We start from the raw sequence: 144,179 nt of genomic DNA on the forward strand, positions 1-144,179 counted from the left end.
ACTCCACTCCTCCAGAATGCACGAACATGCACTGCCTGACTAACATTAGTACTAGTACTGGTTTAATACCGCTAGCATAATTAGTTTTAGTTCTTGCAACAGCCAACATCATCTTAGTTGTAGCGTCTTCAAACACAGTCTTCTGATTGTGGACAAGAGCTGCATGTGTGTGTAGTTGCAAGGGCATGTGTGAAGTTGTTTAAGAAGAAAAAATAATAAAATTACTACATTCTGACATTCAAGTATGTCCCTCTATTCCCACCAACACTGTTGCCACCTTCCAGGGCTGGGGGCATTTTAATTGGCCCAGTTCTGAACTGTAATTTTTTTAATTGCTTGGAGACACTTTGCTCTCTTTAAAAAAAATCAATGCAGATGTAATAATATCTGTAATTGTCTGCCACGCTCCAGGGACACCACAAAAGCCTTGGATCAATGGAAGAAAGCAGGGATGCTGGTAGGGGTTAATTTTTCCCTTTCTGTAGGTAATGACAGGGACGTAACACTTGGCTCCCAGCGTAGAGGCACAACTTGTGCTGTTCCTATTGTCTCTACAGCACCTAATTGGGCCAAATGCAGTTAGTTCCCCCTGGCAGAGGCTGTCGAGGTGGTGATTAATGAAGCCTCCAGTCACATAACCTGATAAAAAGAAAAGAAAGGGATTGGAGAGGGGAAAAACATCAACCTGCTTCGTGCTCTTCATCCATTTTCCTTTCTTGTGCTTCTTCACTGCCTTTGTCAATTCTCCACAACTTCTTTCTCTAAGTACACAGGTGAAGTAGTTTAAGTTTACAAAGGTTTATTGTTCTTCAGGGAAGGAATGGGAGCAGGTCCAGCACTGCATTGTGGGAGTAATTAAACCAAAAGCAAAACAGTAACTGAGGTTTGCTCAGCTTGAGTCCCAAGTGTCCTTTCTTGAAGTGTAGAATTAAAAAAAGAAGAAAAAAAGACTGGATTTTCGAGCCTAGGTGATGGTGTTTGGATTTTGGTGCCACTTTTTTCTGGACAGTCCCTAGAGACATGTGTCAGGAATCCAGGCTCAAGAGGTCACAGGTATTAGCCTCCCAGGATCGTCATGGCCTTTGACTAATTACCTCATTAAGCTGCACTTCAATACTATTCCATTGGTCTCTGTGGCTTAGCCGTGTAACTTGGTGTAAAGAGGACGCAGAACTCATCCTCAGTGACCTGAGTGAACTGACCGCAGCTTGTTGCTGCCTGGTGGGCGGGTCGTGGGAGGGAAATCTATCCTCTGTAAACATATTAGATACAATTTCATCCTGCTTGACTTTGCCTAACACGTTTATGGAAGCATTAGGCAAACTCTTCCTTTACCAACCCCTCCAGGCCATTAGGACAATAACATGTAATTTTCAGATGTAAGAACTGTGGTGAAGGTATTGGAAAAAGAGCACAGGGGAGGAGTTATGTGCCTGAGTTTTGATTGCATTGAGAACAAAGTGTTTTTCATTAGTTTTAATAGGTTGATGTCACTTTGTGGTTTATTCTTATGCTAATAAGAAGGCTTAATGCAGCAAGACAACCAGGCTTATGAAGAAATCTTAAATAAACTGTTGCTTTTTTAGTGATACCTAGAGTTAGGCTTTAATAAATATGCTTCACCTATAAATATGCTTAACCATGTTTCAGATTTATAAACATTTAGATGATGCTGTATAAACCTTGCTATTCCTTTAATCACAGATTAATTTACATGCAAATATAGGCTCAACTCAATATCCTTCATAAAAATGAATTAACATGACATTTCAGTTTCTCTCAAAGAGAAGACTGATATCCTCATTTTTAACATTTCACCCTCGATACTCTGTTGTGAGCCTATCAGCAGCTAAAATGTTGTGTTATTTGAGGGATTTGATTAATATTTGATTTTGCATATGTTCATTTGTCTGGAATTACGTAGGCACTTCAATTCCTCTGTGAAAAAAAAAAAAGCTCAATTACCATAAAACATATGAATGATAATTATGGCACAATGTAATGTCAATAGCACTTCTGATTAATTCCTCTGAACACAGCCAAATGGCTGGCACCATAACCCAGTAAGTGATAAACAATTTCATTTGTTCCTAATTACTAAAAGGCCCATTTTGCCACTGTCATGATGAGATTTCTAAACCTCCTTAACCAGCCAAGGCTTATACATTTATAAAAGCATTTTTTACCCTCTTTCCCCTGCTCTCCTTTTGGAAGGTTTTCAAGCCCAATTACTCACAAGAGGGCATGTGTGCTTACAGTAGCACAAGAGGTGCTTGACAACAAAGTTTATCCCGAACAGCCAGGACTCGAAGTACATTCAGGTACTTTCTGAGAAAAACAGCAGTTGTCCTAATGAGAATGTGTATGCGTGTGTATGTGCATGTCTGAATGCACGTGCACATGTCCCCAGTGGTCTATGTGTATGAATATGCATGCAGCCACCATCATGACTGTGCGTTTGTGTGCGTGTTCTTTTTTTCATGGTATTCAGAGCCAATGGATTGCTTTTGTTTGTAATCATCCCTCAAACAGCCTTCGGCCTATATATGCCATAGGTTGTTCAAACAGTCTGACTTTTCCCCACCTTTCTCTTTCTTTTAACATTGGACTGGGGAGGAGGTCCGATCAGATGGATCAGAATAGAGCATCATGCAGTTTTACCTAAGGGCTTCCTCGCTGTCACCCAACAGCACCCTCAAGACCACTATTCTCCTCCTTATCCCAGACCTGAATTCTTCATTTGGTCACACTGCTTGCTCCTGAATAGTCACCTCTGAAGAGATTAACCCTTTCATTAAAAATGCTTGACCGGGGTCAACCTACTGCCTGGCTCTGCAGTCCCTGTGCCTTGCTTTGATCTATCAGCTATGGAGAAATTATTAGCAAACTAAGCCATGCCATGTGATTTGTTTTTGTAAATTTGTAGAAATTATTCATAATCCTATTATGTGGCCAAGGGGCAAACCTGCATAAAATATATGAGACCTTTGTTATCATGGGGAAGGCAGAACGAAGAAATGTTGAATGTGTCCGCACTGGACTTACGGGAAAGCAGAAGGGGTAGGGACATTCCCTAATCTTCTGAACCAGGCTTATAGCTTTGATTAATATCTGCCTCTGGAACTACTCGTTCCATTCAGCTAAAAAAAAAGGAAAAACTAGTCCATATTTATCCTTTTTCCAACTTTATCCAAATCCTTAGAACACCTCTTTTGTTGCAGACAAGGAATAATTGTGACGTTACAAACCTCAGTCCCAGTAGCATGCATTATCAGGAGAGTAATGTATTGCACATAACCAAGGGAAGAGGAGAAATCACAATTTTTACACCTCCCATCTCCTTTTCAGGGGCCAATACTTTGCAGAACAAAAGTCAATGTCTCAGCCCAAATCTCATTTGACAACGCGTAGCAGCCCGTGCTATTTTGGGCTCTTTGTGGTGCCAATCTCCTATCTCTCCCGTGACATTTTTTCAAAGAAAGAGTAGATTTCCTAGAGACTCTGCCCTTTGCAACTTCCACAGTGTATTCTTGCACATAGAGTAAGGACCCTCCTCTTCACTCTAATGCCGTCGCTCTCTGCAGTGACCTGAGAAAGGGAAAATTAAGACAGCGTATCAGGCTAAGAGCCCTATCTTTAGCTGGTGGACTGAAAAGACATTATACAGATGCTTAATTCCCAGTTACACATTTGGAATAAAAGGTGCAGAACCTGGGAAAATTTTGTGCACAAACTAAGCTGTAAGCAAGAGCTAGAAACATTTGAATCATTTGATCATGTTAGATAAGAATCTTTGCTACTTTGTCCCCATTTCCAATGTGTAATGTGTAAAATTTATAATTTTCTCTGAAGTTATTCACAAAACTTACTCTTTAATCACCCTGGGTTCTGTTCTGCAATAATTTACAGTTAAACAAAAACTTCATGCTTTTAATGTCGCCAATTTAAAAGGACTGCCTTGCTGGCAGACCACCAGCTTCACATTAATTTGCTGCAGTGTCTGAGTCTACAGGTCTTATCTGGGCCTGCTTTTATTCAGGGTGAAGAGCTGAGTTGTTCTAAATAATGCAGGTCTAATTGGCTATGTTTTGCAGTTAATTTCCATAAAGAGCCTAGGAGACTGTCACCTCAGCTTGGGAGGACAAGATGCTGGAGCTGGAGCCATGTACCTCAGTCAGCCGTTAATCAGGAAACACACTTTCGCCTGCTTCGTAAAAGGCAGAGGTCAAGGAGGAGGGGCCAACACCATATCTGCACCAGAACACTATAATTGTAGGAGTGTAAATTGCTGTAGAAAGATGCCTTGTCTTGGAAATTCAGTGAAAAAGGCTATAATGAAGGACCTAGTGTCTTTTTGCGTAAGTAGAAAAGTAACTCTTTAAAACTTATTTGGCATGGTTTTGCTCTGAACCAAACCAACTGAAAGTACGTAAATGTAACACGACATTTCATCTCTTCCTGCTTTGCTGTCAAATAACTGCATATCAAAAAACTGGTCAGAATTCCAATTTAACACAGCAACATATGGATGCAAATCCTCCAAATCCTTTAGTTTTAACCTTTCAAAGTAGGTGCAGGTGCTGAGCATCACTGAGTAGATCCACTTGCCTTAGATATTCTATTTGTGCTGTACTGTACCCTTGTTTGTGGCCGGACCCTCTACTAATGTGGCGTGCTTGATCCTGCAGCTATGATTTTCCAGCTGCCATTTAGCATCCGTGAATAAAGGTGGTCTTAACAGAGTCAGGCCCCCTTATTTTATGGCCGTCTGCCTGTGGTCAACAGTCCTCAAGACCAACACCACAAAGGAGACAATGACTGAACTCAACATTTACCACTCATGCATTCATAAAGTTGTGATTATTTCATATAAAACTTGCTAAATGAAAGCCTGTGCTCTGTACTGCTTATTCAGTTGCAAAAAGTCCATATTAAAAAATGGTTGCAAAATACAACACTGAATTAACTTTAGAATGCACAAAATGAAGAGGTCAAAACATCTTGATTTTGATCACTATGTATAAAATAGGTAAATACTGGCTTAACATAACTGTGTCCTAGAGGTACAGTTCTAACACTTTATTTCACCTCTAACAACATGCATAAAAGCCTTCTACATTTGAGGGCCGCTTCCTTAACACTTCTTACCCAGAAAGGGGGTGCCGCCTAGTTAAACTGTTTTTTTTTTTTTTTTTTATTCAGTTTAAAGCAACCATATTGGGTCTATGGAACACACCAACCCCCAGTGGTACACTTAAGTGACTCACAAAGAGATTCAGAGGATGGTGCTGCCAAGTGTGGCTTTATGGGGACAATTTAACATAATGGTCAAATAAATACCGGTGTAAAAAAAAACACCTGTGAACAGTGGTGGCAGGTTGAGGCCCATTACTATATTTTTTGTGTGACAGTTTAGCAGTGCACAGATTTCATCCCATTTCACAAAACCAGAGGTTTGCATTTATGTTTTATATACCGAATCAGTGCAAGTACCGCTTTGTGAACCTGCCAAAGTAAGCATGCAAGTAGCAATGCAATAACCTGGGAAAATAATGGGAACTGTACTCTTAGGTCCTCATTATACTCTCTAATTACTGTTACACTCATTATTCTCTATGGAAATGTGTATCAGCACTTGATGATTTCTCAGCTAAGTCTCAATTTTAGAAAACTGATTGTGTTATATATGAAACATGCATTTGACAAATTTAAAGAAGCAAACATTTCTGTCACAATGCTTCTGCATTGTTCCTCTGTTCTCTCAAAAGTTTCAGTCATAACCAGTTCTGCACTGCTGCAGCTATCACAAAATATGATCTGACTTACCAGGTGAACGGTATGTACCGATAATAAAATGCTGAGTCTGACAGATCTGAATATACTAAGACTTAGACAAATCAAAATTAACAGTGTTGTGTACAATGTTTTCCTTTTGTCATCCACAACAAGACACCACTGGACTGAAACAGAAGAAGACTTCTGGTTAGCACACATAAACAATGGTCAGTGACCAGCTCTGATTACTCTGTTTCTGTCAGGTTTCTGGCACCCAGTTTAGTCTCAGGAGGGTCAGAGTGATGGCTGGGTATCTACAAGCTGTCAAAGTAGGCCAGAATTATTAACTAAAAACTGAAATCAATACCACAGAATCAAAATGACAATAATGGCTGTCATGGAGATTTAGCTTTAATAAACTATTGTTTCCCTTAACTAATATATTTTAAAAAGTCCTACACATTGTTAAAAGCAACATAACAAAGACCCTGGAACAAGCTCTTAAAAAATAAGTACACTGAGTCCTGAAAATGAATGAACTGGACTGTGGTAATCTATTAACTATAATATATAACTGCCATTTATTCTCTGCTACTGGCTTGTGTTGTAGTGTGTTACGAAAGTAACCAACATATCTGAAAACATTAACCTTGAGCTTTCAGGACTTTTGACAATTGTCTGACATTTTAGATTGAAAGATTAATCGGGGAAATTAATAACAGATTAATCAATAATGAAAATAATTGTTAGTTCTAGTCTTAGGTCTTTCTGATTAATTAAAGATGCAACTGGTTCAGCTTTAAAATGATTAGAAAATGGATCCAATAAACATCCTGTGTCTTTCAGGTAAACACTGCTGTTACAAAACATGTTCAGTGATTTTGTTTCTATTTCCAGCTATGACAAAATAACATATTACAAAAACTCAACTTCAATATAGACAATAGAGTTTCTGTGTCAGAAGTCAGCGAAATAAAGATGCCATGTAACCAAGCCCTAATATTTCCTATCTGTCTCTCCCAACTCATTGTCATACTTCTCCCACCATGCATCACTGACATGACCCCTGCCTCACCCCTGACAGAGGGTGTGAGCTGGGTGTCCCAGTCGGACCTGTCCTGCTGAATGCCTTATGACAGGTTGTTTGTGAAACTCTTGTGTTCTGTTTGTTCCCTCCTCCCCTCCCCTGTCCTTGCTGACAGTGTCCCCATTGTGAATCTGAAGTGCCCTGCTTTGTTTTGCCCGCCTCATTGGAGCCAGTGATGGTCCAAAGAGAGCTTCCATACACCTCTGCCCATTCTGTGAGCGCATCTGTTGACTTACCTGCCCATTGCTTAACTATTTCTGAGGGGTTTTTAAGGTTTAATGTGCAGTACTTAGTATTTTATTAACACCTGAAATATTGCATATTTATATGTTATGGAAAAACACCAATGTAGGTGTGTTTACTTAGATACTGTAGGTAGTAGTATCGGTTTAGTATTTTCTAAGTAATACCACAAGGCAAACATATGCATAATAATCCAAATGTATATGTTTAACACAGCAAACAGGACCACACTGGACTTGAAATACAACATGTTCCTATGGCTCCTTTGTACACACAAAAAATCAATGATTTGGGAAAAAGAAAATGAATAAAAATCCACTGCAATCACATCCAGTCTCATGTCTACATCCAGAAAACGACCTAATACCCCCCTTTTCCCTCTTTCCTCTCATCTCCTGTTCCTAACATCAGCAGGGAGCGTGGCTAATTTACGAGCGTGGGCAATGCCAACATACTCTCTGAGGAGGGCCTGTTTTAACACCTCCAAATGCTGTAATGCATCCCAGCTGACCTTAATTATAAAAGCATGTGCCTCCCCTGTGCTTCTCCCATCCACTTTCTCCCCTCTATATACAATCCACAAGGCCAAGGGTGTGAGCCAGTGTTCTTACCTGCAAAAAACAACACAGCAGCCACCACCATAGCAGCTCAATGTTAATAGTTGCATCCTGAGAGGAAATCAATAAAGCTATAAAGGGTGATATCACAGTGTGTCTAGGCCCCCATGCTCACATTCTCCCCTTCTCTCTCCCTCCCTCCTTCCCTCTTTGGGACCTGTTTATGAGGAGGTCTGGTGGTTAGTGGGAGCAACTGAAAGGTCAGTAGTATGAGGTTTTGATCCAGGGATGAGACGTCCTCCTTGGGAGTGTAGAGTAAATGGTGGAGTGGGACCCCTGACTCATCTGGAGAAGAAGTGGCTCTTTTAGAGGGCTTTAGAGCTGCTGTATGTTGTCAAGGTAGCGAAGCATTTGTGCCTGTAAAGGCCCATTGATGCCGCCTGGTTACAATCAGAGGAGAATCCCAGGAGGTCAAACAGGGCCTTGGTAAACTGCTGATGAACCAAGGGAGATATTAAAAGACAGGCTCTCCCTCTTCTTCTGTCTGTATTGCATTTTTTTGCCCATAATATTGATATACGCACAGCACGGGGCTCCAGCATCATTGGGCTGATAAACTGCACATACAATAGATAATTTTTTATGTACCTCCCGTGCACAGCACAAATATTATGACTATTAGTACATTAATTAACTCACTGGCCTGGGGGTCCTCTGCTCAGCCAAGGTTAGGAGCTTCTTTAATTAAAGATCAATACGGTATATTTCTGCAGCACCAATGGAGACATGGAGTTCCTTACTGTCTACACGTCAGAATGATATAGAAGTTCACAAGATATGTATAGACAGAGATTCATAGAGCAAAATAAGTCAATATGGACGAATAGCACAGTGGAATGATATATGTCAAACTGCTGAAATGATGGTGTGAAAGACCTTATTGGACTGAGTTTTGTTTGCAGCAGTAATGTGAGTTCACGTTTCTGCAGGTCGGATCTCAATCCCAAACACACAAATCCATTAAGTTCAGAGCTAATGGCTGCAGCAACAATGCCCAGCCAATCTCCCAGTACTTGCTGACATTCACCTGTCTAACATCACTTACAAATACACCTGTGCACTGAGCAAAGCAGGTGAGAAGCAATGGTGATGGTTGAGATCAAAGCCTGGACCACTCTCTCTGTACAATCAGGCAGATATGTACACCTTAGGATTTAGTCTTTGTTTGTAGAAGTAAAAATGGCAGGGCCCAAAGAGCACATCTTCATGGCTCAGGGCTCCGAACTTCCCGTCAGATCATCATAATCCACCAGGCTCATGTTTGACAGGAGAGGGATCCTCCTGCTGGTCTGCACGCTTGTCCATTCTAGCGTTGAGATTCTAGAGAGTTGATATTTGAACTGGTTCAGTACCGTTACATCCAGACAAGATTGCATCTACAGTCTACAGCTTTATTTGTATTTTTCTATTATTTAATGAAGTAATAGTAGCTTATTTTAAATCATTATCTATGAGTGTGAGTATTTTATGTTTAGTTTGCATAGCTGCATGTTTTACATGTTCTGTATTTAAGGCAACCAAAGGAGGACCATTATGATTCTGATTTATTAGTCTGTGCTTCTCTGGGGAAGCCACTCATACACACACACATACACACACAGAAACCTCTTAACACATTATCACTCTCTCCCTCAAACACACACACACACTGCAGTATTCTAACAAATGGTGATGTGATGGATAAGGTAGTTTCTCTTATCAATGCTGGCCTGGCTCTGGCTTAACCCACCTGGGTCTCTCCTGGCCTGTTGACCAGTCTCTCTTCAAGCCCTGCTTCCTCTCCTTCCCACCACCGCTCACACCCCTTAGCCACACAAGACTAAGACAGGTTAAACAGTTAAACACCAGCAAATCCAGCACTGCCCTGTGGGAAATTTGCTTCTAATCCCTAACTTATAGGCACAGAATCAAAGCTAAAAAGCTCGAGCAACAACTCTGATCCTCCCCCTAACAGTCTTGGTCCTCTTGGGAGGGCAGGGAGAAGCTCAACAGACAAGGCTGAGATGGATAAATACCTAAATGATGAGACAGTCTGGGGACATGGGAGTAGTGTCTGGCTATGGCCGTTCACCTCCAATTTGGCATTTGCGCAATGAAAGGCAATTGGGCCTCAGCCCCCACACAGCAGCCAGTCCTTATTATTATATGTTGAAGTGTGGCTTGGGCAATGATTAATGACAGTGTCAGGGCGAAAACAAAGCACAGCGCAAGTTATCTCCAATCCACCTGCTCCTGTGACCCGATTGGAAGAGAATGGAAAAGAGTGCAAGCAGCACATGGCTTGATAATGGGAAAGAGAAGGGGGAAGAGAAGAGAAGGCAGATATAGATGGGTAGCAGAGGGGAGAGGGCGGGTTGGGGGTGGGTATAATATAGGAGACTTACTGACCACAGCAGGTAGCAAATAACTTCAAAAGACAAACAACAGACATGTGCATAGATACACATATAGGAATTCACAAAGACCAGTGCCAAAGCCTGGTCTAATAATCTATATCAAATTCATTTCTAACACCCCCACACGACAAGACTTTTAGTCTTTAAACTAACCAAATGCCAACTTGCAGGTAGTTTCCATGTGAGGTGTGAACATGTTGCTTGTGGATTGCCTAGGTGATTGATTTGACAGACAGAGTGGACTTTCATGGCGTCTGTGTGTGTTACATCCAGGCCCACTGTCCCCTGCTGTATTGGTGTTGACATTTATGAGACATGTCGGAGCGGGCCTGCTAGACCTCACTAATGAGAGAGCTGAGGCTGACGGCAAGTAGCACAGCCTGACACTGCCATCCAGAGGCTATTCTGGGTAATGCAGTTTCAGTATGGTGGTCAATTATCATGTTTACACTTGTTCCACTTCTGTGATTCTTTGACATGAACTAAATTGCACTGCTTACAGATTATCAGTGAAACTGCTCTTAAACCAAGCTTGAAAAGAAAAAAAACATAATAAACAAACAATTAACTGCTGATGTCTTCCACACAAAAGGCCTGTGACACACCAGTTATGCTGTGTATGTGGACTCTCAGGTGTGTATGCGTGTGCAAGTCTAATCTGTTTTAACTGCGGTAGAGAGTTTATGCTCATGTGTGCCAGAGTGCCAACATCACTGCCTCACAAGGTCGTCCAAAACAGGTCACTGTGTGACAGCAAGTTACAGGCGCCACAGTGACTGTAAGAGGACACTGGCTGATGAGTAGAGCTGCCCTAGATAATGTCACGGTATGTTAGAGGTTTTTTTTTTTTTTTTAAATGCACATTACTCAGCCCTGTCTCTGACAATGTCTTATATTTGTCCCATTGACCAAGGAAAGAATCTCTGAACTTAACTGACAGTGAGAAATGACTAAACAAAAAGCACCTGAAACTACAAACTAGACCTTCAAATTATAACCACAGGAGCAAATAAATCTAAATAAGAAAAAAAAAATTACAAGGAAAATGGGGATTTCACTTTCCTTTCTGTGCACACATAAATGCTGCAAATAGAGTCTCATTTTGATGCATATGTGGACCCAGACACTCTCCATTAAAACCAGGAAATGAAAGTGCACCACCCCTGGCTTCACTAATAAATGTCTCTGCACTTTCCAAAGAACCCCTTGCTGGAGGTATAATATACACCCTGGCCATCCTAAGTCTGATCTTCATCCAAAAACTGTTTTGTGTATAGTCTACCAGACAAAACTGAACCTGAGAGCTTACAGAATGTATATTTAATATTTCTTACACCTCTGCACCTTTTCAACTTGCAGCCTGATTTTGCAGCATCAGTACATTAATCCCTTGGGTATGTTTATGTGACAGAAGTTGCAAGGGTACAACTGCATAAATGGAGCCCAGGAATCACAAAACACAATTCCATCACTAGGCATTTTTTGTCATGAAGCACTGGGGTGCCAGCTACTCTATGTGTATATGCAGTATATCATGTATACAACAATGTGGACTTTTTTTTTTTGCCTTTTAACCATTAGAATCTACTTAAATGCCTTGACCAGGTGCACAGACACAACAACAAGCTGAAAGTAAGCAGCCCTCACAAAAGGGTTGCCATTTCTAAACATCAAGAAAGCTGAGATTTCTCTGTAAACAACCTGTCAATCATTTCCATTAAAAATGTTTTGTCATTTTATTTTTTGTGAACACTTGTTTTGAGACTCTTCCAACTGTATGCTTTATTTGACAGTTCCAATCATGTAACACTGCATCTTCCAGCTCTAGATGTGGCAAGGGTGTCTTCCCTGTGTAGTTTTCCCATAGCAGTGTAATCTGTGGAGGAAAGAGTACTGTTTTTAATGAGAAGCCATGGTCTCCGCTTCTCCATAACAGCTCTTGTCTGTCTGTAGCACAGTGCAGCACAGCACAGCATGCTCCACTGAAATGTGGTCTGTCTATGTGGGATTGCCGGGGCCCCTTTGAAGTACTGAGCTGCGGCTGTTTCCTTTGTGTGTAACAACGCTAAAAATCAAACCTAAAACCAAAACACCCATAAGAATACCTGAAAGGGGTACAATATAAAGTGCCATATGTATATGATGCTTTACACATCTCTTCTCTGTTTCATCCCCTCCCCTCTGCCGTGATTATGCATGTCTTCTGTGAAGAGCTGCACTGCGTCTGGAGAGCCCCTTCTATTGGAAACTGAGGTACAGAGAGGCGCATTAAAATCCTCTAAAGCTCTCAAACGTACAACCTAGGGACAAAACACGAATTCCATGCGGTTTCGCCTCTTGTAATAGTGCAGCTCAGACAAGTTCACACCCAGCCCCGGCTGCCATCTCAGACAGTGGGTCCAGTGGGATGTGTAGCTATGTGTTTATCAGAGGATGAACTTCCTCTTTTACTATGCCGCGTTTTCCCCCAGTTATCTCCTCCCTCCTTTCCTCTTTCCTTCCTCTCCCTCTTTCCCACCCTCCAGTCCTAGACTGTAGTTGAAGGTGAAGCACCAGAGTTCAGAGAGCAAGAGGAGCAGCCGTCGCCTGAGTCACACACAGCTCTGCTCTTTGGGAGCTCAGGGTTTTGTCCCAGTGTAGGCGCTGTGCCACATTTACAGCAGTGAATATGTATGCCTAAATGTGGGGTGTATATGATCATGGCCTACATAGCACATGAGTTTGGCAACTCAGCTGCAGAATATCACATTGATAACTTGGAAATCACCTTTAATAATTTCCAGGGAAATTAAATAATTTATGATAAAATAGATCAGAGCCACTAATGAGCAAAAATAAGTAACTTTGAATCTCACCTGATAAAATCTAATAAAATTAATCTAACACACTATATAATCAGTTTATATTGTGCTGGGTTGAAAACATGTTTAAATTTCAAGGTTTTAACTTTATCTGACTTTTTAAGCTACACTTGCTCTCTATCAACAAACAAAATGCTTCCATTGCTGAAGAATAAAAGATCTGAATATACAGTACTATGTATTACTGAGTTGCTACTGACTACAGAATAGAAGACAGATTCAATCCAGTTTCAATGGTGCTCTCTAGTGGACATTTTGCATCTCTGTCGCTCATATAATCCAGGAATTACAGGAAGCAAAAGGTTCTGTTGCTATAAAGTTATGAAACTGCAGAAGTTCAGTTTTGCTTATTTACCAATTACATTGCCTAGTCCAGGTGTGATTAATGCAGTTTTTATGAACTAATGAACCTAGCTGAGTGGCAAAAATTCTTCAAAACACAGTCACACAAAACCGCAAGTCAAGATTCTTCTAACTTATTACTTCCAAAAAGATCCTATGACAAGCCCTGGATTTTACATACAAATTGTAATTAATTTTCTTTTACTGATTCGCTTGAACCTCCATATATGATGTTCATGCATCATAGGAATGTGCCCTTAAGTGGCAATGACATTCAAAAAAGTGCAGGACAGATATAGGTAGGAATTAAGAAGATAAACAATTCCCAAGCATTCTAAAAAAAAAGTGAAACCAAAAAAAGACAATGGAAGAAAACTAGAATATGAATATGCTACTAAAAAGCAGCAAAGCCTGTTTATCTGTTTGGCCGACCAGGAAGTACATGCTAGAAATACAAAATCCTGGGGAAGCAATGTGGAACGCTCTGCCCCTTCACTACACTAGGGCACCTGTCTATTCGCTCCTATGCTACCTTCTGTGATGGCTGTCCCATGTGATACTGTATCTCTGTGATCGAGACAGATCAGTTGATAGTTCGGTCTTCAAGCTTGTTTACAAGTAAATCACAATAAATGTGAACAGTCACAGATCATCAAGTTACAGCAGCTGCTGGTTCAGAGGTGCCAGCACAAAAACAAACACAGCACCAAATACAGAGTTTAAAGGCTGCTATTGTTCTGAACCACAGAACTGGTTTCTGAACAATAGCTGATCCCTGGGTGCTACAATGTAGCTGTCTGTATGTTTGTAAGCTTAATGCAGAGGACAATTTCCTCTGCAGCAATCCATTAAAGCTATTTTAATATGAACATGAACATTAACTAAACTAAAACTGACTTAAAGATAAACTAAATAACACAGAAGTTTTGCATAAGCAAACACTCATATTAATATTTTGTGGAAAAGCATATGATTATACACATCAAGTTCTTAAAGAAAAAGGAAAAAAGTTACCAAACATGTTCAGCCAAAAAACTTAAAAAAAAATTCCAGTACTAAATCATGAATCTATTAACATGTCAGCTTTTAAGTCTTGATGCCCCAGGGGTAAACAAAATAAAATGTGGGCTTCATTAGAATTCAAATCTCTTTCAGAAAACAAAAACCAAGAAGCTTAACAACAAAGCCAAACTACTGCCACCTAGTGTTGCATATTTGTATATTTTTTGGCACATTATCCACCATAATTTAACAAGATACAGATCAACAACCCCTGCTACCAAAGTTAGAAGATGTTAAATTTAACCCCTCCTACTTGTGATTACATTTTTATTGTCATTTATAAAATAATATCCCAGATGAATGCAGTTGATTGTTAAGAGACCAACCAAAGCCAGTGCAGCCACATGTTCAACAGTTTAGTGGTGATTCCACCTTCCATGACAATATCTGTAGTTCAGTGTCAGTCAACAGGTCAGACCACAGGTTAACCAGTTTTTCAGTGTTCCTTCACTTCAAAGGCCCTGCTGACACAGATATTTTCAGCACTTGTGGCTGAACTGAACTCTGCTCGCACCAAAGTGTGCAGTGCTTTAGCTTCTATAACAATGAAACGTTGCGTAAGTCGTGCCACACCTGGTGGATACGCAAGTAAGGATGATTGAACATTTAGGTAAATACAAGCATCATACCAGACTTGGGTTTGACAAATGCCAATATGAAAATATTCAGATTAGGAACAGGGCCATAAACACTTGCCCAGGACTTCCCTATTTAAATATGCAATTACACACCTTAACGCAAACAATCAATCTTTACTGATGGTGCAATGCTATTCTACTTTGAACTGCAGGGAAGCATAAAGAAAGAGGGAGAGAAGCAAGAGAACAGATCAGAAAACAATAATTATTTGTTGGTCAACAACATCCTAGCAAGAAAACAGCCGTCTTTTCTTTACTCGTGTAAAAACTAAAAACAATGTTTCTGTGAAGCATCTACAGTCATCAAGGGTTCCACATTGCCAAAACACTCCGAAGCAGCATTTGGCACAGTAATAACCTCTGGAACCTCGAGCTCAATCAAAGACCAAAAGGAAACCTGAGAATAAAAACAGAGTGATGTTGTTGCAGAATGAGTCACACATGAAAAAGGACTCTCAGATAACAGGCAGCATTTAACAGTCCTGTCTACACCTCCTCTATTAATAGATCACCTGGTTACATTTTTCTCTACATTTTTGAATGCCACTGACTGGTTATTCTGCATCTTTGCTTTCTTTAACAACAAGGCTATCAGCTTCAAAGGAAATTCACCAAGACTCACTCATCAAGCTGACAAACTATATTTGGAACAAACATACTTAACACTGCAGGGGAAGTTGGGATATTCTTACAAAGTAGTTGTTTGGCATAAATTTGATGCCAGATGCGGATGTGATGGACAAATGTTTTGCCAAGATACCACAAACTGACAGTGTTGATGATGGAATCATAGCTCCGGTATGTGCATGTGTCTTCACAGATATAAATATGCAGGATTCACAGCGGTTTTTCTTTCCAAGGGGGTGTGTTAAATGACAATGACACTCATCCCTTCGTGGCAACAGGATGAACACATCACAGTGATCAAAGCACTGGTGACACGCCTTGAGGAGGCAGACATGTGATTTACGTGTTAGGTTGGGGCGTTTAGTATCTGTAAAACAATTTAAACAAAGTTTTTCTCATCATGTGTAAACATGTGTTTATGTCTGATAAAGTCATCTCGCCACACACACACACACACACACACACACTTCCCTTTAATATATAAAACTGCCAATGTTAAAGCGCTTTGCATAATGTTGCACAACTCAAATGAACTATTAACCTATATAAAAACATAAAGAGGAAACTGAAATCTTAGCTAACCATGCTTAAGCAATGGAGTGCTATAAACTTCTACTATGTTATGATGTCTACATAACATGTTTTGTCAAATTACTACAAATTACTAAATTGGCTACCCCATGCTTCCCATGCACAGTTTTCCAGATAACCACTACAATATGCAAAATTACAGGGTTCAGTATAAACCATTCCCAATGGCCTGTGGCCACGAAAATTACCATGTGGCCACGGTACATTCCCGTAGGTGTCCTCTGTGGCCACCAAGTTTTATCAGCTCTCTATTGAGAATAAGACCCTGTGTCTCAATGATAGTGCCTGTTTAAAGGGCAAATTTAAAAAAATAATACCCACTACTGCTGAAGCAACAAAAATGTAGGAATGGATGGAATCTGAAATTTGAATGGCTGGAAAGATACCTGTCTTACTTGAAAAAGAAGACATTTGGAAATACAATTCTGCTATTTTTGTAATATTTATTTAGCAGACATGACTGATTGCAGTGCTGGGAGGGCAGCAGAGAGTGTGTATGAGGCTCAGGCCATTGCCGTCTGTCATAAGGATCGAGACTGAAAATCGAGTTATTCACTTTTGCTTCAAAATTCACCTGTGAGCCAAAACCATGACAATTAAACATGTTAGTGAGCCACTCTGGGCATCATGTTTCTTAATCACAATTAAAGTGAACATTGTTTTTTCTGTTTTTTTAGCCAATCCCACAAAAATGTTCACAAGAGAACTATGTGCATTATTCCTTATTCCTTCCCAGAAATGTGCTTTATACTATTTGCTAAAAAGTACAGTGCCTAATTGTGGGAAATTATCTTTTATTTAAGTAAAACTAGAAGAAATTAGCAATTACTGCAAATAAAAGATTGATAAAGGAACAGATCCCAAATTAAAGACTGAGACCAGTTTCTTCAACGAGGCTTTCATGGCCACAAGGGGGTGGTAATCCAACTTATTTCATAATCAGCTGTGTGTTATTTCTAAACATAAAAATCAACCTTTTGTAAACTAGAACTTGTTGCTTCTGACTCTTCTCTTGTTCTTAAATGATGTTTCAGACTTATTGCCATGGTTTAGGATGAATACTTTTATCAAATAATGAACTTCACTCCCATACATTTGTGAATGTGATCTGATGATGTCACATTTTGTTCTACAAGAAAATCTTGCAATATTATTAACACCCACTAGGTGGCAGTACAGGCCAAAGGAAAGCATTGACAGTGAAGGGCGCTCACGTTTCACCTAGCAACAGGGCTGCTGCTTGTTCATTCACACACCTACATGGTTACACGTGATGCCCTTCCACTTTCACATGTACAAACTAGCCACCGCAAGTGCATACAAGCAAACCAGCTCAGGTAGAATTACATACATATATAGGCTGATAATACCTACATAAAACCTTATTCACCAACAAACACCAACATGCATATAAACACAAATGCCACTGAATATGTAAACATATAAGAAATGGATTTTAAACAAGTGAAAATCACTATAGACCAGGCAGTATTAGGAAGAAAAAGCTGTGGGGCTCTGCCATACTGCCCAGTTCTACTGTCAGCCCACATAAAGCCATTTTCAGTATGAATGGAAAGTCTTTGATTTGGCTTTCAGGCCACGGTCAGAGTCAATGCAACAGTCTCTAATAGTAGAATTACTCCCACTACTTTTACCCTTTTGTCTCCCACTTTCTTTCATTCACCCTCACCTCCCTCCTTTGTTTCTCCTCCCTCTCCTTTTGTATTCTCCAACTCTCCTTCTCTCTCCCCATTCCAAATAAACACGCAGACCCTGTTTATTTGTCCCATTTGTGAAAACAGTCTAGAGATCTTGGCACTATGGATGAGATTAAAAAAGCAATGCAAAAATCAATTGGCTCTACAAGTCTTAAGACTGCCATGCAGTAAACTGGCTCTGAATGACAGCACTATGTGGACTGTCAGTTTTTTAACAGTTTCTATTTTTAAAAAAATATAAATGCTGGTGGATTTGTGTGTAACTGCTGCCTTTCTCTCTCTAAAATCATGTCAAGGGACTTTTGACTGAAAGCATGTGATAGGGTTTTGTGGTATTATCATCCCCAAGTGGCGAAGCTTACAGAAACCAAGCATCTGTGGTTTTTGATAATGCTTACGGGAATGAAAAATATTTGTGTGAAACTGACTCCATTTTCTGGACTCCATCAAACCTGTTTTCATGCATTTGGCTCCATAGAGAACTTAACTTCATCATGATAGTCAAATTTGTCAGGACCCCGAAAAGCCATATCCTTCGTAGGAAACAGACTAATTACTCCTGATCAATTAGGCGATCTAGTTTTCCAGTCTGCATGTGTGCTGATGGGTGACAGACATGTAAACCATAGAGGCCAACTTCCCCCAGATTTCAAAGGTTCTTTAATTAACTCCTTAATCTGAGCGCCGAGATCAGGCCAGAGGCAAATCTGAGGGCCAACGAGAGCATGGATAGCATTTCATTTATGGCAAACCACAGCACGAGGACTTTTTATATCCATGGTTACTTTTAATACTACTTTAGTGTTGTATAAATAGCCTTCTTTTTTACATTTTTACAATATTTATCAATAAGGTCAAGGAACCTAAGGTCTGTGATGTGACTATAAAATATAAAGCAACTGTTTCTATCTACAGCAGAATTTGCCTTGAGCTTACATCTCAAGTATTTCAGTTTGAGAGTGTGTTACTCAGATAGCCTACATGTGTTAACCTTCAGTGTGGAGTATTGGGTTTTGAGGGGGTTAAAGGGGCAGCAGATCTGGCAGTGAGCTCGCTTTGTTGGTTGGAATTTGCAGCGCCATGGAACGACTTAATAACAATGCGTGAAGCAATGAAAATTACACAGCTCCTGCTCGAAAGGAAAAATTAATTGCTCTCAGGTTGCACTCTAGAGACGTTTGTTCAATCAAGCACGTGTGCACTCGCACACACGCACGCATGAGTTTTTCTTCCTCATGGGGTCTTTACGTTCACTTATATTCATTTCCTGGAGACTGACTTTAAATTTAATTATAACCATGACCTGCCTTACCCAAAACCTAAGCTAACCTAACCTTAACTTAATCCTAATCTCAAACCAAGATGTTGTCCAAAATTCAATGATTCTTGGTGGGACTAACATCTGGTCCCCATGAGGACGGCTGAGTCCCCACCATATGAGTGTGTAAACACATTTCAGCCCCCACAGTGTGAATAATAAGGCTCTCACAAACTTGCACCTGTGTGTCTTTGTGCTGCACATCTGTGTGTGTTGGTAGATGGTGTAAAAGTGCTTCCCTGCTGGCCTATGAGGGTGTGTGTCTGTGTATGTGTGTGTGTGTGTGTGTGTGTGAACCTGCAGATCTTCTGTGTGGTGCAGTTGAGAAAAGAAAAAGGCCTGGGCCACATTCCAGCCCTGCCTCCCTGGGCGAGAGACAGTATTCAGCATTCCTCTGCCTATCAGGCCAGGTGCATTCCAGAACACACACATTTAGACAAACAACATACAGTTCAGCAACACACAATAATGCTCAATCACAAAAACTGCATGTATAGACATGCACATGTGCATACAAGCACTCAGTTATGATGATGCAGTGCAGCTATGAGTATACTATGTTTTTTTTAAAAAGCAGAAGGCAACCAAAAACATATTACCTCTTTAGTATTCCGCTAACCACACCCACTCACATAAATCTGTGTAAAATACACATATAGTACATACTGTACATATTGCGTACATTCTACCTCACTCACATGTGGGATTAAACAAAGACAAACAAGCATTGTCGCTATATTATGTGAAAGGATGTACCCTGTCTCTTTAATTCTTGTGTGATTCAGTCATTTTAATACATGGATTTTTCTGTTTGGAGGAGGCTGAGCTATTTAAAGAGCAGGGGTTGAATACACTGTGAATGTACAGCCAGCCTCTTTTTGAAGTTCATACGGTGCTGCGATGCACTGTGAGTCACACATGACAGTGCAGACGGGGGTGGAATATGTATGTGTATGTGGTGTGTGTGTGTGTGTGTGTGTGTGTGTGTGTGTGTGTGTGTGTGTGTGTGTGTGTGTGTGTGTGTGTGTGTGTGTTTGTGTGTGTGTGTGTGTGTGTGTGTGTGTGTGTCCATCCGGGTCTTTTCTTTCATTTATCAAGAAATCTGCTTTGGTTCTTTTCTCCCTAGATTTGACAGGAATAAAGCAGAAAATGCCAGGTAGTCTTTACGTGAACAAACAGCACAGATAGGGGGAACGTGACAAGCATCACTTCCTTTGTAGAGTGATGTAGGCAAGTTAAGGGGATGAAAGGGGTTGCTGGGAGACAAATGCAGGAAAACGGGATGGATACATAGATGGATTGATGAGAGTAAGAATGGGACCTCATGTTCATGCTTGCCTTATGCAAAGTCAGTTTCATCTGCAGGCTTGGTCAAAGGCACAACAACCCCAGAACAAAAGCTCCATTCAGTGTTAACGCACTGCTTCCCTTCCACACTATTCCACCATCAGACAGAGAAAAAGGTTGTTGGTTTCATGCAATTTGACAAGCACCGGACTTCCATGCTTGACAAGCCCTGAATCAGACCATTACTCTTTGGCATTCCTCCCTCACCGTTACGCTTACTTCCCCTATTCTTGAATTCCCCTTTGCTGTCCTTATCTTTTTTCTCTTTCCTTGTCTCTCATCCTTCACTTCCCTCCCTTTCTTCTCCTCTACATCCCGTTCATGTCTCCTGGTAGCGCAGGCCAGTTCCCGCCCTTCTCCCACTGCCCCCCCCAACCCACTTCTCATCCATTTCCATGTGGCGACTTTTCATCAGTGAAGTGCCTTCCTGGCCCGACTACCCCCACCCCACCTACTCTGCCACTCACTGAATGGATGTAGCATTAAGAGGGAGAGAGAGAGAGGTCTGAAACCATCTTTCCTTCCTCCTACATGCACCACCCCTTTGGCTGTCACAGAAGTGGTATGTTCCACAGCGAGAACTGCTGAAGTTGAGAGAGCACATTGTTTGTAATCTGGCATTGCAGGGGTCACTTCCTGACTCGTGTGTCCGCTCCCTGAGCCCCACGCCGACCACTTTTCCCCCCCTCCTCCCTGTGTGTCCATCCATTGGCCAAGTAGCCTAGGGCTTTTGGACAAACCCTGTTCTTCCCTTTATGTGTAGGAAAGCTTCAACATCTGAAAACAATCAAATAATCTGGGCACAATGCGTCTCTTCATGGAGGGGTGCTGGTGGCTCCCAGATGAGCGTGAGGATTAAGCGGAGGCCATAAGGGAGAGAAAGAGATGGATGGGGATAGGGGCAACATGGCTGGGGAGGGTGGGGGCAAGTTATTGTTCCTAGATTTTCATTGCAAAATGTATGTGTGTGTGTGTGTGTGTGTGTGTGTGTGTGTGTGTGTGTGTGTGTATCACTTTGAGTGAAAGATTGTTTTGGTAACAGGGAAGATATCTGAACACTTTCCCAAAGAGTAATATGAGGAGTCATGTCTGACTCAGAGTTTTTTTAGTCATTGATTCCATTTTGTTTGATGTGGAATAAACTGTTGTCTATTCATCCTTTTTTGTAGAAAATATTAAAACCTCTTTATGACCTCTAAATATTTATACAACTCTCCATTTAGGAAAATATGCTTATTACTTAAATGCTAAGACTTTGACAAGAAGATCGATATTAATATCATGTCTGGAATGTAAAATATGAAAATATGAAGCCACTGTGAGTAGTCCATTAACTTAGCTTAGCATGCCAACCGGAAACATGGGGCAGCTAAAATCTAGCCTGGTAAGATAATAAAATCCATCTAAGGGCACATCAATCTTTGCCTATGAACACATTGTATTTTGTTGTTTACTTCGTGGAAAAACAAAATGAGATAAATGAATAAAATTCATGCTGCAGTTTCATGGGGGCCTATTTTTTGGCTCAGTTGGTTGTTCTGCCCCATTTCCAGTTTTTGTATTTAGTTATGTTAACTGGTTGTTGGCAGTAGCTTTGTATTTATCACATACTTATGAGTGCTATCAATCTTCTTATTTAACTCTCAGCCACAGACAAACAAGCACATTTTTCTCCAAATGTTAAATTATGCTTATGTTCTAGTAACAATGGCTTATGTTGATAGAAAGATTCTGTTTCTCCAGCACATAAATGCAGACAAACGCCTGCACGTGCACACACACACACACACACACACACACATACACACTCACACACACATAAACATCTTCTGCTGCGTCTCTCATGCTGTTTCTTCTCATCCCCATGAGAATGGTAAATAGTCATCTGTAACTTCCCCTCCAACATATTCATTAATCCCTTCTATCCTGTGGGGCTGGATGATGATTACAGGGAAGCCAACTGAAGCCGCCCAAATAAACACCCCTCAGGCAGCAAGAAAGGCCTGTCCACCTCACCCTAAACACAGCTTCCCCAGCTAGATCAGGTTTCAATCAAACCCACGCATAACATACAAACAATAGGAAGTAACATAGTCTCGAGCACTGAAAAACCCTAACTGTGGCTGAAACCAATTTAGTTTCCCATTTTTCTAGTTGAGACCTTAGCAACTGCTACAAATTTACTGTAAAACAGATCTTGAGCTTTAACTATAATCAACCCTAGTTTTAAACCTGCAGCAAATCTGTCTTAGCCTCAAAACATGTAAAGCTCTTCACAGAAGTGTTCATTAAAGTACAATGCTACACACTTTGCTTGTGTTAATTCTAAGCATAGGCATCGGACATAACTTATTTCCTAACGTGGCTTTTGGGTGCTGACATAGTTCACATTCTGGCCATGTATGGAACTTAGACAATTCCAGAGATGTGTCTCTCTCAAGGGCTTTGCTTCCATAATTACCTTCCATCTGAACCAAGATCCTTCTGCAAGGTCCCAAAACCAGCTGCTTATGCACCATCAGAAAGAAAAGGAGACAGAGGTTGCTCATAGCACATAGTCGAACATGCCTAAAGGCCCTCAGACTTCCTTCCCCTCTAGCCACTACACCTTTTCTACTCACCACCCTGCAATTAGCGTGCCTAAAAGTTGCAGGCTTCCTAGGCCAGGCCCACACTAATCATAGGTATGCATTGTTATGTTCAGCTGCCAGGCCTTTTAAAATCAGCACCTCATGTTTATGCCATGCCTCTTGGCCCAGATTGCTAAGAGTCCACTGTCATCGTCTGATGGGTGTCACAACTATACTGTAGAGGATCTTCTATGGAAAGTCTGTAGGTGTGTATTTTTAAGAATGGAAAGAAACACATCACCGTAAAAACATCCACACATCAGCACAAATTGTAGTAGCCCTAGCTTGGTTAAAATGAATGAACTTAGAAAAGGGAGATGAGATAAAACAAACAAAAGGTAAAGGATCCTCTGATTAGGTTATTTTAAAAGAGCTGTCATCAGTCATCATTGGTCTTTCTCACAGGATGCCCTCAGGTCTCTGCAGACTGTATGGCAGAAACTGCACAGACAGTGAATTTCCTTTCCATAGTTGCAGTACAAAGAGAGGCCTTCACTTCTCCTCTCTTGTGACCAGAGGCTGTAAGCGCTGCTGGGAGCTGGTGATCAAATCACCTGTGCTTTTGAGGTCATCATCTGATTTGAGTCATCATAGTCCAATACTAGAAATGAATCTCTCGTGCTGTTTGAATAGAAGTGGCCATTAGATAAATGTTTTTTAATAAATCATGAGCCATTTTTTTTCCTTGTCATGGTGAAGTCATTGAATTTTCCACACTACAATATATCAAACCTCATGCCTTCACATACACGTTTGTGAGTGTACACTTTACCAGTTCAAATGAACAATTTTGTTTATCTGCAAACAGCCATTCAAAACAAGCATTGCACACTTTATCAGATACACAGGTCTACATAAAGGAATTCAGATTTGTGACAGGACAAAGTTTGAAGTAAGCTTGTATTGATGCAAAAGTCAAAAAACAATTCAGTTTTAAAATAATCAGAAAAAAATGAAGAAACATGACCAAACACAAATCATTACAGCCCCCTTCCTGAAAGTCTATCTGTGTTGGACTCTGCCGAATGATGTTTGTGTTGAACTAAACATATCTTTTATTCTGTGGTTGCTTGTTGGCAATACAGGAATGTTAACTTGTTTGTTAACTTGTGATGACCCTGGTTGCACTTAGACAGAGAAGTCAAGGGATGACTCTGTTAGATAAACATCCTGTTGCCTTGTTTAAGTACACTATAGTGTGCTGTACGCAGTGTATGCAAAACACAGGAAATACACTTTCTCATCGAACAAATTTGTAATGAGAAAGAAGGATAACTTTCTGAACTCTGAATATCCTCAAGAATACAAGCATGCCAGTGGGAAAATTCATGACCATTGCTTTTTCTGCTCTATTTGAAACAAGGGACACTTTATCTGGACTTGTAAACTTGGCCATGACAATTCTAACCCAATTAAAAAAGGAAGCAGCAAAGACCGGAGGCCACTGAAATGCAGCCAGGGACGGTCTTCTGTAATTTGATTAGTCAGTGTGAGGCTTTTTAGAAATGCATTCGTATCAGGCTGAGAAAACAATCCCAAGGGACAATTCACCTTTGCTCTCAAGGCGGTCATCAGGGCAGCAGTACACACCTCAGACGGAAAACCTAATCAAATACCAAAGGAATACATCTACAGTGTGTGTCAGGGCTGCACATGAGAGGGTCCTGTGTGCCTGGGCTATCTATATACAGTGACACAGAAGGATGTTTTATATGGCTGGGACATAAGGCTGTGGCACAAGCTGTATGGAAGCCAGAGAAATACAAAGAAACTTCTCACACAACATGCTGTCACTATGACAACCAGGCAGAATCATTTAGCCTGATCTCTTGCCATTCCACACAGCACAGAAATCCAATAGCGTTTAAGTCTTACGCAACCAGGCCACCGATTCACTCTGCAAGGCTTTTAACACATTTGCAAATAAGATTCATAGGTACAGACATGGATTTTTCTGGTAACTTCTTCTGCACTTATATTTTGGACAGTGCTCTGCACAAGGAGAGTTTGGGGTAGTAGCTGCAAAGGTGGGGCAGCTTTAGTTAAATGACTAGAGCTATTTGTATGCATTTGAATTCTCTCCTCAACCAGATTTGATAGTGTTGATAGATGTTATAGAGATTTAACTCACGTTTCATTTTTTTTAAATTTACCATCACAGGTTATTACTGTGATGGTACACTGAAACAATACCACACTCTGCCACTCGAGCCCCTGTTATAGATTGTAGTTCATTTTTATAACATATTTTTTAAAAATTGCTTCCCCTCACCCTTTAAGTTTTGTCTTAACTGAATAATACATATCAAAGACAGAAATCCTGTCTGGCCTTTAACCATCCCAATCATCAAGGGGCTCTGATGTAATTCCACGTGCTGCAGCAGCCGTGGCTGTGCACATTTAAAGCTTTTTCCCACAATTTCACATCAGGATCTTAAAAAGTGATTCGGGGGCGGTCGATCACGGTAACAATGCTTAATGAAAGAAAACAACAGAAATTGTTAATGGCCGAGTGTGTTAGTCAGCTCCAAGCCCTTCCTCCAGATTATTTTCTACTTTGCGTGCTATCACACAGACGCTTCCCTCTTGTATCAATGCGTGATTGAAGGGAAACTTCTTTTGGGAAGTGCGGGGACTACTTTGGGTCACCTTTGGAAAGAAACACTCCTCATTCATTGCATAAGGCTACAGAGGACCGACCTTCAGTGCAATATAGGTTACTCTTTAACCAAATACAATAAACGGTGCGGTGGTTGGGTGTATTTTATCGCAAGGGTGTTATATTTTTACTATGTCGCGGAAGGATCTAACTTTCTCAAGCGAGGGTCGACACATCCGCCCAGTTTTCCGATGTTTCATTCCCCCCGAGTTGAAAATGGAGTTCGATTAAAGCAGATGTCCACCAACTTCTCAAGGGAATTTCAAGGCTATGTGTCTTTACTTTGTGCGTCACTATTAATATCGAAACCTGCTGAAGCATTTTCTGGCTTTGGAATCCTTTACTGCACATTTCTCGGACACGTTGACGGAGCAACGCTGCACAGCGCTTTTTCAAGTGTTGTCCTGGACCTGAAGTTGGCGAATGGATGCTCGACAGCCAGCCATAAATAACCTGCCAAACGTTACAGTCTACAGCAATTTCTGTTATTTTTGAGGATCTGTATAGGTTTTTGCAAGCTGGGGATCTGTGTTTGTTGAAGAAGATGATGCCGATGGCTCATTTGTTGTGGTCGGATTTTACTTCCAGGGAGGATAAAATGAATCAACGATTGTCATTCCTCCTCGCGATTTAACGTTAGTTCCAGGCAGCGAAGCTAACGTTAAGCTAGCTTCAGTTGATTTTCACAGGGACGCTTAGTCAGGCATGCCCCACCGTACATCGCTTGCTTACTATCCAAAATAGGGGTGATTTCTATATGTGAAGAAAAAATGGTGATAACATTATTTGTGGTATTTTATCCCGCCGTCACTGCGTCGTCGATGCTATTGCTAGGATTTGGATCTCCGTGAGGAAAAAATGAGTGAAGATTCAACAAATCCAAACAACGAGTGAGTACTGTTTATTCATGTTTCTCCGTTTACATATACATCGTACAGCTGCAATAATACGCACTCACATCTCTTTTGATATTAATACGAGCTTTACTCTTGGAGCAAGGCACAGCCACACTTCCTAATGACATTTCTAAAGCAGCACCGCAGTTATTTCATCGTCTCAGTTTGCCCAGTCAACATTAAGAAACCCAGACTTGCGATCTTTTATTTGTTTGGATGGGTTTATAAGACTAATACAAAGGTGGGTGGATGGGTCTGTGGATTACATGAGATTGTGAAGAACGTGACAAGCAGTGGCACAGGCCCATAGTAAAAAAAAAATCCATCTCATTCTTAATAATATTGATCTTTTAATGTGACTAACTACCATGTGTGCTGTGAGAAATCATATAAAGCTGTTGTGTTTTAGGCATAATAATGTTGGCACAGGTGGGTTTAAATGAACTAAAATGATATAACCAGGGAATGTTTTATTCATTTAGATTGTTTCAGTTTAGCAAGTTATGGGAGATCACTCGTTGTACAGACGTAATAAAGCAGTCCAGATATAATTTGATATACACGTCCGTTTAGTACATCGTGATCCCATGGCGTTATATTGACAACCTAGATGTGTGTGTGTAACTGTCGTCCGCCATGATTTCGGAAACATAATCACGGATTAAAATCATGCGGATCATGTTTGTCTTTTTCCGTCCAGCATTTCTTTAACAAGAAAAAGACTTCGAGCTGATTACAGCTATGTCCGCATTGAAAAGCTGAAGATGCCATTTTTTTTCTCAATCACACTCATTTACATATCACAATCTCCATTCATAAAAACGCTTAAAAGAGGCGTCACATTCACACCCAAGTCTCCACAACCCACGGATATCTGTTGTGATCTGCGCATGAGGTGATTTTGGACACGTCTTGCCCATTTCACGTCGCGTTTTGGTATTGTTTTAATGGGCTGATCCCTTGTGTGCGCTTGTTGACAGTCAGTGAGAAATATCTGCTTCGGGAGGTGCTGCGGTCACATGATCCCCTCCATTCATAAAGTACCTGCCTGCCCATTCACAGCACTGTACACTGTTTCGCATTGCACCGACGATCGCACAACGACCACATTTCCCTACATTTACTGTACAATGCATCACATATGAACACCAGCGCTTGTCGTTTATTTTACATATGCGACGGACATGTTTTATTTAACCGACGGTTCTTCAATGTCTCAGAAGATTTTCTTTGATAATGTATTTGTCACAGAGGAAGTCATGTGCCTATTTTTCAGCCATTTAGGGTGTCATGGTTGAATACTGGAAACACACCCATGTTCATTCCATCTATGTGACCTTTATGAGGCTGATTTGATTTAATGCAATTTAATGCATAGAAGCTTTGTCCTTGAACTACACCACGTTTTTTATGTAACATATGTCCTGCAGTCCTTTTTCCTTCCATCAAGCCACACACAATACATACAAATTGTAACCAGTTACTGTCAGTTTTTGTATTGTTGTTGTTATATTGTTATTATTATTATTATTATTATTATGTGAGGGGTGGGGGGGTCTGATGAGCTGAGCATTTTTTTTCGTTGCTTTTTACTTTGAACTAAAATTGCATAATAAACTAACAGGTTTGATGCAAAGGGAACTTCTAGTCAGTGAGATCACAGTGGAATTGAACTGTTCTGTAAGTTGATGTGACTCTGTGCAGTAACCCCAGGGACTCATCAACACACACCCGGGCTCCACTTTAGGAACTACTGCCATAGGCTACATATCATCAGTGGCATGCATGCTACAGTATATGCTGGGTTTTTCCCACACTGCCTGATAGCTGCAGCTAAGATGGTGAAGCAAATCAAACGTTGTTGCTATGATCCCACCACCTTTCTGGCTTTGGTATGATTCATAATAATAAAGTGAACAGGATATGGAGTGTTGCCTGAACCATTTGTTTTTGCTGAAGATTTTCTCTTTTCTATATGCATGGCAGTTTTAAAAAAAATCAGATTTTATGTGTGTTTTATTTAACCTTAGAGATAATAATCATGTTTTTCACATTTGTGTCCCCTTCTACATTATCACACTGTGTTCTCTTCAGTGGGTGAGATGAAATCAGATCTATATTAGACTTGCTTAATTCCTAAAAAAAAAAAAAGTCTATTTTTTTAATAGATGGGAAATGTTTTCTATAAACCTTGGTTATCTATAGACTTTCTGCTTCAGTGTACATGCATACTTTAGGAAAAATGTCTTTGTTCCCCTTTTGCCTGAGCTCTAAACATTTATTTTGAAAATCTCCACAAAATGTGTGAAGAGATAGTCCTGAAGTGGTTATGTCTGAATGATAGGTGGTAAGCCAAGCTGGTGTATAAACAGCACAACCTTTGCTGAAAACAATTTACTTGGCCTTGGTGCAAGTATGTTCACAAGGCTGAAATGACAAGAAGGCACATAGAGCCTTGTCAGTTTTTTGTTTGTGTCTTCTCTGGGATGTATGGAGAGTGTGGCGTGTTGTAAGGCTAATGTGAATTTTGCAGACGTAGGATTATGGTCATGCTGGGAGAAGTGGGAAATTTATGAAAGTATGTAAAAGCACCGTGTCTGTTAATCTCATGTTTATCTAAATAATTTATCTCAGCCAAGGCAGTGATTTGTTGAGGTTGCACTATGCTTGTATCACTTATCTGTGTACTGTAAACACCCTGTACAATAGCCATTGTACACATATGAATAGCTTGTTTTTAGACATTAGATTTAATCTTTTGATGTTTTATGTGACAACCTACTGCTAAAAAGGCTTGTTTGTGGTTTCCGAACTAGAGATTTTTTTTTTTTGTACAAAAGAGGCTCCAGCAATCTATCGGATATGAAATGAATAAATCAGGTCATAATATATGTTTTACACTGTGTGGGCTTACATACTGATTTTGCTAAAATCGTTCAGGCCCATATTCGTTTTTATCAGTGAAGGTCAGTTGTCTCTCCTCCATTGAACACGCATAGGGTAGGGCCTCATTGTTTTAGATTCCTGCAGTTCAGTTGTATTGTCTGTTGCCAGTGAGGCGATCTTCAGTGATTCCTCCCTCTGTGTCCTCTTCCTGTGTGATTGATTTGACAGCTCAGCGTTTTATCTGCCACTGTGGGTGTCGTGATCTTATCACCTGAGGGCTGTTTTGCACTCCCATTCCTGTTTCAGAGCTTTCCGAACACATTCCTCCCAAACAACCCCAATCATGTCCTGAAACGACAAAGGGAGACAGCTATTTCAGCTGTTAGAGCTAGTGCTTTATGGCCTGGGTAATTGCCTATATCCTGTGGCCCTTATGTTAAACTAAATAATTTCCTGGACCTTTTTATAGATAGTATTTTTGGGGGTTATTGCCAGTTGTTGGATGTGACCTCCATGTACACAGCTTTACTAGCTGACCTAGTCTAAGCTCTAGACACAGCTTACCTTTCTCATAGTCTGCTGAGATGAACATGTCTTTGGTTTTGCTTCTGTATTCTTTTGGGGAAGTGTTGCTTGTGACTGTAGTGGTTTACAGAGGCCGGTGAAATGTGTTATTTGACAAATATACTTAAGGGCACTGGCAACATCCTTTTACATCACTGGCTTCTAGGCATGTGTTCACATTATATTAGATTTAGGTCTAGGCTATACATATATTGAAAAAATTAAAAAGGTTTTACATTAAATCTTTATCTCTTTCACATTTTTTAATGTTATTGTACTTGGAAACGTTGCATAATTCCGAAAGTAATTTTGTGTACAGAATATATTTATGCCTCTGTGTGTGTTTGTTCTATTAGAAGCTGCGGTATTGTTTGCCTGATTAATGACAATGATCCTCTGTATAACCAGAGGGCCTGGACTGTCTGTAGCTGAGACAAGCCAACAAACTGAACAGACCTGGTATAGTGGTGGACTGTTCCATTCCCATGGCCAGATTTGGGCCTGGATCTTGTGTATTTTAAACCTGAGCCACTTCCCCCTTATAATTTTCATTTCCTCTTCAAGTATTTTAGGAGCAGGCAAAAACTAGCATAAATGTCAGCAGTGTATTTAGAGCATGTTTTAGACCAGATTTCTTATTTTTAAGACAAATGCCTGATGTGGATCCATGCTGTTAGGCTGACTTTAAAAAGACTTCCTGATTTATTTATTTATTTCCTTTTTGTGTATGTCTCCATCACAGGCAGTTAGCAGTGCTTGTCTTTATTTCTTTGTCAAGGAGGGGCTCTGAAGTTCACAGACCGTATCTCAATGCCTCTAAGAAGTGCTTTTAGTACTAAGTGTCTGAATTGTGGATACTGTTTTCAGTTGTGTGGCATGCGGGAGCATGAAGGCTGGGCCTTGTTGGGAGCTTTGTGCTGCAGCCGAGATGGTTCTTTCCTGCAAGGCCACAGACATAAAAGGGCACAGATGTAAATCCTAAACCTTATGTCTTTGAGTTTCCAAATGCTTTGAAAGCAAGATGGTGTGTGTGTGTGTGTGTGTGCGCGCGCACACGTGTGTGTGTATGTGCGCGCGCGCGTGCGTGCGTGTGTGTGTGTGTGTTTCTCTCAGGGAACATTTGGCACATGTATGGGTTTCTGGTAGACACAGGCCTGGATCATAGATGAATGAATGTAAGCAAGCATAGCATCATATTATCAAATTAATAGATGAAGTTTTAAATAGGATTAGAATCAGAGGCCTGTAAGGACATGTATTTTTATCTGCTCAGTAAACTTTTGATCAGATTTCATCCTGTCTAGTACCTATATTTAGAGCTTGGAGCAGGCTTTTATTGGTTGGTAGAAGCATTTCTTGATTCCTCCAGTTCCTAGAGGCAAAGATCCAATGGAAATGTGAATCTGATTTATTTGCAAGATGGTCTAATGGGTTGGTTTCTAACGTTTATGGAGGTGATGATGTTACGTTATTACCAACAGGGCACGCTGTGATGGTTTACAACTTGTCACAGAGTTTCTCTTAACATCTATGGGCCTTCATCATGGTTTGGTGGTTTATCTTTCCCATGTTGCTTCTGAGATGTATTGATGGTTTCTCCCACAGCTAGACAGCTGCCTTGGCCCCTTTAGCTTCCCATTTACCCCTCAGTTTCAGAATAACTATGATGAGTAGACGCTTGGGTCCCTGGGGACTACTCTTACATCAAAGCAGACCAGAGACGCTGCAGCAGTCGAAATTTGTGGTTCCTGTTTTTCTTTTCCTCTCTCTCTCTCTGTCGCTCTCTCTCGCTCTCTCTATATCTTTCTCTTTTTTTTTTTTTAGGGGTAATTGCAAGCACAAGGTTTTAATTTTCGAAATGCTTGCGGTTCAAATTAAGATCATCTCAATATGTGGGTTTGATTGATGTTTGAGAATAGTTTTTTGGCATTTGATTCACATATGGGATTCTTTTGATTTATAGTTCCAGGGCTTAGCGGAACCTAAAACATTGTTGTTGGGTTTTCAGGCCCAATCCAGTAATGGAGGGGTTGGTTAGAAAATCATTGTTAGAAATGCTGTCTGAGTGAGCAGTTTTGACATTCATACACTGCTTTAGGCCTATCTTTGATTTGTGCTACAGGCTAATGTGTCCCACCAATTGCTATTCCGAGACAGATGCTACCAGAAGTGACTATGATCAGTTAATTTGCCGTCATGTTAGATGTTAGGTGGTATTTCTGTGAAAGGATGGTGGTAAATTTGAAGCATAGATATGCTGTGGTGCAGCAGAGTAGGCTTGTTCTGTTTTTTTTTTTTTCATTTTGTATTTTCCTGAGTCAGTTGGTAGCTAAGCTGAATGTTCTTGTGAGCGAGATGACTCACCAGCAGCCTGAGGTGTTGAGAGGAGATAGGGCAAATTTCTCTTTCACTTCTCTTTCTATAGCCAGTGTATTAGTTTTCACTACAGCTAATGTAGCAGGCTTGTGATGCTGGCTTGGCTTTCTTTAGGCATTGTCCCATTACTGGTTCTGTTTTATTAATGTGTAACAGACAGCCCCTTCAAATGTGTCTTGTTCTGGCTTTGTCATAATTTGCATTGCATCCATGTTAGGTCATGGTGGTGTTTGTTTTGGGTATGTCTGTGCCCCTGAGTTTTCCATTGGTTATTTAGGGGATTTGAACCATGGCTAATTGGCTAGCTAGTTTGCACCGTTCAGATTAGATGCACTGCTGGAATCGACGGTTGAGTCCCAGAATGCATGTTATTTATTTCTTCAATGAGCCGTGATCACAGGGAAGGAAACTGCACCAATTTATCCTCCTTTAACTTTAGCTCAAAGTTCGCATTTTTATTTCAGAGTGAAACGTTTCGGTGCATTACATTTTAATACATTTTTCACTACAATAAGGTATTGGATATTCTGTATGTTTTGCTTCAGAATGTCTACAAACATTTCCTTATGTAATGTTTAGGCAAGTCAGTCTATATCGAATGCACTTGTGTTTGAGGCCAGCATGACGACATTAAGGAGAGGTAAGAGTGTGATTTTATTTTTAACAACAGGTGTTTTGATGATAGCCAGAGATTTTAGTAAGCAAAGTGAATGAGTCACACACAGAATAGCTTTTCACACCATTTTCCATCCCTCCCTCTGCCTTCCTTTTCTAATCTATAGAATCGGATTGGGATAAGAAGCTTGTGTTTATTTTCCCAATGATATTTTAATGATTTTTTTTTTTACCCCCTCAAAAGGCCAAAGTAGTCTAGTAGAGCTTGACCGTTCTTGACAGCCTTCCTCCGGTTTTGATACAGGGGAGCGATGGGGAGGAAAAGGGACTATGAAAAAAAAAAAAGAGATTGAGGGGGGGATTTTTCTCCCCTTTTCTGATGCTAATGAAAGGAGGAATGGTTTTCCAGCTTTTAGCTTGCAGAGTGTGTCTCCCCTGCAGCATGCTCCGCTGCCTGGACATTGTGGGAGGACAAAACTCCAGGCCCGGGATCCAATAACGTGAAATTTCAGCAGAGAAGCGGCCATTGTGTAGAGAGAGGCAGCCAGGGAGGGGTTGGATAGAAGGGGGAGATGGAGTGGAGGAAAGGGAGGGTGACTTGGCGAGCTCCCAGGGCTTAGGCCACATCCTTTTTCTCTCTCTCTCCTCTCCTCCTGCACTCTTCCTCTTCCTTCTCTTCCTTCCCTTATTTGCCTCCTACTGTCTTTCTTTCTTTTTCATTGCCCCCCTACCCCACCCAAAATATTGTCCCCCCCAGCTCCACTCCCTTGTGAGATGGGAAGCCCACGCCTGAGACGAGAGCAGAGCATGATGGCATGCTGGAGCCCAGTGAACCATGGGCCAGAGCAGCAGACAAACGGACACTTTGTCCACTTAGGAAATGGTTGTCCCAGGATCCCCCCTCTCCACTGCACACTGGAGTAGCCGGCCTCTAGGCCAGGTCTGCCTAGTCTGCACGTGCTCCTCCATCACGTCTTGTCCTTTTACAGCTAATTTAAAAATTAGTGCTTAAATCTTAGTCCTTTGCTTTTACTTTAAACAATGTTTAGAAATAGTAAGATACTGTCAATTTCCTTATTATACATATACATATATATATATATATACCCCTCACACACACACACACACACACACACACACATAAATGATATAAATGGCATAAAAACCTATGCACATCCTTTTTGTGAAAAGAACTTGGATGGAATGGGTGGGAGCTGTTGACTGTCACCTTGGTCTCCACCCTGTTCCCATCCACTGCTGCCACCTCCTCCCCCTGCAATCCTCCGTTACACTCTCAGCCGTCCTTCTGTTTTTCTCTCCTGCTTTTGGTCGGAAATGAAGTCAGTCATCCAGCAGAATAACTTGGAATAATTTGAAATTGGGGGGGGGCTCCTTTCTCTCTGTCTCCCCCTCCCCCTTTCTCTTCCCTGCTCACAAGCCCAGGCCAGCTGATCTGCTTCCGCTCTCAATTGTGTGTCCAGTCGACTGTGTGCTCCCAGCAAGGGGCATGGAGGCCAGTCTTTGTCTTCGCCATCCCACTCTGAACTCTGTATGTGTGGATCCATGTGTGTGTTGCAGCAGGTTCCACAAGGATGAAATCTTTTGTTCACCATTTGTTTGGTGGTAGTCAGGTTTTAGAAGTGTACTCCAGTGATTTAGTTTAATGATTTGCCATTTTGCAAATGATCAGTATTTCTTTTAGATGTGTCTCTTATTCTAAAACTAGAACTACATGGTGTTTTAAGCTTGATGCAAAAAATGCATGCACACACTGTCCAGTTAACTTCCTATATGTGACCAGCCCCCCTCCCTGTGAGAGCTGTGGTTGCTAGCATGTTTGTGATGGCAGGTCTGAAGGGTCAGACCCTGGTCATTGTGCCCTGGTCATGGCTGAGCGACACCACCGCCTGCCTTCTGTTCACCCCAGGGACCCCTGCCTGACTGACAGCCCCTCCTGCACCCATCACTCGCATCCTTTATAGGGGGCCATAGAAAGGTCTTACAGAGAAGTATTTCCCTCTTTTACTGCCTGTTATACTGCACAAAAATGCATTTTGAGCATGTGGCAGGGGTAATCATTTAAAATTAAGCACTACTTAGGCAACACTGTTATGAGGTGTAACCAAAAAAGGCGTTACTTGAAGACTGCAAGGGGGAAGTTAGTTGTGGTTGTGTTTTTCTGTCAGGTTCCCATGACCAGTTTCTGTTGTCTAAACTCGGGGCAGCATGTGAGAGCGAAGCAGAATACATGCTGATCTTAATAAAAGATTTATAGTTAGCAATTTAGTAATCTTAATCTGTTACTGTCCAGCATCACAAGCTGTTTCTTCATGTCAATGGGCAGAATGGTTGCTTATCTTTGGATAAGTATACACTAAATGGTATAAAAGTCACACCAGAATATTTGAAAATGTCCTTGGAAGTGTGAAAATTTCAAAGATGGACATATGAAGCTTGTTGAGAATATAGAATAGGGGCATTGACCGTAATATGCACTGCTGTGCCAAATTTAATAACATGGAAAAACCTGATAGCTGTTCAATCTCACCCAAGGACTGTGTGTATGTAGTGATTTGTGAATAGTTATATGGGAAAGTCAAGAAGAGGAAGGATAGTGAAGATGAAAAGTTTAGTTTATATATTATGAATACATAGATATATATAGTTGGCTGCTTTCTTGGATTTTACAAACCTGCTGTAGTCGTAATGTGGAAATTCAGTAGTTGGTAATTAACAAGTCACATTATATTTGGTAGTTTTTCATACCACAAATGTACCTATTAAGAATAGGATGCTTTGACTAGACTTTAAACCCACAATAATAGATTTTTCCTGGCCACTTGAGGGGAAGCAGAAAGTTGTCAACACAACACTGATATCATCACACTCTGAGTTTGTATAGCAAACATTTGCTTGACAATGCATTTAGCTGTTATAAAGCAACATTAGCATTCATTTGGAGTCATGTTTCTGGCCACCTAGCGAATGTAAATTCAATATTCACTCCTTTTTAGCTGTAGTTTTTCTACCAACTCACGACTGAGTTCTTCAGCTGCTAAGTACCCCAGCATGTTCGCTGGGTACTTGTGTGTCTGTGTGCTGTTTGGTGCTGAGCAGATAGTGGACAGTTTGTTTTCTGAAAACTGCTGCCTGCTGTGGCTGAAAATGACACCGAGAGGGAATCTGTTCCGCCAGTCAATTTACTTTTTGAGTTACTTGTCTTTATCATACTCATCAGGCCTTTGAGGAAACTTTGGTCAACTATAAGCAGGTGCCAGGATATCAAAGGTTTCACATGACAAAAAAAATATGGCTTGAGATTTTATGCTTACTGGCTCTTAGATTAATTACTAACCAATAACCTGGGCACTGAGGTTTGCCAAGGGTGTGGAAGAGACCAAAGGTTAGCCTCATGGAGTAGGCCAGGGTGTTTGAGAGGTGAGGGACTAAGGGAGGATGCAGTCATTTTTCTTTTGGACCGGCAGCTACTAGTTAACCATGTTGACAGTGACATTTCTCTTTCTCAATCACTGTTCCATATTTGGCCAGTGTCAGGCACACAATTCTTTAGAAAACATTTGAGACTTTGTGACGTCAGCTTTATTTGTCAACCCGGACTCCGGCCAGAGGGCAATGTGGCACGGGAAGACATCCGGCAGTCGCTTTCTTTACTCCTTTGCCCGTTTCTTTCAGCTCTCTGATCATTGTCCATTTTTAATATGTTACTAGGGGTTTGTGCAAAACGCTGCCCTCAGCACACCCTGACCTTTGTCATTTCCGGGGGTCCATTGCAATCTGCGTTATCTAATCAGGAAAACATCTAACTTCAATTGAAGGGACAGAGAGCAATAGAGGAGTTAGAGTCAGGAACAGCTAGATGTAGAATTTGTTTTTATAGTATCAGAATATGTAGCAGTACAGTACATTATCAGCACATTTGCACAAAATTACATTCATTACAAAACATTCAATCGTAATATTATGTCAGAGGTGTTTTTTTCACCTTTAGGTTTGGATCATTATGTAGTAGCTGAGCCTACTTCTGGTTTATGGCTGTCTGGCATTTGAATGATAATGTACCTGATTATGTTGCTGTAGGTGTGAAAACAATTGAAGCTCTATGCATTTTTGCATACACTGCCTCACCTCAGCTCTCTGTGAACCTCTGCAACCTAAAGCCTTTGCAGTGAATGCAGTTTTCATTCCACCTTACAAGCATGTTTTCCTTTAGTTACATAGGTGCTGAGTATTATAGTTAACTGTCTTAGAATGCATGAGAAATCAGAGAGGAAAGAAGGTGAACTGAGCAGGAGCTCCTGCTTTAGGGGAAAGGTTGAAAATGAGCAGTGACCAGAGCTTGAACGTGACCACATGGTCAGTCACCCTCCACCTGCGGTTAAACATACAACAGTGTCTGATTTTAGAAAACATAGTCAGTACTCTGTTAGATTATGTGCAATAACCAAAATATACATTTAACCCAAAGTTGAATTCTGATTTAGTTTTGTTGCAGATTTTCGGCTAGCTTGTTACCAGTGATAGTTTATGTTTGTCTATCTCTCTCGCTCTCTCTCCCTCTCTCACACACACACACACACACACACACACACACACACACATCTATCTTTCCCATGGGTTCAATTATTTTATTTGTCTATATGACTGTGTCACATGGCATGTGTTGAACTTTCAGTGTAAACATTCAAATTAGTGGACAAATGTAAATGTCCTGGCTTTATCTGTACGTCTGTCTAGTCTTTCTAGAATAAGGTCCTCAATGAGAAGACCATAATTTACTGGATTCTGATTATCTTTACTAACAGCTTTTTTTTTTCTTTTCCCATGTCTTCTTATTCCTTCTGTCCTCCTTGTCTTCTTCCCATCTTCTCCTCCCTTCCTCCTCCACAGTGACAGTTATGCGCGTGTGAGAGCAGTGGTCATGACTCGGGATGACTCCAGCGGTGGGTGGCTTCCCCTGGGGGGCGGAGGCCTTAGCTGTGTCACCGTCTATAAGGTCAGCCGGGCGGAGGACAGCAGCAGCACCCACAGCGGAGGCAGCGGAGGGAGCGGCAGCAACCTCAGCCCCTGTAGCCCCAGTCCAAGTCCTAGCCCCAGCCCCAGCCCCACCTCTGTGGAGTTCCACATCAAGGGCGAGAGGCTTAAAGACAAACTGGTATGGGAACCTTTTGCTCATATATGTGAATTGCGTCTTTATGGCTAATACTGCATAAATTCTTATTCCCGCTACGCATGTAACTAGCTAAATATTGAGTTTGTTTTCTCTATGATTTAGTCAGTCCAAGCCTTTCATTCACTTTCAGGTGTATAAAGCAGAGATTGTACATTTTCTTGAATGAGATCACCATGAGCCCCCCGCTCCCCTTCTCAGACTCCTTTCTTTCTGTCTTGCTCACTCACACACACACACATACACACACAGGAAGTAGTTGTTTGGCTTTCCTCCATGGCGCAGGTATCTGAAAATAGGAGCAAACTGCGTGATGCTGTGATGCATGATGACATCATCAGGGAGAAGGGCAGATTACTCAGGAGAAGAGAATGTGGGATGAGGGATGTGGGAAACACAAAGAGCCTTGAGAAGACCTAAAGGATGAAAAAGGGGCTGGATATTTTTCGTAACATAATAACATTTGCCTACAGTTTCTAAGAATGATCATTTTACTCTGTGTGTCATTTAAAACTGCATATAGTAGACATAGCAAACGGAGACATGATAAAAATCACAGTTTTTATCGTCTGGCTGCAACTATTGGCAGATAAATCACCATTTCTATTATTGAATACTTTACCAATTGTATGTGTTTTCTAGTCAGAAAATGCACAAAAACACCCATGATCATTTTCCATAACCTAAAGTGGTATGTTCATGGCTCCTATTTAGTCCAAAACCCAAACATGAACTAAATTGTCTTTTAGGACAAAGAAGACCATCAAGACTCATATTTGAAAAGCTGGAGGTAGCAAATATTTGTCATTAGGCCTGAGAATTATAGATATAAGGTTATAGTAATTCATTATCATAATAGCTGCAGATTCATTTTATTCATTTCCTGTCAGTTAGCTAATTGATCAATTAACTGTTTCAGTTCTGTTGTACAGTTTACATAATTTGGCACACTTTAACTGCAAAGCAATCTTTCCTCGAAACATCATTACAGTCACTGTGTTTTGATGTGGATGCAGCTGAGTCTGTAGCTACCCAGTATAGTCGTGTATTGGATCTCAATTGAATAAATGGACAGGGGACTTTTTTTTTTTTGGCTGACTTAATTTTACAAAATAAAAATAACGACATATAAGCACAACATGAATGTGGTTGTAGTAGATTCTGCAGTGTAGGGTTTCAGTATTTCAACAGTTGTGTATACATGGATGTTCTGTTTGAACGGTTTGCAGGTGTAACATGCGGTTTTGTTAATATAACCTCACATAACATTTAGTCATAAAAACACTGAAGTTGATAGTAGCATGGTCATTCTGTTACTTCACAATCAAAGTAACAATGACACTTCAGAAGATCAAGTTCTGCAATGTGGCTCTAATCTTTGTGGCTTTCTGCTGTAGTTTCTGTAAATCTCATGACCTTCTTGTCACACACTCATTCAGTCTTGTAGATGTAAAACAGATTGAGTAGATGCACTGGGATAATCCTGGTCTGTGGTAAGGAGACTGTAAATCTGTGTGTGAGACAGAAAATTGTCAGTAAGACGCGAGTAGACAGGGGAGGCCACCATGATGCACTAGAGTCTGGTGGCTCCTGACAATCCAACATGAGAAGGATTTTTACAGCAGGGTGTCTGAATCACCTTTTTTTATGTGTGCTTTGTGTTTACATAGCGTTTGTGTTTTGTGTGTTGTTATTCAAGCATGTGTGTGGCAAAGGAAAGGGTGTGATGGGAATGTTGTTGTTCAGACAGGGTATAGACGTGGCTCAGAGACCCCGGCAACTGTTCTGGGATGTGGTAAAACACCCCTATCACCACCAGAGTCTTCCCCCAGCCACCACAACAAACACCCAGCCATATGTGGGTCTGTCAGGATGCCACCCAGTGCCAGCGATTTGGCGTCAATCAGGGCGCTACCAGCAGTCTGAGGGCATCAGAGGAACGGAGTGATGAGTCCAAGAAAGCAAGGGCAGCAGACAAAACCACATAAGAATATGTTAGCTGTAGTCACAAAAGCAAACACAGGGCAGTGTCAGTGCTACCACAGTATTGTTTTAAAACAGTCACGTCATTGTTTTCATATAAGAGGTAAATGGAAGGTTGTAATTATATTGTAAGGTTATTTTATTGTCTTTTTAATGACTGAAATTCGAGGCTTTAATTTGGCCACAAATTGACAGAATAGTGAAGTACAACAACCATTTCCCATCCCTGAACCTGAGCTGTATGGAGGAACGCAGGTAAGAGGTACAGGGATTTTAAAATCAAAAAGGTATGATTTTGACTGGTAGGGACAAAGTGATTGTGATGCGTAAGATATTAGATGAATTGGGGAAAGAGGCTTGTCTAGTCAAGGAGCAGGAAACAGAGGTGGAGCCAGTTAGACTGGAGATGGAAGAAGCAGAGGGGATCTGTCTATAAGCGCAGTGATGCGGCACAAAGTGTACTGGTGATGACTCAGCTGGCTCTCCATATAGCTACCAATCACTTTCCTCCTTGCCCACACCCCCATCACTCTGTCTGTCTCACTCTGATTCTCTGACTCTCTTAAACTACTGAGCTAATTGGTCGATGATTACTTACCATACTGGCACTTGGATTATGACAAATCTCTGGCTAAGCTCTCTACACTCCACCTCACTTCCTGCTGTTCATAGTCTGATTGATACAGCTATGAATGTGATGTAGTCCAGGCTTATGCTAAACGGCTTTGCCTTGGGGCAGGGGGCCACAGGACGCAGCTATTTGTTTCTGCTGTTAACCTTGTCATTTGATTGTATTAGCTGGGGTGAGGAGGAAAATGTGTATCAGTTTCAACCATTGCCTCCTATTAAGCCTCCAAACCTCAGTGTTTAAATATTACTGCATGTAGTAGATATCTATTTTGACACACCAATATAATGCAAATTACATTTATATTCTCAAATTAAACACTATTTGGTTCCAAGACAATTCAGATTCTTATATGTCGTTTTTGTCGAAATGTCTTGAAATGATTTTCAGGTTGTGATTACAGTTCTGACATGACAGCAAAGGCAGCATTCTTAGGTTGTAGCCTCATTTCTCCTGCCGGTGTTCTTGTATACATGTCAACTCACATCTTGCACCCCATTTTCCACTCTCATGCTATCTCTTCACTACTCTGTGCACGTCTCACCTTCGTCTGCTGCCGTCTCTGTCCCTCTCCTCCTCTAACATCCCCAACCTCTGTTCCATTTTCTGCCATGCTTTCTGTCAGCGAGGCTCCTCTTTCTTTCTTTTCTCTGAGCACAGTGTGGAATGTGGTATTAAGTATCGTCCTTCCATGCAACTGCGATACTTCCTTCTCTGTTGGCCTCGCTGCACGCTCACCTTACCTGCTCCGGCTCCATTCAGTCTCGCCTGCACAATCAGCCCTGGAGGCACAGAGAACAGCCCCCCCTCCAACCTCCACCCTCTACCCTCTACCCTCTACCCCAACCTACTCCCTGTCATCCACTGGCTCCAGGTAAACACACAGGCTTAACCCCATGCCTCTCCTTTTGTTGTGAAGGCACGTATGCAATAGTGACATGAGAACAGATACAGCTCTTACATGCAGGAAATTGTGCTGTGGTACACTAGGAGGTATATCAAAGAGTGTAAATAGCAACTCTCGCTCAGACAAGAATGAAATGTAGACCTGTGTGCTCCGTCTCTGGCACATGCATATCACATATCATCAACCACTCGTCCTCGTATCAGCCTCTTAAAGCGTACATGTTGACTGTTGTCCAGATCCAGGGGGAACGGTGCCATCTGCTTTCAGCCGTCGAGTATTGGTTTGTTATCCTCCGACAAGTCATTTACACTGCAAAGATGCACAGTGTAGCACTTGGGTCGTTGAGCTTTTCATCACACCAGCTCCTGTGCTCACGCCTTCCCTCATGCAGATTGCTGTGCGCACGCTCACACATTCACACCCCATTAAGCCACCTCTCGTGCACATCGGTTAAAAAAACCTCAAAGACTGTAATGGCCATCTCTCATTTCATTTAATCTGCCTAGAGGAAGGCCGGGAGGCGGCCCAGTAGCCCTGATTAATAATAGGCTTTGGAAACACAGTCTCTCTCTGCCACACACTTGGGCTGCCTGGCTCCAAAACATACCCAGCTCCCCTCTTCTGCCACCACCACTGCTCTCCAACTTTGTCATCATCTGTAATAAAAACCCCAGCATTTACAATGTGTTTTACAAATTATCCAAAAAAAGTATGTGAAATTATTGAGCTTAGGATGACTTTACAGCATTTTCTATTTTATAAATGCTGTAGTTTTATGTAGTTCCAGAGACTTCTCTCCTCTGACACTTTCTCCTTTTCCCTCACTCATGTTATGGTAGAGTGATTGAATGTGATACATTTGAACAGCTTTGGATGAGGAGTAAGATGAAGGATTTGCATATGTGTTACAGAGTCCACACATGTTAGTTTGACCAAACACAACTGCAACCTTTATTTTCTAGCACTCTGTTGTGCTAGATTTGTGCTAATATTCCTTGTTTCCCTCCCACACTGTGTGTTTGTTCTCAGGTGGTCTTGGAGTGTGTCCTACAGAAAGACCTCATATACAACAAGGTCAACCCCATCTTCCACCACTGGCGGATCAACGACAAGAAGTTTGGACTGACATTCCAGAGCCCCGCTGACGCCCGTGCCTTTGACCGCGGCATACGCCGGGCCATTGAGGACATCAACCAAGGTAATGGCTCTTGTATGTATGGATTTTTAAGGTTTAGAGAAAGTTGGACCAGAAAACAAATTTAGTAGCAACCTTAGCGTTGGGTACCTTAACTGAAAAATCAAGTAACCAGCATCAGCTATTTTCATATCAAAAAATCAGAGCAGCCCACACAATTGTTTTTCCGCTACCCTCACCATCTTACACCTTCTCACCCTTTCCTATCAACAAAAGACCAGGTTTGTTTGGAATTACCTCTCAGAGGTTGCACTTTACTCCATATGTTGGCAGCCATTCAGTACATGTAAAATAATATGGGTATGTGTATGAATGCAGCATGTATTCTGTTGCCGGGCGTCTACTGCCTGTATTCCTGCCTGTTTTTCACTGGCTTGTAATGGCTGACCTAGCATCTGTTCTAGGTGAGATGCATAACGTTGATTAGCGTTGATGACTCCCCTCCTCCCCACTGCTACCTGCTCACTCACCCAAGCATGACCCCTCCATCTTATCAGTACCAGCTGCTCAGATAAACTCTGCACTTCCTGTAGAGACTGGCAAGGCAACACTGTGTTCAGACAGTGGGTGATATAGGACAGAAAGAATGGGTGGCAACCTGAGATAGGGGCAGAGCTTTAGTCAGAGGAAATTTGACCAGGCTGGACTTTTGTGCTGTTCACACTTAGCGGGTAAGTTTTAGGACTGGCTAGGCAAGTCTAACAACAGGTAGGATCTGGTCTGGCTGTGTATAGTGCAGCATTTATAGATATTTTCAGGCTAAACTAGATATCACACTTAGGTAGATTTGAGTCTCTGGGTTGAGTTAACAGCTTTGGGTCTTGATAAGCATTGTTTTTTAGTACAGTGCCAGAGGTTGCCAAGTCATCCAATTAGCAAGAGAATTGCCAGCTCAGCAATCTGCCACCGAGGCCTATGTTGCACAAGAGGCTGGCTTGCTGGCTGGCTGGGGAGCTATAATCTCCTTCACTCTTTAGACCTTAGGGAGCACCGAGGAGGTATAGCAGAACGTATCATAAATGCTTATCATTGCAGGGCATCAGTTGTTTCTTGCCCACAACCGTTTATCTGAGATTTGAACTTCCTGGTCATATGAGCTTAGCATAGTGTAGGTGAAATGTAATTTTGGGCAACAACTGTAGAGCTGGCTTTAGAAATGGCTCTTCCGTTAAATTTTAAATTATTTGATTAATTGAAATCATCTATGTGGTCTGGTTGGTGTGAGAGCAAGTTGGCTTAGGTTGTTTTGTTTAAAAATTTATCAGCAGCCATTTTTGTAATGAATTTTGACATTTTTAAAGTCAACCCTGTGAAATGTGAATGTTTCTTATTTTACATAGTCCTTTATAAATGTTTTTTCACAGTTGCTCAGACAAAAAACAGAAAATTAAAGATGTCACCTTAGATTGTGGAAAGCCGTATTGTCTTCCTGCATTACCTGACTAAACAATGAATTAAGAGATTATAAACAAATAATAGTTGCAGCTCTATTACATATAACAGGTTGCTCTGTGGGAAAAGTTAATTGTTGCAGTGATTAAACACATACCCCTCATACCTGGCACCAGAGGCTGTACAGTTTCCGTCTGCTAGTAAATGCTTCAGCTCTTTCCTGTGAATGTCAGCTACAGCAGGTGCTGTTGAGTTTCATCTCCCCAGTGTCTGCACTTCTTTCTCGCTCTCTCTCCCTCTCTCCTCTGCTGTCCTCTCCTCCCTCTGTTCTCCTCTCTCTCCTGGCATCTTCTGTATTCCGCCAGTGTTGTGTAATGCCTCTCGTCAGCACAGGCAGGCAGGATCTTCTGTATTCCTGTTGCATCGCACTGCTGCGTGAGTGTGTGTGGTGAGAGAAGAGGCAGCGAAAGAGAATGTTTTGCCTATGTGTGTGTGTGTGTGTGTGTGTGTGTTTGCGTTTGCTCACGCACGCTGTGTGTGTCAGCCTTGCAGTCTCCTGTTGCCATGGCAACGCCGGGCACATGGCTCAGGCAGCTTCGTGGCCCAGCACTACCAGAGTCGTGCTGCAGGAAGCCTCTTTCTCTCAGTTGTGGAGAAATGCATACGTACACAAACACCTTTCTCCATGTGATTGAGAGACAGACTGTGTCTAAAACAGGCCCAGTGTATTCTTCTGTCCTTTCTGTGGTAGAGAGCATTGCCCTGTATTGATGTATTCCCTCTGTAAATGCAGGCAGGTCAACTCACTCCCTGTTGCTTCAGATGGTCCTAATAAAGTGCACCTAAGTTTGAAAAAGAGCCTCTCGATACCACAAGTACAAACAAGAAATGGTTTAATCCATGTTTTCTGCAACATAGCCAAGACACTTGCCTCAGCTATTTCTTCTTGTATAAAATGTCAGTGGCTTCCTTTACCATTAATATGCCGGCTGATGTTTGAAATCAAGTGCTAGGTTGTGTTTCCTCAGATATGCAATCTGTTGTGTGCAAAAATACAATACATGCCTGAATATGAGTACATGTAAATTGACAATGATACCAAGTTGTACTTCATTTTTAACTTTATCATGCAGCGAAAGTACAGGAGTGTATTGCACTTTATATTTTAATGTTGCCCTTGAGGTTAATAATAATACAGAAATTGTAGCTCTTTCTCATATTGTTGTAGTGCTAGTATTGATATTCAGGGATTTTTTTAAGAGCATCAAATACAAACCTCAAGACTTTTAGACTGAATAACCAAAATAGCACATTCTGTTCACAAACATCTTCATCTAAGCAAAGGATGTTCTGATTGCAAACTCCACATAAAAACATCTTCCACATAACCAATTTTTAATTCTGATGGTAAGCTGTAATCACCCTGATACCTAAAACATAAACTCCAATTCCAGCATCAGCAGACAAGGTGATTTTGGATGGGAAAACAGCACATGGTGTTTTTAGCCAAGGTCAGGGTTACATTATTCTAGGCATGCATATTTCATTAAGTTCTGGGTGCCCCACTGACACAAAACAGCTTTCATTTCCCCATTAGGCTACAGTCAGAGGAAAGCAGAAGTCTTGGCCTATTCTAGCCTGGCAAGAATCAGCATTGTACATCTGTTGACTTAAACATACTTAGTGTGAGAGATGTTTTCTATTGGGAGTGAAAAAAACCCCAGTGTACATTAAGCACATTCTGAAATGTAGTTAATCTTGTCAGACTGACACAAGACCCATACTGATTCCAATATTTGATAGCTGTAAAAAGTATTCCAGTTTTTTTTTTTCTTCATTTTTTCCAGAAGTGAATAACATTAACTTACATTTCCCCTAACATTTGTTTTGTCCAGCTTTTTATTAGTCCTCACCAGGACATGACATAATGCAGTTTGAAATTAAACTTGTTTTATTGATACGAACAGTACTTATTGAACAGTACTTCAATTACACTGAAGTATGACATTACAGGATTAATCTTTTGTCTCTTTGTTTCTTTTTTATTGTCATTTACTGGCTGTCATTAAAGCTGATGCCAATTTATCAATTGGGCTCTAGTTTAAAATACAAATATCTTGTTGTTTGCATGAAATTGTACAAGAAAATGGACAACAGATATTTAGAGTCGGGCGCACAATTTAGATTGGAGTAGATTATATGATCGGATTAGATGACACTTTATTGATTCCCTGGCAGAGAAATTCAGGTGCCACAGTAGCGAGCAAAAAAATCACATGGGAATAAATGGTAAGGTGAGTCAGAAAGATAGTCAGATGGTGTCAGTCACATGTGCTGATACAGTTTTTTGTGTTGGTTTGAGTGGATAAAATGGGCAAGATCTCTAATCTTTTTCCCTTCTGGTTTCATCTCTCTCTCTTTCAGGTTGTCGGTCATTTGGGGAAGGAGAGGCACCTGAGGATGGATTACCGGTGAGTGAGATCAGAGCAGAAAGGTTTTAGTTTGAAGAAAATCTGTGTTTTGCATGTGCTCGAGATTATTTCTTAGGATTTTGAGGAGTCCAGTTTGACTGTGTTGGGCCAAAGTTATTTAATAAACAACAACTGTTTTTAATACATTTTTGGCAAATCTGGGCAAATTGTATTTACCAAAAATGTAATTACCCACTGATTTTCTTATTAAATCAAACATCTCTATACTATGGAACTGGAAGTGGGTGATACAACTGTTAGATGTGCACCTACTGCAGGGTTTTATGAAGTTAAATGTATTACTCAACTCAGCTTACCCTCACTGTTAAATAAGAGGCAGGTCAGCGCTAGAACCTGAGCCATATGTCTAAGGCCTGATGTGTCGCAGCCAGGTGCTGACACCTGCCTTTGTTTTCTAACAGTTGTTCTAAGAGATTTACAGGTGTTTAACCAGTACCAGCCAGACCCCAAGGCGAAGCTGGGTGTTGGCCAGCAAATGTGCTGAAGGCAAGCTTAGCTGTCTCTGTCAAGCTAACTTGGTATCTGTCACTATAACAGATGCTGTTATAATGTGGGCCTCCTATTGTTGACAGGTTGAGAACCGTTAAGGTGCTTTATATTATGAATTGTATGTATTTGGAATGTGGTGCTATATTCACTGCTGAGACTGGGGTTTAAAGTGCCATGTTCTCTTCAGCAGTGAAGGTATTGTAGTTCAGGTCTACACACCCATGTTCATTTGTTTTAGATATCAGGCCTGTTACAGGAATGTCAGTCACCTGCTATGCTTACTGATTGCAAAGTAGGTGAAAAGACACATCAGTGTGAGGAAGGCTAGTTCTTGTAATGCACACTTAAACAGGAGGGACAAGAAACACGGACACCTCTGCACATTGTAACGCAGCTTTACTTACTGTTGACACTGTCAGAGTTGTTGATTTAACTCAGGTCATTTTTCACACTGCACTTAACATTGTAGACAGAGGTACAATTTCAAAACATACCACAGACCTGAGTCAGGAAGCAAACGGCTACGACAGTACGCTCAACAAGTTGTTCAGCTGGTGCATTGCATTGCGTAGTGTGTCTATCTTCTCCAGTCTCTATTGAATAAGCAGTTCAATGAGCCGTCCTTGCAGTCTTCTTTTTGACATCATATTGTACCTCCTGTGACTTAAAATTAGCTACATAATTGATGCACATGCCAGACACTCGTCACCACCTTTGACCTGCCTCATATTTGTGGATGACGTGGACGAAGAGGAGCGGTGAAGGAGGGAGATCTGCATTCCTGTTCCTGTGGTGAAGTTCCTCTTTAAGGAATCAGCCTGAACATACAGGAAATCCAATGGCACCACTGTTGCTAGGCAGCTGGGGGGAGGGTGAGGGAGGGGGGCAGAAGGGGGTGTTCACAAGGTTCACTGAGTGAGCCACCGAGGGTGTCACCATGGTGATTTGGCATCCGAATGTTGCGGTCGGAGACCTGGGCTACTGAGAAAGAGAAGTGAACCAGTGGCAAGTACTGCAGCCAGAGAAACTAGCAAATACCACCACACAAAACAGTGTGACAGTGACTGTGTTGCTTTGAGCTCCATGGTTTGTACCTGAGAAAATATGGTCTCTAAAAGCATATGCAGGCGTATGGTGTATAAAAAATACATAGTGATTCCAACACTTGGGTGTTTAGTTTGCACCAGTGATGGTTCACTTTAGAAACAGCAAATCTATCCAGAGTAGTTGTGACCTTGTGGGAGGCATGGAGGCCAGCATCAAGTCTTGTTTTGCTTTTAACAAGGCATCTCTGGAAAAATCTCTAGGTCTTAAATTTATCTGGAATTCATGATAGTCTTGTAGTGTTGTGTGTGTGTGTGTTTGTGTGTTTGTGTGCGCGCATGTGTGTGCGCGCGTGTGTGTGTGAGAGAATTTGTGAGTATAGCCTTGTCTGTGCGTGTGTGTGTGCGTGCGTGTGTGTGTGTGTGTGTGTGTGTGTGTGTGTGTGTGTGTGTGTCAACGTGCATGCCTTCTAGATGGTCTTCTCCACCCACATCCTGCCCACTGAGGCTCAGCACCCACTTGTATGCCCTTCACAAGCTTACCACATTCTTCCGCTCACTCAGAAACGCGCACACACACACACACACACACACACACACACACACACACACACACACACACACACACACACACAATACATGTGCATGCAAAATATTTTAATCTAATCACCCCCCCACCACACAAAAAAACCCCAAAAAAACCTGGTTGCTGTGATGACCCACTGCCACAATTTATGCTGTTGTTTTATTTACTTTTTTTTTGTAATGCCACAGGAAAACATCGCACATCTAATTTAGCACAGGCAGGAAGTTTTTTCTTATCAGTTTAGTACACGGAGCTTTCATTGGTCAGTTTACTTTTTGAGCCTCACTCCAAGAGCAGAAACCTTCAGACTAGTGTGGCTTTATTGCCCTCCATAAAGCACCTTGCAGCCATGAATGAAGAAAATTTAAAGGAATAGCACAACACTCTGCTCATTAGTTATGTTGTTCAGAGTTGGTTAAGAAGATTAATACAAGTCTCAAATGTATGTTAAGCTTAACTTTGCACACAAGACAACAGCTAGCCTGACTCTGTCCACTAGTAAAATCAGAGTACTAGCACCTTCAGTAGTTCACTAAATATCACAATGTCATTATTTTAATCTGAAATTTCAAAGCAAAGTCTACAAAAAAAAACTGTATTTTTTTTATTGGGGGTTGAGTGCCAGACTTTTCCTTGGCCAGATGTAGTGAGTTCCTTTAGTCTCTGCTAAGAAATAGTCCAGCATATAACCCCATATAAAACCATCCATCCATCCATCTTCTATACCCGCTTTTTCCTGAAAGCCAGGGTCACAGGGATCTGCTGGAGCCTATCCCAGCTCTCTCTCGGGTGAAAGGCAGGGGTACACCCTGGATAGGTCACCAGTCCATCACAGGGCCACACATATAAAACCACAGATTGTCATTTTTACATTTGAGCTGATGAGTGGATTAAACGAATAATATATACTTATTAATTAGTGGCCAGTAAATGTAGATGGTTATTCTTACCTTTGCACAGAGCCAGTCTGCTTGCTTTCGCTGTTTTCAGTCTTTGTGCTAAGCTAAGCTAGTAGGCTGCTGGCTGTGCATAAGAGTGCTATTGATGTTCTCATCTAACTCTTGGCAATCAAGGGAATAAGCGTATTTCCCATTACTTTAGGAAATATGTGGAGAGCAGCCTGTAACTTGGCTATACTTCTTTGTTTTTAAGTCAGCAAGACCCAGAGATAAATGACACTCATGATTCGCTTCCCTTAAGCACAGGCTTATTTCTAGAGTATCAACCCTCTTTTTCTCAGTTCTTTATGCTCTCCAGTGCAGAGAACTGGTAGGTTTAATAGTTTTCCACTCTGTGTGCCGACCCCAGTCTTCCCTGTCCTGAGCCCCTATGGCTTTGAGGGCAAAAGTGCATGGAGCTCTGATGCTGATGGGAGGCAGGTTGCCCTAGGGAGCCAGCTTGCTCCAGGCTCCCACCGCCTCCATCGCTCACCTCACCTCCTCTCCTCTCCTCCCTCCCTCACCCAGCCACATCTCTAGGGTTAGATCAGCTCCAGATTGGCCCCCACGCATGCCTTTGAATGGTGGGGCTTAGGCAAGCGCTTTAAAAGGAAGCCCAAGTCTGTTTCCCATTTCACCCCCTCCACCACCACCACCTCCTCACTACTCCTCGCTCCTTTCTCTCTTTCTCCCACATACACACACAGCTGTCATCTGGCTTTTTAAGTTCTGAGCTGCATTTCTCCAGCTGGAGCTAGTTTATGACATTCCCTCGGCAGACTCTTTGGCCTCTCGCACTCGTTCTCTCTTTCTCTCCGTCTCACACACAGCCACACACACATGGACACACAACACAAACTCATTTTTTCCTGTTCTGTTCTTTCTCTTCGCTCCCTCTCTGTCTTCTATTCCTCACATTCCCCTGCAGACGCTGTGGATGTGTGTTACACCACTTGGTATGTTTGGAGGCAAAGAAGAAGCAAAGTCACACACATACACACACCATGTGTTAGCTGTCTGGAAGGGGCGGGGTGGGGGGCAGAGAAGGGAGAGGGAAAAAAGAAGAGAAAGAGGGAAAAAAAAAAGTCAAAGGAAGCATCTCTTAGCAACCACAGGACAGTAATTACTGTAGCAGCAGCTGGGAGCAAACCAGATTTCCGCTGTGCGTTAAAGCACTGGCGTGGGCTACTTTACACAGCACTGACTAACCAGAGCCAGCAGCCTCCTCCACATGCAGAGCAGAGAGAGGGAGAGGGTGGGAGAAGGAGAAGAGAGGAGGACTAACCCTGCCTTGATGAGGTCGGGGTGTGTGTGTGTGTGTGTGTGTGTGTGTGTGGGAAAGAGGAGCAGCTAACGTGTGCATGAGGTTTGAATGTAGTTAGATGGAACTTGTGTGTGTGAGGATACCTCAGTGGGTGTCCATCCATGTTTGTGTATTTCTGAGTGAGACTTAAAGAGAAGAATAACCTCAAAAACCCTTATTTTGCTGATTATTCATTTGTAGTTTATCTAAAAGGACGATATTAAGTGAAACAGCTCAACTTTAGTTTTATGTTTTGAATTTAATCAACTGTAATGTTGCTTATTCTCAGAATTTCTGTATGTGATGTGGTTTTTGGTGTGTGAACAAGCTGGAATACAATACACTCTATACACTCAATACACCACTGAACTAAAATAATACTGGGCATAAAATATCATTACAAGGCTTTTGATGTAATAACAGACTATCCTCCCCCATCTCTCATCACCTCTGCACGCATGAATCATGAGATAGCCATCACTTTTGATTTTGTTGCCCTGAGTGCTGAAGTATTGGATTATTTGTTGGAACTGTTTATTGTATCTCTGTGTACGTGAAGAAATATTTTTGCCGTATTTCTTGCCGTCTGTGCCATTCACAAGATGTTATTTATACACACCTCATCCTGATTGATGTCAACAGAGAGCTTCTCTCTTCATAAATGATGAGATTGCTTGGCGGGAGGTCGAAGGAATGTGCACTCTCTGCTCACTCACATTTGGCTTTTCCATGTGTCGAATGCCTTATTTTTAGACCTGTGTTTGTATATTTTGCATCAGTTAAAATGTTTGAGGGAACACATGCAAGGCTGATGGGAACTCATAGTTCTTAACAGAAGGGCCTTGAGTCATCACCACACTCCACAGTCATTTGGAGCATGAATAGGCATAGCATGCCCCCTGGTGGTTACAAGTGGAAGACAGCCCACATACGCTGAGTCAAAACTGGTGGTGATGAAAATTGAATTGACAGTTAATTTTTTTTGTAGTTTTATGTTGGATATGAGAAAGGCTGCATCTTATACTTGATTGTAGGTGCTTTTATCTCTCATCCAAATATCCCATGTATTCTTAAATGTAATTTGTGTCAAGTAATCGAGATTTATTATTATTATTATAGATTTATTTTCTTTGTATTTTTGCAGGTGTGTGACGAGCCTCCATCCATCTGTTCCCCGATGAAAGAGACCTTCTCTCCCCTGAACAACGTTGTCTCCACCGAGCCATTCAGGGGCTGCTATGTCCGTGCCCAGCCCTTCGATGAATTCCCCCCCAGCAACCGCCGCTACCTGCCTCCACAGGTGTGCCTCTCCTCCACACAGCCTATCATGTCACATCTTCATAATCAGAATTTTGTTTCTTCAAAATGGCATCTAGTATTCAAATGTGCACAATATAAGATTGTGAGACCATATTTTTACAAAGTATTTTTTATGTATTTCTTTTCTTTTTGTTTACTTTATGAGTAATCCAACTAATTCAGTTTCTCCTCCCTTGAAGGTCTCCATTAAGCCGGCGCGTCATGTCAGGTTTCATGTGGACGAAGAGGAGATTGTTCGCATCAACCCAAGGAAAGACGTGCTCATCCGTGGCTACGAGGACTACCGCCACCCTGTTGTGTGTAGACGGGAGGCCGACCGCGAGCACTTGGACTTTCATACCACCTTCCACAAACTGGACAGTAAGAAGTGTGAGTACCTCTTCCCCGATGACTCCCACTCTGTCCCAGATATTGGGCCGAATCTGGGCAAGGACACTGCCATTAAGACTCAGCCCTCGCCCCTGCTGAAGTCAAAGAAGGGTCGACGGCGACGAGAGGATGGCGAGCGTTCACGCTGCATCTACTGTCGGGAGATGTTCAACCATGAAGACAACTGGCGGGGGCAGTGCCAAGACGCCCCCGACCCAATCAAGCAGTGCATCTACAAAGTCAGCTGCATGCTGTGTGCCGAGAGCATGCTGTACCACTGCATGTCCGACTCCGAGGGCGATTTCTCTGACCCATGCTCGTGTGACACGTCTGACGAACAGTTCTGTCTTCGCTGGTTGGCCCTGGTGGCGCTCTCCTTCATCGCGCCCTGCATGTGCTGCTACCTGCCTCTGCGAGCCTGCCACCACTGTGGCGAGGCCTGTCGCTGCTGCGGGGGCAAGCACAAGGCCGCGGGGTGACCCGATGCCAGACTCTGGGACACCCTCAAAGCTAGCTAACACAGGAAGTGGATAAAAGCGGAAAATTAAAAGCCGGCATCCTTTTTTCATTCCCCTCTCAGACGGGGTGATATGTTGTTGATCCCCAGCTCTGAGGGCTTTTGGAGTTTCAGTTTGTGTTTGTCGCTGACAAGCAGCAGTGGAGGACAAACCATATGCTTTGTGGGGTCTGTGAGCATTAAGCTAAGTTCTGGAGCTTAATCTGAGGAGAAGAGGAGGAGGACACATCAAGATTAACAGACTTGGAGATGTTACTAAACACACCTGTATACACACACACACACACACACATACATAAACAAACACACATAAACATGCACCCCCCTCGCTCATATTCACACTCATGCATTGACAAAGCCAGGCCACAAATGTCAGAACTCTACTACAAGTAATGTGTAACTTTATGAAGGAAAATTGTCTTTTGTACAGAGAATGACAACTTAATGACAAAAAGGAAAAAAAACTATACTGAGTTCAGAAAAATAGTTGCTGTTTGAGTATGCTAAAAGGGATATGTTCTTGCTTTTTTGTGAATTTACAGTTGGGTAACAGTGGCCTTTCCTTCATGGCTTAAGCATTTGCTGACAGTGTAATTACTAGGCAGAGAACAGTGCACTATAAATGGTATTTTCCCATCCGAGTAAAGGTACCCCTCTCAAATTTTTGTGGTGCATTAACCACCATATTTAGTGTAATTTTAACAATTGAAAGACGTCTCTGTGGTGGATGTATTACCAATTGGATTCCTTGTTTTCCTTTCCATCGACAAACACAAAGAAACAGCTTGTTTTTGAAGGTGAACATTCAATTAGAAGATGTTAAACTGATTACCTTGCTTTCTCGAGGTGATTTAGACCATTGATTGCATTCCAAAGTAAGGGGATCGATCCCATGAGTAGAAGGGGAAAAAAATGGTAATAACTTTACCATTCCGAGTTCCCCAGAATAGTTTTTCCACATCACAAAAATAGCATAGAGCCTCCTGAACCATTTAAATTGGAACGGATACATGACAATTTCATTTTACCCCAGTGAATCCCAGTTTTAGTCCAGTTATTTACTGCTGTAGTGAAGTTGGTGGTTTTGTTCCTTCATTGTTATTTTCCTGCTCGTTTTATAATTACTTTTGAAACGAAGGCTGAAATGTTGCTCAACCAGCAAGTTTTGTTTTGGTGATTAAAGGGGTTACAGTGCTCCTTGGTTAAATGATGAGGCACTTAAATTAGGCTATTCTTTGATTTGTGGAACCCTCACATTTTGGAATTAGTCTGTACATAAATTTTACTATATTTAACATCCAGTTAGATTTTTGGGGGAAAGCCCTTCTGAAAGCACTGCTCTCCAAGCTTTGGTTGCAGCACCTTCTCCTATGTTTGTCACATGAATTCATTTTTCTTTAGCTTTCATCCGCCATATCTTGTGTAAATTGAGTACCACGCTGTTCTTTGTAAGTTTGTCCACTCCTTCCATATGTGTTTGTTTAACAGGACTTGAATGAATGAATAGAGTGTTTTGGGAATGCCCAATACCTTAGTGATTCAAAACAGAACAGAAACAAACAACAAAAACGACATACTGATGTGTGTGTGTGTGTGCGTGCACGCGCGCATGTGTGTGCATAGGTCAACATATGCACTGGTGATACGATGTCATGTAACGTCACCCCTGACTACGTGATTAACACTTGGACTCTTTAACAGTACAGTCCAGCGTCCTGTTTCCCAAAAACTGGATAGCATAGCTTAGCATAAGAAGTGGACCTGGCTACACAGCACGAGTAACTGGATCACCTCTAAATGCTCACTACTGAATGTATTTTATTTGATTCAAATTATAATTGTGATTTTTTTATTGAACAGACCATAGTTGTCTCCCTCTTTTTCCAGTCTTAAGCTAAGCTAACTAGCTACTGGCTTCAACAGAAGAGTGCTATTGATCATTTCTTGTAACTCTCGGTGCAAAGCATGATTCCCAAAATGTCAGGTGACTACTTTAAGATCCTTTGGGGGTAAGGCAGACTGTAACGCTGTGTCGAGCCATGTTTGAAACCCACTTCTCCTTCACAAACACTCACAAAACTGTTGAGGACTCGAACTCTTCTGAACACTTCAACTGTTCAGTTCAGATGTCTGGCTGCACTAACTGAATTGAACTGAATTGAATTAGTGCTAATCGTGATACACCTCAGTGTTAAATAGCAGATTGGTACAATGTCCATGTGCTAGCAGACATGCATCTCTTATCACCTCCTGTCACCCCAGGTAAAAAAAAAAACAAAACAAGAACAAAAAAACATAGTGGCATTGTAACCAGGACATAACCACAAATTCACAGTAGAAATATTTATTTTCCTAATTCCACTCCAACCAACGCTCCCTTTCTTTTCTATGCAAACTTTGCAATGTGGGAAACACATTGACCTCTGTGCAGGCTGAGTCAGTGATGGGACAGGACACTTTAACGCTAAATAGGTAAATGACCAACTCCTGGTACCAAACTCCAAACACATGTAAATACTTAACACTATATTTAAGTACTGATAATAATCCCAGCCTTTTTTGTCTTTGAATTTTAAAGATAGAGCTGTATTTATCGTTGCTGTCAACATATACTGTAGCTTCAATTGACAGCATTATGTACATAGGTCACCTTTTAGTATTATTTCACATTGAAAAGTAGAGGGCGTCTGTGATGGATATGACTATTGAGCTTCTAATAGAGATTGTCTAGTTTTGTACGGTAGAGGGAAGGATAGTGCAAATACGGTACAGTAGTGGCAGTCCACTTGCTTCAAAAGTTTGATATATATAAAAAAATATATATATATGTATGTGTGTATATATGTATATGTATGCATATATATATATATATATATATATGTATATATATATAAACCTGCTAGATACAATCACTAATTTTATTGTATTGACAGAGAAAATCAGCTATGAACGACTGTTAAACCCTAGTTCTCCAACAGCATATAACCATGAATTTTTAAATGTTTGACTGCTCCGTGTGCTGAAGTGGACACTTGTGCATGTGTGTGGGTGCACGAGAGTCTTTATATGGGCGTTCTTGTGTACCCACAAGTGAGTGTGTGTGTGTGTGTGTGTACTGTATGTGTGTTGGTTTGCAGCATGGTAGTCGTGTGCGTGCGGGGTTGGTGTGTAACCAAATGTTTGGTTGGTTGTCATATTCTCCCATTGTAATTGGATTGCCCTGCATTATTGCAAGCTGAACCAAGGTTTGATGAACCTGATTAAAACTTGCTGGCTGAGAAGCAAAATGTAGGATGTGCATTTATACAAAGTGTAGAGAATGCTGATATAACACTTCTCATTCTGCATTAACCAGCACAGTGCAACTTCCTGTCATGTACTGTATTATATATGCAACATGTGTCTGTCCGCTTTAATATATATATATATATTTTTTTGACCTGCATTATATAATACTTCAGTTTTAACCACTTTGCTGCTAGTCTTTTATCCTCTTTCAATCTTGGAAATTGTGCATATCTTTGGGAATGCATACAAGTGTACATTCTTGACATTGTGTAGATTAAAAAAGAAAAAAAGCTATATAAACCTGTTTCTCTTCAGTGTATTGTTTTAAAATGGTTACTTTTCACAGCAGTTGAGTGGTTATGTTTCAATTCTCCGATGCTTTGGTGCACTGATGATACTATATGTAAGTTTTTTTTTTGTTTGTTTTTTTTTTGTTTTTGTTTTTGTTTTTGTTTTTTTTTCATCTTACAGCGCTTGATGTAACATTTATGTGATTAGTTCTAAATAGTGGAAGACATTTGTGTTTTGAAACTTGCAGTATAAATGGTACTACTCTTAACTATTCTGTAAACACTGCCTGTTTTCTTTGTTTCTTTTTTCACTCTCTCTTTGTGCATATTTCTTTCCTGTGCATCTTTTTTTTTTTTTTTTTTTTTTTTTCTTAGTGCCATAGGCTTTCACATCCTGACAACCTCAAAAAAGTGCCTCACGTCCATCCTAGTTTCCATCTTACAATTTAACATCTCTTGTTCTGGTACTATTGGTTTCTACACATCTAGGTATTTCATGGTTCGAGAATACCAAGTATATGATGTAAAATTTATAGTCCCAATAACTCATGTCATAGTTGTATTTTCTTTATACAGATGTAGCTTGTTACTTTTCATAAATATATAATGTAAATATGCATACATATGTTTGTAACTGTTTTTATGTTACATCATACACTTGTAATTTGACATATCAAATAACATTATCATAATAAAATGGTGAGTTTTAATCTTTTGCTGTGTTAGACGTCATTGTGTTTTATTTGTATTTACATCCTCGTGTTTAGTGGAGGTTAAACGTTGCAGCACAAGCAGATGCAGTTTATGTACTTGGCAGCTCTCAGGTGTAAAACGAGCACTGTGTAATGGAGACAAACCTCCAGTCTAGTGTGACTGTGAGAAGGTTTTAAAAAAACCTTCCTTCCTCTTTTGTAAATGCTTGAAGTTTAGCTAATAATAGTAGCTTCTATAGCTACTTTTGAGACAGACATACTAGTGATGCTAGTCAGGACTGCTAAATTGAACATATTAAAATTACAGCAAGAACAAAAACCCTTTTGCATACAACACTTATTTTGACGTATACAAATATGTGAGAAAGCCACAGAACTTTTATTAAGCTTTTTTAGCTTTATTTATGTGGTATTGCAAGAAATATCTTGTTGAGAAATATCCAAAACCTCCTTCCTTTTTTTTGTTTCATAATATCATATGCATCCTCTAAAGGATTAAAAACAACCTTGTTTACTTCAGTAAAAGTTTGAATTTTACACATTATGTAAGGATATTACTGTAGAAGCTTGTATGTGTACCCTTATGTGATATATCTTCTTCTTCTTCTTCTTCTTCTTCTCCTTTCGGCTGCTCCCTTCAGGGGTCGCCACAGCGAATCATCTGCCTCCATTTAACCCTATCCCCTGTATCCTTGTCATTTTCTTTGTTGTCTATATTCCTTTTAAAACACTGGTAATTTTACACTAATTGACAAAAACAGTCTCTTCAGGATGTACCTTTGATATTTAAAAATATCTTACTGTGAAGTTTTGACACACGGCCTGACTTTTACATGTTCCGGTCTTAGTAGTTTCTACTCTAATACACTTTACGCTGCAGCGGAACCAACGAATCCGGAACTTCATTTTTTAAAATCGCACGTTTCTCGTCGGCTCACTGACGGCACACCAAGACGACGTTAGCGATGCAGAGATGAATGGCTGTAGAAAGAGTGTCTGTTTGAAATGTAATAGTTGAAACGCTTTCGTGTTTTAATCAGATAAACAGACGTGAAGGCAAACACTGGGTTGGAGCGATGGAGTGTGACATTCTGGACTCGTTAGAGCAGCTCGGGTAAGCTAGTTGTCTGTTAGCATGCCGTGTCCACCGTGAGGTCCGCCTGAATAAAGACACTGGGGGGCGGTTAGTTGGTGGCAAAGTCTCTGCTCTCTGACTCCTGGATGACTTTGATGCTCGTATGTCTGACTGCTCATTAACTGTTGGCAGCTACAGTGGCCCATTGCTGGAGGACAAGGCGCTGCTCCGAGCCGCGCAGGGAGGCCTGTCCTCGCAGGAGTACGTGGGGCTGTGCCGGTGGTTGGTATCCAGGCTGAAGCCGCTGTGTGGCCTGGAGGAGAGCATCGCCTCCGGTCCAGGTGAGCCACATCCATCCGCGTCTGATTCCGGTTCTCAGAACTAGAGCTGCGCGATACTGCAAAGGTTGGTATCGATCCGATACCAAGTAAATACAGGACTAATATCACCAATACCGATACTTTTTAGTAATAACACAGGATTATGTACTTTCACGTAGGGGAGATCAGTGAGTCATGATTTATTCAGTGGACGCATCATCGTTATGTGAATATTTTGACATCACCACAGAATGAGAATTATTTTAAGAGCATGTTAAACTCCAGGACAGACCTGAACGTCTCCTTTAAAATGACACAGATTGTGTTACATGCTGCTGAAGAACATCCCATATGACTAAAATATTCTTTTCACCACTGAGTGTAAGCTGCCTGGTTATTCTCTGCCTCTCTCTGCCAGTGTCCTCTGTGCCTGGGGTCAGTTTTCTTTTTGTTGTATTTCACACATTATTAAAGATTGGTGGTGTTGCCGCACTAGTGAACAGTTTTGTTAAACTAAACGCAGTTTGTATATGTTCATAAGTCCATGATGGTCCAACCACAAAACTCAGGAGAACGGGAGAAGGTGTGAGAGGAGCTTTGGTGTTTGCACAGATATGTCTGCTCTTTGATGAAACGGGAGCAACACACTGAATGTAAAACTGAAAGCAAAGTTGCATCTTTCAGTCAAGCCGTTTTCTCTGTCTTCCCTCCAGACGACATGGACAGCCTGCAGCTGGAGATGAGTGCTTTGCTGAAGGAGCTGCACTGTCCTTATGAGGAAGCTGTTTCAGGGATTCTCAAGGGCAGTGTCCGAAGTGCAAACGATCATCTCAAGTTTGTCTGTATGTATTCAGTCTTTTTATTCCAGTCCAGCTACACACTGCGTGTTCAGGAAGTAATGTAGGAATCTGATGGGTTTTTTTGTTTTTTTTAAGTGTTTCTAAGCTCAGAGCTTCAGGCGGCTCAGATTGTGAGGAGCAGACAGGTTTCTGATAAACAACAACAGAAGAGTCCAGTGTATCAGCAGCTCCAGGCAATCTGTGAAACACTGAACCTGCCCGAGCCCAGAGCACAGGACGCAGCAGGAGTCTTCTCCCAAGTACAAAACAAGGTGGGACTATATATTGTTAATTTAGCCTGTGAGACTGCAAGAACCCATGGCTACCCCCTCATTGTGACGGCTTCTTGAGCGGTTCTCTGGTTTTGTTCCTGTGTGTGCAATCAGCAGTGATCTGCACCATATAAACTGAAAACAATTTTTTTTTTGGAACTACAGTCAGGCATTGATTTGCACCTACAGTTTGAGCATAGACAGCTTCATTGATTTAGGCAGTTTTCATTGATTTGTGCATTTAGTCCTAATTTTAACAGAATAAAGTAAAAGCATCCTGATGTCATCAGTTATTGAAACAGTGCAGGATAACAAACTTAGGGCATGTATTTGCTGATTCTAATTAATGATCATTTCCTATCCTCCCCCCATTTCTTGAATAGGTTGATAAAGTACTTATAGATCTTCCAAATGGCTCAGTTGGAAACCCAGTGTTAAAGAAATCTCTCAGTAATGAGCAGTGGGTAAGTAAACATATCTGTGAAATAAGCATCTTTAACATCTAATATATCAGTTTTGTATATATGGTGGTGCATTTCATTTTGTCTCTGCAGGAGAAGTTGCACAACATCAACCGAGTTCTGTCCTCGGAGTACGAGTGTCGGCGTAGGATGCTGATCAAGCGGCTCGATGTCACAGTTCAGTCATTCGGGTGGTCAGACAGAGCCAAGGCATGTTTACCTGACACTGAAACGTTTTGTCTTGTTTCTCTGTGACAGAGGAATCTAAAGTGGCAGATGTGAATAATCACGGGGATGCTGATTCTGTTTGGAGCAATGCTCTCACATAACAGCAGGATTTTGGATCATCTGTGCTTCTTAAAAGTTCTAATGTGTGCGGCGGTTCCTTTCAGCAGAAGGTGACCTTATGTGTGCATGTTGTTTGTTAGATGAAGGTGGACAGCATGGCGAGGGCCTACCAGCCTAAGAGACACTCTCTGAGGCCACAGTCAACGGTGGACATGGCTGATCTGCTAGCTGCCAGAGAAGATATCTGTAATGTGGTGAAGACCAGCAGTGGCGCCAGCAGGGAGAAGACTACTTGTGCTGTCAACAAGGTACAGGAGAACTTTCCCTTTCCCAGTGAAGACCCTTAATTTGATTGTTTATTCATGAAGATCTTCTCGTCTTTTATTCACAGATCCTGATGGGGAGAGTGCCCGACCGAGGAGGACGCCCCTCTGAGATAGAAGCCCCGCCTCCTGAGATGCCACCCTGGCAGAAAAGACAAGATGGAGGTGGTGGCTGGGGAGGACGTGGTGGTGGAGGAAGAGGAAGAGGAGGAGGAGGAGGCAGCTGGGGGCGAGGAGGAGGAGGAGGTGGAGGAGGTGGCTGGAGAGGAGGCACATGGAACCAAGGTGGACATAGTGGACATGGAAATCATGGAGGACATGGAGGGAAGAGAGGACGGTACCAGTATTAATTTCTGTTTTTTTTTGTTTTGTTTTGTTTTTTTCTTGTGTGATCCAGATAGTGTTTCATGTGAACTATGGGTGAGGAAAACACTTTCTGATGTCATATTGGAAGTATTCAATGAGAAATTTTCATTGAGATGATTTATAAGCTGTTTTTAAAAGTTCTGCTGTTTTTATTATTATTCTTATTATGGCTTTTGTTTAAAGTTCATAGTTTACGTGAAAATATCAGGCCTTTTGTTGGATGAGAAGCCGACAAGAACAAATGATTTTAACATGCAATGGGCCATCACACAACAGCACTGCCCCAAATCCACACTACGTATTCTAATCAGGTTTTGTGTATGTAATGTACTGCACTAAAAATCAATAGGTTTCTTTAGGACTTTTGCAATTTGAGTATTAGATGTAGGAACATTTTTAGATCAAGGTAAACGTAGACAGGCAGCTGAAAAGGTGTTTGTGCACTGATGACTGAAACCGCTGGTACCTCTTGGTGAACAAGCTGAGGAAAATATAAGATTGGACTAAAACACAGGCAGATTTAACTTATAAATTAAACTGCAGTTCCCACTATCTGATCTTCTCTGTCCAGGATTTTATTTTACTATAAATTCTTAAATGATTTAGTATCAGTACTCAAGACTTACTCTTTCATTTCTAAATTTTTATTTAAAGATTTCCCTCTTTAATGCAAACTACATTTTATATTTAAGAGTATAACTTACAGATATTAATTTACCACAAGGGGGCATAATGGATTGATGTAAATTGAAAATACACAGCAGGTGGTCAGGATAATTTTCTTCCAAATATTTATTCTTGGCTGAAACAAATTTCTACACATTTTTTTTCCAATGGTATCCCATATTTTGTGTCATAGATACAGTTTATACATAGTGTATACAACCAATACTGAGTAAAGCTGAATCTTACATTGTGTACATTATGAACAACACACCTGTACATGGACAAAACAGTTATACCTTTTCAGTCTCCACACTAAGACTCAATCAGTATCTTAAAACCAAAAAAAAAGAAAACAAAAAAGAAACAAATATGGGTCTGTAAAAGTTAAAATACATCTTGATGAGTTGAGATGTATTTTTTGACTGTTAAATTAAGATCACTGCATCTTTGACACCAAAAACATTAGGGTAAGAAAAATGATCTCCACTTTGGCCCCGTCATAATTTAATTTATCTAATATGCAGTTCATCAAATTAAAACGATTAAGCAAATAATCAACTTGTTTAATGCTTTGCTGTGCATGTAAGAATAGATTCTGCACACATTTATTTCATAACTGGTCTTGAAAAACTTTCTACAGTGCACTGAATACTAAAACTAGTCCCTCAAACTTGCTTCACACCAGTTCGGAGCACCGCAGGAGCAGCAGTGATGAAATTGCTGTCTAATACTTTCTGTTTGTGTTGATTTATGTTGAGACAAAGGCTTAATTTCTATAAATGTCAGGGATTGCAACTAAAAATATGAATATTACTGTTTGGGACTATTTTTTAATCTTTGCAGCGATTAGGATCATTATAACAAAATTAAACAAGTAGTAATCAGAAAATATTAATATTATGCAAAAACATAGAACCTTTTGAAGGGTATACCTTTTAGGCACTTTGTCTTGACAAAATTAATTTTATACGTCTATTGTTCCTGCTCAAAATTAATACTCTTAATTCAAAATCTTAACAGTTCTTGTGGTATATAAAGTAATCAAAAATAGGAGTACAAATTTTTTTTCCAGTTTTACACTAAGCTCCAAAAACCTACTATGATTCTTGTCAAGTACAGATTTCTCCTTTTATTTCTTATTCCCATCAATCCAGTGTTTTACAAACAGCAGATGTTTGGCAGGTACTAAGGATTTTTTTAAAAAAAGATAGTAAAATTGTACTATTTTAGATGTAGATCAAGTAATTCTTAAGTGACTTTTCAAAACATGAATATTGCCCATACTTAGTTGTGGACCCGAATCACTGTGTTCATAGTACATTAGGATCTTTAAGATGAATCTAAATCTGTACATTTGCGTTAAGATAAAGAGACGAGCCCCCTGCTTGCTCACCTTCATTATCAAACCTTCAAAATAAACTATTTCTGAGCTTTTGTTTCAATTTATTACTACAACAAATTCTTCATTATAACAGCAATCCAAAACTTCTAAAAGCCTTCCTTAGGTAAATGAAACTCAATCAAGACTTTTCTCTTAACGCAGCTTAATGTTGGTTCATTATGTACAGCAAAGTACTGTGAAAGTGCTGAGCTTTATGAAGCAATAATGTATGTAAAAATAATATATAATACTGTTTTGAGGCAGGTCATAAGTTATATTTCCCTTCATATAACATTGTGTCTGTAACTATATATTTTTCCTTCGGTCTGATTAATAAAACAGCAGGATCATACCAACCACTATGTTTAGGCTGATTGTACATCTACATCATCGTGGTGCAGTTTTGCATAAACCTGAAGTTAATTCCACCCTGCAGTCATCTGTCATCTGGGGAGACAGTGCATGTTGGGCAGGATGAAGACGGGCTGGAAATATGTCTGTGCTCAGATCAGTCTGGAGTTGCGGAGGTACTGGATGAGGACCTTGTAGATGAAGGTGTACTGCGACAAAGTCTGAACCATCAACATCCTCTGGGTACGCAGATTCTTGAGGATCTCTGGGACATCTAGTGACTGAAACAGAAGTTAAGTGTGAGAGAGAGCAGCACTATCTAAAACCACAGACATGGCAAGGTAACCAAGAAACACGGAATAGATTTGTGAAAACTCAAAATCTTCAGGTTCAGTTCCAGAAACAGAGATTGCTGTTAAGGAGATAATTTACTCTGTTCAAATGTACTATATGTTAAAATAGTCGATGTAGTAAATGCTGTTGAGTTTTAAACCTAAAACTGAAGTCTTAATAACTGTGGTGTCAGTTTTAACATAAACGTGTTTTCTACGCGTTTAAACTGCAAATCCCTAAAATCAGTGACTGAGTCAGACAATGAGGTTACAATACTACTGGTATAAATAAACCTACATTTCATATTTATTTTCACACCTTGCTGTCTGCACTTTGTCCCCATCAGGTTACTACTGGAGAAATATATTCAAATGTTTTATGTAACATCCAGCAGGATCCCAGCAATTTCTCATCCATTAAGGAAATGCAAGTTGGCAAACTAAAGAATGATCAGCTGAATTTAGCACTGACCCTTTTCTCCACTCCACCTCAGCTCTTTCTTTGTGTTTTAAAGACAAATGATATTTATGTTATGTAGTCGTTGCCATGGTGAATTTGTTTTTCAGTACATTACTATAACGTCACTGACATGAGCTTGTGGTTGTAACCTGAAATACGTAGTACTACACCGCTTTTCTGTTAATACTTTTAATAAAGAGAGAAACATACCTCATTGTGTTCTAGACAGGCTATCATGATCTCAGACAAGATGACCACACCACTCCGTCCCACTCCAGCACTGCAGTGGACCAGCACAGGTAGGTTGGTGTTCTTTGGGTCACTGATGCTGTTTGTGTGTCTCCTCACAGACTGGATCTCCTCCAAGTAAGCTGGAAAAAGATAAGAATAATCAAAAACTGCGTCTTTACTTCTTACGTAAAGTATTAGTATAATCGCACCATGACTCATTCCATATGGTCAGTCATGTTTTCAGTTTTCCAGGCGGATGACCATTAAAGGATATACTGATGCTGTTTCCACTCACTGATGAAGCCTTTGAAGTCCTCAGGACAGCCGTGGTCAGGCCAGTCTGTGTACTGCAGGTGCCAGACGGTCCTCTCTTGTCCCGTCAGGAGGTGTTTGATCTTTAGCCCTGTGGTGGCGTAGCAGCCGGACTCGGTGCGGAACCGTGTTGTGATTTTGAAGCGGCCGTACGTCACTGTGTTGTGTCGTGAGCCAAGTCGGGGCCAGTAACGGAAGCTTTTTTCTCGGCCACCCTCCTGGAGGAAGTGAATGACAGAAATGTCAGTCCAGGGAGTGAGGAGACATTTAAGTGCAGCTGTAAATCTGAAATCCACGCACCTCTTCAGCAGTGACCATGGCAATGATGGACACGCCCTGTTCCCACACCATCTGCCAGAAGTCCTGACAGGTATTTGACATGGGACCCTGTGAGGCGATGTAACTCCACTCCTGTCCACCTGCTGTTAGCTAATGAGACAGGAGACAAACTTTAGGTGAAATATTTATACCAGCCTGTTTTGTCAAGCAAATAGCAAATGCTAATATTGAAGGGAAATACATGTGAGAACTAATTTACATGTTTTACTGAGGAGGAAGTTGTAGGTACTGTCAGTTATCAAAACAATTATGGGTAGGTGCTTTTTGTAGCCTCATGGAGAACAAAATAATGTTAACAAAGGGTTGTGTGTCTGAACAACTTACTCTAATATGGGATGCGTTGATGTATCCAGTGTTGTTCTCTTTAGTAGGAACCAGCTCCACTCGGTTGCTGTCATAGGGAAGGACGTCATGGAAGCGGTTTTTGTCTGCACTCTCTGGCAGCAGGGCGATGGTGTATTCACCTCCAGGACGCTTTGGGATTTTCTCGTACTCCTTTAACAGTTCGCCCCTCTCCATGTGCTGCTCCAGTACTTTACACTGCCATACATAAACACACAAACCATGACAATGCTGTCCCTGCATTCACAAACAACTTTTCCTTATCACTTTAATCTAGTACAAAAGCATATGATGGTATGTAGAGTATCATTCCTCCATATGTGGTTTGAATCAGCAGTGATACCTTGCATGACATATAAATTACAAAATTACTTTCAAGGATCTATTTGTGCTTTACTTTCACTTGTGATTGCCCTAAGAGGAGTGGTGTTGCAGGTGGGGATTACAAAGACGGCTGTGGAACATAAAACCTGAGTGACAATCTGCACAAACTTACTCACTTAACTTTTTTTTTTTTCAAATCAAGTTTGAGCTGCTGTAGTAGAATTCTGTTCATATAGGTGATAGTAGGAAACACAAACAACTGCCATTTATTAATACTTAATGAACAAGTTGTTAATCAAGTATGTTTTTGAGATGACAGTTCTTATATGAGGAATCTACCGTAAGGCTTAGGGTCTGAAATGTGCACGTGAAGGCAACAAACATCTAGATTAACAAAGCTGAACAGTTGAAATTGGGAAGAAAAACACTGACTAACAATTTCTTCTTTCTAACAAGGCCTTAGCTTTCAGGAGGTTACTAATGCCAACACAACCACAACTCCTGGCCATAGCAAAGTTTCTAAATTACATCATTAACAGTACAGTATAGATCATTGTAAAAAATCTGGTATTTCATGAAAACATTACATTTGTTACTTACAAACCTGCATATGCCTAATGAGAAGCAAATCAGTGTTTAAAAAAAAAACAGCCCTACCCTTTCGTCATTTGAGGCTTGTTCAGGCTCTTCTTTTGCCACGTCCTGCATTGGCTGCCGTGACACTGACAGGCCATTGAGCTTGGCCACCTTCAGAGGGCCCATCTTCTTCACCTCTGATCTGGCTCCTTTCTTCATGCCCTGGTAGGACAACAGAGCAGAGACAGAGAACAAGTGAGGATTATTTAAGTGTAAGCCTCACAAAGGTGGGAGTAGGAAGATGAAGGGAGGAACAACGCAGACTCGCTCTGTGCTTTTCAGTACAATGTCACAGATCCGGTTTTCTGAAGTAGTTCAACTACATTCTTTGTGTCAAAGCGAGCCAGTTTGCACCATTCAACTCCCCAGTCAGTGAAACTATATCTTACTATATGCATATATATCGAGGCACACTCATGTTGATATATCGAGGCAGACACATGACATAACTGAGAAAAAAAAGAACACGCTGATTTCACTTAAATAAAAACTGAACACAGCTACAGAAAAATAAAAGCTGCAATATGTGATGTCTTATTACACTGAAACTAATTGGCTGCTACACCATCAGTCTTGCTGTCGTGTCTTTAAACACAAACCTGTGTAGAAAATTTGGAGAGGTATTATATTTGACCTCTGATAACTGTTAAGGGCTAAGGAGAGCTTTATTTGAGAAAATTTCCTTGGATTCTGGGAAACTTTGACTTTTTCCTATTTTTTGACATTTCACTGATAAAAAGATTAATTAAGTTTGCACATTATTCTATATTATGAATAATCCTTAGTGGAAACCATAGTGCTAAGACATGACGGGTAATTTTGAAAAAAAAAAACAAAACAAAATGTAAATCAATTCTACTTCTAAATTTTGAAGTATTAAAAAACTGTGCTAACGCCACAGCCAGATATACTTGCTCAGAAAAGCTGAAGTTAAAACACATCAATAGGATGACTCTAAGGCGATGAGGAAATAGGAAACAGGACTCACCGGAGGAGGCAAACCTTCAACTGTTTTCTTCCCATGAGGCACATCAGACACAGGCCTCTTCTTGAAGTCTGTTTTTGTCTTGAGCTTAGCCTGCCCACTCAGGTCTCCCTCTGACACTGAGGGCATGATCCTGGGCTGTCGTAATTCAGACAGCAGGTATAAAGGCTCACTCTCCTGCATCAGGGGGTGAACCTTGTATGTCATTGAGCCTGTTATAGAGGGATCCAGAGAGGAGCCTATGGGATATGCAGGCGGGGGCTCTATGGGTGTCTGTTGCTGAGGCATGAGAGAAGAGAGAGATGTGAGGCTATGATGCTGTTGTGGCAGCTGCTCAGGAACAACGGCTGCAATTGCATTCTGGGAAAGTGGAGTGTGACGTCCACTATCATCCTCAAACTCCTCTTCTTCACCACTACTGTGTACCAGCATGGTGGCATCTGAAAGGGACTTTTTGTGTCCATACTGTACGTCTTCCTTAATGTCTCCCCTGTCCTCTGTCTTGGTACGTTCCAAAAACACATTGAGCTGGGAGCCCCGAGAGCGACCACCATGCAGGAGTGGAGGTGGGGTAGCTGTTTCAGTTGCTGAAGAAGACACAGTTCGCTCTTTGATCCTCATTCCTTCAAGACTGTGAGTCAACCCAGCAATCTCAATGGAGTTACGCTTCTGAGCATGGTATGGATGTCTGTGTGCAGGTCCACTGAAAAGAGGCTCTGACACTTCTTGTAAAGAGTGCGCAACAGGGAGACTGTCTTCTTGGAAAGTCTGGACTGAGTGATGAACACGCCGCATGATGACCAGGTCTGGGTTGCTGCTGCTGACATACAGGTGACGGGACAGGTCAGGAGTGCTGTTTGCTGGCCGAGGATGGGCATATGGGTAGGGCGGCGGTGGTCTGTACACTTGTGTTCTCATGATATTGGGGGCTGGATAGTCCTGTGCTTGTTGTAACTGGACATTAGTGAGCTCCGGAACACTAACTGCCCCCACTACAGGTCTCCTCTCTGTAGGGTAGGGGTATGGAGAGGGGCTGTGAAAGCTGGATCCCAGATGGAAGGGGTAATGATGGTGTTGAGCTGCTCCACCATGCTCCCCTCGGATCTCTGGCTGGCTGTAAACTAGAGGGTCTGGTCTGCTGTAGGCATAGGAGTTTCCAATGTTCAGATTCCTCATGGAGTGACTTTGCCGATGCTCTTGAGACAAAACCATCCCCCCTCCTGCTCCTCGATTTTTCTGACGCATCACTGTCTCATAATCAGGAGTGGCCCGGTAAGAAGGTGGGATGAGAGCGCTGTGACGGTGTGAGGGGACATAGTCCGGCCTGGTGATATCGCTAGTGATAGAGGGGTTGGAGGACATAGGTGAGGGTTGAAGGTAATGCTGGGGATTGGTCAAGGAGCTGGTGCTGTGGGCGCTGTAGACGCTGCCGTTACGTAAACGCCCTCCACTGTATTCCAGAGGAGAGCAGTCCAGGCTGGTCTGGGAGTGGTAGTAATAACCATTCTGACTGTTCATGTAGAGGTTGTCTGTGAGAGTGAGGAGATCACAAATATTTACATTCAGCTGAGAGTGGGCATCACAGTGCAACACACAATTTCTAATGTTCTCAGACACGTATTTTCTATTTCCTAGCTGCAAGTTTCTTTTGTACAACAGTTACCCTGTGATGATGAGTAAGGCTCTGTGAAATGGCCATTGTAGTGCATTTGGGGAGGGGGCATCATGTAAGCCTGAGGCTTTGGCTGTAAATCAGCAACAGAAGGGAATTGGTTACTGCTCATATAATTCAGCAGCGAAGAATTCAATACAGTTGTGTCGTGACGCACTGTCACTGTACAATGATTTTAACACACATTATATGCTGTAGTGTGGGCCAGAAATACAGCTGGCAACTATGTAAGAATTAAAGTGAGGAAAAGTGTGTTCTGAGTGTGTGGTCATTACCAAAGATATTCTAGTAGAGGACCTCCGTCTGACTGGGTTGACAGTGGGCTGGGTTTGGCTGTTGACAAAACAACTACAGGTCAAGAAAGAGGATCAAGCCCAGTACTATTACTAGTACTTTCAGGTTATTACTGACATTATTAAAATGACTCATTAAAATTAAAATCTTCTGCATCACTCTCTAGTAAACCATGCAACATTTTCCTCCAGTGAGAAAAGAAGTTGCCCTAAATTAAAAACCGTAAAAACTTATATTATGCTTTAGGTCAGAAAATAACATAAATGAATAAGTCAAGAGTACAATTCAAATTTACTTTTAGTGCTAATTTTACATACATGATTACTTCTGCTTAAATTCTACTTACATATTTCAGCTGATACTCAAGTGCCCTCCGCTGCTGTGATGTCCTAATAACTGAATCTAATTAAAGGCTATAAGCCAAATATATACATTAGTTTTACTTGGATGGAAAAAAAAATCTATACTCAGTGTTTTTTTCAGGTACAATGTGTTTTGCGTGGCATCATTGGATAGGGCAATCAGGAAGGGATGGGTGTTGGCAGCTGCTTGACAGACATGCTGTAGGTGGTGGCTGATAGTGATGCTCACCCCTTATTAGAAGGCAGAGAGGGACGAGAGAGCATTGGAAAGCGGGGGAAGGAAAGAGTGAGAAGGGACTTCTGGGAGCCCTCAGAAGGCATGGGGTCACACTCCTCTCTGAAGAGAGAGGAGGAGAAGAAGGACAGAAATGAGGCTTCACTAAAGAGACACATGCATGAAAGAACAAAGACGTAGAAACTAGGATAGACACGTTAAAAAGACAGACAAAAAAACTCACAGGCTACTCTTGTTTATCTTATAAAACTTGAGTCTGGCCAGACACATCCGGCACACATATTTGGAGGTTTCCATGTCTTCCTGAACAAAAAAGAGGGAAAAATACATTCATTGTTCAACACAATTAGTCCAGTGCTAGCTGTGGTATCAACAGAATAAAAGCAGTCGTGTATACGCTCACATACTTCTACATTGAGTTTCAGCTAATACTATGTGAGTTCATGACTCATATTCAAACAACCCCATCCACCCACCCACCCACCCACACCCACACACACACACAGTTAAGACTACAAAGGGCAACACAAAGGCATTTTCCAATTTTGCTAATGCCAATAGGAGACATTAAGAATATTCCTGGGGATGGGGACAGAAGGTGTAATGGCAGACTTACTGTCTGGAATTGAACACTCTCCTCTCTGTTGGTTAGCTCCAGGGCAAAGAAGGACCTGTTGTGACTCATGCTGTTAATTTCATTCCACCTACACCAGCCAATTACAGCACAAAAAAAGAAAGAAGGGGAAAAAAAGCACATGATGTCACTGTGCTCACAAAACCCAGTGTTTTTGAAAAGATGATGGCACTGCTTAAATAATGCATAAAAAACAAACAAACAAACAAAAAAACCTATACACATGGGAGTCCAGGTATTTAGTACTTATAATGGTATCTAGATAGATACAGTCCAGCCTTGGTCAAGAATGTGGACTTACTAGAGTGACAGATAATGCTCCCACAATCCTTATCACAGTCGACCTGACTCACTTCTCTCTGGCGCTGCAAGCAGGTCTTGAGAGCATTAAGAAACATTACAGGAGACAACCTAAGAATAGCTATGAGCCATTCAACAAAGCTCAGTTTATGCTGACAAAAATCACTTAAAGTGATGCAATTACTGCTTAGAGTAACAAGTTACCAGACAAAGCTTTTACTCAATGTTTCATGCTGAGATCTGGCTCGTATTTCGTGACTTTTGGCTATTGTTATAAAAAGTCAAAGCACCATATTGTAACTTGGTATTAGATTTACCTAAATAAAAGAAGTGGCCTTCCATTTTTGTGTTTGACAAAGATGCCATCGAGACAGGACCCCAGGGTAACATCTGTACCTGTATTGTCCTGTCAGAGAAGAAGATCAGGACTATTTTTTTTTACAGTTCTTTAATCAAATTGTGCAGTAGTCATGATAATATGCATCTTCATTCATCACAGGTTTTGACCTTTGGTATCTTATAGACCTACCTTGGCTTGATAGCTCTCCTGGCCATAGCCTTCCATTTTCTCCACCTCTTGCATGTACAACATCTCTGCTTCTGGGGCCGGCAAACCCCTGAATGTCAAAAAATGGCAAGGGAAACATGAAGAAACAAGAGGCAAAACACCTAGATACACACAGAAAACAGGAATGCTGATGCTCTGAAAACATACTCACCTGAAGGACTGATACAGAAGAGCCACTTTCTGAGTGGCCTCTTCCAGCACTCGCTCATCTTGGATCCAATCCTGAAAAGACCATATCAAAATCAATATGATGTTGATATAAAACACCAAAAAAATGAATAGGAAATATTTTACTTGTGTTTAGCATGAAAAATGAAATGCTTACAATAGGGAATAGCACAAACTTCTGGAGGAACTCCTGGGAATCACTTCGATTGAAGTCTCCAAAGTCAGCTGTCAACATACAAAAGGCTCACTGAATAAACCCTATTACATTTTTATTACTGCATTTAGCGCAAGGCAAAACAGACATTCAAGAATTGCAGAATGGTGTAACTTCATTTAGAAAGCTGCAATATATGATGACTGGATGGACTAAGTTTAGGAGAGGAAGGGCCCATTTGTTATGCAAGGGAATTGTTTCAGCGTCTGACAACGTCGAAGTCCAAAACTGCTCCAGCTTCAGACTGCCTGTTGGCAACATTCACAGCTATGCTGAGTATCCCAGGCATCAGCAGAGCTCAAAAGCTACAAGTATTCCCACCCCTGACACACAACTCTTTTTACAGCACAAATGTCAAGTTTGTATGACAAATGAAGCAATGACTAAATTTGAAGAGCACATGCAAAAAGTTGAATAGGCTTTTGTTTGGGACACATAGGGTATGCTCGTCAGTCATTCAAACAGTAAGTGATCTCAGCAGCTCTGCTATGCTAAAACCCAAGCCAGTAAGTTGCAATGCCTGATATAACTTTGCCAGCAGTGTCTGAGATTTTTCTAGCTGGGCAAAAGTGTCAGGACGTGTCAGGGCTAAAGCTCATGCAAGGGGTGTTCACATTCACACACAAACACATTACCAATTTATTAGGTTGCTTGTCAAGAGCTTGGTGAGAAACTTAAAACACAACATGGGACATAATAAAGTAATGTAGTTTTGAAAAGTCCTATTTTCCCATGTGTGCTTTGATAAGAGGTTAGGGTTTTGGATGCTGACCTTAACAAACCCGCAGATTTTATCAAAAACTTTCATGGACTCATTCAAGCCTCCCGCCCACAAATCACTGCAAAAAAATTCTAGTGCACCAGTAGATTTCGGCAGATGTTATATGGAGTTTAATGTTCACAAAGTTTCAACAGAATGTCATGCTTTATGGACAACTGTTAGGGTTAGGGTTACTGAAAGATTTATGCCATGAAACATCAGGCTTATCAAACTGATTTCTTTCTTAAATATTTATATTACCTTGTACTGCCAGGCTAGCTAAACGTATAGCTTGTTCTAGTGAGCACGATATCCTGCCTTCCAAAACATCCTTCTTCAGCTGCAGGTAATACTGATATCTGTGGAGAAAGGGAGATTTACTACAGGAGAAAACAGGAAAGCAGTCAACATCAAATATGACAAATTTATTCAGGTATACAGAAATGGCTAATAACTGAAATACAGGAGGTATAAAATACCTTCTGACATACAGTATTTTAACTATATTTGGTGCCTCTCTGCTTGGCATAGGAGGCAGATGGAGAGAGGTAAGAACCTATGGCAATGAAAATGCATCTGGTTGTTTGGTTGCAACTATACATTCTAAGCTGTACATCAACTTCTTGCCCTGTAGACTTGACCACTACTTACTGTGGCAAGAATAATTAAGAATCCTCTGGAATTATATGTGTTTATGTGTAAGTCACAGAGCTGGTGGGACCTCTTTGCTGCCTCTGGGCCTACAGAGTTTATCATCATCAAGAGGAAAATGAATCCTTAAGTTTACCCAGGAGATAGATAGATAATATAATGGTGGCTGTCCACCAGCTGGAGCTCAGAAGTTGTATGAAACAGCAATACAAAGTCCCTAAACATCAACGTAAATCAACTACAAAGTAACTACACAAAATACACCTTTTGGAGTGGTCCAGTCAGAGCCCAGACCTTAACTAACAAAAGAGTCAGGAAAATTTCCCCACAGTAGTTGTGCAGGTCTGATCTATAGCTACTGGATTAGATTGCTTAAAGTTACTACTGTCAAGGGAAGTTCAACTACTTAGGGTTCACTTATGTTTTCCACCAGCAATTCAAACGTCTAAAGGGACTATTCATTAAAGACACAAAATATTATTCTTTTAGTGTTATTAGTTATGTGTTTGTTATGCTTGTGACTTAGATAATTGCACTTGACCATTTCATTGAGAAAACTGGGTAAATATAAAGAGTCCAATTTTTTTCTCAATCTTGTATTTACACAAAGACACTTTATGAGCTTCCATTCAACTTTGCCACTTACTTCAAACCTAAAATGCTTATGGTTCTGACTGATAATATTGAAGACGTGTTATTAATAAGTTAACATGGTTAGTGATTTAGGCAAGGCAGCCCATGCCACTGATGGAACATCACCTTGTGATCTCCTGTTGCAGTTGGGTGACACTGGGTATGTAAAACACGACTCCGAAGTAAACAGTGGGCTCCAGCCCATACTTGTCCAGCTGCTTTTTGAGTGGCTTCTCCAAGTCAATCCATCTCTGCTGGTTCTGCTTGTTGAAGTACCACAGACTGAAGTATGTTATCTAACAAGCAAAGAAAGCAGACACATTAACTAAACCACATAATGACCAGGGATCATCTAGGGCAACTTGTTAATATAGCAGATCAATGTAGGTGGGTAGTAAGGCAGAAGGAATGTCACTTAACCTAAACATATTTCACATTTTAAACTTTGACCACTGTTTAGTAATTTTTTAGGCGCAATAATCTTCTGGTCTTCTTCTAATCATATTTCTAGCATTGGAAATGGATGCAAGCCTGAATATTCAACCATTGCATACTTCTCAAGATTTATAGACTGTTGGCACTCCCTGTTCAGTCTTGTGGCTCTCTGAACATTACAATGAACACTGGTAAGCGATGCAACCCCCACTATTTATGAAGACCAACTGAATTCTGAGAGACCTATTGTGATTTGCAGCCACAAGTAGAATATTACTGGCAAATAGCAGTGATTAGGCACATTTGACTATGTAAACATTGCTCAAATTTTAATTTTATAATAGAGTGAAATCATAATTGCACAGAGCCAAAGGAAATAAAAACAAATAAGTCATTGTGTAGAGAATCAAATATCTTGGAAGGGAAGTTGTATAGAGTCTGACATAAAAAACTCTTTGATCCTCATATTTTACTAACATTAGACTGAAGCTGAATTAACGTAACCTAAAAACACAGATGACACGCAATCATCAATTTCAACAGTGGTCTCTGTTGTCCAATCAATTAAAGCAATTATCAAGTATTAGTCATAATAAATCTCACTCCCAAATCAATTCGAGAAACAACTGTACAAACAACCTTGTTGATACCAAAAAAGAGGCCTGCCACTAGTATTAACATATGTCATTAAAATGTATCACATAGTGCAAGTTCATATGTCACATCATTTGTTGTTTACGGTGCAGCTGGGTGTGACAGCACTACAGCTTTTCGGTCCTGATTGAAATTTCTTTAAACAGATGGCGTCACTGTGTGACCACTGTGACCAACTGTAAACATAGAGCACCGTGCATGAATCAGTCCATCCGTCCTGATTCAAAGCTACTATTTCTGACCATAATGTCCATACTCTGTGAGAGCTGAATGAAAATTAAAAAAAAAAAAAAGTTTGCTAATTTGTGTGGTGAATTTGTTACGTGTAACCATACAAAAATGCTGTATATGTAACTCCTAAATACCTAACATGTATAATGAGCAAGACAAAGATGTGAGAGATTACATTACATGAGTAAACAACAACAGCTTGTCATCTTGGTTTCTGTTGTCCTGTGTGTCAGTTTCAGGTATGAATCTGACCAGAAGATGTCCTTAACAAAACAGCATTCTTGCTGAGATGGTTAGTCTCCAAAAAAAAGATTTTATATGAGAAAACAATCAGCACTTGTATTTGCAGAAAACAGATACATACCTCTCTTAACTCGAGTCTCTGGGCAACTGCCTCTAGACATTCCTGACCAGTGCTCTCCACTGAAAGTGTAAACTCAACAAACTCTCCGTTGAGCAACTGAATTCGAGTGACAAGACAGCTCTTGCTTGAAACGGTATATCTTCGAGTCCTTTTGAGTTTTAAGCCAAATGGTAAGGGCATCTTTCACACTTCTTCAAGAGGGACGTCTTCACTTAGCCCAGAGAAAAGATTCTCCTCACTGTCCCCTCGAAAACCGTGTGAATGTTACAAGTCATGAGGTTCATCACCAGCTTATCTGTAAAGCAAGACAAGAAATTAAGAATCTTAAAACTCCTCCAAACTTTACAACAGAGGGCAGTATAAAACTTACTTCTTTGGAAAAGCTGATGGAAACAGAATAAATCATATTTTTTTAGCTAGTGGTTATATTCAGCACCGTGTTACAGTGGGAGTGGTAACTACAAGTTTCAACACCTGGTCTGTCACCCTGAAACAGATGGCTTAGTAGATTAAGACTTATCGTAATGTTAACTAAAAATGTTGTATTTATTTATTTATTTATCAGTAAAGCAGTTTGTACTGGTCTGACTGGCTTGTGTAGTTAACGTTAACTAAAGTTTGCTGGCCATTTTAACCAAGTTTGGGGTTGGAGTAATCCCCTTCCAATGAATAGCCGGATCCAAACAGTGACCAGCAGACTATAAACAAAATCCCTGCTCGACCATGTATCCACCACATTATCCATTTCATATGTTAGCTACAACTTCACGTACTTAATTACTAACGTTACATTTGAAGAGGTTTGTTCCAAACTAGCTAGCTACTTTTCATAGTCAGTTGTAAAGTCTTATTCATATTAATCGTTAAGTGCAACTAACGTTAAATTAGCTTTAACGCTAGCGTGCTAACATATGTTCCAGCAAATAGACGACACCCTTGGGAAGCTGACGTCGCCGGTAAATATTTTGGGCAAAAACGTTAACGTTACCGTTAGCCACCAAGTGCTATTTAGTAGTCCAACAAAAATTCAGTCCTTAGGGATTCCACCATCAAAGTCAACGGAGTAGTGTGTTACATACGTTCATCAGAACAAGATTTTAGCCTGCAGTTTGTATCTGGAGCCAAACTAACTTAGCACCCCGTGCATCTTGATCCGACAGCTCACTCAACTTCCATGCGTCTGTCGCTTCCTGGGATTGGAAGTGCAACAAGTGTTTTCCGTCTACATCCGCGCGTCTGCAGCTTTAATAATTGCGCTTCGGACAGTTAAATAATTCCATAATGACAATGCAATATATTTCATTTCTACTATAAATTCACACAAACTAGATGGTTAATCGCATTTCTTGAGCGGACGCTTGAAAATGCATTATAGTTCCTATGTGGCGGATGAACACATGGAGGTTTTCTGAGCCATGACATCAGACAGCTGGAATGCCGAGCGGTGAAAATGCCAGAAATGGGACAGCTGCTCGCTGACCTGTTTGTTTACCTTTTACATCGACTGACAGCTGTAATAGAAAACACTGAATATTGTACAGTGACTAAAGAGTTTCCCTCTGTGACTGAAAGATGATAATGGCTTCGTATAAATGGTTGATGACTGAATAATTACCAGATTGTGTGCTCTTCAAAATCAGATGCAAGTATACAAGTAGAATATAAAATTTATTGCAATGGCAAAGACACTTTCTGGTGAGAGTCAACTCCTAGTAGCTACACAATGGATGATTATAAGTTTCCTTGTAACAGTTTTCCTAGAAATCTGAAAAATGTAAACTGCAGCTACATCACTGTCTACATTTTACTTTGTATTCCACTCAAAATGAGAGATACCACGAATTTCACCCATCTGACATCAGTGCAGTGCTTTGGACTATTCTTTGCAAATGTGCAAAACATGGTAGTCACTATGTGGAACTGATTTTTAAAACATTTGGAGCATTATTTTGGAAATCAACTGCAGCTCAACCGTCATGTCTGAAGCTCATTTTACATTCTCCCAAAGGAGACGTGCAGAATCTTCTTTCCTTGTGCTACGTTTTCAGATTCTTTTAAGGTTAAACCTACAACAGAATTACAACGCCTCATTAACAGGGTTTTTAAAAACGCAACCAGTGTGAAATAACATTTACTATACTTTCATAAAATTATAATATCAAATTTCTCTCGTGAAAAACACTCACTAGGTAACAAAAATAAATAAAAGGACATTTGTTCTCTGAATACAGTAAAACTCAGAACTCATCATCACTGACTGAAGCAACTGTATTTGTGTGTTGCTCGCTGGCAGTCTCCATGTTTTTACAGTTTGTGTTGTTAGACACATGAAGTGACACTGACAAACTTCTTCCCAGATCTTCCAGCTCTGTAGATTGTCTCTCGTAACTGGCCTCAACCTGGTCTTGTTGAAATCCTTCGTCACTGGTTTCTGTGGTCTTTTCGTGGTGTTCACTGCTGACTTCTATGCTTGTTATAGTTAAGCCTGTTTGATTTTGATGGGAGTCCTCTTCAATAATACCTGTGTTATTGGTTAAATTCTCATGGAACCAAGGAGAGCCAGTGCACTTCTCCTGAATGTCACCCTCCTCGTTCTTTTCTTCTGTTGTCATTAGTGAAGCTGCCCTTTTAGGAGAAGATAAGGGTGTAAACCCTGATATGGCATCAGTGTAACCAGGTGAATCATATTTAATTAGTGACGCATACGGGAATATGTCATTGTCTTCTTTGGTCTGTGGTATTTGTTTCTCCACTGATTCCAGATGTGGTAGAAGTGTATCAAACAGATCATCCTCCTTATTTTCAGGTTCTGTGCTGGAGTTGGATATGCTGATTGGCTCCTCAAAATCTTTACGCAGCACTTCCAGAAGGTGGCGCATTTTACCCTAAATACCAGCAGTGCAATCACACGAATGAGAGGAGTTCAAAAGGTCTAAATGTTTTTTGCTCAAAATATTTGGCATTCAGCATTAAGTTATATACTCACCTCATCAAGCTGATGCCGATTCATGTCAATATGCCGCATTATCACCCGGTCTAGGACCCTTGCAGAGGAAATAGGCACTTAGTAATTACACATAGTAATTACTCAGGAAATAGTAACAAGCTTCAGCCATTGTTAACCTTACTCCATTATGAGATACATGCTATGACTATCAAGCAGCACAGAAATGTCAACAAACCTGTCAGAAATGTGCCCCCTGGACAACATATCCTCTGTTACAGCAGAAATAAATTCGAGGTACATCAATTCTTCTTCCCTATAGAGAATAATTCATTTTCCAGAGAAAACACCATTTTATAGTAAAATTTTGTTAAATTAAAACTCATAAAGCATAACATGTTCAAAAGTCCTGACACATATAGAAAGACTTTTATACAATCTCATTTAAAAGCTATATGGGTACTAAACATTATTAAAGGAAACATACTCTGCAGACACACTCTTCATAATGGGAGATGTTCCGCCATCAGGTGAAAGACTAGAAGAGGAGACTTACATTTTTTAGAACTTTACACAGAAAACAAACAAGGCAAACCTTAAAGAAAAAATATAACATACTATTTACACTTCACATTTTTACCTGGATGAGGAATCAAAGAGATAATGGTCTCTGCTCTTGTTAGCTTGACTTCGTTGTCTAGATGGTGAAAAATATGTGTCATTGAACTCATTCTCAGACCAGTCAGGCTCTTTGTTAAATCCCTGTAAAACAAAAAACACTTTAAAGTGAGAAGGTATATTCAAATTGTTTTCATGATCAAATACATACTGTATAAATAGGGCTGGAAATATTTCACTTTCATTTTGTTATTTATGGTTTCGGGGTTAGGGTTACAACAAATAGCTCGATACTACTAGACCTGAGGTACAAAGAGGCAACGCAGGCAACTTGAAGACACTGCTGTAATGATTCAAAAATATATGAACAATCAGATTTAAACCTTAAAATTACCTGAAATGGATCCTCAAACTCCTGTGTGCATTCCTTGCGGTTTGTGCTGCAGAAGAGAATTCAAGACATTGTAAGATACACATGCTGAATTAATTGTTACTGGCTACTGCTATTATCTGAGACTCACTGAGATTTGATGTGTACCTTCTCATGTGGGTGCGGTCCTGAGTAGGCTTCTTTTGAGGTGCTCTATAGTAACGATATTTTGATAGGTATGAACTCTTATCTGATTTCAGGGTTTTAGGGGTGAAAGGTTTGTCTGGGGTAAAGCGCTGTGAGTGTTTCTGAAGCAAGTCTCCGCTGTATGTCTTCTGGACGGGGTCCTGGAAAATCTTGTAGCAACTTTGATCTCCTGATGGTGCCAGCGAACACACAGACTGCTTTCTTTGCAAAACTGCCTCTGGGTTCCTGTACTGTATCTGTGATGCTGGGCGAGCGTGATGAGAATGATTCTGTGTGACTTTACATGATGGATAAACAATGTCCTTCACATGAAAGGATGTGCTGAGCCCTGTGCTGGAGACCACAGAATTTGTCGAGCAGAGGTAAGGGCTGTCATCATACTGCACGGACAATCTACTCTAAAGACAAAAGATGTATTGAATAAGACATGCTGAAAAGGTTTAAATGACAAATAATGTTGGTTTTGCATTTGAAACTTCACATCTGCTTGTAAATGTCCAGTTTTTTCTATCGCACAAGGCTACAAAAACTGTATTTTTGTAATATAAGTTGATAAGACACAAAGAAATACAGAAATACATTGGTGGCTGTGCTTTGATTTCCTACCTGGGCTGAGGAGCAGGAGGCTCTGGTATTCCTCTGTGAGAAAGAGTGGGCTGACTGAGGACGGCCCCCTTTCCTCGCGAGATCCTTTCTGATCTGGTCATTGTCTGTTAACAGATATTTTTAAAAAACTGAATAGGAGGATTACCAAGCATTTCTTACAATGTCATGTGAAACTGTTATAGGTAGTCAAACAGACAGCATGACTTTTACCATGAGAGATGAGTGTGAGTTGCATTTGTGCTAATAAAATTCACTGTCATTGCTAAAGATGAGAAGTGTATTAACTATTCAACAAAATATGCACAGAAATGTAATGTAATGTATCCATCTATTTTTCAACAGAGTTGAAGTGTTTTAAGTAGAATTCTGATTTACTATTTATCATTTGGCTACTTACACTTTACACTATGAATCAGGCTCTTTGGGACTGATGTATCAATAGCAGCTGTGGAAAAAGACAAAAATTAAGACACAAATAATTTTTAATCAAATTATTCTATAATTGGTTTATATGCTTTATATGCGTCTGCATACATTGTAACCGTACATAATAACATAAGTATTCCTGCCATGTGACTCACCTTTAGCTGAGTAAACCTTTTTGTAATGAGACACCATGTGGTCTTTAATGATGGATTGTGTCAACTTGCTAGCAGAGCGAGGGCAGAAAGCTAAAAGTGCAAGACAGAGAGCAACATACAATACACTGTAAAATTAAGCTCTTCCAACTGACTAATACTCCATAGAGCTATTCTAAATGATAATATTTCACATATATTGATACTCACGGCTACTTTTCAAAGTCTGTCCTCTCATACCAGGGAAGGACCCCAGTCCAGATGATACACTACCTAAAATGAACAGATTGATATAGACATATATTTCTAAATTAACATCTGGTGATTTACTATTTTGACATTTTATTTTATTTTAGAATGAAAAAGATATGAATTATATGACCATTATTTAACTGGGTAATAGGATAATGAAAATAATCGCCCAGTCCTTTAATCTGGGTATTTATTTATTTATTTATTTTTACATCTCTGTGCTATCCCAGTATGTCATTACTAGCAGTTGCATAACGTTATAGCTAAATAGCTACAGTAAAATTATTTTTTGAAAATGTAAACAGATAATATTTTGCCATGAATTCAACAGACCAAAATAATCCAACGCAAGGATAACGTTAGCTGGCGTTAACGGAAGCATCGTATTACACGCTAATTTACCGCAATGGCTTTGGATTTTAATTTTAATTCCTGGGAACACGTAATATAAGTAAATGGCTCCTGGTCGTCGAGATAACTTTGAAGCCAGTGCGCGCAGACTAAGCATGAGTTTAACTTTAGTTAGCTGCCCTAAGCACAATTTGAATTGAACTAGCCAAACAGCTAGCTGATGCTAGCAGCGCCCGCATACCTATTCTCGATTCCATGACAATGATAAACTCAGCGTATCCCATTTTCTTCGTAAATATTCCGAGGTAGCGCCGGCGGACCTTGAATGCACCCAGAAACCACAGTGTTTTTAACTGTAAACATTTTAACGCTGTAATATTATCAAATAAAGGAACGGTATCAGACTATTACTAGCTCGTAAGCAGATCAGGGGCGAAGCAACGCTTCCCCGTCGCCATGCTGGTTGCTATGATTGCTTTCGTCATCACGCTCATGCGTAAGGAAGAAGGTACCCCAAGCCATCCACTTGCATACGCAACGAAATGCACCTGTGACTTGACTGGTAAAAGTGACCTGAAATGAAAACATTGCAAAAAAAAAAAAAAAAATGCTCCCCAGAATTCAACTGAATCAAACAGATTTTCATCGTAATGTGTGGTTTTATTGTCTTTATTTATTCAAATGTGGATTAACCTGCTTGTTTTCACAGTAGCTGCAGCACATATAGACAGTAAGGTTAAGATGACAAAAGGACTAACATCCCCTTCAATATTTGTATCTTAACACTGTGATTTCTGGGTGTGGTCATGTGGTATTTTTGGAGCTGCTGGGTGATGTAAGGGGAACCAGTGTAAAGCCCATGAACTGCAGGAAAAGCCAGCCTATATTGTCCTCATCGGTCATAAAACAGTGGCATACTTATTTTGTGCCTCATAATTTAAAAACAGGATCACCCTGTTCTTGCACTGGATTGTATACAAATGTCTTCCTAATAGTCTAGTTACATAAATATTCACACGAGGAAGAGATTTACGTGCTAAAACAACTATGTGGGCCCTGAAAACAGTAATCTATCATGAATGAGAGAGCCTGTATATCTCTGGTCTCTCTCCATTAGATTTCCTTTTCCCTAGAAGACACTGGTAGTTGGGTCACATTTCTCCTACACTGCATGTTGGGGCAAGTGAATGCATCACTGATTGATACAATATCATTCTCAATTATTATAGGTCCTTTTCCCAGTAGGCATTTCTGACATGGTCATTATGGTAGGAAAAGCACAAGTGTTACAAGGCCAGAACTATATAAACCTCAAATGAAATGGCATTTTGTTACTATTATAAAAAGAAGACTAAGAATTTGTTAAATTAAGTTTGTGTCATCCATGTTCCCAAGAGTCCTAAATCCCTACAAGGTGCACCAAGTTTATGAATAACCAGTAGGCTATCTTGTTTATCGCTGCAGCAGCATAATGTCCTATTATCATAAAAATCACACCAGCGCCCTCATTTACTGTAACGTAGAAGAGTGAAAAACTGACCAATGCGGGAAAACAGAGTGTGAGAAATAGAACATCTGATCTGATGAAGTACATATCGCTCATGAGAACGAACACTCAGTCAACAGCATATTGTTTATTCTGTTATGTTCCTTGTATTGTTTCACGGACCTTTTAGCCCCACACATCATTTATCAACAAGGAATTGTGAATGACTTAATAGCAGTGTCACATGCACCATTTCTTGTACAGTGATGTCATCATTAACCACCATGTTTCATTTAGTTTTTCCCCATGGATTTTAAATCCAATTCAAAAAGCAGAAATTCTTGTCAAATGGTCTTGAATGCTATTAGTCGATGTGTTTATATAGAGGAACTAGTTACTGTGGTAGACAAGTGTCTGTTGTGAAAAAGGTCTATTCAGCCACATGGTCAATTACTAAACCTTTTAGTGGTTTTACTCTTTGTTTTTTTATCTTCGTTTTTAGCCACTGCCTTTTAATATGTTTTAACAATCTTTTCCTTGTGATTGTTTTCTCCCACTATTGATTTCATTTTTGTCTTCAACCACTTAGTAGTTCATGAACTGAATGCTGCTATCCATAAATTGGTTGTATTATAATGCACATTACAGCTCGTTTGATTCGGTGCAGTGGAATGCTGAACTAATACAGGATAACTGCAGACGATGTGCAACTTTTAGATGTGTTTTCAAATTACAGGTTTGCTGCTCTTTTCAAATTAACATTTCATCATAGTCCAATTATAAAATATATACATGAAATATCATAAATTACATTTCATCTAATATTATACAGTCATCTTCATTTGATTTAGTAGGCTGATTATGGCTTCTACTTTTATTTTACTTGTGTTTAGCTATTGGGAGTTCATAAATAATGCAGTGTTTCCCAAACATGTGAATGATGTAATCGTAGTCTGCCACTGATTTTGCGTCCATCTCTGACTTGCCGCTCTGCGCCATGTGCTCAGTCGCCGACTGCCAAATGATGGAAGGTTAATCGTCTTTTGGAGGAAAAACATAAAGAGTGAGTATTCATTAACCGATTAGACAAATTAGGTAAAATGTAGCTGCAAATTTCCTCCAGCTAATTACAGTAAAGGCAGGTATAACATAGTGCAGTTTGGGAATGAAAGGGAGGAGCGCATCGTAACCCGTTGTTCTTGCTACCGGCGTAAAGGCGTGCGTAAAGTTACTTGTTTGGACACACTCTGGCTCTTTCTGGACCGGACCGCTGGTGTTTGTGTGTGTGTGTGTGTGTGTGTGTGTGTATGAGATAAAGAGAAAGAGAGAGAGATGGGATGTGGTTTGGTCCTCCGAGTGGTGCGACAGCTCAGTGCAAGGTCTAACACGTATCTCATTCTGTCAGACAAACACCACGCGTCCGAGCGAGGTGGGGAAAAAAGGAGGGTGGGTAGACAATGCGGTTTTACGATGCGCTTATCCTTCCGCACAATATACACCCACATCCACGAAAAGGTGATGTGCCGAAGATGTAAGAGATGAATTCCTCGTGATTCGACTATTTCCCTGCATTTTTTTAACAGTAGCATTGAACAGATTTCGTTGCTTTGTGGCTTAAGAAAAAAAGAAAAGATGAAATTTCCAATAGAAACCCCAAGGAAACAAGTTAACTGGGACCCTGAACAAGGTTGGTAAATGCTGCCTTTTTAATTTGTCTGATAAGTTTAATTATATGTCTTTTAACAATAGCCTGCACTTAATCTCAGCAACATATCAGGGAGATAGCATTAATCGTTAATGCACCCGCATTAATCACCAGCTTCAACAGCTTTACACAATTTCTTATTAGTGATTTGGTTTATTTAATGCGCAGTTTCCTTTTTTTTGCATGTTTCTGTGATGCCTAAGGATCCTCAGGACAAAGGTTGTGGGTAGCCTCCTTCTTTTTTCTCAGCCGTTCTGGAAATCGATCTCCAGCTGCGTCAAGCTGGCAAAAACAACCAGCGTCAAACCGGAAAAGCTGTCGAAATAAAAGCTTTAGCTGTAAAGTTGCCTAAAAAAATAATACCTATATAACTTGTTGCACGAGATGCTACAATCCAACTGTAACATTCAGAGACATGGCACAGGATGAGTTATTACCAAATCTAATTATCGTACGGGGAATATTGCTCCCTAGTTTTACCTAATATGAAGATATTTATTTTACATTTAGTGCCCGAAAATATATATAGAGTAGAGTTTTAATTTGAATTTTGGTTTTATTGTAAGTTGCCTGCCTTAATGTGTTATTCATCCTGCGTTGACGCTTGAGTGTGAGGCTCAGCTGGTCAGTTAAACGCCTGCAACCTGTCTAGAGCCACAGGGAATAGCTGGGCTGTGAGCTTCCCTAAAAATCGCCTTCATGTTTACGCTTAGGCTTAGTTTTGAATTTTGGTCATCGGTAGGCAAATCATTATTTTGCAACACGTGTGCCCCTATAATCTCTACACTGATCTGCTGTTAATAATAATGAATATTTCAGATGTCAAAATTGATTTTCATTGCCGTCTATTAAACCATCCTCATTAACCATATGTTTTCAAACATTTATTCTGTAGTTGAAGTGAGTAAAACCTGTATTATGGAGCTGACCTGGTGAACATGTCCTCTGCTTTGACCAGGCATGTTGAAATCAAAGATGGGCTGAGAGAGAGAATGAGAATCAGATCAGATAAAAAGCACTGCTTTCCACTCAGGCCTTATTTAATTTGCAAAAAATCAATATGAAGTGCGCATTCACTGGTTTAAAAAAGACTTGGGATTAATGCACCCTGTACTTAGAAATGTTATACACAATATATTTTCATAAAAGTTTTGGTTTTGCTTAAAATATACATTACAGAATAATATTGTTTGTTTCTGCCAGTATTGTTAATGTACCAGTAATGTACTGGACCATCACAATAACCTGACCAAAATATAACCTGAGACAGTGTGACAGTCTTCAATGCTGCTTGACCTTTCAGTCTTAATTTTTGAATTCATTTTATCCTCTTAAAATCACAGTCCACTGCCCTTGAAGCAGTTTTCTGTCTTCCTAAGCTTGTGACATCACTTTGCTCTTATTGATTCATTGATTTACTTTGCAAGATTCATGGCTTCTGGATCAGAGCATGAGACACCTTCTGGATGTCCTTGACTCATCGGGGGGGGGGGGGGGGGGGGGTTCGATGTGCCTGTACATTTTGCTTAGCATATGCCATTAATGGTACTATCCCATTAAACAAAAGATTGCCTCTCATAATGAATTAATGTCTTACCTTTGTACCTTCAGAGAATTGCATCATAGTAGACAACAGGCTCCTCCCAGGGATCTCAGGCACTTCATGCTCTCTATTCAAACAGAGGTGGGGGCATCAGGGGTGAAGGCCACAGCTCTGAATCGCTCATACAATGCCTTATATACATTAAAGGAATCTAAATGTGGCTGTGTCCTAGAAGCTGCTTGGCACATGGTTGACCTGCTCCATCACAAATGCATTTAGTGCAAAACCTATTCAGAAACCAATGGCTGAGAGTGACACTTATCGCTCTTTAAGATGACTAGAAAAATAAAACCCTGATTCACAAACAGGGTACCTCAATTTTCACCTCCACCCAGCAATACTGTAAGGATGGTGCATGTGCCTTTTTAACATTTAAAAACTCTTATTTTGCTTTGTTGTGTATATACTGCACATGCATGTCTCCAAACAGTCATTTAATTAATGGTGATAATTCAGCACATTCTTTCTAGATTTTCCATAAATTAAAATCAATTATTGATTTTCTGAGTGTGCCAAAGTGTGCCAAAATCACTGGTATGTTCCTTTAAAGTGTGGGCCTACAGACTGAAGCATTATAATCCAGTAACATCAGATTTTCTGGATTTACAAAGACGTCCCAGTTAAGGCAGTGGCTGTGGATCATGGAGGCTCCATTTCAAACGATTAATTCCTTTTATCTGTGAAACTCAAAACAAGTTGTCAGAATGAAAAGATGCTGAGGAGATGGAGAGTCTTACTCCAGTTCAGCTGTGACACACCTATAAGACGTCATCTTTGCAAAGCCCAAAACCCAGGGATGTGCTTTCCAATGGTACCATGCAGGTTGCAGACTTTCAGTATGTTCCATCTGCATTAACTTGTTGTTGCAAAGCCAAAGAAAGCCTAACGATATGAGACAATACTATAATTTTAGTCCATGCATTCATTTTGAATTCCTTTTTATTGTAATGAATAATAAGCTATTACAGAGCAGGACAAAGGACAGCACTGACTGGAATGACCAATGTGCCTTATCATTGTAAGCGTATAAAGCCTTAGCAACTGCCTAGAAAATAACATCTCTCTAACATTTCTCTTTACTGAATTTGTCATCACATTTTTCATTCCCATTCTGAACCAGTGTTTACTCCAACTTTATTTGCCTACAAGCATCACAATCGATTTCACAAGATAAAGGTAAACAAAGCATAAACCGTATTAATCCAGTCTTTTCTTTCCTCTCACTCCTAGTGGCTGTCCAGACCAACTTGGTCCCTCCCAAAAAGGTCCAGCCTGGCATGGCGAAGTCGAGTCTGGTCCAGGCCAGTGTTGCCACCATGCAGAACCCAATGGGCTGTGACCCTAAGACAAATGGACACTGTCCATTGCCACGCCTATCCATCTCCTCCCGCTCTGCCAGCGTGGTGGCCAGCATGGACACCAGCTGTGATGGCTCAGCCTCAGCACTACACTCTGTAATGAAGTGGAAGACGGTGCTTGCGGTGTTCATCGTGGTTGTTCTCTACCTGGTTTGTGGAGGTTTGGCATTCAGGGCCCTGGAGAAGCCATTTGAGAGCATCCAAAAGACCAGCATCACCCTGGAGAAGGCGTCTTTCCTGGACAGACACCCCTGTGTTACTCCTGATGAGCTGGAGGCACTCATTAAGGTGAGTGCTTGCAAATGGAGATGAGATTTTAAAGTTTTATATATAAAATCAGAATTGTTGTTCATTTTTTGTTTTCTACTTCCAGCTGCTCAGTTAGCTTTAAAATAGAACAGTGTGTCAATCAGTTTGATTGGTAGATAAAAGGAGGAAAGTTAGAGGACTGAGCCTTATAGCAGCAGTTTTATAGCTGGTGATTGCTATCAGGCTAATTACAGCTTCTCAGAGTAAGTAATTCTAGTTTCATTAGCTAGTCACATGAGCTTGACAATCTTAGATGCTATTTCCTTTCATGTCTATTGACTGAAGAAAATCCTGTGCACTAAATAAAAATGTATTTAGAACATTCAGAACTTTAAAAAAATATTTTAGTGGACTGCTGGAGCAGTTTAGTCATTGTTGGTGCAGAGAACATGAATATTATCTTTCCAGATATTTTTTCTGTATTTGATCTGATGTTGATTTCTAATCTGACTACTCAGCATCAGATTAGAGTTTTTACAAACTCTGGTATTTGTCGCTAAGACATCATTACCAGCCTTCAGGGCTGAATTATTACCATGATGCAGCTGTATTTAGGTGTGCTAAGCACCTAAATATGTATTCAGGTGGGTGGGTTGGATTTGTCACAGAAGTACACTCTGTTCTGTCTCTAAATTGAAGATAACCATTAGAGATTTCCCAAGTATTTTGTCTTACATTAAACTTAGTCACAGGTTTTTCAATAAACGTATGCTGTCATAGCTCTTGTAATGCTAATATAAGCTGTTTAAGTAGCCACTTCATCCTGCTCTGCTGCATCCTGCTGTGTTGACGAGTCAATAAATCAATTATACACAATCTTAAGCACAGTCACAGATGGGTAAAGGTCATGAGCAGACAGATCCATCTTTTAGCAGGAAGCACTGTAATACATTCACTACTACTGATGTAATTCACAATGACACCTCTCCTGTCCTGGTGACTACACTGTATAGTATATGCAGTTACATAACAGTACATAGAAGTAATCTGGGCAAATAACTGTCTATTATTCAATAGAAAATGAGGTTACAATAGCCTAGTTGGTTGTTTTGAGATAGATAATAGAATAGAGTCAATAATATATGTATTGGTACCATATGGACTTCCAGAGTAAGGCTTTAACAACACCCACACAGTTTAAATAAGGAAACTAGCTCATAACAGCACAGTTATCTTTATGGTATTGAAACATTTGAAGCCATGTTTTCAGTGTTTTTTATGTAAAACAAAAATGTGTATCACATATTTTTTTATTTTGACAAAACATTTAGTTAAACATATGAATTTGAAATACCCAGGTTTCTCAACATAATCACACAATATTTGAGACACCACCAATGAATCTTTTATTCTCACTCAGTACATGTGAACTGGACCAGAAATCAAGCAGAATATGAGTTAAGTGCATTTTACTGTGTCTCTTTTTAGCGACACAAACTGTTTTCTCCTTATAAATCTTAATTTATGGTTTATAATTTAAGGTCACTTCATCAAACTGACACATACAACTAGAAATGGGATTGGAAAATGATTTGAGTTGGCTGTGTGGAAACTTTAATTTGTGAGGGAGTGCAGTCAAACCTTCCTTTAGACAGACTTTACAGATGACCATTTGCTATTTTTCCTTGTAAGAGTTTGTAACACAAGGTCCAAATAGCAAATTGTGAAACAAAACTACCTAATTAGCCTTATTTCAAAGACATCATATGGAAATTCAATTGATCTTGCAAAATAGCAATGCAAATAGTGTATATATTTTTAGCAAAATTATAGCCTCTGATAGAGATCTTAAAAATGCAAGAAGAACCCTTTTAGGATAAAATTGCTTTCCATGTTTTTCTCATTCAGTCTGAGAATTGGAAAGACAAGATTCACATTATCTCCACAGTGGTTTCCTCTGATTGTCTAAACTTTAAATAACCCCTTGTAGACAACCACCACATGACATTTGATGTGTTCCACTTTCCACTAGAATGTCTGCATTTAAGTTTAGCCTCTTCAACACTGCTCCGGTGAATACTGGACTGCCTAACTCTCTGTTTCCTTCCCACACCCACCAATGCTCATTTATTCTTTGACATAGAACCATCCTTTCTTCTCCTCTCTGTCGGTGCTCAACCTTTGAGCCACAAAAGCACTATCATGACTTTGCAAAAAAATCAATGGCAGTATTTCCTGAGGAGAAGCGTGGAAATAAAAACCTTTGGTGTGGTGTGCCTGGGGCTGCAGGAAATCAATTATTCATTGCAGTAGCCAGCAGTCACACACCTCCTACCGTTCGAAGCAGCAACATCAGGAGCAGCAGCTGAATCACAGACTGTCTACTGGACAAATGATCAGCTTCCGATACATGAGATTACATATGGCAGAGCGCTTTGCAAAGGAATGAAAAGTATGGAACCTGTTATGACAAATTTGATGTATTTGAAGAATACTTTGACAAATTGTGAAAATGCTTTGCTGCAGCAGGGAGTTAGATAAGAAGATCAATACCACTCTCATGTCTATATATTAAAGAGAAACCTATTTCCATTTGCATAACTCGGCATAAAGGAAACAGGGAAAACAGCTAGCCCAGCTCTGTTTGTGGATAACAAAATCCACCTACTGGCATCGCTAAAATTTGCAAATGAATGCAGCTACATATCTTATTTGTTTTGTTTTCACAGCAACTGAAGTTTAGATGTAATTATAAGTCAGACTATTTCTTGTCTGTGTTTTAACCTTCTAAAACCACATCTAATATACTTACACTTCGGTTTTTAAAGGGATTAAAGGGATGGCTTTAGCTTTAGAGTTTCTGGTAGATGGATGTTGTTACTTTTGGCAAAGCCAGACAACCTGTTTCCTTCTGTTTCCAGGCTTGATGCTAACCATGAGCTAACAGCTGCTTTATTTATATTTACCATACAGGTTTTGACAGTGATATCAAGTTTCTCAGATAACTCCCATCATGAAAGTCAGCTGGGGAGAGTAAATAAGAAGTAAACAAAGTGAATATGTCTTTCACTAAATACTGAACAATTAACTTAACTCACTCTGCTGGGTTAAGATTGTACTTCAAAGCTAAGTGAAACAATGAATATCAAGCCATGTGGGAAGCTCAAGCTGACAGATAATTTTTTCTGCTGTCTCAAGAAGTGGCCTTGAGGACCTGCTGCTTCACAAGTCCACCATCCAAGAGTCTATGTGATCCTTCAACATGTTCTGTTATTGCTCTTTTAAGCCTGTCACTCAGCTGAAGATCCATCGTTGGGGACACAGCAGTGATGACTCACTGTTGGCAAACTGTTTGGCAGAGGCATTGGAGGAAAAATAGCAACCTTAGGAGACATGCATGTGTGTGCGTGCAAGGAGACGATATATTAGGAATGATAACTTTAGGGAACTAAAGTTTTGCTTCACAGCATGTGTTGCTTAACGTGTGTGTGGGGGTCCGTGCGCTTCCGCTGATTTCTTCCTGCTTTTTTTTTCAGTATCTGTGATGGCAACATACCCACTGTGCCCCCACAAAAACAGCAGACCTAATTGGTTTCGCCAGCGCCACTGGGATGACTCACACTCGCACAATGTGAAGCCGCACTGTTATTGACACCAGTCAAGCCTCGTTTATTGATGAGTCACAAATAAACTTTCATACACAATGACCTATCTATTGAAAACCACGTCAGGAATTTTTAATAGCACAAATGCATTGAATGCAAATGCTTTTTTTTTTAAAAAAGACAACCAAATACTATAGAGATGATTATTTTAAAACAGAAGACGAAATTAAGCTCCTTTATCTAAATGGTCAGGATTCAACTCCTCAGGCGTTTTCACAATGTGCACTAATAATTGAAAACACTAAGACGGTTGACAAAAAATGTAGTTTTGTAGTTGTAGTTGTTTTTAACATTTCCAAAAAACAAGATAGTATATATGCAATCCTGGATTGTAAAGTAGTGCATTTTCTTTGTACTGTACTTGTGTATAATTCTGAGGTACTTGTAGACACTGATTGTGAAAGTACTGCAGAGGTGAGTGCTTGGCTCTGTATTACACTGAGGGTTGGTAAAGGAGAGGGGTGAGGCTCCATGCTGGCTGGATAACTGTTGTTACCTAGCGTGACACACTCAGAGGATTAAAGATCTGCAGTGAGTTAGCTTCCTCTTTAATGATCCTGCAGTGCAGAATATAAAAACACATTAGCTAAGAGCGCATCATGAGCACTATTGGTGGTGATTGTATGTCTGTATAACAGTTGTGCGCTGCTTCTTCTGTGTAGCCTAAATAGAAGGGAGAGTGTTGTGTGAAACAAAACATCATTTGTTGACTTAATCAACATCCTGCAACACAAATGAAAATCATCATGCCTCAAAAGTGCAGATGCAAAAGCAGGATTTCTCCGACCATGAACTTGGCTGTGAAAAAAGGCAAGAGACAAAAATAGACCCTTTCATAAAATATTCAGATACATTGTGAGGCTATTTGTAACTCTCCCTTGACTCTAGAATTAGGTTATTTGGGGTTTATTGTATAATTACTGCTCTGATACTGGCCATATGAAGTAACAATGTCTGCTAAAACCTATGAATTAGCATTAGTGTAATTGACTAATTTTAGAAAAATCTGTCTCATTAAGGCTGCTGAGGTAATCACATGCAAGATATGAGTAGGCATGTGCAGCGATGCGTGCTAAAGTGGTCCTCCATCTCTTACTGAAATGTATGTCACGAGAGTTGATACATGTTTTATTATATGGACTTGCATCTCAGTAACAGCTTGCGTGGACGCTTTGGGGGTTGCTCTGAATGAAGAAACTGTACAGGATATACCATAAGGAATGGCGGAAAATGGACTGGAGCAATTTCTTACCAAAGGCATGCCTCACAATAATGTTCATGTCAGCAAAAGCAATGTTTATTTGAGCCCAAAGGCAAAATTTCAAGAAGAAGAAGAAAAAAAAAGATTTTCTCATAAACTGCACATAAACAGGCAGTTTAGGAAAAAAGATTGTAGATTAGGTTTTCGTGGTTACATAATGGAGCATAGAAAGAGAGATCAATGGGAATAATGACCCAATAAATGCAGAATATTGTGGCTTAATGTTTTCCCAACAGAAGACAAACTGGGGATAAAGAAAAGCTGAGGGACTAAGAAAAAAAGGCTGACACTGAAGAAAAAGGAGATAAAAGTCTTATCGCTGCACATGCCAGTTCAGGCAGTGTGAACAAAACATGCAAATTGGGTAGAGTGGGGAAACAGCTTCATCTGAAAAGCCAGACACTGACTAATTTGAACAGCACTTGTGCTAAGTTGGCTCATACTAATTATACAGCATATATCCAAAGTATCATAACTAAGTGTTTTCTTGACACAATAATTATTGATTTCTTAGTCAAAAAAATGTATCATACTTGTTTTCAACATTTCAAAAATAAATACTTGTAAAAACTTCTTTTTGGGACATCCAAAAGATGTTAAATGTCTAATTTTCTTTCTTTCAACAAATTTTCAAATTAATCTTATTTACTGGAGAATTTTCCATCTTTAATAAATAAATCAAGGAAAACTACTTGTCATCACAGGTAGATACATATGTCTTGTGATGAGGGGTTGATTAAGATTGTGATATGTATTATCATTATAGAATTCCAACTGAGATACACTAATATTGGACAGATTTAATTAATTAGTAACTCCATCCACTTAGTGCCCTTTCCAGCATTAATGCAGTTTTAAAGAGAAGGGTGTAGAAATCGTTTTCAGCATCATTTCTCATCATCTTGATAGTAAAACTTTCAGGATGATCTAGTGATAGTAACAACAACAACAAACACTGCTTTAACCTCAGTTGCCTCTTGAGTGTTACACAATCAGTGGCACAGGTCACATATGTAGACACAAACACACATAAGAGACATATATACAGAAACACAAACACTAGCAGGAGTTGGGTTAATGTGCTCATTCCCTTCATGCCATGGGGACTTCAGAAATGAAAATGAAAAGCAGGCACGTGTGTTTGTTGTATTGCCATCAGCTGAACTGGCATGCAATCATGACCCTGAATTCCTCTGTTAATGGGGACTGTAACACAATATGTAAGTCAGGTGCTGCAGAGTAATGCCTGTTTTATCATTTAATATTACTTTAAAATTACACGTTTCTTTTATGATCATATCAGCCAGACATCTCTTGATCTTTACGATGTATAAATTATTATTTTTCCAGCATGCCATAGATGCTGTGAGTGCAGGTGTGAGTCCCATTGGAGACACATCCTACAATTCCAGTTACTGGGACCTTGGCAGTGCCTTCTTCTTTGCTGGAACGGTCATCACAACCATAGGTAGGTAATATGTTTCAAATAATCCTAACATTTACATTTCCTGTTGTTAACTGTCAATGTAATTTACATTTTAAGGACCAGTATATCAAAAGGCTTTGCATAATGCTAATTAAATGCCTTCAAATTAAATGTGCCATTTTTCTCATTATCATGCTGAGCTGTGACAACTCATTATTGAGAAAGTGCTGGGAGCACACCTTTTATGTTAACCTTGTCAGCCATTTTGTTTATTATTATACCATGAAAGTTTGGCACAAAACCAACACACTTCTAGTAATTGTTAGAATTTGGGGCTAAGTAAAGCAATTAAGTCAGCATTTCTGAAAAACAACAAAAAGAAGAAGAAATAGAAATAGACCATATTCTGTAGCATGTTAGCATAAGTTAAGATGGAATTAATAAACTTTGCAATTTTGAAATTAGCTTTAACAACTATCACTTTACTAAATTGCTCCAAAATGGTAACAACTATCACAACACAGAGTACAACTTTAATAAATATTCCATTAAACAACACGAGACTCTAAATGCAAATCTGATACATCTGATCTGTACAATGTTGAAGCCTTTTAGATAGGATTTATCCTTTCATATAGTTAAAGGTGTTTTCTCATTACAATTCTCTGTCGATCCTTCCCTTTTAATGCTATCCTCAGGTGAGCTTTACAGATCTCTTTAGTCCAGATAAGGTAGTGCTAAATGATGCAAAGCCCAAGCCCTCTGGAATTTAATATCCATGAAGATTAACATTATCGAGACCACAGACCAGAGACAGTATTAGTTGCATTTAAGAGCCACGCTTTCAACATCAGAGCATTGAAGTTTCTTTTTTCTCTGTTGGCAGCATTTACTGTGCATTCATTTGCTTTGCTTCTGAGATAAAATGTTACAATACAAAAAAGGCATTGAATAAAAAATTATATATACAAATTCTATTCCAACTTTCTCTAATTATTTAAAATTTAAAAAACTTGATTTGAGAAAATTACAAGAACAGAGAGAGCATGGATGAAAGAGAAGTGAAAAAAGACTCATATTCTGGTCACAGCAGGTTCAAATAGGAGGAATTGGGTGGATTATATGATATAATTGTTCTGCATCTTCTGCTCTTCTTTGTTACATCTCTGTCACTGTACGACCAAAATAAATGCAATTTTCTCTAAAGGGAACCTAATTATTGTCTCTGTTGGAGCTTGTTTACATCAGATCCCTGCTCCTGGAACTAAGAACTATTCCTTAGGGGTCTCAATTGATTATATTGCATCAGAAAGTTGGGATTGACGTCTTCTGCTTGTCATCTTATTCTTAATACTCCTACTCTCACTCCTTTGCCCTCTTTTTTCTTATCTCCTCCTGTTTGTCCTTTCATTGTTTCAACAGGTTATGGAAACATAGCTCCAAGCACAGAGGGAGGGAAAATCTTTTGCATCCTTTATGCCATATTTGGCATCCCTCTCTTTGGCTTCTTGTTGGCGGGGATTGGAGACCAACTGGGGACCATCTTTGTGAAAAGTATCTTGAGAGTTGAGAAGATATTCAGGGTGAGTCGCAAGTATCACAATGCATAGTTTTTTATAAATATATTTTTTAGTACAATATCTAATTGAGTGCCATGTATTAGTGCCTTTGAATGTTAATAACATTACCATTAGGTGTTGTCATTGTTAGGTCCTTGTATTATTTCTAATATTGCCCTTTTTTTTCAGCAAAAACACAAACAGATCAGTCAAACTAAGATAAGAGTGACGTCCACCATCTTGTTCATCCTTGCTGGGTGCATTGTCTTTGTTACCATCCCTGCTGTCATCTTCAAACACATCGAGGGCTGGACTACCCTGGAGGCCATTTACTTTGTTGTGATCACTCTCACCACCGTGGGAATAGGAGACTATGTGGCAGGTAGAGCTTTGCAACAGATGGCTGTCTTGTCATGATACTCTACTGTGTAGTCAAACTCTTATCTGTGTTTTTCCTTCCCCATAAGGTGGAAACCGTAGGATCGACTACATGAAGTGGTACAAGCCGCTGGTATGGTTCTGGATCTTGGTGGGTTTGGCATACTTTGCAGCAGTCCTTAGCATGATTGGAGACTGGCTGCGAGTGCTGTCAAAAAAGACCAAAGAGGAGGTGAGGTTCATTCAGTTAAACTGCTTCATATTAAATTAGGGAGGTAGAAAATAATGCAGGCATTCAACCGCTACTCCTTTTCTCTGTTTTTTTTTTTTTTTTTTTTTTTTTGGGGGGGTATTAATTGCTGTTTAAAGGCTCTGTATCAGGAGGGCAGTGCCATAAGATGCAGATGCAGATTGTAGCACGTTCTCTCCTAATCCTTTTTTGATTGCACTGTTGTCACAGGTTGGGGAGTTTAAAGCTCATGCAGCTGAATGGAAGGCAAATGTAAGAGCTGAGTTTCGAGAAACGCGACGGCGTCTGAGTGTTGAGATCCATGACAAGCTCCAGCGGGCCGCCACCATCCGCAGCATGGAACGCCGTCAGCTTGGCCTGGAGCAGCGAGCTCACTCCCTGGACATGCTGTCTCCAGAGAAGCGGGCCATGTTCGCCAGTCTGGATGCTGGCCGTTTCAAGACTTCCTCCCAGGAGAGCATCGACACCAAGCTAAACAACCTGAGGCTGAAGGGGGCTTGTGAGCCGTACGACCCTCAGGGGAGTGAGCAAACACAACAGACAGCGTCTTCTTCAGAGGAGAACCTTTTCAACTTGCGTTTTGGATCCCTCACCAAGCTGGCCAGACGCAACAAGAACCGTGAGCTGCGGAGAAACATTCCTGAAGATGTGCGACGGGCGAGTGTAGGCATCAACAACAGCAGCGCCATGATGGGGGAGGAGAGGACGGAAGAAGAAGAGGATGGGGAGGCAGATGAGGAAAATGGAGAGAGGAAAGAGGGAAACACTAGTCTGACAAACCTGTCACAGTATGTGGTGGATCGCACCAGGTTGAATGGCTTCATACAAGCAGAGGCCAAAGACAAAGAAAGCAATTAGCTATCAAATGGAAGAGCACAGACAAGCAGAAAGTGTAGAGTCTAGAGACAGAGGGAGTGAAAGATACTCAGAGTCAGAACAAGAGTGCAGAGGCCTTTTAAAGTGTCAAGAAATGTGCCTTCTGTTTCCTATGCTTAGATTGGAACTGCTCCCAGGAAATTTGATCATCGTGCCATAGCCATGGGAAGAAAACGAGTTGCCAAAAATGAATAAAACTGAGGAGAGAGAGTATGTTATAGATAAAATACCTCATTACAAACACTGTTGTACAATGGGTGATATAAGAACTTTTCACTGGAACTGACTTTCCAGCTCTGTTGTATTTCAGCTCTTGCTCTCTGCTCCTATGATACATTTGGTAAACAAGCATCTGTTCATGGTGAATCTTAGTTTTTAACAATGTGGGCAGGACATGCAGAGAACCTGACTGGTATCATCCATCTTCAGAAACATTATCTCTTCTACTCTGTCGTCTCATGCTGCGGGGACTGTTTTTTGGTTCAGCAGTCTGCTATATAACCACTTCAAAACTTCAAATTGTAATGAATGGACATTGGGACATTGTGTTTCTGCTGGATCGCTAGACAATACAAGCATTTACCAAGCTGACATATACAGCTCAAAAAAAAAAAAAATTCATTTTGATTGTGCATGGTTATTCAAACAGAACCATAGGCAACCATCAACCAACTTGACAGCTTGGAGTTTTACAATAATATTGTGCATTCATTCATATTTAGCTTCAGTAATGATTGCCACCAGTCTTGTTTAAAAATAAAGTGACTAAACACTGAGATGGAATCCACCAGACAAAAGACACAATCACCTCTGGCCATGAGATTGTCAGCAACGTTTTGAACTTTATTATTTTCATTCATTCATCTTATCACTTATCTCTTGTTACTATTTAAATTACTTTTTAAAAGACTGAATGTGATGCGATTGTTTTTGTATTCACCAAGCATGTTCGCATCTGTGTTTACTCCTTTTTATATCAGCCGAACATTTCAACGGTATTTCCAACTCAAATGTATAATATGACCTAAACATACATGTTTCTTTTTTTTTGTGTTTCTTAGTGAAACACGTCCTGTAGTTCTCACTCACTGAAACGTTTGACACATGACGGCTTCATTAGCATTTTACAAACACGTACGGACACTACTGCCCACATTCAATTCTATAGAACTATTAAATGTATCACTGGAGTGCATTGCATGCATTTCTAAAAGTGACTTACACACATGCTGGTTGTACTTGTAACCTGTTTATCTGATATGAATAGCATTGATCTTTCCATGACCATGGCCTGTGACAAGTTGAACAACTATTTGTTGTGTACAGTTTATTTTATGACCAGATCACATTAAATGTAGTGAGTGCCTTTTTCCAGATAATAAACTCAAGAAAATACATTTAAGAGGTGGTAATTGCTGTATTAATAACAGCATGAGTATATTAGTAGTGTCACTAGTAGTATTGATTTATATATTATATTTCATTACTTTCCAATAAACCGATATTCTTTGGCATTTTATGGCATTACAGCAAATACAGTAAATGTAACCATTAATAGGCTGCAGTATGCTAGCAGTAGATCTAAAAAACACCCTGGGAATCACTATAAAAACAAAGCTAAGTCCCACAGCACCACACAGTTCTCTCAAATGAATTTGTTCAAACACGCTATGCCAACCAAACACTGCTTCTCTGCAAGTCACACTTATCTCTGCTTTTTTTCCAGCCCTGTTTAGCCATTTTAAAAATATACATTACCAGTATGAATTTCCCTTGATGCACCTTTTGGGTAATTAAATGACAGAATTCATTATTATGTTAGTGACTCCAAGCGTGCTGCTGGATGCCGGAGCTCAAGGGCTCCATCTGTGCATGTCCTGCTTGGAGCTCTTGGTCACATGTGTCAAAGTCTATATGGCACCTAGGAAACGACCCAGCTGACAGTTCCACAAAAGAAAATTAATCAAGGAGGCACGTCAGTGTAAGGAGAGCTATAAATTGCATGTAAGGGAGAAGACTGAGCCTGTGTGTGATCAAATGTTTTGTGGAGCTTTCCTTCAAGGTGGAAGTGACCGCAACCTGCTCCGTCCTTCTCCTCCCTGTTTTATCTGTCTCTCACTATGTTTTTGTCCCTTTATCGCTGCACCTCTCTCACAAATGATAAATCAGCTAAGTTTTTCAAATAAATTTTAGATCAATGGGAGTGTTGTTTATTAGTCTATTAGCTCACGTCTCCCGAGTGAAGGTTATATATATTTAATATTCCTTTATATTCATAAACTAATTTTGCATCTACAGCCACAGTAGATTGGTTGGCCGACATGGTATCATTATTGTGAGACTTACTGGGTCACAGTAAACATGTATCAGTACTGAACCACACATTTATTAATTATGTTCTTTTACTACCAGCAGGAGGGTGAAAGCTATCTGTGATGGGTGGCTACTCACATCTGGCTGCAGCAAATGGCGTCCTTTTATCTCACAATCACATCACTTGATGGCTGTTAAACAGATGTGTGATCATGCCATAATACTTATGGCTCTTAACCACTGGCATTACACTGCAGTATATAACAATGTCACGTTGCCATATTTTGTTAATCAAAAGCTTGAAAGCGACCTTAAACTACATCTGTCTCATTAGGTGGTGAAGGGCATGAACAACACACAATTCCTGCTGCGACCAGATCAAGTATAGAGGGATTGTAACAGTGAAACCTGCTCACTTTCAGTTCCCTTTAAACATGTTCAAAATGGCCATGAATCAACCAGGAGAAAGGGCATTTTGCACAGTGTCTCAGTTTGTGCATCTACAGTCATGAAGAAATCTCAGGCTATTCTGCACCCAAACCTGCACTTCAGACAGAAATCGGAATTGGCTCCATCTTATTAGTATAACAAAGATCACTAATCATTTCTCCTGTACAGACTTTCACTGAAGAACTCTGACATATAAAGAAGTGCGACATCCTGAGGCTGTGGGTGGGACTGACCTTGTGTTCTTACCCAAACTTACAGTTAAACAAGTATTTTTGTTGTTTTAGGGCAACAGCAAAAACCACAAATGCCTTAAATAATGAAGGATACAAGAAAGAGAAGGAGACAGCACTGAAGCTGCATGATAGGAGGCCTAATGGACATATGCAGCTGATCCTGGGCCAATAAGCTAATGTAATGTAATGTATGGCAACAATCCCATAATTTCAGCAATACTTTTAGTGCCATCACAGTTTCACCCTGTGAATTCTGGTCAGATGTAAGAGAACAAATCCCAGACCTTAAACCTGCCACTGAAATGATACTTCAACTAACAAACTTCAACTAACAAACTTCAACTAAGCTGCATTGTTCAGTTTGTGCATTTGGTCTAAATGATATCAGTTAGAGTCAAATTATAACAAACATTTCACCAAAAATGAAACTAATGAAGAAAAAAAACAGAAATGCAGGCAGAATACCATTTACTGCATCAAAATTAAACACTACCATGACTCCACTGTAATGCCAAGAGTTGCTACACTTTACAGTATTTCCAATCTAAATATACTGTAATTACCATACAAGATTTCTAGAGGTTGTTGCCAGAACGAGGAGCTGTTGTGAGCTTGGAAGAAAGTGTGAAAGTGCTTAGAGCAACAAGGAGAGTGATGGAGAGGAAAGGTTGAAGGGAGTGTCACACAGTCGCCCACAAGAGCCCAGCACACTTGACATCAAATGCAACAGGAGACAGAAATCTGCCTGAGAAACTGAAAGGTGATGTCATCTAAGCACTAAAGATAAACTGACAAATCATGTACATCATGTGACTCTGAAATATCACAGAGGGTTTAAATTCAGACCAGGAGTTTATTCAAATGTCTAATAAAATTAATTTGGGATGTTTAATAACTCCTTGATTTCTGTTGTCTTCAGTCTCAGAAAATGTAAGAAATCATGTCTGGTAAAGGAAAATTAAATACTTTGCAACATTTTGTGTACAAACCAAAAGCTCACTACAAGTTCTGATACATGAAAATAAGTAACCCTAAAACAAAATCTCTCCAAGGCTCTCTTTGTTTTTCTTCTCTTCAGTGACTAAAGATAACTGCTATTATGGGTGAGTCAAACTGTGTAAATCAGGCAACTGGGAAAGAAAGACGTGAGAGACAGTAAGACATTTTGGATTATAGATCAGGAGATAGCTGGGTCTGAGAAAAACAGATTTATTAGGGGTTTTAGATTAGAATAATGAATAATTAGGCATGGATAAAGGCAAACGCATTTCAGGCAAATGAGTCAAGGACAAGCAAATATGGTTGTTATATTTACTGCAGCAAATGCAGCAGTTTACGTAATGTGAATAAAACCATACTGAGCATCCAATTTATTCATAACACTAGTGTAGTAAATACAGTATAATTAAACTGAATATATTCTTAGTTTACATCACAAATGGCTTATGTAACGCTGTTACCACACACCTCTAGACTGCTAGATTTTTTTCATCTGTTTCCATTTTTAGCTCATGTGTGTATTTAGTTCACATTTTCTCTGCTGCACATGCATGTGTACATCACCCTGACTATTCCCACAGTGTGCCTACAAACAGCCAGCACCAGTCTCAGCTGTCAGGGTTGGGATTGGCCAAAATGTAGCTCAACATGATTTTAGACCTTTTTATAGAACTACATTTTAAGAGACTTGTTCCATGAAGTGGATTTTTAAATGACAGGATAACATCACAAATCACCACTGTTTGTGATCTTTTTTTTTTTGTGAGACTTTTATTCCAACAGGGATCTTATTCCTATTACATGTGTGTGCAGATCTTCAGTGTAGATTGTAGTCACCTTCATTCATCATGCACATGTGCCACTGATGAACCTTGGTCAACAGCCAGGTAGATGCCCGGATTTACTGACTAAACTAATTCTCAGGTACCACCGTCTCCACATACACTTTACATATAAATGAAGGCTGTTTATAACATAGTCAAGGGTAATGAATTGGGATTTATGGCCTACCATATTCTGCTGATAGGGTGATGCAGATTATGACATGGATGAATGAAAGTGAGAGGCAGGGCAAATTCTCACATGGAAGAACACAAGTCCTTTTCCATCATTGTAGGCATGATGGCAAAATGATTAGTATCACACATTTTAAATACCTGAATGTACCCTGAAAATGTACCTACCGCTGACATCATAATGCTCAGTCAAAATAAAGATCAAGGATGCCCTTTTAGGTAATCTCAGCCACATTTTAGATTCTTGCCTCTCATGTGCAGACATAAAGCTGATTCCGACAAAGTAAACCTATTTTTAAATGGCCATTATGTGTGCATCTTAATACATTTGGACGTGCGCATGTGTGAGAGCTACAGGAACATGGAGTTTGTTTGTGAATGGTTTTTTTAGTTTGTCTCTAAAAGTCAGTTACCAACTCTGAGATCAATGTATCATGTTATTAAAATAAAGATCAGAACAGATGGCAATAATTACAACCTATATGTGTTTCTATAATAGATGTAATTGCTGTTATGAAACACCCTTATGTAATGAAACAGTGTGCAATGACAACACAGTGAAGATTTATCTTTGAAATGATCAAATACTTCCAGTGTAAACAGTGGACAGCTTGCTGCACTTCAACTGTTGGCCACTAAAGAGTGCCATATATTCACATTTGTCTTATGTTCAGTTCGCCACAATGAAGATCAACTTAGAACATTTTTGCATCTGTATGTCAAAACACAACCCAGACAATACATTATCTGTAATTGGACAATACGTGCATGGCTTTATACTTAATGAATGATTGGGTTCAGGCTTTCTAACATGTTTTATTTTGTGTCAGGAATGCAGAAAATGCATAATGTTAATTACAGAAGCACTAACAAACTGGGACAAACTGTTATCCTAAATATCAAAATCAATCTTGAGCCCTTATTTTGTATGTTGAGAACATGATTTAACATTTCTTACAAAATGCATGTTTTGTTTACAGGATGATAGGACGTGAAAAACCTGAAATCATTACTGTCTGGGAAATACAAATATGCCCTGCCCATGGCACGTGATCCACATGTATCTGGCCCAAACTTCAAATAGTGTACTGAAGTGAAACCTAGTAAAATGTGTTGTCAAATGATGGGTCAATAAAATAGAGATATTCTTACAAAATTTTCATTGAAGTCCTTTTATTTCCTTTGGACCTGTTTAGAGAAGGTTTCAGAACAACATTGGTGGAACAGCTGTTGTCCTTAACTGACTACTGATAAAAGGCATAAGTTGATGTCAGCAAAAATCCCCTGATAGCAGAGCTCTACCTGCTGTGTGTGTCTGTGTGTTGACCCTGTTAGACTGACCACATAATCATATCACATAATTTATGGAGCTCAAACCATTTGACCTCTGTGTAGCTATTCATCTCATGTTGCTTTGAAAACTCAATATCAAAATGCTGCCTGTTAAAAGACCCATAATGGATAAGGCTGGCAGTATTTTGTATTACTTTTCTGTCATAAAATCTCAATGAAGTAATTAGACTAAGAAATGTTAAGTTTGTATTTGTATGAAATATTGAAAACACACAACAATGAGCCGCACTATTGCACCGTCTCACCCGCCACAGCAATATTGACTAGAACACACAAGTACACTATTTATTCCAGCTTCATCCTTGATGGATAACAACATTTGACAACATTTAAAGCAGTGTTGGAAATTTTAACTCATACAATGCTTTCATTTTTGCTGCTCTCTTTCCTCCGAAAGAAGAGAACAACCTGGTTAATGTTTGCCTGTCCTGTTCTGGTAATAAAACAGTACAGGAATGGATCTGCAAGGCAGTTGAGGCTTGAAATAGCTATGCTGATCTTATAAGGATAAAGGAGGAATGCCACATTCCTACAGTCATTCACCAGCGTGCGCAGAAGCATCATAATGTGGATAGGTCCGAAGCAGAACAAAAGGCAGAGCAGAAGTATGGTCAGCGTCTTTGAAATCCATTTACGTTCCTGTTCCTCTGTAGCCTGGTTGGATTTCACTGCCACACAGATCCCCCAGGTGGAAAAGACCACCAGGAAAACAGGAACAATAAACCCCAAAAAGAAGCGCAACACATTAGCACGAGCCACATTCTCTGAGAGAGGGAGGAATATGTTAAAGCACATTGAAATCTTCTTGTTTTCATGGTATGAGTCCTCCCATGTGATGGTGGTGGCATTTAAACAGACCACTACCACCCAAGTGGCAAAACTGACCATTGCTGCAGTGCCAACTTTCCTCAAGGATGTGTACTTCATCGGGTGAACCACTGCTAGGTAACGGTCAACAGCGATGCAGCAGAGGAGAGCATCACTGGTGTAGAAGTTAGTGAAGAGAATGAAGATAGAAAGCACACATACGTAACCTCCATGGGCCCAAACCCCTCTCCACAGGAAGTCCAGCCACAGAGACAGGCAAACAGTGAAGGTCAGGTCGCTCAGGGCCAAGTTGAACAGATACACTCCGAGCTCATTCTTCCGTCTAATGTGCTGCCAGGACACGTAGAGGAAAAAGGCATTGGATGGGATGGCAATCAGGATGACGGCCAGGTAGAAAAACAGAAATGGCCTCCTCCTGGACGTACTGTCAATCAAGTGACATTCTGAATTGTTGGTGGCCAGGGTTACGTTTTCCATTGCAGAGGTGATGATATTCTCACACCTTGTAAGGCAACAAGGAAAGACATAATGGAGGAATACAACATATCATATTGAAAACTTTGATTTACATAGAGGCAGAGGAAGTGACTTCAAGACCATTACTCAGTTTAGCCCGATCAGTAAGGAATTTTAAAGTCTGATATTTGAGCCAGTAGCTTTTTTTTAACAAACACATAACAATACATTACAACAGAAATCAATTTGGCATTGCTTTCTGGTAAACTATGCATGTATGAAGCTGTTTACCAATTACCTCACCCCTAGTTTGACAGTTTTGACAGTTTTACTGGTACCACTATAATATTGGACAATAAATGGGCCTGGACCAATTCTCATTCTACCTGTGGCTTTATTAAAAGCTTTCTAATGACTAAATGGCTGCTAAGATGTCTTTAGGGTTCAATTGGCTTGGGCTTGGAGTCTCCAAATGTAAGAGCTTTTGTTACAAACTTTGAAACACTGTTTCTGGGAACTGTAGAATCTAGTGTTTTCAGGGCTTGAACTATGCTTCAGACAATAAATCAGGATATTTTGGCTTCTGCTGCTTTGATTTTGATTATTTGTTTTTCTTATTAATCTTTCTTCTGACCAATAAAGAAGACAAAAAAGTATCCAGTTGGAAAATATAGCCTACTGTATTATCTACAACATACAGTTTAACAAAAACAATGGTTGATGACACATTTAATGAACATGTTTAAAGTCTAAATATGTCCTAAATATGTCCACCTCATACCAGGAGTCTCCTGGGAGACTTTGGAAAAAAAGTTTATAGACTTTAATGTGAAAAATGTGAAAAATCTTTGGTATGGGCCTTTAAGCCTTTATGCACCTTACATAAACATACATACATAAGAAATGTAGGAGAAAAAGCATAGACTTAGTCAAGGTTTCAAACTAATAAAGTTGTACTCACTCTATCAGGGGTGCTCCTGCTCCAAAGTGTAGATAAAATTCATAATTAAATTAACTTTGCATTAAATCAAATGCAAAGTGGATTCATTCAGTTGTCTTATCCTCCTCTGCTTAATCAGCCAGTTTGAAGGAAACAGGAAGCGTCAGCAGCTCCCTCCTTGTTGTCCCTGGCTACCGTATGTCATTTACTGGGTGACAGGCCATGCCAGAACAAACTACCGGTTTTAGAGGATCACATGGCAGATTTAATTTGGATATCAAGTCTATTTGAGCCTGTTTGTCTTTATGTTTGGTGTGTCAATATAGATATGTACTCAGGTAAAGGTGATACATGTCTGAAAAAAGGATACATATCTGCTTGACTAATTGTTTCCATAGCATAGTGATGTTGTTATAGCTGGTTGTTATGCTTGTTATGATTGAAACTACGTGTTCTTGAGATACACACATACAATTGCCTTAAAAATCTCATGCTTATGTCCAGATGTATGATGAAAGCATTAGCAATTTTAATAGATTGTAAGTGGCCAATATCTATGTGAGTATGGAATTACTATAAACTTGAAAATATGTAATCTAGCCTTTAATGCAATAATACACAGTAAATGAACAGGTTACAAGTCTATGTTTTAACTTAAATGATTGATTCACAAACAGATATAAATGTCACGTTGTTTACACCAGTCGTCCACTATGCAATTCAGGAATAACAGCAAGCATGTCAACATAACATTGTCAGAAAGAAAACAATTGTTTTTCCGTTTGATAAGCAATTAGAGAACAAAAGTCAAACAAATAAATAATTCAGTTGTTAGGAAATTGGTTGAACTCTATTAGAGGTTTCTGACCACTTCCTCCACTGGTTGTTATGGCAACTCTGTCCAAACTATAACTCTCCAAAATTTGTGGCCCAGGCACAGTGCCCAGTCTTCAATATGAATCCTGCTCCATACACAAGAATCCTGAGGAGTAAGCTTGCAGCACCCCTGTGTGGTTAAGAAAGATAATGTGGATGACAATTGATACAGTGATGCTTACAGCTTCTGCTCTGCGCACCTCTCACACCCACTGAATGGGAAGATGATAGATCACAGCTAGACTGGAATCAACAAAGATGCAGCATAGGTGGACGAGGGCATCATAAAATGTGTTGTTCATGACCAAATCCTGAAAGCTGCAGAGACCACTACTACAGTTCTCTCCAGGGATATCTGAATCCACACAGGCAGAGATGTTGTGGAGTCAGTCAGAGAGGGACAGGTTAACAAGCTAAATGGCCATGGGATTCACATTTCTCATTGGACTCTGGCTTACATACAGAGACAGGCAGTTAGCAACAAAGTCTGCAATGAAAAAAGAGGATAAATAGCTAAATACATGTGCTGATGCATTAAGTGGTTAGATGTACTAAGTCTTGATTAGTTGAGGAGTGCTGAGCCCATCTTAACGTAAGACAACCAATCCAGCACAGCAACAGAAATCAAAAGCTCTTTGTTGTGTTGAACTGAGATAAACATCACACTGCAGATAGCCGTAACTGATCAAACAAGGCTGGTCACGTTAAAGCAGGTTGTGGCTTCCAAAGCATTGTGGCTGTGAGTATTTTTGCAGTGTTGAAAGTTGATGCAGGAGCAACTTAAAGATAAAACTATATCTGAAATTGTGTAGGAGTTAATCTATTTTACTCAGTACATTTCATGAGATTTACATTTTTATGTTGAAAGCTAAAGCTTAAATTTGATGACATGTCTGACGTGAAGATTTGGTGCCTTGTTCACAGCTGCTTAAAACATACACACAGAAGTACTGTACTTAAATACAGTTTTGAGGTGCATGTACTTGAGTATTTATCAAGTAAACGAGAGAAGAGATTGCCTTCTCCAAGTTCTGCTATTTGTACATTGCATAAATTCTTAGGAACTGAAACTGCAGTCCAGTGTGGATGGTTGTCCTTTTTTAGAAGAAACTTTGACTGTGGGTCAAAAAAGTCATTTAAATACTCTGGGAAAAGCTTGACTTTTATTTTGCTTATGATGTACATTGTATTTTATCAGATGTAGTGCAGTATAATACAGACATACAGTATTTCAACAAGTACAGTTTTTAGGAGATGTTACATTATGACATTGATCAATTATGGGCTTAATCAAATAAAGTCTCTTTTAGACTTAAGAACATTAAATGTGAAGCCTTTCACTGATTTAACACTTCAGTTGAACTGGGTTCAGTAGAACCAAGGAAAAGGTGACACAGGTATGTTAGGTTAAACATTAGATTCTAAGACTTGGGAGTAGGCATCGGTAACTGTTAGGGTGCTTTTGTTGTCAGGTTAAGTATCATAAGACATGACTGGTTAGGGTCACAGTGAAGGTTCAGATGAACAGAAAGCTGTGTTTGCAGTGAAGCAGACTTGACTGTAATTGAAAGGTTGACTTTGTTAGAAACATCTGTTATAATTTACAGACATCATAGTAAAACTTTGACCAACACCATTTACCACTGTTTTTTTTATACACATTTATTTATAATGTAGTTGGAACTCTATCAATTTTGGCAGCATTTTGAAGTGCTGAGAAAAAGGAAAAAAAACCTAGTCAGTCATTGTAAGAGCTTGTTTTTATAAAGTTATACATTTCTAGACGAGCAGAAAATTCAGCATTTGTTTCCAGATGTTACATTAATTTGAATATGCAAACTCTTTCACATGTGCTATACAGATGTTGTGTAATATCATAAAAGGGTTTTTATGCTGTAAAGAATTACAAACATGATGACAACTCAGGTTATTGTGGCTTTGAACAGAATGTAAACTTAAGAATGTAAAAGTGTGTGCGTAGGAGGCCATTGCATTATCTTAACTGATTTATTGACCTCAGGGAGTGTTGAAATCTGGCTAGACAAGACAAGCTCATAAAGTTCAGATACAATGAAGTCTAACTCCTTATTTGGAGGTGTTTGACCAACATCTTTTCATCCATTACATGTACAATGCTGAGGTTTCAAGGACAGTTTCAAACCGAGAACAGATCTGAGGTGTAGTGCTCATATCTTTCATGTCATTTAATTAGCTTGTGGAGGGAGTACATTACTACCACAGCAAGATCTGGTGGACAACTTTCCAAGCGGTATATCTCTCATCCAGTCAAATAAACATGCATTTTTATAAACTATGATTGGAAAGTAAGATATAAAGCCCTTATAGTCTGATTATACCATCTAAAGTAGATATATCTTACAATATGTTGTAATGTTACTTTTGAAATCCTTAAAACATAAATGAACTTCACAAAATAATCCAATCTGCAGATCACCTTAAAACATTCTAAACTTTATCACGCCTCGACAGATATGTGGACTTGGATTTGAAGCTGGTGGCTGAGGTTATCATACTGCTTGACCGCTTGAAGAGTTCCTTAACTTTTTTCTGAAAGTTTTTCCCCACAACGACATAGAGGATGGGGTTGAGGACACTGTTGAAGAAGGCAAGGTACATGAAGATCTGCTGGCAGATGTCTTTGACTCTATGAAACATGCACCCTCTCAAGACGTTAGCTCTTGCGAGCTCTTCTATTATCTTCATAATGTGGAATGGCACCCAGCAAATCAGGAATGCCAGGAGGACTGCCAGGACCAGAGTGGTGGCCTTCTTGTCTTTTTTGTGTATGTTTAACCGATTCTTCAGTGCTTGAATAATCTTCACAGTGCAGTAGGAAACAATGGAAATAGGAATGATGAAGCTGAGCACGATCAGCATACCATTAAACAGCAGTCTCTGGATGCCGGTGTAATCAAGATAACATATTATTATATTTTTGAAAGGTCCCACTTTCCTGTAGATGAGTGAAGGGGCACTTAGGAACAAACCCCAAACCCACACCAGCAGGCAAAATAGTTTGGCACATTTTGGCCTACGCATTCGTTCATGGGACAGTGGGCACACCAGTGATAAGTAGCGATCTACACTGATCAGGACAAGGAAGTAAATACTGCAGTATGCATTCATGGTTATGACAACGTTGATCATTCGACACAGGTCAGCACCAAAGGGCCAGTTAAACTTGTTGCCAGCGTATACAGCCCAGAAGGGCAAAAAAGAAACCAGGACAAGGTCAGCAGCAGCCAGGTTGCTTAAGTAGATCTCAGCCACGGTGCAGGACTTCTTGTGTAAAATGATAACCAATAGGACAAATACATTAAAGACAATTCCCAGCACAGAGATGACCAGGATGTACACCTCCAGCACACTGGAGGCCCATTCTGGTTCTTCATTTAAACAACTGCTGTCATTTGTGCTGTTTTGGTCTCCGAGTACAGTCCTGGGGCTGAAGTCAGGGGGAATGCTGTGGACAGATAGAGGACACCAATGAATAGGTGCAGCTTCTTCAACAATCAGTGATTAAAGATAATTTTCATTTAAATTCCCTCAGGCGTTTAGGTGTTAGGTGTTTCCTATCAGGCACTTTCACTGAATGTCAGCAAAGTTTCCCTTTCCTATTGATGAAATATTACTGTATTAAAATATTTTTTTGAATCTTGCGCTTTGTACATAAACCATAGACATGACATTTATAAATTGTGTGTCTGACTTTTTAAAATCATAATGACAACTGCAATTACTAAAAATGCTATCTAACCACTTTCCTTATAATTTCCATGATGATTATTATCTTAAACATGGCCAGTATTTCTCATGTGCCAGGGATATGTAAATTTATGAGCACAACTGTTGTACTGTGTACATGATACAAAATATAATTATATTTCATTTGTACAGATCTGAATCTATTTATGTATTTAAAAAAACACTTCTCTGTGAACAACACAGAAAGGTTTTCTATTTCTACAATACTTAAAGTGCCAAAGAAACATATTTAAAGTAAATACAGAAAAGGTTGTTTTACTGTAAGAACTTGACGTAGTGAAAGTAAAGCTCACTCACTGACATCTAATATTAAACTTGTTGAGACAAGCACAGTGACAGCACTGCCGTCTACATGCTGACATGTTGAAACAAAAATACTGCATTTTATAACCAGCTGAAACTATAAAGTGGAATAAAGAGCAAAGCGAAAAACTCAACACCTGTTCAACATTGTAAAGTTGATGGTGCTTGTTAACTTTCAAAGTTTTGAGAAAACTGTAACATGTACAAAAATATACAAATAAAACAAAGCTTATTCATACCTTGTAGAGAAAAAAGCCATTTCTTCTGAGGATGTTCCGATGCAAAATGTCAAACTGCCCAGCTACGCACTTTCAGTACTGTCCTGTGTACACTGCCTCTTGTTGTTACAGACTTGGTCTTTTAAAGGAAAAAAGTCAAGTGATACTAAGGTGATGTCAGACAACATCACTGGAAATATTACTTAGTGGGCTTGGCTGATCCCTCCTTCCCTCTTTATTCTCTCCCTCTGTTTTTTTTTTCTTTTCCTTAGACTAGTAGAGTCACATTCAGAGCATGACTCTGTGTATTTACCTTAGAAAATTACTGATTTTTTTATGTTCTAAGTTTAGTTTTTTAGTTTTAATTGTCCTCTGTCTTGATATAATACTACACCATGCTGTAATATCAGAAGTTACTACTGACAATATAAATACACAGGTAATTGTTACATTTGAGCCATGAGAACAGGAATGTGGTTATGTGTTTGTGTGATTCCAACACTATAAGAGTGAATAAAATGCTCTGTATAAATACACTTACTAAAACCAGCCAACTTTACAGATCAGCAACATTAATATTACAGGTGTTAATAACTTGTTTTACTGCCAACAATAAAAATCGATATGTTTTAAGTATACACAAAGGGTGTTTCTAATTAGCAAAAATATTTCTTGTGGAATTTCACACTGATCTGATCTAAAAATGTAGGAAAAGAAATTCTTCCTGTGAAAGACACTTTGAAATCTTGTTGCTATGAACAGGATCTACACTTTTCAATAAGTGAAGAAGATGACGTGATGTCATAAATAAGGTTCTACCATTTGGCTTGAATACAACATCATATATGATTTTTGTACGAGGAGTGTGCCACTATAGAAAGTGTGGAATTATGAACCTCATTGACTATTTACAGCAAGTCTTAGAGTGTGTCATTAGTGCATGTACATGTGGGAGTTTCTGAACCATATTTCAATTATTTCATGATGACTGAAAGTTCACAATGTTTTTTTTAGTGTCTTTTACTGCAGAAATGAGCCAGAAAGAAAATCAATCAGAAAATTACAATTGTCACACATGATGAGCTCAAAGGTTTGAAAGATGCTAACTCAAAGAAGAAATGATTGAAAGCGGCTTATTTTATATTGTTTAATGTTTACACTGATGGCCCTTCTCTCATTGAAACCTGAGGTGTGTGAAAGAATGAACAAGAAGGACATTAGAAAACCAACTCTGGATGAAATTTCAGATAAGCTAATTTTTAGCTTAGAATTTCCAGAGCAAAAAATAATGGAGGCTGTAAATGTAAAAACTGCTTTCACTTCTACATATCACGCCCATTAAATCTGTTTATGCCCATTACCTCACATCCTCTGATAGCATTGGTTAATGGCATAATAGAATCATTATTGTGTTCAGTCTCACGACATGACAGAGTAATTTCCTCTGTATTGTATCATGTTATCCATAAGCAGCAACAAACTGGAGGTCAGCACTTTCACAATCACTCCTTTGCACCAATTTGCTCTGCTGTCTTGATGTCAGTTGACAAAACAGAGGACTGACACTTTGTATGGTCATATGAAATCTTCCGAGTTGATGTTGAATGGGTCAAGCACTGTAGTCAAGCACTGTCCTTGTCTGGTCATTTAAACATTGCCATACACATACTTCCTCAAGACTCTCCTTTATCTCCTTTACTTGAGCTTAGCTTTTCAGTTTTAACCTTCTTGACACATTCTCAGTAGGTGGGGGAGGCAATTCAGGTGTATGATTGGTCCCCTGGCTTTGATAACTGAAATGATATGTTATTTTATGATTACATTGTCCATCATTCATCTGACTCGCTTCAATTTTATAGTACATCATGATGGATTTTAGGCAATATGATCAAGAAAGCTTGTAGGCAGATGATTGTTTTTCTATGCTTTTCTGCCTTCTCCTCTGAGATTCGCCCTATATTTGGAGCATGCTGTGTTTGGAGTCATGCTACGTGACAGTTGAACCATACTTGCCCTTAAAAGCCAACATGTGTCTTTACATCAATAATAATTATCTACAATTACAATTACAATTACAATTATACTTCTTATTTGTGACTCTCCTTCCACAGTAGTCGAAATAAAATAGAAATAAGGTAGATAAAATTAAAATAAAATAGAATAGTACATTTAGATAATAAAATATAAAACTAAAAACAGTGCAGTGCAGTATGCACATTATAGCAGTGGTTTCAAATGAAAGTGACCTGTGTATATATAGATTGCACTTATATAGCTTATGAACTGGATTCCAAATATAGTAGAGAACAGTGCTTAGCATATTAAAGTCTATGATGGGTGAGTGGGGGCTGAACTATTCAAAAGCCTGACGGCCTGAGGATGGAAGCTGTTGGTCAGTCTGGTGGTTCTGGATTTCACACTTTTGTATCTCCTGCTTGAGGGCAGAATTGTGAAGAGGCTGTACTGTGGGTGTGTGGAGTCTCTGATGATGTTGTGTGCTCTCCTGATGGTCCTGGTGTGGTAAGTGTCCTTCAGTGACTGGAAGGCTGTCCCTGAGATGTGCTGTGCAGTTTTTATCACATAATGGGGAGCCTTCCTGTCCTCTGCAGAGCAGTTGCCATAACAGACTGTGATGGAACTGGTGAGCACAGGCTCAACTATACTTCTCTAGAAGTTCCTGAGAATCCCACACTTAAGACGTGCAGCTGCTGTTGGGACTTCTTTATTATTTGCTGTGTGTTGTGAGACCAGGAAAGATCCTCACTGATGTGAACTCCAAGGAATTTGAAAGTTTTAACCCTTTCTACCTGTGTCTCACCGATGTAAAGTGGGGTGTGGATTTCAATCCTCCTCCTTGGATCAATAATCTTTTCCTTGGTCTTGTCGACATTCAAGGAAAGATTATTGTCATGGCACCAGGTGACCAGGTCTGCTACCTCTCTTCTGTATGCTGTCTCAGCTCCCCCAGTGATTAGTCCAGTGACGGTTGTGTCGTCAGTGAACTTGATGATGCTGGTGTTGTACTGGGAGGCCATGCAGTCATACGTGAAGAGCGTGTACAAGTGTTGACCCCCCCTGGGGGGTCCCTGTGTAACACTAAATGTGTGCTGTTTGCAATGGTTGTTTGTATTTGTAATCATGTGTGTGCATGTGTGTGATTGTGAGTTTCCCTGAGTACATCTGTACATATGTGTGTCTGTGTACGTCTATGTGAGTGTGCATTTCTGTATGTGTTTAACTTTTTGTCTATATGTATAAATGTTTGTGTGCATCTGTGTATATTTAATAATGAGTGAGCATGTGCTAGCATGTGTGTGTCTGTGTTTGTGTGTCTGATTACGTCTGGATATGTGTGGGTTTGCGTGTGTCTTTGAGTATATTTCTGAATGTATTAGTATGTGTGTGTCTGTTAGTGTTTGGGGGTCTGAGTACACACCATGTAGCAGAGGATTGACATCAGTAATTATCTGATCTATAGCAGCTCTTTACAAATCCTCTTCTATTTACTGTCTGTTAGAGATGAACCTGAACTAATCCTCGCAAACTCTGACTGACCACGACCAGATTGTAACTATTATTGATAAGACTCTGCTGATTGCAATGGTGTCAAAAATGTGTCCGTAATGATGAAAGTATTTGCATATTTAATGTAATGTGTTACATTAATACTTTCATCATTATACACAGAATCTGCTTCATTGGAGACACATAGAGACACTTGCATATGTGAACCACTATTCAACAAGTTCCTTTGAATTTGAATTGTAAATAAATTATACAAAACATGCAAACAAATGAAGAGTGTGTATAGGTGGCCACAATAACACAAGTTCGTTTTATATTGTTTTCTATATTACTTCCATTATCTTAATTTGTCCAATATAAAACTATATGGAAGTTCTGTTTAATTATGTTGCAGCATTAATATTGCAATAAGTCTAAGCAGAATTTGTCAAGGAAAGTTTGAGACTGAGAAAAAATGGATAAACAAATGGAAATACATCATACACCAGTTCCTTTATTGTTTGTGTCGCTAAACACCTACACTATATCCTCCTCTTAAAATGAAGCTCTGGAATATATTCACCTGGAGCAACCTTACAAGGCGTGTATCACGTAAACATGTCACTGCTCTAAATTCACCTTTTTTTAGAATACATGACTGAAACACTGAATCAAATTCATATATTTTACCCTACACGAAGATAAAGTGGATATAATTTAAAATAATTTCTGTGGGGTTTGGTGGCTGGACCCATCTGCAGATACAACAAAGCTCTTGAGGTAAAAGGCAAATAGTGATTTATTTACAGACAATACACAAAAGTGAGTAACAATAACTAAAGAAGCTGAGATACAAAGGTAGCAAAACAGAAATACAAAAGCTGAAGTCTTCGAGACACTCAAACAGAAATGAGCACAATACACCACACAGGCTGAGTGAATCTTCTGACAGTCTGTAGGCAGGTAAGTGTGGCTGATTGCTGATCAGGAACAGCCGTGCCTAATCAGCCTCTCTACCACACTGCAAAGAGAGAGGTAGGAGAAAATGGGAAACAGACAAAACCCCAGAGTCCTGATAATTTCCTTATTTTACTTTGGAATTCATGAAAACTACCCTAATTCAGCAAAAGGTCAGTCTTGCAGATCAGCTTCTTAATAAGCTAACCCTAACTCCCTAACCACATAACCCTAAACCTCCTGAGGAAGTGCAGCTGTAACACGTCCAGATACATGCAGAAACATGCAAACTCCATAAACAGCATTTAGTCCAGTTTTTAACTGGGAACTTTCTCATGCGAGGCACAGTGATAACCACTGTTCCACAATGCAGAAATAGTTCTCATTCTTAATACACAGAGGGGAAAATATTCTATTGTTTACAAGCATGTCAGGATTTGTTTATGCTTAGCTTGAAATGATCACAAGTGAGACAGACAGAGGCACACATTCACACACTTGGACATTCACGCATGGGTGTGGAACATCCTGCCATTAATCTGTCATGTTAAGAATGTAAACCCTTGTTATTCCACAGGGACATTGAATTTACTTCCATCTCTTTTGTACATTACTTCCATTATGATAGTTGTTGTGCATTACCTCTTCAATCTATAACACAATTTGCTAGTTCTGTTTAATAATTTAGAAGTGTTATTGTCTGAAAGAATTAGATAGAACAATTAGATTGGCAGATATGATCATTTGTTAGATTCTATAAAGTTGCACCAAAAGATTAACAAAATGTCAATAAAACAAGAAAGTCTCAAAGAAGTATATTACTATATTAATATTAGTTTGTGGCTTTTCTTGTGCCCAAAACCCTGAAACACTTGTGCACTTTGCATACATCACTGGAGAAAGTGTTACCACTGAGAACAAACCCTAACACATTCATAATAGGAGCTGTGAAACAGCAAACACTAGAGCTGTTGGTCCTGTGACATTGGAGACGAACACGTTCCCTCCCAAAGCAATCAAACTCTACCCAGCAGAGCCAGCTTTGGTGGGAAGCCTTCCAAAGTGTGTATCACGTTCAAATAAACAAGCCATTGTCTTGACTTGTCATCTATCTGCTAAGCATTTTGGGAATGCAGAATAGCACCCACAAAATTCTAATTAGTTGTGTCAGAGTCTGTTATGTCTAATACACCCTTTAGTTATGTAAAGTTAGAAGAAAAAACAACAGGCAAAGCCACTAACGTTTTTCATTTATTTTTCTAGATGTCTAGCATGTAAAGGCCCAGAGGGGAAAACACAACAGCCTTGGTTATGTCTTCTTTTGTGTGCAACAGGTTATCACCCATACAGGCACTCCAAAAACCTACCAACCTCAGATACTATAGCCTTGTACACAATACCTCTGGATTTTACAAAGACAAAGAGCTTGACTTCAAACCTGCCAAAGTGTTAATGGTAAGTAATTATGGTTTTGACAGCTATTGTTTTTGCAGTGGTCAAATATTTGGCAACTGATTGACACTACCGGACTCCCTCTGAAAACATCTATGTTTACATTGTTAGTAGTTTTGGTAGCATGTGGTTAGAAAATTTCTATGATGTCACTGTGTATTGTCAATACTCAAAGTATTATTCTGTAACAAATGGAAAAATAAACCACTGGAGGTCAGCAAAGACAAGTTCTTCGGTTGTTGCTAAAGTGCTCTGTGAAACTCAAACTAATAAGAACTCTCTTCTGTTTCAAGTACTGGTCTCTCATGGAAACACTCATATACTCAGAAACAGCTGTTGGAAAAGTGGGACCATCTTATAATGGAGTTGTTCTTTATTTAGACAAATGCATTATGTAAAGTCAAATGGATACAGTTCTCCAATGTAATAAGAGACAGTACTGATATTAAACCTGCTAGATTCAGACTATATCTTTGTACAATGTCAGAAATAGTCAAATGTACATAAAATGCTGTTGTGACGCTACAGTTTTTAGGAAATAGGTTATTGAATGCCTTACACAATGCATTTGCATACAGGACTAATTCTGCCATTTAAGAAAGAACAAACCAGAAAAAACATTAATTCACAAAAACAGATTCAGATACATATAATGCCCACAGGGAATAACAGTGTCAATATAGAGACCAAAACATTTTCTAACAGAAAACCATTGTCTCTCTTTCAATTACTTCTGCATTACACAGTATTAAACATTCTCTGATGGTGCCAAGTAAGTACATTACACCATTATTATTGTTACAGCATATTTATTATGTTATAAAATAACAATTTGAGTCATATGGTGCATATTGTATGACTTTATCCATAAGCACTAACAGAAGTATAGGACAGGATGTTGTAAGTAAAAGTCATATCTGATCCTTTGCGTTAAAAATCACTGTAGTATTTATTTGTTCTGTTCTGTTGATGTAAGTAGAGACAACAGAGCGTTGATATATGGTCATATCTGATCCTCTGCGATGATGTCTAGTTCGCCTGTAGATGGCACTAACTTTCCTCCTAAAGTACTGCCCTGAAAAGACATACAGAAGTGGGTTGAGGGTACTGTTGAGAAAAGCCAGATACACTGACACTTGGCTTCCTATATCAAGTGTGTGAGACCACAGCATCTCATCCAAAACTTGGACATCACAGAGTGTGTCAAGGAAGGTGAATACCTGGAAGGGGCCCCAACACAGTAAAAACAGTAGTGTGACTGCATACAGTAGCACTGTGGCCTTTCTGTCATTAGTATCATGAAAACCTATACTTTCCCTCCTTTGGAATAAAGCCTTGATTATGTTCCCGCTGCTGAAAACAATGACCAGAACAGGGAGAATAAATCCCACCACGTTCATCAGAATCTGATGGGCCAGCTTCCAAGAACTGCCATGAGTGTAATCCAGTATACAGGACATTGTCTCATACTCCTCAAAGTACATAACCTTTCTGTAAACTATGGTTGGGCTGCTCAGTAAGAGTCCTAATATCCACAGGATGAAGCAGATCACCTTGGCATAAAGCGTCCGTCTCAGCCACCTGGCCTTCATGGTCTTCACAAGCACTAAGTAGCGGTCAATACTGATCATGACCAGGGTGTAGATGCTTGTGTAGAAATTGATGATAATGACAGAGTTGACGATTTTACATAGGGCATCTCCATATGCCCAGTTGAATTTATTGAGGATGTTCATTGCCCAGAAAGGGAGGCCACACAGGAGAATAAAATCAGCCAGTGCCAGGTTGCTTAGGTAGATCTCTGCTATAGTCAGTCGATCCTTGTGGACTACGAACACCCCCAGGATAAAGCTGTTAAAGAGAATGCCCAGCAGGGATAATGTGAAGATGTAAGGGGGAATTATAGATTGGATGAGTTCCCATTCTGCAGAGACTGGAGACTCTGATGGGGTTAATGGCAGGGATGCACTGCTATTTTCAGACCACGGTGTTGCCACAGATACAGGCTTCATTGACTCCATGGGCTAGGAATCAAAATAATTATTCATAATTCATCAGTAAAATGCTGTGATTTGATTTATTTTACAGACAAATGAAACTGCTGTAAAATGACACAACCAAAACTGGCAATATAAATATGCTATTTGCAGTAAATTTATGTTTAAAAAATGTAATTCTTTCAGTATATTTTCATATAGTACTCTAAAGTATCTTTCTGCAACTTAATGGTTAAACGATTAACATAGTTTCTTGTACAGCTGTTTGTTAAAAACAGTGTAACAACATGTTTAGTATCTTACATGGCTCAAAATTTAAACACAAAGCACACAGTTCTTACCTTATATTCCATATAAATGCTCCTGTTATGGTCAAAGTGCTAACAATAAAGACACATCTGGTGCTGGGACATCTGTGTACACTGAACTCCTGGTAAGAGTACACGGCGAGTCAGAGGAGAGTTGTACTATGAACATTTTTGTATATAGAGTTGCATTCTTCCACACCCATGGCCATGGAGTTTAATACATCAACATGTTTATAAAACAGTCAAAAATTGGTCTGTGCACAGACTTTAATAGAAACAAGCTGAAACTGCAGCGCACTAGTTGTGTACACTACTTATTTCATCAAAACTCCTACACAATATTCAGAAAAAAAATAAGAAAGATTAATTTCTTATGACTGATATAAGGTAAGTGATATTTTATCATTTGAAAAATAGTGGACACCGAAACTGATACAATGTTTTATTGCAAGTATAACAACATTCCTCAGGGCCAAGGGAAACATTAACTCACTCACTCTGTGCACCTAATATAACTGCAGTAACCATCCATCTGAGTTAACACATTCACAGGATTGTTGCCTGAAATAGACTGAAATAGCATATCTACATATTGGCAATAAATGAATCCAAATTACAGTTAATAATGTCTAAACGCTTAACTTAACACATACTAAAACTGATTAATCTCCATCTTGATTGGTCTTGTGTAATCCTTGAGCTATAATCCTAGTAGATAAATAGACAAATAATCATACTGGATAGAATACAAAATAAAACAGTATTTTTTGTCAGTATGCAGTGGAAAGTGTTATCTAACAAATGAGTGTAGTTGAGGTGATGGCATCCCTTTTATAGTCAAAATGATAACGGCACACTTGAATCATACAGTCGATTCAGAAAGGGAAACTAATCCAATGTCATCAAATATAGAAACAATTATCAAAACAAAGACAAAGCATATTTGTAATAGTCATGATGGTTTATAGAAGACAATAATGCTCACACATTGTGAAATATCTTAAAAATGTCATTTTTAAAAGCACTAGTGGTCCTTATACATATATATATGCAGTATATGTAGTGCAAAAGGGGGAGGTTATTTAAGAAAAGAAAAACAAAAGTTCTTAGAAGAGCTCAGCTGCTATGAAAATAGAAAACCCAGACTTGGATAACACCCACTAAAATAAACTCATCCAACCTTTCCTTTGTTCTGCAATGACAACAGAAATTTAACAACTCGAAAAGGAAATGACTGATCATTATAATGAAATATTGGATCAACTTCAAGACTGACACAATGGCCTTGAGTACAATGGCAAACATTAGTCAAGGTTAACTGTAGAGGGAATTTATTCCAAGCAAAACAATACAGGCTAAGGAGGCTGGGGAGAATATAATCTCTTTCACATACGGTAAATGCCTTGACCTTTATGCCTTCTTCTACAATTTCTTTTTACAACACTACAGAGGACCCAGAAATATCTATTTCAAAGTAAAGATAAAGAAAAGCCTGAATTTGTTTTGCATCACAACATATAAATGAGCTAAATGAGAAAACTGAAAACACTCTCATATTTGTATAGTAAGTATAAAGACAGCTGGTTTAGCTTAGCATGAAACCTGCCAGCTCTTTTTAATACACTAATGAACATATTTTTATTTGCTCCAACCCTACAAAATGACATGTAAAAAGGATATATTACATTTTTAAGGGGAGGTATATGTCAAGTTATTTCTAATTTTTTGCATGGTTCAACCACCTCATTTAACTTTCCTTAAGGAGCAAATTTGGTTCTTTCCTGAAAGGTTAAACTATGTCTAGAAGTGTTGGTACATCTATAGAAAAAACACTGACACCATGCTGATTAAACTAAACTCTTCAATTGGTGTTTTCAGTCAAAAGCCTGCCTTTAGATTTTAGTACTCTCAGTTTGTTTAGTTGAGTTAATATTAGCTTTGGACTGGCTAGATTTCTCCCAATGTTGTTTCCTGCACCGCATTAGTCTTCTGCACACTTCCCTTGCCTTCTGCTTGAAGTGCTTCCCCACAATCACATACAAGAAGGGATTTAGTGAGCTGTTACTGTACCCAAGGTAAGTAGCTAACTGGTTGCCAATGTCCAACACATATGCCCACATACATCCAGACATGACTTCATAATGATCCAAGGTGTCCAACAAGATCAGAATTTGGTAGGGCAGCCAACAAAATATAAACACAGCCAGAACAACAAGAACAAGGTATGTTGCCTTCCACTCCACGCTCCCTCTGCTGCCTTTTCTCATCTTCTGGCTGCTCCGAATGACTTTTATGATATGGTAACTACAGAAGGATACAACAGGAACAGGAATGAGGAAGCCGACTATGTTGACAGTCATGTTATAGCGCAGTCTCCAGCCTTCATGAGGGTATGCTAGGTAGCACGCATCAATGCCCAAATGTGGGAAGAACTGAACAGAACGAAACAGGATAGCAGGGAAGCTGAGCAAGATCCCAGCAATCCAGATACTGAAGCAAATCCCACATGCCCAAAAGGCCCGTCTCTTCCTTCCCGGGGACAGCGGTCGGGTGAGGGTGAAGTATCTGTCTACACTTACAAGTGTAAGAAACAGCACACTGCAGTAATAATTCATCCCAATGACAATGTTGACAACCTGGCACATGGGCTCTCCAAACCTCCAATGGAACTTGTTTATAATGGTTGCCACCCAGAATGGCAGACACAAAACCATGAGGAGATCAGCTGCTGCTAGGTTGCTCAGGTAGATGTCGGCCACAGAGCTGCGTCGCTTCTGAAGACAGAACACACAAAGTACGAACGAGTTGCCAATCACTCCAAAAAAGCAGATGATGGACATGTAGGCAGGCTGCATGGTGTAGACCCAGTCCCATGCGTTTGTCTGGTTGCAGACTATCTCAGCTCTTGTGGCATTCTCCATACTGTAGGTCATTCACCTTATTAGCTGGGGAGCACTCTGAAATCTGTTGCACAGTAAAAGCAGTTCTAGATGTAGAAAAATAAGGGTGTGTTCAAAACCAAGGCATACACCAGAAAAACCTTTTAACTCTATCAACAGATGTTCAGTGTATGTGTTGCTATGTGTAGCAGAAGTAATCGATTTAATGGAGGGTAAAAAATGGTTTATCAGTCAGAGAACGGAACAGGTACATGCCATTATAAAAGATGAAAGTCTTAGCAACGGATACTGTAAGAGGCATGTCTGCAACAGAACACAGCATATTTAGCATGATTACCCACAAAACAATGAACATTTCTATATTAAAGTTCAACTGAAATTTTAGTTGCTCTCATTTTGGTGTAAGGAAGTATAAACTTTCATAGTGTAATTTGACACAGCTGACACAGCTGTGTTAGCATTACAAAACAAACTCCCATACAGTATTGTCATGTTGCTTGTGTGCATCTGGTTATCTAAGCCATCTGTCTTTACAGCCTTTACAAAGGTCCTCAGCAGCTCCAGCACCCTTAGTGTTCGTCATTCGTCAGAGTAACAGGTTGTCCTGCGACCTGACCTTTCCATGTCACGATTTAAATGAATGGGTAAATTACAGAGCCACAGAAAAATGTTGAAACTGTCAATTGTTAGTCAGATCTCAAAATGGAGAGCATAAATGTAGCGTACAGCGTATTGTGTACAGTATGTTGCAAGTACAATTTTGACCAAAAATTGCACAACTGAAAACATAAGGATGACAGTGCAGCACCAGACTGCAGATCCAATTAGCATCTTTAAACAAAAAAAAAACACTGCACTCTCCAGATATGGAAAAAGAGAGTGAAAAACAGGGTAACAGAATCCTAAAAGACAGACAAAAATACACAAGGCAAGGTCAATCTGTATATTTTGGCATCCATTTCACAGTTTGTGGTAACTTTGTCTGCCTACGTGTTAAAAATTTTCAGCTTTGGTAATAGTGGTAAAGCCTGGATCCTAACAAAGATTTCCTTTTTGGCATGAGATGCTTTCATTTTGGGGACAATTAGGAATGTACCCATGTCCACGGCCCACACTGAGTAAACACTGAACCATTAAATGATAGTGTGGAAAAAATGTTTGATGAGACTGTTACACAATGTCTGTATAACCAGCAGAAAAACGCATGTTTGTGTGTCACCGGTGGAAACTCTTTGACAACATGCTGTTTTTAACTCAAAGCAGACAATGAGTCAGAAACACCAGAAAACACTTAGCAAGCAGTTGTTGGGACTCTATTATATCTATTGTGTTTGTGCTTAACCTAACATTTAAATGCTTTATAAAGATTCAATGAGACATGCATAAAACCATGTATGTTTTATTTGAAGCTTATGTTCAAATATAAACAGATACTTGACAGAAGTATTGTAATTTGCAACAGAAGGTATCAGAAATACAAGAAAGAATATGAAAATTCTATTTACATGAATTATCTTACAGCATTAATGCAGATTTGCATCACACTACCTGTACATTTCAGATACTTGTGTCTACAAATGTTTGTACCAAGGACACAGCTGTGGTTTATTACATGTGATGGAGCTGTTTCTGAGAGTGTGAAAACAATTCCACTTAATTAGGTTTTCTGGTTTAAGTGCTATTTATTTATTATGGATAGAATAAGACTTTTTGTTAGAGGTCTGTAACACCCTCACCAGGAGGAAATATTCAGGTCTTGTATATACATGCAATCATGATATCATTAAAGATGGATTTAATTTCCAGACGAAGCTTCTTCCGAGGTTGATTTGATGAAGGGTGATATTGGTCCCATTGATATTGTAATATTATTACACCTTCAGCAACTCTAATCATGAATTTAGCTTATCATTTGAATCATTAACCTTGGCACAAGATTATTAAATTTAGAACTTTTCACAGTCATTTTTCTGCAACTTTGAGAGGTGTTTTTTTACATCAATGTCTTTAGTGTAGCAGACTGGTTTGAACGTGTTGACTCAGAGGATGTTATTCTGATTATAGTCCACTGATTGAAGAGTTCCTCGGCTTTCTTCCGGAAGTTTTTACCTACAATGACATACAGGATGGGGTTGAGAACACTATTAAAGAAGGCTAAGTAGGTGACGATCTGGTTGCAGACTTCTAAGGCGTTCGAGAGATGACACCCTGCCAGAATATGAGCTCTCATGAGTACGTCCAGTGCGGTGACCACATGGAATGGCACCCAGCAGATGAGGAAGGCCAGGAGCACCACCATCATCAGAGTGGTGGCTTTCTGTTCTGTTCTCTCACCACTGAACCGCTCTATTGCCTGGATTTTCAAAGCTCGAATAATTTTTACAGTGCAGTATGAGATAATTGAAATGGGGATGAGGAAGCTAAAAATGATCAACATCCCATCAAAGAGCAGTTCTGCAAAGTGGCTTGGGTAGTCCAGAAAGCATGCATTAACATCATACTCAGGGAAATATTGCACATCCCTGAAGACGAGTGCTGGCACACTTAAGAGCAATCCAAAACCCCACACCAGCAGACAACCCAGTTTGGCATACTTTGGCCTACGCATTCTTCCATGGGACATTGTATGCACCAGTGCAACATAGCGATCTATGCTGACCAAAACAAGGAAGTAGATGCTGCAGTAGGTGTTCAACTTAATGCCCAGGTTGATGGCTTTGCACATGAACTGACCAAAGGACCAGTTGAACCTGTTGGATATATACACAGCCCAAAAAGGCAAACAGGAGACCAAAACAAGATCAGCAGCAGCCAGGTTGCTCAAGTAGATCTCAGCCACGGTGCAGGGCTTCTTGTGGAGACAGAATACCATGAGGACAAACACATTAAACATGATTCCCAGTACAGTGATGATCAGGATATACACTGGCTGTCTGGCTTGGAGCCATTCCCACACATCGGAATCAGGACATAGAGTGTCATTGGTACTGTTTTGAGTTGGTGCTCCATATACAGCTGTGGTGCTGAAGTCTGGGAGGCTAAGGAAAACAAAAAATAAAAACAATTAAACTTTGACATTGAAACAAGAGTTAAACCTTAACATAAAAACACAATTCAGTTTTACTAAAGATGTTCAGATATAAATAAAAAATAAGCTAAATACATTTTATTTTACATTCTTTTTGACACTTTTGAGGTAAAAGGATCTTCAGGGCACCCCAATAGTTAAAGGGGATGCAGAAAAGTGCATGTGTTATTTTGCATGTGTTACCATGTGTTGCCACCCTCTAAACACATGCAGGTTAAGGTGGTTGGTGTGAATGTGAGAGTGAGTGGTTTTCTCTCCGTCTGGCTGTGTCAGCCCTGTGATAGACTGGTGAGCTCTCCAGGGTCGTCGCCCCCCCCCCCCAACCCTCTCGCTGCCCAGATTGGCTCCAGCCCCCCATGACCCTTGACAGGAATGAGCAGTAGACAATAGATGAAAGGAGGGATGGATCTCATTGAGCTCCCACTGATGTGGTTGCAACTCTTACTGGTACACACAAATATATTTGCAGGACAGAATGCATACATTAACAACTATTTAAAAAAAAACAGTACAAACTAAAGAGAAAGGAAAAAATTGAATAACAAGGCCAAAGATTGATACATAACCAACCGAAATGAAGTGATACATAAACAAAAAAGACATACATCAGTGCATTACATAATATTAACTAATATATTTTGAATTACAGTCTGAAACTTTTTGAATTTGATTTGTGGTTATTATTCAAACTTGTGATTTAATAATTACATTATTGAGCAACTTCCATTGGTGTGTCACTGGATTTCTTGTGCATTTTCTTCTGTGATTGTTGGATTAAACTATGTGATACGGTGTTGTTGGGATAGTTTGGGAGTGCCTCTGCCTCTCTGAAATGTTCATTATAAGGTCATTCCTTGACTTGCCCTTAGTGTTTCCATGGGAGCAGCATCAAACACAAGTCACTGAACTAGTCAGTGCTGAAGATATTTCTGCTTGTACAATACATCCCATTACACTACAGAAGCTACCATATCGACCTCTGAGCTTCTGATCTTCACTTCAGCACCAAGTCAATAGATTTAAATGCCCATCTTTTTACTATACATTAAATGTGATTGGAATTACTAACAACTGAATTGCAATCTTAAATTAAATGTTTATGTAGTTCTATTATTCCTGAATCTTTCAATACAGGCAAATTTCAGTAACGAGCTACAGGCTTGGCTCTGTTCTTTCTAGTTCCCTTGAGTGTTTTGATTTCAGTCTAAAAGACATTATCATGAATCTGTTGCCGCTTATTAATAACCAATGAAGCATTGCTCTTAAGAAAAAAAAAATACCACTAAGAATGCAGAAGCTCCTGCTGTAAATGTGTTTGGCAATATTAAAATGACGTTTAGTGTATCTTCTTACACATGAGCCAAAGCTGCTGTGAGCTCAGATGTAACAATGCCATGTACCACTAAACCTGTTTAGAGAAATAGAGATGTCAAAAGACATGTCTCTACTGGTAGAAGTTTAGGTTTTAAAACTAACTGAGTTTATTTTGGCTGCATTTCACAAAGTATAATTGTATGTTGTATGTTGTGTTATTGTGTCAAGTTGTAATTTATACAACACTAGAAGAATGGCGTTATTCATGCATGCCAATACATTTGATAAAACTTGTGCACATTGTTAATGATATAAAATTATCATGTAATTCCCAATTGTCAGTATTTATAAAGAGATAATATATCACTGATTACATCAAAGAAATTGTTTAGGCGGCATACCTTGTCGGCTGAAAAGTCATTCCTCCTGAGTAAATCCAGCTGTGAAATGTCCAGATGGCTAGTTACACTGCTCCCAGTATCCTCCCTTGGTCTGCTCTGTCTCTCTCTGCCTTGCTCTCTTAAAGGAAACTGTAATTAACATGATGTCAGCCAAAAACTCATGTTTCAGTCTACTTCTCTCTCTCTCTCTTTCTCTTATTTTCCCTCTGCCCTTCTCTTAGTAAGAATATACCCAGCATGTCTGCATTTGTGATCTGTACTTACTGTACTTGACTTGGTGTTTTATAATTGCATAAAGACCTCAGGGATTGAAAATCTGTTCAGACGCACATAATCCTTTCATCTTTTGGTAGAAGTGTTTTTGCCCTGTGCCATCAGTGGTGAAATGCTGTATTATAGTGCCAACTTTCTCATTCTTAATTTCTTATCAGTACGCAGCCACCTTAAAGTTTAATTTGTTGTAGCAGTGTGTTATAAATCAAGATGCTAGTCATCTCTAGAGCACTTTAGATGTTATGCAAATAAAGGCTGATTGACTGATTGACATTGGCACAATGGGATTATTTCTTCAGCATTATATTGGTGTGCTTGAACTCTCATGAAAGCCACTTAATGTTATATGCATAAGAGATGAAAGATTCTGTTTACTGCACTGCAACTTTATTTACTCTAAGATTATTATTACAGTGACCAACTTTGCTATAGTCCTGTGTAATGTACATTTTATTAGTGTAGTGGTTTAAAAGGGGCACTGTCGCATGATTAAACTTTTGACTGTTGGAAATTTATAATCAAGGCCTGCCTTCCATCTGCCATGCCCTCAAACCTGTCGAGGCAAAGAACACTGAAAAAAAAAAATCCAGTGTAACACCACGTGGCAAGGCAATGAGTCTTTGGTTACTCAAACACATGCAAGCACATGTTCCTGGCAAATCTTTGTGATCTGGACATTTTTAGTGTTTAACTTGTGTTTGGGACGATGAATAATAAAATTATAGTGATTTCACAAAACACCTCAAACAACATGCAGTGACCTGTGCAAGTTTTTAAAGTACTGCTGTTTTTGGTCTGAATGCCTGGTAAGAGCTGGAAAGTTTGGCAATGAACAGTAGGATTTATGTGTATTTAAGTGGTAACACTACTGCTGTTGATGGCCATCAGCCATTTAAAGCTCAACTCCAAGGCTAAAATTTTGTTTATTGCAAGACATTTGAAAACATAGACCACTGTCCAGCTAACCTTAACCTAAGCCAGTAATTTCAGCCTTTATGTTGCATGAAAATCATTCTTTTTGACATGCTTGAGTGTGTTTTGTTTCTTTTAACTGTAGTTACATGTAATCCTACAAGTCTGGTGGTGATAGTAGCTTTTCTGTGCTGCGAAGCTGAGGGTTGACCTTTGCCTTCTACTCCTTTGATGTAGAAAAGGAGAGTGGGTGGAGGGTAACGGTCTCAACTGGTGCAAAATTTAAAGTAACAAAGAAAATAGTTAACCCTTTCAGCTTCATCTCTCATCATGCATCCTGCATAATGATAGCATTCATCTCAGCACAATGTGGGTACTGATCTACACTACACTCTGATCTTGCAAACTAAGGGTTATAATAAACAAATGAAACAAAAAGATTTTCTATGTTGAGTCCAAACAGGTGAGACAATGGTCAGATGGCTCCATAAGCAAGTCTGTGATTATCAGCTGGTATCTAAGAACAGAAATTTTAATTTATCTCCGGGTTATTCATCACTGGGATAAATAACAGGGCAATCTGGGAGACATTAAGACCTCACAATGCAATTAATGAGGGAGAATGTAATTTGAGCAAAAGGTCATTTTCAAGTTAGCATTGGTTAGAACAGACAAAGGCCATAAAAGCAGACAATGTTCTGTAAAAACTGATCTGGTGTGTCATATTCATATGATTAACATGCTGTTAATGCGTGACTATGACCTAAATGACACTATAATTAGATTGAGACCTTCCTTGAATGATAGTGCAATGATGCATTTCAGTTCCTAAATTTGCAATGGTACTAAATGCTCAGACACTGGCAAACCCTGTCATAATATTCTGTAATATATATTAGATGTAACTGTAAGTATAACTGTTATTACCCATAAACCTTTTAATATATTTTAAAGAAAGGCCTTTGTAGAATATTTATCCAATATGTAACCTCAGCACTCATTTAACTGTAAGGACATTCATTGATCTAAATACTCTACAACCTTATCATCTGAGTAGAGTGTGACTTTGAAGATAACATAAGATTACTTATATTAACTTTGTCAGTATTTAGCAATGGATATGTGTGTATTAGTTATAGTCATAGTAGAAAATGGCTGCAAGAGCATAACTAAACCCAAGCTGACCGAGGATATAGGATACCATTGTTTCCATGTCAGGCAGGTACATGTGGCACCACTATTTCAGAAAACCATGTTTAAAATGAGACACCAATATTTATGGATTAGGCATGGTTGAATAAAAGGAAATGGGGGGATGGACTTAGAATTGAGGACCACAATAAAGGGAGACTTTAGAAATGAATATAAGCCAGAACACAGCAGGTAGCAGGCAGCGGATACCCAGGGATCAGAACAGGTTTATTTTGTAACTGTTCCAAGTGTATAATAAACTTTTGGCTCAGACTTTGTCGGCTTGTGAGTTTGATTTCAAACATCAGAAGAATAAGAAGAACAGTGTCTGTGAGAGGTACAGCGGCTGCACTCCACCTTGGCCCGTGAATTCGCCACAACAACCTATAATTTGATTGTAACCAGTAACCTCAAAGTAACCTACAGCAAGCTTGAGCCCTGTGTTAGTAGTAAGTAGTAGTTAAGTAGTATTAGTTTCCCATAAAAAGACATAGCAGGTTATATTTGACCCTTAACAATAATGAGACTTCCTGGTGTTGCATAAGATAGTTTCTTCTTTTTTGTTTTGGCATTTTCTTGTTTCTTGAAAAGATAAGATTCCAACTAATGCATAAAACAATAGAACAAATGTACTGAAGTACACAACAAATTTCTTACGAACATCTGAGGTTCCAATTCAAACTCAATTATATAACTCAGTTATATTTCAGACAACAGGGCATTTGTTTTTTCTGGTTTGGGACAAAATATTTGGTCTTCTGCCAACACCTGTATGCATATCAGGTTATCTGACTTGACAACAAACTTTGGTTTGTTCATCGGTTTCTCGCTTTCCCCGTTTTTGTACAGGTTATTCAGGTCTTTTTTCAGTTTCCCTGCTCTTTATTTTTCTGACATGAACACAGAAAGCCATCTTTGCAACGTGTCATGTATTCATTCATTTGTAGGTTTCTTTAATTGCTGCCCCATCTACTGAAGACTTCATCTAAAATGAGATGTGGTTGTTAAAAAATATTCTCACTGAAATTCAGTTTTTATTTTTAAGACTATGAAATTAACTGTCCCTCAGCAAACCGTTTTATTCAATGCTTTGTTTTACAGAATTATCTGCATGGATCCTGCCCAGTAATAACTGCTTTACAACATAATGGTTTTACCAGCAGTTTTGTAACAATAGTATACCCCTACCAGGGAAAACACAGATGTAAGGAGTTAAACTGTTGTATATTATGGGTTGGTGGAGAACTAAATGTAAAGTAAAATGATGTAACTTGTCTCTGTTGAGACCTGTTTTCATTAGAAAAAAAGTAAATATTTACAGGAAAGGTTTGTGGTATATTCTGACTAACTAATACATGCATGCATTTATAATTCATTAACCTGAGCACCTCAAACACAATGCTATTCATCTCCATTGTACTGAGAGGGCAGCGGAAATCTCTGTAATGATTACCTTCAAACCAAAGCAATTAAAACCTTCATTATCTGCATGTCTTGACAGAATAAGTGTAAAAACAATAAATATGACCCTTTAAAGGAACATCTTTCTGCCAAAATAACCAGCATTCACAATATGAATGTAAAGTGATTTAAACCTTTACCCTGGCCAATCCTTCATATGTTTATAAAGCTAAAGCCCATGAATCCCTTACATTACAATACATTCAATGACAGGTATTAGCCCCTGATTTATAGTCACAGAGTTAAGGTCTTTGAGTACTCATGAAAACAGGCTACAAGTCTGTCCACTGTTGTTAGTTATGTCTCAGTGGCGTGTACTGAAGCATGTAACAAATGTCTGGGCGAGGGGGCGACTGGGCTCATGCTCCTGTTTGAAAATACCCTACTCATTTCCTGTATAATTTTACTTGTCTCCTAACATTTTTTTCCAGGCTGTGAGCTCCATTACTCAGTTCTGATCCCACCCCTGTCCCCTCTTTCATAACTCACAGGTTTGAGGCAACAGTGCTCAGCTCTTCTCACATAGTGTCGAAATTGTTTTCACAGCTGTCTGGTACAATGAGGGCGTTTGAAAAGCAAGTGAGTGAGAGCTCATAAGAGACAGAATAAAACCATTCCAGAGTCTGACACTGGGAGTGGTCCCAGACCTCAGTACTTTAAGAGCCTGGTCTGATACCACTAACGCGGGCAGCCATCCAACCACTGCTTTTAACGCTGTCTGACTGGACAAATGTGTCTGGCTGCTGTAGTTATAGAGACTGTAATATGAGTTGTTTCTTTTACAATATGTATCGTCTATTATATTTTGCAATTTAATTTAAAATCCCTCTATAATTTAGATGTAGCATTTTATTTTCCACGTTCTTTCAAACAAACTAAAAAAATATGAGCAAATCAGATGCGGAGACCTTATGCAATACTGTGAGTCAGCTATCAATGGGCAGCCCAATCCAAATGTCTGTTGTCTTAATTTTAGTTTTCCGTTGCGATTTGAACATTAAAAAACATTTTAGTTACATAAGCAAATGTGCCGTTTATGGTGAAATAAATGTGTTTATGTCCACAGACTGAGCTGAAAGCTTGTGTGTCTGGCTGTGGGTGTTTATAGCTTACAGAAGAACTGAGTGAGAGGTGAACTGTGTGGGAGGAAGCCACTTGATTGGACTAAATATTTCATTATTCAGCCACTTGCAAAGTAGGTAATTGTGTTTATGACTCCTAATGATCTCACTGAACTACACTTTCCACTTTGTCAACAGCTGCAAAAGCAAATGCGTCAGAACAGTTATTGCAAGTTATGTGTAAATAATTCATACTCTTATTAATCACATTCAGGAAACATGACAACAGAATGCTCGATATAATATGAAGCTGCTGTATCTAATATTTTGGGTATTTTCCAGCATTCGGGGAATGTCTGTTAAAATATGAAAACTTCAATAAAACAAACAGCTATCAGACATGACTTTGTTGAATATTTTGTCATTTTTCTCTGATGCGGACTGACAGACTACATAACCACTGCATGCCTCAGAGCAACAAAACAGATGACTACATTTTTCACTGAATGACTTTTGACAGTGTGGTGGCACTATCACAGGATTGCTACTGCATATCACTAACGTGTCTTCTCTAGATACACTGGTATTGTCATTAAAATTGGTGTCTTGCTTAACAATCTATAGAGTATTGTTGTGTATAAATGGCCACAGTTAGGGGAAACACAATCACTTTAGACTACTTGTGCCATTCTCATAATCTATTTCCTTCAACTTGTCAAAACAAACAGTCTTCCCAAATGCCATCATATGCAGGAGCTGTAAAGCCGTATTCTGTTACAGAATAACTTTTGTGCAATCATCCTGCAACAAAAAATGATCTAGTTTACATTTATATAAATGTATATATTACAGTATAATAATCACATTGTGCAAAATAATCTATTTCCTGTCAAATATAAGTCTCAGTATGTTATGCAGTACTTACTGTACCTATACCTATTTCTCATTAATAGATTCATATAAATCATATACCAGCTAATAAAGGGGATTTTGATTCAGCAGCATTCATAATGCATTTACTGTTAATCTCATTATCTTGGCATACCATCATCTGAAAAAAAAAACTGATATGGGGCCCTCTGCTGGACAAATTGTATCTGTGTCTTAGAAATTACAAAGACTAAATAAATGTAAATGACTTTTGAAAACTGTCATAATATTTGGGCTACTGAAATGGATTTGATGCAGATCCAACCATAACTATTTCTGAATAAAAGAATGTATAAAAAGTAAAATAGTATACTACAAATTAATCACAATTGCAAAAAAATGGAAAACACTCAAGTGCCTCAAAACTGTAGTGAAGTAAAGTAAATCTTCAGAGTTATTTCCCCCCTATTTATATAACTGTAACACTGATATGTGACAAGGGCTATTTTCTTTTACTTATGATGCCTGCATATATTTGACTGAACTGTGATATAATTTACACGACTTTTTTACGTTTTTCCATATCTATGGGGTAATGCAATTTTAAATTAAAGAAAGCATCTGATTACCACACACAGATTAAAACACACAGGAAAGATCTTGTAGGTGACATGATGCATTAATAATACGGGAGATATAAGAATTGCCACCAGCACAAACTGTCTCCATGGAAAGCTTGCCAGTGTTTCAGACTGAGCTTGAGATGACATAGATCAGCATCGATCAATCTCTGCATCCTGCATAATGATAGCATTCATCTCAGCACAATGTGGGTACTGATCTACACTACACTCTGATCTTGCAAACTAAGGGTTATAATAAACAAATGAAACAAAAAGATTTTCTATGTTGAGTCCAAACAGGTGAGACAATGGTCAGATGGCTCCATAAGCAAGTCTGTGATTATCAGCTGGTATCTAAGAACAGAAATTTTAGAGCCTGGTCTGATACCACTAACGCGGGCAGCCATCCAACCACTGCTTTTAACGCTGTCTGACTGGACAAATGTGTCTGGCTGCTGTAGTTATAGAGACTGTAATATGAGTTGTTTCTTTTACAATATGTATCGTCTATTATATTTTGCAATTTAATTTAAAATCCCTCTATAATTTAGATGTAGCATTTTATTTTCCACGTTCTTTCAAACAAACTAAAAAAATATGAGCAAATCAGATGCGGAGACCTTATGCAATACTGTGAGTCAGCTATCAATGGGCAGCCCAATCCAAATGTCTGTTGTCTTAATTTTAGTTTTCCGTTGCGATTTGAACATTAAAAAACATTTTAGTTACATAAGCAAATGTGCCGTTTATGGTGAAATAAATGTGTGTATGTCCACAGACTGAGCTGAAAGATTGTGTGTCTGGCTGTGTGTGTTTATAGCTTACAGAAGAACTGAGTGAGAGGTAAACTGTGTGGGAGGAAGCCACTTGATTGGACTAAATATTTCATTATTCAGCCACTTGCAAAATAGGTAATTGTGTTTATGACTCCTAATGATCTCACTGAACTACACTTTCCACTTTGTCAACAGCTGCAAAAGCAAATGCGTCAGAACAGTTATTGCAAGTTATGTGTAAATAATTCATACTCTTATTAAACACATTCAGGAAACATGACAACAGAATGCTCGATATAATATGAAGCTGCTGTATCTAATATTTTGGGTATTTTCCAGCATTCGGGGAATGTCTGTTAAAATATGAAAACTTCAATAAAACAAACAGCTATCAGACATGACTTTGTTGAATATTTTGTCATTTTTCTCTGATGCGGACTGACAGACTACATAACCACTGCATGCCTCAGAGCAACAAAACAGATGACTACATTTTTCACTGAATGACTTTTGACAGTGTGGTGGCACTATCACAGGATTGCTACTGCATATCACTAACGTGTCTTCTCTAGATACACTGGTATTGTCATTAAAATTGGTGTCTTGCTTAACAATCTATAGAGTATTGTTGTGTATAAATGGCCACAGTTAGGGGAAACACAATCACTTTAGACTACTTGTGCCATTCTCATAATCTATTTCCTTCAACTTGTCAAAACAAACAGTCTTCCCAAATGCCATCATATGCAGGAGCTGTAAAGCCGTATTCTGTTACAGAATAACTTTTGTGCAATCATCCTGCAACAAAAAATGATCTAGTTTACATTTATATAAATGTATATATTACAGTATAATAATCACATTGTGCAAAATAATCTATTTCCTGTCAAATATAAGTCTCAGTATGTTATGCAGTACTTACTGTACCTATACCTATTTCTCATTAATAGATTCATATAAATCATATACCAGCTAATAAAGGGGATTTTGATTCAGCAGCATTCATAATGCATTTACTGTTAATCTCATTATCTTGGCATACCATCATCTGAAAAAAAAAACTGATATGGGGCCCTCTGCTGGACAAATTGTATCTGTGTCTTAGAAATTACAAAGACTAAATAAATGTAAATGACTTTTGAAAACTGTCATAATATTTGGGCTACTGAAATGGATTTGATGCAGATCCAACCATAACTATTTCTGAATAAAAGAATGTATAAAAAGTAAAATAGTATACTACAAATTAATCACAATTGCAAAAAAATGGAAAACACTCAAGTGCCTCAAAACTGTAGTGAAGTAAAGTAAATCTTCAGAGTTATTTCCCCCCTATTTATATAACTGTAACACTGATATGTGACAAGGGCTATTTTCTTTTACTTATGATGCCTGCATATATTTGACTGAACTGTGATATAATTTACACGACTTTTTTACGTTTTTCCATATCTATGGGGTAATGCAATTTTAAATTAAAGAAAGCATCTGATTACCACACACAGATTAAAACACACAGGAAAGATCTTGTAGGTGACATGATGCATTAATAATACGGGAGATATAAGAATTGCCACCAGCACAAACTGTCTCCATGGAAAGCTTGCCAGTGTTTCAGACTGAGCTTGAGATGACATAGATCAGCATCGATCAATCTCTGCTCTACTCTGAGAGAATGCCTGTCAGACATTCATCACAACACGGAGAAGTGGACAGACACTTCCACTCTTAATCCTGATCTTTTTCCTTCCCATTTTCTTGCTTTTTTGCTCTTCTCAATCATCCTGTCATTTTCTGTCAGACTGTCTGTCTCTCTCTGTGCCTTGCTCTCTTTTCAATAGCTCCTCCATTAACGTCTGGAGTGACTTCCACTTTAATTTTGGCCAGCAACCATCTAAGTTAGACTCTACTGTGCCTGCCAGTGGCTGTGCCAGGCAAACTGGAGACATGTCAGTCTCCATGGTGACAGGCTGCGTGATCTGCATGCTGATATTCGGTCATATTCAGGGTAGTGACAGAGCTGTGGCAGGGGTCTGCTGAGGGATGGGCATCTTATTCACAGGACTCCGCCACTTTCTGAGACTTGTATTTGTTGTTACATGTGCTTGACTGGAGGATCAGGCTCCTGCTTATTGATCAAATGTCATATGTGCTTTGTGACAACTGATTGAAGTGCAGTGCACTTAGAATATCTGGAAGATGTATTGGCACAAAGTTTTGTACAGTTTCTCATGTTTCACAGAGGGTGAATCCTAATGACTTTGGTGATCCATCAACAGGAACAGATATTTATGTTCCCTGCAGAATATATTTTGATCAGCTATAATAAGTTTCTTTGAGCAAACATAGGGTCAGATTTTTATTAGACTAACACCTACAATATGACCAAATAGCTGCAACATTAAAGACCAGCTTTAGCTGTCCTTTGAGTTTTGTGCATATATTGACATGCTAACAAAATAAGCACAAAAATGATGAGCATTATATTTCTCAAACATCAGCATGCTAGGGTTGTCATTGTGAGCATGTTAATGTGCTGACATTAACATTTAGCTCACAGAGCCTTTAGTATGACTGGGTCTTGCTTCCGTGATAACTATCTACAGTGAGCTACAGTGAATCTACTCTCTGTCAGTGTAGCTGACACAAATAAGAGCTATATTTGAAAAAAAAAACTAACAGTAATAAGCTTAATACATTAACAGATTTGGCTCAGGGGAGAGGTAGGCAGGTCTGCATCCATCTTGTTCAAAGGGCAGCTTCCTCATAAAGTCCTTTCTCTTTCTAAGAATGTGTTTTATACGAGATGACATGCAGCAACAAATACCTTCTCTGTCACCCTGCCTCATAGAAGACTGAGAGAGACCCAGTCATGCACTCTACAGCTATACCAAATCACTAAAATAGGGCTCCTTCCTTATGCATGATGGGTGAGTCTGAGCTCCCATCATGGAGTAACAGTAATGAAGCATTTTCGTTGAAGCTTCTGCAACATCAGGGGGTGGTAGAGCCTCCAGCACTAAAGACTCTGTTTCCTATTGCACATTATTTACCACCTCTTGAGATTGGAGGGAGAAAGGAGAGCTTAATGAAGAAATGGATTTCAAGTGACCTATTTTATATTTTATACAAATGACAGGTAGACTAAATGAATCAGCGGGAGAGCTTTTAGTCATGACTTCAATTAACCAACTGAACTGTATGGAATATAGTATTTCAGTACAGCAGATAGCTAACCTATGTCACGAATGATTAAGTAAACGGGGCTGTCATCTTATTTAATTGTTCTGATTAATCTGAGATGCAATTATTGCTCCTTATTACAGAATATTGTGAGGGTTGAGAAGCATCTGTAATGAGCAGCATTATAGACACAGAACATCTGTTCATGGGTCTATATGTGTGTGATTAAGAAATATGTAAGGAAAAGAAACCTTATAAAAGAAAGAAAGAAAACCAAGGCTCAGAAATGGCTGTCACAAGCCAAAGGTACCATCTAAATCTATTACAGCTTACTGTTTCCATGGTAGCAGCCCACCAAAAATCCTTTTCTCACCATTTCTTCCCTCTTATATGTTTTCAAGAGATAATCACCAGGTGCCAGCTGGTGAGATCTCTGTAAAATCTACCAGTTATAGTCATCAGACCAGAGAATAAAACTCTGTGTTGTTTGTGTGTTACTGCAAAAAAAAAAAAGCATTTTTCATTCTAATGTCAGTTGAACAAACATGCTGTGAGGTAGAGGCAGACTGTTTATGTGCCGAGAACAACCAGTCTTTGTTCTTCTTTGAAAGTGACCGCAAGCAGAAAACACAGAGAAAGCCCAAAAGCCCATTATTGATTCTGATAACAACCTAATCTTATGAGTCAGGGAAAACCAATTAGCATTAACCTGCAGCAAACTGATGTATCTTTATTATCCTGCCTCTATTGTGGTCTGCTGCCTTGAGCTCATTCACCTGGGGACAGCCATTAAACTTTTGACTTCAGCTCCAGAGCTCAGCCGGCTGATTTTTTGATACCCTGACTGCTGGAAACAATACTAATTACTCAGATACATACTATCTGATTTCCAGTGTTTCTAGTTTGCCTGTTTAATACCAGGGCAATTGACTGTTATGTTGTCACCCAGGTCTAGACCAGAAAATTTATAGCTGTTTCACTATTGTATTTTGGATGTTGCTATAAAATAGGATAAGAAGGTATCAAGTATAAATTAATGCAGATTATTTATTCTCTCTAAATATTAGGTTGCAGACACTGTTTTAATCACAGCTTCGTAAAACTTAAACTTAAATTGTATTTTCCTGTCACCCTTCTTAAAAATTGCTTTAATTAATTAATTTTTTTTATAGTTTGACTGGATTTAAATCCAACCAAATATCCAGGCACAGAGCTGCGAGTTTTTATTTTCTCAGCTTTTGAATAATCATAATCATATTAAGGCCAGTGTAAGATGACTGTAAAATAAGAGCTGCAAACTAGGACACCAAGAGTACGAAACCGATAATGTTGGGAAATGCTAATGTGTACAGATGCAAAGTTTTCTGCATGATTTTGTCTTCAGTGATGCATGTAAGAGTGTGTTGAAGCTGCATTACAGAGATGTCTGAAGGCTCATGATGATACACTATAGCTGGAGCTTGTGTGTTTTATTCCTTTCCTCACCCACCCACATAAGCACACGCACTTGCACACTGTGATAGATATCCTGGCCTACCTCTCCTCTACTTCCTGCAATGCTTTCTCACAAGTAAAAATGAACTGTGTCGGCATATTTATTTGACTCATCATATAGATGAGAATATAGAGCCTTTATTATGGCACTGGATACTTATAGACCCACATACTGTACATTTCAATGTGTCTCTGAAGTGAAAGTTTGACAAGATGTGTCTGAGCAGCTTGGCATGTATTAGCATACCCTGCACCTCATCACCCCACTGTCACTCGACTGGACAGGAGTTGAGCTGAAGTTGAATCCTGTGAGACTCGGGGGCAGCTGAGGAGGAACAAGTCAGTCTTTCCTTAAATCATCCTGTAGCACACTCTGTCCTGTCCTCTCCTTTCCTTATACAGTGCTTTCAGACTGATTAATGTTGTCTTGGCTTTAAATTAACAACATTATCTATTATTCACAAGCAAAGCCAGCCTCATCTTGCAGAGACCATATAAATTAATTCTTAACCATGGTCAATTTCCACAAAGTTTATTAATTACCATGCATTAGCATAGATTAGCCAAGTCCATGGATTATTTATTTCATCTTACTCTTTCTGAACGATCTCTAGGATTTGGTGGTTGTTGGGAAACTCCTGGGATTTCCCTTCACAATTGAGTTGCTAGATCAAATACAAACGAAAGGCACAACAAGTAGTGGAAGCAATGTGAAGGTTTTCTGAGATTGTGTTACTGTTAATTTCATCTCTAGCTCTATTTCCTGCTGCTGAAAGGGATCAGAAAGGCCCATGGTGAGTTTGAAGGGAGATGAACCAAGCTGCCTATTCAGTGGGGAAAGGCCAGATTTAGTCTGCAAGGTGGTGTAAATGTTGGGTAGTTCTTGGAATTAGAAATGTGATCTCTAATTGTTTTTGACATCACTTATCCCCAGCGGGGATTTATAGCCACGGATGTGTAGCAGAAAGCCATCCTCGATGTTATGGTTGTGAAAGCACCTGGAGAGCTCAGTAAAGATGGAAATTCAAACTGTACAGTACATTATTTTAATATGTTCAAATTTTGAACCAATCATTCAGTCGACTATTTTTGTGCAAACTATCTCAACTATTTTGATGGTTTTTTGTATAAATATTCATGGTTCTCAGAGAATGAAACCTACAAATTTTGCTGATGCTAATTTTATTAGACATTTTAATAGACCTTTGTTTTCTTTTTTGCCAATTCGTAAAGTTTTCATCTAGAGCATGATAAAATATTCTTTTTTTATGACCAAATACCGGCAAACTTTGTACTTTGTCACTAATTACCAAATGTTTGCATGCTAAAACTATACTTAGATGGTGAACAGCAAACATTATACCAATAAACAGCAGCACTGTTGTTGTGAGCCTCTAAGTCTTGTAGTAAAATATTAACTCAATTGTTCTTCGGTTAAAAGTATTTTTCATACACATTTACCCAAAAATGTAATTTTCTTTTTGTGTAGACAAGACTTACAGTAGATTGTTTTAAAGTCTGAGGTTTTTTGAAAGCATCTTAAGTTCATGCGGTGTTTGTTCAGCAAAACAAGTATGAAGACAGATAGACAGACATGAAGAAAGTACGAAAGAGGCTGAGGGAGAGACAGATGGATGCAGGGGTCCACAGAAAAGTGAGCTGACACAGTTTCTAAACAACACGAGCCTGTGTCAAAATGACAGATGGCACCAGCTAAGCTTAGCATCAATCTCACCTGAAGGATCAGCAGAAACTAGGGGTGTCTGCCAGTGGGCTGGTTTCATCAGGAGCAATTCCAAGTAATTCAGGCAGAGAAAAGATGGAGCTAAAACACCTTCTTGCATCATCAAACACTATGTACAAAGCCAGAAGTTTGATTTAGACACCAGTGTTTCCACTTCATTATTCTTCATTTAACAATCTCAGTCCTGACATAAATGGACTTTTTTTTTCCCAGAGAAGAAAACCACTGTGCATTAATACAGAAAGTTTAATAGTAGCACATCTTTACAAAAGTAGCATTGTGTATGTGGTTTACAATATCTCTAAATATTTCTACATCAACCATTTATTAAAAATAACAGGATTGAAAAGTCCTTGTTTGAACATTATATAAGTAGACACTAAGAGATTAGAATCTGTGCGTGCATGTGTGTGTGTGTGTCTGCTTACATGGTACATTTGATAAAGTAAGCCAGTATGTTTTTTTTTTTACAGTGTACATTTGAACAAATATAGTGTTTACAAGACATGTTTGTTTAACCTAAAGCATATTGGTATTATCGTCTCAGTCCCAGGAGAAAAATGCATTCACTGTAAAAAATGTCTCTCTTTCTGCATTCCCCTCTAAGCCTCTGTCTAAATAAAAGTCACATAAAGAAAGACCAGCTGACAGAGAAAATAACCCATTTCACACTGATTTCACATTTGGAAAAAAACTAAACTAGTATTTTTATCTACTTTTTGCTTTATAGCCTGCACAAACATTAATTAGCAGACCTAAAAAAATCTAATGCTACCAACTGTAATATTTGCGTAAATGCAGTGCTTCATATATTGTTTTCTGAAAAAAGAATTAGTAGCGTGTGTGTGGATGCAGGTTAATATTTGAGTCCTGGAGGAAACTTATTGTTCCCTATTAAGATGGGGATTAGTTGCCATGGATACTGCTGCCTCAAGACTCTGCAGTAACACATAACTAATTTACTGAACAGTGGGTTGATATACGAGAAAATTTCATTTCAAAATGAGACATCGCTTTCTCACTGACATTAGTGTATGTTTCTTCACTGGGGATCTGGTCAGGGTTACAGTATTTGTGCACACATACATTTAGCATTTTCCATATTTGCTCTAACTTATCCGCAAGCTTTTTGCCAACAGTTTGATTCAGCGTGACAAAAAACATTCTCAGGCTGTGCTTCCAAAGAAAAAAAAAGAAAAGAAAAGAAAAGAAAACAACTACAAAAATCATGAATAAGTAGAGAAGGAGTGGGTACATGGGTCTGATTTAATTTGTGCTTCTAATTCTGTTTTGGTAATATCTCTATCTAAACATAACTGAACAGAACATGACAATACAATTAGGTTTTCCAATAATCCCTGGTAGATATTATTGTGGATATCTGACACTAAACCTATTTATTTAAAAGGGGGCTGGCTTAATTTTACACAAAATCTAATCAAATAGTCATCATTATTTGTGTATTATTGGATTAACATTGCAGAAAGCACTTTTATGAGATTTTAAGTGTCTACCAACGGAGGTCGAATAACAGTCAGTGTCCTGTTCTGTTTCCTGTGAATGAAATTATTTAGATATACACCATATACACTGATGATCAATGTCCATACTATGTTTCAGCCATAAATTAGTCTTTAAATGAGCTCTACCATTGTGAGCTTCAGGGCTGCCTGAATTTCAAAATGTTTCAATATTCACTCTCTCTGTTCAGCCACATAATTAAACAGCCCTGACCTAAATTGCTAACTATGGCTTTGAATGTTTAAGCTGGCCTGGATCAACTCGAATCACATTTAATCTCCATTCTCCTCTCTGCATTACAAGTGAGGGAACACAGAAACAAACTTAAGCTAAAAAAAAAGTTGAATTAATTCTTGGTTGAGAGCACAGGTCTGCTGTTTCTGTTTTTAACTGCACAAAAGCTTCTTCTCAAACTTCCAGTTTTACTCTCCAAATCAGTTGATGCTGACAAATGCAGCCAGGTCCCAGTCTTTCCCTCTGGTGAAGAAATACAGTCGTCTATATGTCACTGTCTAGTATTACAACTTCCACACTCTCAGGGGCCCAAACTGATCCAAATGCCAGGTGCCGAGGAGGAAGAGAAAGAGAGAGAGAGACGTAGAGAGAACGTACGTGTTTGTCTACAAAGACCTCACTCAGGGGTCCAGAGATCCAGTAAAGCAGAATGTGCTTCTCTGCGTAAGCATAAGTTCATCAGAAAGTGCAGGCGTAGACAACGCCCACCACCACAATGTTTCCAATGGTAGCAACGATGGCGATCCACAGCCAGATGGCATCACTAGACATAGACTGCGACTCATCCTGTTGGCCGTGTACCGAGGCGGCTGATGCAGCTGCATGGACGCTGGCTGAGGAATTGAAGAGTGAGTGCTCGGCACTGTAGTCGTCATTGGGCGAGGAGTCCATGAAGGCTCCCGTCATAACTGGGATCTATGAGGGCAGGGTGAAATGAATGGAGAAAGTTCAAGCTTTAGCACAACACAAGCTGTGTTTGAATCAAAGTGTATGAGAAGAGGACACTTTTCACTTAAGGTTCTCTGGAAAAGCCACTACTGAAAGCACTGGAGTCATATTCTTATTACTTTTCTGGGAAATTGAAGGTTTTAGAAAATAATGGTTATATTCTACAGTTAAAATGTTGGATATTGCTCCCAATTCCAGAACTTTTAGACAATATTTAAACTAGACTACAAAAGGATTCAGCTTCAGCTTTCAGGAACAGCTAGCAAAATACAGAAAATAAGTAGAATTTTTGTGACTTTGGTGTGA

The 144,179-nt window shown here is 39.5% G+C and overlaps 11 protein-coding genes across 16 annotated transcripts in view; 3 read left to right on the forward strand and 8 right to left on the reverse strand.

Annotated features, from left to right (window-relative positions):
- Window positions 1-25,884: 25,884 nt before the first annotated feature.
- Window positions 25,885-57,305, forward strand: spred1 (sprouty related EVH1 domain containing 1). Its single transcript, XM_026303485.2, has 6 exons — window positions 25,885-26,801; window positions 38,157-38,421; window positions 42,984-43,152; window positions 46,966-47,012; window positions 52,537-52,692; window positions 52,892-57,305. The coding sequence occupies exons 1-6, from the start codon at window positions 26,770-26,772 to the stop codon at window positions 53,558-53,560; spliced, it is 1,338 nt and encodes a 445-aa protein (XP_026159270.1). The 5' UTR covers window positions 25,885-26,769; the 3' UTR covers window positions 53,561-57,305.
- A 1,500-nt stretch (window positions 57,306-58,805) lies between these two features.
- Window positions 58,806-62,863, forward strand: fam98b (family with sequence similarity 98 member B). 2 transcript variants are annotated; one of them, XM_026299756.1, is made up of 8 exons: window positions 58,806-59,003; window positions 59,157-59,305; window positions 59,998-60,126; window positions 60,220-60,395; window positions 60,779-60,859; window positions 60,950-61,066; window positions 61,285-61,452; window positions 61,536-62,863. In XM_026299756.1, exons 1-8 carry the CDS (start codon window positions 58,966-58,968, stop codon window positions 61,815-61,817), a joined length of 1,140 nt encoding a protein of 379 aa, XP_026155541.1. In that variant the 5' UTR covers window positions 58,806-58,965; the 3' UTR covers window positions 61,818-62,863. The 2 variants fall into 2 exon arrangements, with proteins under 2 accessions (XP_026155541.1, XP_026155550.1); XM_026299765.1 differs by having other exon boundaries at window positions 59,163-59,305.
- On the reverse strand, window positions 62,608-77,550 carry ptpn21 (protein tyrosine phosphatase non-receptor type 21). 4 transcript variants are annotated; one of them, XM_026299721.2, is made up of 20 exons: window positions 77,356-77,550; window positions 76,368-76,662; window positions 74,810-74,979; window positions 73,661-73,758; window positions 72,583-72,650; window positions 72,409-72,479; window positions 72,219-72,306; window positions 72,007-72,095; window positions 71,372-71,459; window positions 70,979-71,058; window positions 70,750-70,857; window positions 70,140-70,197; window positions 69,856-69,937; window positions 68,196-69,721; window positions 67,229-67,369; window positions 66,230-66,445; window positions 65,867-65,995; window positions 65,550-65,784; window positions 65,234-65,394; window positions 62,608-64,512 (listed from the first exon to the last, which is right to left on the reverse strand). In XM_026299721.2, the coding sequence occupies exons 2-20, from the start codon at window positions 76,545-76,547 to the stop codon at window positions 64,384-64,386; spliced, it is 3,717 nt and encodes a 1,238-aa protein (XP_026155506.1). In that variant the 5' UTR covers window positions 76,548-76,662; window positions 77,356-77,550; the 3' UTR covers window positions 62,608-64,383. The 4 variants fall into 4 exon arrangements, with proteins under 4 accessions (XP_026155506.1, XP_026155515.1, XP_026155524.1 ...); XM_026299730.2 differs by having other exon boundaries at window positions 77,447-77,542; XM_026299739.2 differs by lacking the exon at window positions 70,750-70,857.
- A 527-nt stretch (window positions 77,551-78,077) lies between these two features.
- spata7 (spermatogenesis associated 7) lies at window positions 78,078-82,826 on the reverse strand. 2 transcript variants are annotated; one of them, XM_026303404.1, is made up of 12 exons: window positions 82,535-82,825; window positions 81,901-81,963; window positions 81,694-81,783; window positions 81,510-81,557; window positions 81,113-81,216; window positions 80,468-80,904; window positions 80,324-80,369; window positions 79,952-80,073; window positions 79,799-79,849; window positions 79,550-79,627; window positions 79,354-79,411; window positions 78,080-79,252 (listed from the first exon to the last, which is right to left on the reverse strand). In XM_026303404.1, exons 1-12 carry the CDS (start codon window positions 82,575-82,577, stop codon window positions 78,605-78,607), a joined length of 1,788 nt encoding a protein of 595 aa, XP_026159189.1. In that variant the 5' UTR covers window positions 82,578-82,825; the 3' UTR covers window positions 78,080-78,604. The 2 variants fall into 2 exon arrangements, with proteins under 2 accessions (XP_026159198.1, XP_026159189.1); XM_026303413.1 differs by lacking the exon at window positions 79,799-79,849 and having other exon boundaries at window positions 78,078-79,252; window positions 82,535-82,826.
- Window positions 82,827-85,411: 2,585 nt separating this feature from the next.
- Window positions 85,412-98,091, forward strand: kcnk10b (potassium channel, subfamily K, member 10b). The gene is made up of 7 exons (XM_026306490.1): window positions 85,412-85,466; window positions 88,318-88,733; window positions 94,971-95,088; window positions 96,469-96,629; window positions 96,795-96,987; window positions 97,073-97,215; window positions 97,444-98,091. The coding sequence occupies exons 1-7, from the start codon at window positions 85,412-85,414 to the stop codon at window positions 98,089-98,091; spliced, it is 1,734 nt and encodes a 577-aa protein (XP_026162275.1).
- A 6,039-nt stretch (window positions 98,092-104,130) lies between these two features.
- gpr65 (G protein-coupled receptor 65) lies at window positions 104,131-106,835 on the reverse strand. Its single transcript, XM_026306940.1, has 2 exons — window positions 106,719-106,835; window positions 104,131-105,803 (listed from the first exon to the last, which is right to left on the reverse strand). The coding sequence occupies exon 2, from the start codon at window positions 105,776-105,778 to the stop codon at window positions 104,828-104,830; it is 951 nt and encodes a 316-aa protein (XP_026162725.1). The 5' UTR covers window positions 105,779-105,803; window positions 106,719-106,835; the 3' UTR covers window positions 104,131-104,827.
- A 1,978-nt stretch (window positions 106,836-108,813) lies between these two features.
- LOC113128124 (B2 bradykinin receptor-like) lies at window positions 108,814-112,028 on the reverse strand. Its single transcript, XM_026303192.1, has 2 exons — window positions 111,902-112,028; window positions 108,814-111,057 (listed from the first exon to the last, which is right to left on the reverse strand). Exons 1-2 carry the CDS (start codon window positions 111,919-111,921, stop codon window positions 110,040-110,042), a joined length of 1,038 nt encoding a protein of 345 aa, XP_026158977.1. The 5' UTR covers window positions 111,922-112,028; the 3' UTR covers window positions 108,814-110,039.
- Window positions 112,029-118,704: 6,676 nt separating this feature from the next.
- bdkrb1 (bradykinin receptor B1) lies at window positions 118,705-120,243 on the reverse strand. Its single transcript, XM_026307854.1, has 2 exons — window positions 120,132-120,243; window positions 118,705-119,817 (listed from the first exon to the last, which is right to left on the reverse strand). The coding sequence occupies exons 1-2, from the start codon at window positions 120,141-120,143 to the stop codon at window positions 118,705-118,707; spliced, it is 1,125 nt and encodes a 374-aa protein (XP_026163639.1). The 5' UTR covers window positions 120,144-120,243.
- A 1,691-nt stretch (window positions 120,244-121,934) lies between these two features.
- Window positions 121,935-123,019, reverse strand: LOC113131277 (B2 bradykinin receptor-like). The gene has a single exon (XM_026308372.1). The coding sequence runs from the start codon at window positions 123,017-123,019 to the stop codon at window positions 121,991-121,993; it is 1,029 nt and encodes a 342-aa protein (XP_026164157.1). The 3' UTR covers window positions 121,935-121,990.
- A 1,362-nt stretch (window positions 123,020-124,381) lies between these two features.
- Window positions 124,382-127,931, reverse strand: LOC113135822 (B2 bradykinin receptor-like). Its single transcript, XM_026316509.2, has 2 exons — window positions 127,802-127,931; window positions 124,382-126,036 (listed from the first exon to the last, which is right to left on the reverse strand). Exons 1-2 carry the CDS (start codon window positions 127,819-127,821, stop codon window positions 124,992-124,994), a joined length of 1,065 nt encoding a protein of 354 aa, XP_026172294.1. The 5' UTR covers window positions 127,822-127,931; the 3' UTR covers window positions 124,382-124,991.
- Window positions 127,932-141,847: 13,916 nt separating this feature from the next.
- The window catches only part of LOC113129020 (uncharacterized protein C14orf132), a 15,710-nt gene continuing 13,378 nt past the window's right edge, over window positions 141,848-144,179 (reverse strand). Inside the window, exon 2 of the mRNA XM_026304696.1 lies at window positions 141,848-143,840. Coding sequence (XP_026160481.1) covers window positions 143,604-143,840 — 237 coding nt within the window. The 3' untranslated portion in view covers window positions 141,848-143,603. The remainder of the gene's footprint in view (window positions 143,841-144,179) is intronic.

Source organism: Mastacembelus armatus, chromosome 22, assembly GCF_900324485.2.
Source record: "Mastacembelus armatus chromosome 22, fMasArm1.2, whole genome shotgun sequence".
Lineage (NCBI taxonomy): Eukaryota > Metazoa > Chordata > Actinopteri > Synbranchiformes > Mastacembelidae > Mastacembelus > Mastacembelus armatus.

Bases quoted from the DNA above. Each gene is read 5' to 3' on its own strand.
- spata7 (XM_026303404.1), bottom strand. From the start codon at position 82,577: ATGGGATACGCTGAGTTTATCATTGTCATGGAATCGAGAATAG. The intron at 81,784-81,900 runs GTGAGTATCAAT...TTGCACTTTTAG, and splicing joins ACAGACTTTGAAAAGTAGCC to CTTTCTGCCCTCGCTCTGCT. The intron at 81,558-81,693 runs GTGAGTCACATG...CTTTTTCCACAG, and splicing joins AAAGGTTTACTCAGCTAAAG to CTGCTATTGATACATCAGTC.
- LOC113135822 (XM_026316509.2), bottom strand. From the start codon at position 127,821: ATGACTTTTCAGCCGACAAG. The intron at 126,037-127,801 runs GTATGCCGCCTA...TGTTTTCCTTAG, and splicing joins ATGACTTTTCAGCCGACAAG to CCTCCCAGACTTCAGCACCA.
- spred1 (XM_026303485.2), top strand. From the start codon at position 26,770: ATGAGTGAAGATTCAACAAATCCAAACAACGA. The intron at 47,013-52,536 runs GTGAGTGAGATC...GTATTTTTGCAG, and splicing joins CACCTGAGGATGGATTACCG to GTGTGTGACGAGCCTCCATC. The intron at 52,693-52,891 runs GTGTGCCTCTCC...CCTCCCTTGAAG, and splicing joins GCCGCTACCTGCCTCCACAG to GTCTCCATTAAGCCGGCGCG.
- kcnk10b (XM_026306490.1), top strand. From the start codon at position 85,412: ATGAAATTTCCAATAGAAACCCCAAGGAAACAAGTTAACTGGGACCCT. The intron at 85,467-88,317 runs GTTGGTAAATGC...TCTCACTCCTAG, and splicing joins TAACTGGGACCCTGAACAAG to TGGCTGTCCAGACCAACTTG. The intron at 97,216-97,443 runs GTGAGGTTCATT...CTGTTGTCACAG, and splicing joins CAAAAAAGACCAAAGAGGAG to GTTGGGGAGTTTAAAGCTCA.
- LOC113128124 (XM_026303192.1), bottom strand. From the start codon at position 111,921: ATGGCTTTTTTCTCTACAAG. The intron at 111,058-111,901 runs GTATGAATAAGC...ATCTGTCCACAG, and splicing joins ATGGCTTTTTTCTCTACAAG to CATTCCCCCTGACTTCAGCC.
- fam98b (XM_026299756.1), top strand. From the start codon at position 58,966: ATGGAGTGTGACATTCTGGACTCGTTAGAGCAGCTCGG. The intron at 60,396-60,778 runs GTGGGACTATAT...TTTCTTGAATAG, and splicing joins TCTCCCAAGTACAAAACAAG to GTTGATAAAGTACTTATAGA. The intron at 60,860-60,949 runs GTAAGTAAACAT...TTGTCTCTGCAG, and splicing joins CTCTCAGTAATGAGCAGTGG to GAGAAGTTGCACAACATCAA.
- ptpn21 (XM_026299721.2), bottom strand. From the start codon at position 76,547: ATGCCCTTACCATTTGGCTTAAAACTCAAAAGGACTCGAAGATATACC. The intron at 74,980-76,367 runs GTATGTATCTGT...TTTGCTTGTTAG, and splicing joins AGAGACTCGAGTTAAGAGAG to ATAACATACTTCAGTCTGTG. The intron at 71,460-72,006 runs GTAAATCTAATA...TGGCTGGTGTAG, and splicing joins AGGCCACTTCTTTTATTTAG to GTGGAATGAAATTAACAGCA.
- gpr65 (XM_026306940.1), bottom strand. From the start codon at position 105,778: ATGGAAAACGTAACCCTGGCCACCAACAATTCAGAATGTCACTTGATT.
- LOC113131277 (XM_026308372.1), bottom strand. From the start codon at position 123,019: ATGGAGAATGCCACAAGAGCTGAGATAGTCTGCAACCAGACAAACGCA.